Source organism: Tripterygium wilfordii, chromosome 19 (assembly GCF_013401445.1).
Source record: "Tripterygium wilfordii isolate XIE 37 chromosome 19, ASM1340144v1, whole genome shotgun sequence".
NCBI classification, from domain to species: domain Eukaryota; kingdom Viridiplantae; phylum Streptophyta; class Magnoliopsida; order Celastrales; family Celastraceae; genus Tripterygium; species Tripterygium wilfordii.
The window spans coordinates 6634831-6779009 of record NC_052250.1 but is presented as its reverse complement, the minus strand read 5'-3'; positions in this window follow the sequence as shown (position 1 = coordinate 6779009).

Here is a 144179-nt window from a genome sequence, read left to right as displayed (position 1 = left end):
GAGCTTTTCACGTTTTTGTGCAATTTGAGACATAACTTGGTCTATTCTCATGTTTACCTTACGAAACGTGGCACGAAGGCTGAACTAGCAAGTTAGATTTCTAAGAGCACTAAATAGAATGCAACGGTCCACATTGATGCTTTGGAATTTCTCAACTCTGCCCATAGAGGAGTTTTCACGTTTTTGTGCAATTTCAAACACAACTTGGTCTATTCGCGTCTTTACCTTACGAAACGTGGCACGAAGGCTCAACTAGCAAGTTAGACTTTTAAGAGCACTCAATAGAGTACAACGGTCCACATTGATGCTTGGGAATTGTTCAACTCTCTCCACGTAAGAGCTTCTCACGTTTTTGTGCAATTTGAGACATAACTTGGTCTATTCGCGTCGTTGCCTTACGAAACGTGGCACGAAGGAGAAACTAGTAAGTTAGACTTCTGATAGCACTCAATAGAGTACAACAGTCCATATTGATGCTTTGGATTTGCTCAACTCTCTCCATAGAAGAGCTTTTCGCGTTTTTGTGCAATTTCAAACATAACATGGTCTATTCGCATCTTTACCTTACGAAACGTGGCACGAAGGCTCAACTAGAAGTTGGACTTTTAAGAGCAATCAATAGAGTACAACGGTCCACATTGATGCTTAGGAATTGTTCAACTCTCTCCACAGAGGAGCTTGTCACGTTTTTTTGTAATTTGAGACATAACTTGGTCTATTCGCGTCTTTACCTCACGAAACGTGGCACGAAGGCTCAACTAGCAAGTTAGATTTTTAAGAGCACTAAATAGAGTGCAACGGTCCACATTGATGCTTTGCAATTGCTCAACTCTCTCCCTAGAGGAGCTTTTCACGTTTTTGTGCAATTTCAAACACAACTTGGTCTACTCGCATCTTTACCTTACAAAATGTGGCACGAAGGCTCAACTAGCAAGTTAGACTTTTGAGAGCACTCAATAGAGTACAACGGTCCACATTGATGCTTTGGAATTGTTCAACTCTCTCCTCATAAGAGCTTCTCACGTTTTTGTGCAATTTGACACATAACTTGGTCTATTCGCGTTTTTACCTTACGAAACGTGGCACGAAGGCGAAACTAGTAAGTTAGACTTTTAATAGCACTCAATAGAGTACAACGGTTTACATTGATGCTTTGGAGTTGTTCAACTCTCTCCACAGAGGAGCTTTTCACGTTTTTGTGCAATTTGAGACATAACTTGGTCTATTCGCATCTTTACCTTACGAAATGTGGCATGAAGGCTCAACTAGCAAGTTAGACTTCTAAGAGCACTCAATAGAGTACAACGGTCCACATTGATGCTTTGGAATTGCTCAACTCTCTCCACTGAGGAGCTTTTCACTTTTTTGTGCAATTTGAGACATAACTTCGTCTAATCGCGTCTTTACCTTACGAAACGTGGCACGATGGCTCAACTAGCAAGTTAGAATTTTAAGAGCACTCAATGGAGTACAACGGTCCACATTGATGCTTTGGAATTGTTCAACTCTCTCTACAGAAGAGTTTCTCACGTTTTTGTGCAATTTGAGACATAACTAGGTTTATTCGCGTCGTTACCTTACGAAACGTGACACGAAGGCGAAACTAGCAAGTTATACTTTTAATAGCACTCAATAGAGTACAACGGTCCACATTGATGCTTTGGAGTTGTTCAACTCTCTCCACAGAGGAGCTTTTCACGTTTTTGTGCAATTTGAGACATAACTTGGTCTATTCTCATGTTTACCTTACGAAACGTGGCACGAAGGCTGAACTAGCAAGTTAGATTTCTAAGAGCACTAAATAGAATGCAACGGTCCACATTGATGCTTTGGAATTTCTCAACTCTGCCCATAGAGGAGTTTTCACGTTTTTGTGCAATTTCAAACACAACTTGGTCTATTCGCGTCTTTACCTTACGAAACGTGGCACGAAGGCTCAACTAGCAAGTTAGACTTTTAAGAGCACTCAATAGAGTACAACGGTCCACATTGATGCTTGGGAATTGTTCAACTCTCTCCACGTAAGAGCTTCTCACGTTTTTGTGCAATTTGAGACATAACTTGGTCTATTCGCGTCGTTGCCTTACGAAACGTGGCACGAAGGAGAAACTAGTAAGTTAGACTTCTGATAGCACTCAATAGAGTACAACGGTCCATATTGATGCTTTGGATTTGCTCAACTCTCTCCATAGAAGAGCTTTTCGCGTTTTTGTGCAATTTCAAACATAACATGGTCTATTCGCATCTTTACCTTACGAAACGTGGCACGAAGGCTCAACTAGAAGTTGGACTTTTAAGAGCAATCAATAGAGTACAACGGTCCACATTGATGCTTAGGAATTGTTCAACTCTCTCCACAGAGGAGCTTGTCACGTTTTTTTGTAATTTGAGACATAACTTGGTCTATTCGCGTCTTTACCTCACGAAACGTGGCACGAAGGCTCAACTAGCAAGTTAGATTTTTAAGAGCACTAAATAGAGTGCAACGGTCCACATTGATGCTTTGCAATTGCTCAACTCTCTCCCTAGAGGAGCTTTTCACGTTTTTGTGCAATTTCAAACACAACTTGGTCTACTCGCATCTTTACCTTACAAAATGTGGCACGAAGGCTCAACTAGCAAGTTAGACTTTTGAGAGCACTCAATAGAGTACAACGGTCCACATTGATGCTTTGGAATTGTTCAACTCTCTCCTCATAAGAGCTTCTCACGTTTTTGTGCAATTTGAGACATAACTTGGTCTATTCGCGTCGTTACCTTACGAAACGTGGCACGAAGGCGAAACTAGTAAGTTAGACTTTTAATAGCACTCAATAGAGTACAACGCTCCACATTGAGGCTTTGGAATTGCTCAACTCTCTCCATAGAAGTGCTTTTCTCATTTTTGTGCAATTTCAAACATAACATGGTCTATTCGCATCTTTACCTTACGAAATGTGGCACGAAGGCTCAACTAGCAAGTTAGACTTTTAAGAGCACTGAATAGAGTACAACGGTCCACATTGATGCTTTGGAATTGTTCAACTCTCTCCATAGAGGAGCTTTTCACGTTTTTGTGCAATTTAAGATATAACTTGGTCTATTCGCGTCTTTACCTCACGAAACGTGGCACGAAGGCGAAACTAGCAAGTTAGACTTTTAAGAGCACTAAATAGAGTCCAACGGTCCACATTGATGCTTTGGAATTGCTCAACTCTCTCCATAGAGGAGCTTTTCGCGTTTTTGTGCAATTTCAAACAGAACTTGGTCTATTCGCGTCTTTACCTTACGAAACGTGGCACGAAGGCTCAACTAGCAATTTAGACGTTTAAGATCACTCAATAGAGTACAACGGTCCACATTGATGCTTTGGAGTTGTTCAACTCTCTGCACAGAGGAGCTTTTCACGTTTTAGTGCAATTTGAGACATAACTTGGTCTATTCGCGTCTTCACCTTACGAAACGTGGCACGAAGCCGAAACTGGCAAGTTATACTTTTAAGAGCACTAAATAGAGTACAACGGTCCACATTGATGCTTTGGAATTGCTCAACTCTCTCTATAGAGGAGCTTTTCTCGTTTTTGGGTAATTTTTAACATAACTTGGTCTATTTGCGTCTTGACCTTACGAAACGTGGCACGAAGGCTCAACTAGCAAGTTAGACTTTTAAGAGCACTAAATAGAGTACAAAGGTCCAAATTGAGGCTTTGGAATTGCTCAACTCTCTCCATAGAAGTGCTTTTCTCATTTTTGTGCAATTTCAAACATAACATGGTCTATTCGCATCTTTACCTTACGAAACGTGGCACAAAGGCTCAACTAGCAAGTTAGACATTTAAGAGCACTCAATAGAGTACAACGGTCCACATTGATGCTTTGGAGTTGTTCAACTCTCTACACAGAGGAGCTTTTCACGTTTTAGTGCAATTTCAGACATAACTTGGTCTATTCGCGTCTTTACCTTACGAAACGTGGCACGAATGCGAAACTAGCAAGTTAGACATTTATGAGCACTCAATAGAGTACAACGGTCCACATTGATGCTTTGGAGTTGTTCAACTCTCTCCACAGAGGTGCTTTTCACGTTTTTGTGCAATTTGAGACATGACTTGGTCTATTCACATCTTTACCTTACGAAACGTGGCACGAAGGAGAAACTAGGAAGTTATACTTTTAAGAGCACTAGATAGAGTACAACGGTCCACATTGATGCTTTGGAATTGCTCAACTCTTTCCATAGAGAAGCTTTTCTCGTTTTTGTGTAATTTTTAACATAAGTTGGTCTATTCGCGTCTTGACCTTACGAAACGTGGCACGAAGGCTCAACTAGCAAGTTAGACTTTTAAGAGCACTAAATAGAGTACAACGGTCCACATTGAGGCTTTGGAATTGCTCAACTCTTTCCATAGAAGTGCTTTTCTCATTTTTGTGCAATTTCAAACATAACATGGTCTATTCGCATCTTTACCTTACGAAACGTGGCACAAAGGCTCAACTAGAAAGTTAGACATTTAAGAGCACTCAATAGAGTACAACGGTCCACATCGATGCTTTGGAGTTGTTCAACTCTCTCCATAGAAGAGCTTTTCACGTTTTAGTGCAATTTCAGACATAACTTGGTCTATTCGCGTCTTTACCTTACGAAACGTGGCACGAAGGCGAAACTAGAAAGTTAGACTTTTATGAGCACTCAATAGAGTACAACGGTCCACATTGATGCTTTGGAGTTGTTCAACTCTCTCCACAGAGGTGTTTTTCACGTTTTTGTGCAATTTCAGACATGACTTGGTCTATTGACATCTTTACCTTACGAAACGTGGCACGAAGGCGAAACTAGGAAGTTATGCTTTTAAGAGCACTAGATAGAGTACAACGGTCCACATTGATGCTTTTGAATTGCTCAACTCTCTCCATAGAGGAGCTTTTCTCGTTTTTGTGTAATTTTCAACATAACTTGGTCTATTCGCGTCTTGACCTTACGAAATGTGGCACGAAGGCTCAACTAGCAAGTTAGACTTTTAAGTGCACTAAATAGAGTACAACGGTCCACATTGAGGCTTTGGAATTGCTCAACTCTCTCCACAGAGGTGCTTTTCACGTTTTTATGTAATTTATGACATGACTTGGTCTATTCACATCTTTACCTTACGAAACGTGGCACGAAGGAGAAACTAGGAAGTTATACTTTTAAGAGCACTAGATATAGTACAACGGTCCACATTGATGCTTTGGAATTGCTCAACTCTCTCCATAGAGGAGCTTTTCACGTTTTTGTGCAATTTGAGACATAACTTGGTCTATTCGCATCTTTACCTTACGAAACGTGGCACGAAGGCTAAACTAGCAATTTAGACTTCTAAGAGGACTCAATAGAGTACAACGGTCCACATTGATGCTTTGGAATTGTTCAACTCTCTGCACTGAGAAGCTTTTCACTTTTTTGTGCAATTTGAGACATAACTTGGCCTATTCGCGTCTTTACCTTACGAAGCGTGGCACGAAGGCTCAACTAGCAAGTTAGACTTTTAAGAGCACTCAATAGAGTACAACGGTCCACATTGATGCTTTGGAATTGTTCAACTCTGTCTACAGAAGAGTTTCTCACGCTTTTGTGCAATTTGAGACATAACTAGGTTTATTCGCGTCGTTACCTTACGAAACGTGGCATGAAGGTGAAACTAGCAAGTTAGACTTTTAATAGCACTCAATGGAGTACAAAGGTCCACATTGATGCTTTGGAATTGCTCAACTCTTTCCATTGAGGAGCTTTTCACGTCTTTGAGCAATTTGAGACATAACTTGGTCTATTCATGCCTTTACCTTACGAAACGTGGCACAAAGGCTCAACTAGCAAGGTAGACTTTTAAGAGCACTCAATAGAGTACAACGGTCCACATTGATGCTTTGGAGTTGTTCAACTCTCTCCATAGAGGAGCTTTTCACGTTTTTGTGCAATTTGAGACAGAACTTGGTTTATTCGCGTCTTTACCTTACAAAACATGGCACGAAGGTGAAACTAGCAAGTTAGACTTTTAAGAGCACTCAATAGAGTATAACGGTCCACATTGATGCTTTGGAGTTGTTCAACTCTCTCCACAGAGGAGCTTTTCACGTTTTTGTGCAATTTGAGACATAACTTGGTCTATTCGCATCTTTACCTTACGAAACGTGGCACGAAGGCTAAACTAGCAATTTAGACTTCTAAGAGGACTCAATAGAGTACAACGGTCCACATTGATGCTTTGGAATTGTTCAACTCTCTGCACTGAGAAGCTTTTCACTTTTTTGTGCAATTTGAGACATAACTTGGCCTATTCGCGTCTTTACCTTACGAAGCGTGGCACGAAGGCTCAACTAGCAAGTTAGACTTTTAAGAGCACTCAATAGAGTACAACGGTCTACATTGATGCTTTGGAATTGTTCAACTCTGTCTACAGAAGAGTTTCTCACGCTTTTGTGCAATTTGAGACATAACTAGGTTTATTCGCGTCGTTACCTTACGAAACATGGCATGAAGGCGAAACTAGCAAGTTAGACTTTTAATAGCACTCAATAGAGTACAAAGGTCCACATTGATGCTTTGGAGTTGTTCAACTCTCTCCATAGAGGAGCTTTTCACGTTTTTGTGCAATTTGAGACATAACTTGGTCTATTCGCATCTTTACCTTACGAAACGTGGCACGAAGGCTCAACTGGCAAGTTAGACTTCTAAGAGCACTAAATAGAGTGCAACGGTCCACATTGATGCTTTGGAATTGCTCAACTCTCTCCATAGAGGAGCTTTTCACGTTTTTGTGCAATTTCAAACACAAGTTGGTCTATTCGCATCTTTACCGTACGAAACGTGGCACGAAGGCTCAACTAGCAAGTTAGACTTTTAAGAGCACTCAATAGAGTACAACGGTCCACATTGATGCTTTGAAATTGTTCAACTCTCTCCACATAAGAGCTTCTCACGATTTTGTGCAATTTGAGACATAACTTCGTCTATTCGCGTCGTTACCTTACGAAACGTGGCACGAAGATGAAACTACTAAGTTAGACTTTTAATAGCTCTCAATAGAGTACAACAGTCCACATTGATGATTTGGAATTGCTCAACTCTCTCCATAGAAGAGCTTTTCTCGTTTTTGTGCAATTTCAAAGATAACATGGTCTATTCGCATCTCTACCTTACGAAACGTGGCACGAAGGCTCAACTAGCAAGTTAGACTTTTAAGAGCACTCAATAGAGTACAACGGTCCACATTGATACTTAGGAATTGTTCAACTCTCTCCACAGAGTAGCCTTTCACGTTTTTGTGTAATTTGAGACATAACTTGGTCTATTCACGTCTTTACCTTACGAAACGTGGCACGAAGGCTCAACTAGCAAGTTAGAGTTCTAAGAGCACTCAATAGAGTACAACGGTCCACATTGATGCTTTGGAATTGGTAACCTCTCTCCACAGAGGAGCTTTTCACGTTTTTGTGCAATTTGAGACATAACTTGGTCTATTCGCGTCTTTACCTTACGAAACGTGGCACGAAGGCGAAACTAGGAAGTTAGACTTTTAAGAGCACTAAATAGAGTCCAACGGTCCACATTGATGCTTTGGAATTGCTCAACTCCCTCCATAGAGGAGCTTTTCTCGTTTTTGTGCAATTTCAAACATAACTTGGTCTATTCGCGTCTTTACCTTTTGAAACGTGGCACAAAGGCTTAACTAGCAAGTTAGACTTTTAAGAGCACTAAATAGAGTACAACGGTCCACATTGAGGCTTTGGATTTGCTCAACTCTCTCCATAGAAGAGCTTTTCTCGTTTTTGTGGAATTTCAAAAATAACATGGCCTATTCGCATGTTTACCTTACCAAACGTGGCACGAAGGCTCAACTAGCAAGTTAGACGTTTAAAAACACTCAATAGAGTACAACGGTTCACATTGATGCTTTGGAGTTGTTCAAGTCACTCCACAGAGGAGCTTTTCACGTTTTAGTGCAATTTGAGACGTAACTTGGTCTATTCGCGTCTTTACCTTACGAAACGTGGCACGATGGCGAAACTAGCAAGTTATACTTTTAAGAGCACTAAATAGAGTACAACGGTCCACATTGATGCTTTGGAATTGCTCAACTCTCTCCATAGAGGAGCTTTTCTCGTTTTTGTGCAATTTCAAACATAACTTGGTCTATTCGCGTCTTTACCTTACGAAACGTGGCGCAAAGGCTCAACTAGCAAGTTAGACTTTTAAGAGCACTAAATAGAGTACAACGGTCCACATTGAGGCTTTGGAATTGCTCAACTCTCTCCATAGAAGTGCTTTTCTCATTTTTGTGCAATTTCAAACATAACATGGTCTATTCGCATCTTTACCTTACGAAACGTGGCACAAAGGCTCAACTAGCAAGTTAGACGTTTAAGAGCACTCAATAGAGTACAACGGTCCACATTGATGCTTTGGAGTTGTTGAACTCTCTCCACAGAGGAGCTTTTTACGTTTTAGCGCAATTTGAGACATAACTTGGTCTATTCATGCCTTTACCTTACGAAACGTGGCACGAAGGCTCAACTAGCAAGGTAGACTTTTAAGAGCACTCAGTAGAGTACAACGGTCCACATTGATGCTTTGGAGTTGTTAAAATATCACCATAGAGGAGCTTTGCATGTCTTTGTGCAATTTGAGACATAACTTGGTCTATTCGAGTCTTTATCTTACGAAACGTGGCACGAAAGCGAAACTAGCAAGTGAGACTTTTAAGAGCACTCAATAGAGTACAACGGTCCACATTGCTGCTTTGGAGTTGTTAAACTCCCTCCATAGAGGAGCTTTTCATGTCTTTGTGCAATTTGAGACATAACCTGGTCTATTCGCGTCTTTACCTTATGAAACGTGGCACGAAGGCTCAACTAGCAAGTTAGACTTTTAAGAGCACTCAATTGAGTGCAACGGTCCACATTGATGCTTTGGAATTGTTCAACTCTCTGCACTGAGAAGCTTTTCACTTTTTTGTGCAATTTGAGACATAACTTGGCCTATTCGCGTCTTTACCTTACGAAGCGTGGCACGAAGGCTCAACTAGCAAGTTAGACTTTTAAGAGCACTCAATAGAGTACAACGGTCCACATTGATGCTTTGGAATTGTTCAGCTCTGTCTACAGAAGAGTTTCTCACGCTTTTGTGCAATTTGAGACATAACTAGGTTTATTCGCGTCGTTACCTTACGAAACGTGGCATGAAGGCGAAACTAGCAAGTTAGACTTTTAATAGCACTCAATAGAGTACAAAGGTCCACATTGATGCTTTGGAGTTGTTCAACTCTCTCCATAGAGGAGCTTTTCACGTTTTTGTGCAATTTGAGACATAACTTGGTCTATTCGCATCTTTACCTTACGAAACGTGGCACGAAGGCTCAACTGGCAAGTTAGACTTCTAAGAGCACTAAATAGAGTGCAACGGTCCACATTGATGCTTTGGAATTGCTCAACTCTCTCCATAGAGGAGCTTTTCACGTTTTTGTGCAATTTCAAACACAAGTTGGTCTATTCGCATCTTTACCGTACGAAACGTGGCACGAAGGCTCAACTAGCAAGTTAGACTTTTAAGAGCACTCAATAGAGTACAACGGTCCACATTGATGCTTTGAAATTGTTCAACTCTCTCCACATAAGAGCTTCTCACGATTTTGTGCAATTTGAGACATAACTTCGTCTATTCGCGTCGTTACCTTACGAAACGTGGCACGAAGGTGAAACTACTAAGTTAGACTTTTAATAGCTCTCAATAGAGTACAACAGTCCACATTGATGATTTGGAATTGCTCAACTCTCTCCATAGAAGAGCTTTTCTCGTTTTTGTGCAATTTCAAAGATAACATGGTCTATTCGCATCTCTACCTTACGAAACGTGGCACGAAGGCTCAACTAGCAAGTTAGACTTTTAAGAGCACTCAATAGAGTACAACGGTCCACATTGATACTTAGGAATTGTTCAACTCTCTCCACAGAGTAGCCTTTCACGTTTTTGTGTAATTTGAGACATAACTTGGTCTATTCGCGTCTTTACCTTACGAAACGTGGCACGAAGGCTCAACTAGCAAGTTAGAGTTCTAAGAGCACTCAATAGAGTACAACGGTCCACATTGATGCTTTGGAATTGTTCAACTCTCTCCACAGAGGAGCTTTTCACGTTTTTGTGCAATTTGAGACAGAACTTGGTCTATTCGCGTCTTTACCTTACGAAACGTGGCACGAAGGCGAAACTAGGAAGTTAGACTTTTAAGAGCACTAAATAGAGTCCAACGGTCCACATTGATGCTTTGGAATTGCTCAACTCTCTCCATAGAGGAGCTTTTCTCCTTTTTGTGCAATTTCAAACATAACTTGGTCTATTCGCGTCTTTACCTTTTGAAACGTGGCACAAAGGCTTAACTAGCAAGTTAGACTTTTAAGAGCACTAAATAGAGTACAACGGTCCACATTGAGGCTTTGGATTTGCTCAACTCTCTCCATAGAAGAGCTTTTCTCGTTTTTGTGGAATTTCAAAAATAACATGGCCTATTCGCATGTTTACCTTACCAAACGTGGCACGAAGGCTCAACTAGCAAGTTAGACGTTTAAAAACACTCAATAGAGTACAACGGTTCACATTGATGCTTTGGAGTTGTTCAAGTCACTCCACAGAGGAGCTTTTCACGTTTTAGTGCAATTTGAGACGTAACTTGGTCTATTCGCGTCTTTACCTTACGAAACGTGGCACGATGGCGAAACTAGCAAGTTATACTTTTAAGAGCACTAAATAGAGTACAACGGTCCACATTGATGCTTTGGAATTGCTCAACTCTCTCCATAGAGGAGCTTTTCTCGTTTTTGTGCAATTTCAAACATAACTTGGTCTATTCGCGTCTTTACCTTACGAAACGTGGCGCAAAGGCTCAACTAGCAAGTTAGACTTTTAAGAGCACTAAATAGAGTACAACGGTCCACATTGAGGCTTTGGAATTGCTCAACTCTCTCCATAGAAGTGCTTTTCTCATTTTTGTGCAATTTCAAACATAACATGGTCTATTCGCATCTTTACCTTACGAAACGTGGCACAAAGGCTCAACTAGCAAGTTAGACGTTTAAGAGCACTCAATAGAGTACAACGGTCCACATTGATGCTTTGGAGTTGTTGAACTCTCTCCACAGAGGAGCTTTTCACGTTTTAGCGCAATTTGAGACATAACTTGGTCTATTCATGCCTTTACCTTACGAAACGTGGCACGAAGGCTCAACTAGCAAGGTAGACTTTTAAGAGCACTCAGTAGAGTACAACGGTCCACATTGATGCTTTGGAGTTGTTAAAATATCACCATAGAGGAGCTTTGCATGTCTTTGTGCAATTTGAGACATAACTTGGTCTATTCGAGTCTTTATCTTACGAAACGTGGCACGAAAGCGAAACTAGCAAGTGAGACTTTTAAGAGCACTCAATAGAGTACAACGGTTTACATTGCTGCTTTGGAGTTGTTAAACTCCCTCCATAGAGGAGCTTTTCATGTCTTTGTGCAATTTGAGACATAACCTGGTCTATTCGCGTCTTTACCTTATGAAACGTGGCACGAAGGCTCAACTAGCAAGTTAGACTTTTAAGAGCACTCAATAGAGTGCAACGGTCCACATTGATGCTTTGGAATTGTTCAACTCTCTGCACTGAGAAGCTTTTCACTTTTTTGTGCAATTTGAGACATAACTTGGCCTATTCGCGTCTTTACCTTACGAAGCGTGGCACGAAGGCTCAACTAGCAAGTTAGACTTTTAAGAGCACTCAATAGAGTACAACGGTCCACATTGAAGCTTTGGAATTGTTCAGCTCTGTCTACAGAAGAGTTTCTCACGCTTTTGTGCAATTTGAGACATAACTAGGTTTATTCGCGTCGTTACCTTACGAAACGTGGCATGAAGGCGAAACTAGCAAGTTAGACTTTTAATAGCACTCAATAGAGTACAAAGGTCCACATTGATGCTTTGGAGTTGTTCAACTCTCTCCATAGAGGAGCTTTTCACGTTTTTGTGCAATTTGAGATATAACTTGGTCTATTCGCATCTTTACCTTACGAAACGTGGCACGAAGGCTCAACTAGCAGGTTAGACTTCTAAGAGCACTAAATAGAGTGCAACGGTCCACATTGATGCTTTGGAATTGCTCAACTCTCTCCATAGAGGAGCTTTTCACGTTTTTATGCAATTTCAAACACAAGTTGGTCTATTCGCATCTTTACCGTACGAAACGTGGCACGAAGGCTCAACTAGCAAGTTAGACTTTTAAGAGCACTCAATAGAGTACAACGGTCCACATTGATGCTTTGAAATTGTTCAACTCTCTCCACATAAGAGCTTCTCACGATTTTTTGCAATTTGAGACATAACTTCGTCTATTCGCGTCGTTACCTTACGAAACGTGGCACGAAGGTGAAACTACTAAGTTAGACTTTTAATGGCTCTCAATAGAGTACAACAGTCCACATTGATGATTTGGAATTGCTCAACTCTCTCCATAGAAGAGCTTTTCTCGTTTTTGTGCAATTTCAAAGATAACATGGTCTATTCGCATCTCTACCTTACGAAACGTGGCACGAAGGCTCAACTAGCAAGTTAGACTTTTAAGAGCACTCAATAGAGTACAACGGTCCACATTGATACTTAGGAATTGTTCAACTCTCTCCACAGAGTAGCCTTTCACGTTTTTGTGTAATTTGAGACATAACTTGGTCTATTCACGTCTTTACCTTACGAAACGTGGCACGAAGGCTCAACTAGCAAGTTAGAGTTCTAAGAGCACTGAATAGAGTACAGCGGTCCACATTGTTGCTTTGGAATTGTTCAACTCTCTCCACTGAGGAGCTTTTCACTTTTTTGTGCAATTTGAGACATAACTTGGTCTATTCGCGTCGTTACCTTACGAAACGTGGCACGAAGGCGAAACTACCAAGTTAGACTTTTAATAGCACTCAATAGAGTACAACGGTCCACATTGATGTTTGGAGTTGTTCAACTCTCTCCACAGAGGAGCTTTTCACGTTTCTGTGCAATTTGAGACATAACTTGGTCTACTCGCGTCTTTACCTTACGAAACGTGTCACGAAGGCTCAACTAGCAAGTTAGACTTTTAAGAGCACTCAATAGAGTACAACGGTCCACATTGATGCTTTGGAATTGTTCAACTCTCTCCACATAAGAGCTTCTCACGTTTTTGTGCAATTTGAGACATAACTTGGTCTATTCGCGTCGTTACCTTACGAAACGTGGCACGAAGGCGAAACTAGTAAGTTAGACTTTTAATAGCACTCAATAGAGTACAACGGTCCACATTGATGCTTTGGAATTGCTCAACTCTCTCCATAGAAGAGCATTTCTCGTTTTTGTGCAATTTCAAAAATAACATGGTCTATTCGCATCTTTACCTTACGAAACGTGGCACGAAGGCTCAACTAGCAAGTTAGACTTTTAAGAGCACTCAATAGAGTACAACGGTCGACATTGATGCTTTGGAATTGTTCAACTCTCTCCACAGAGGAGCTTTTCACGTTTTTGTGCAATTTGAGACATAACTTGGCCTATTCGCGTCTTTACCTTACGAAACGTGGCACGAAGGCGAAACTAGGAAGTTAGACTTTTAAGAGCACTAAATAGAGTCCAACGGTCCACATTGATGCTTTGGAATTGCTCAACTCTCTCCATAGACGAGCTTTTCTCGTTTTTGTGCAATTTCAAACATAACTTGGTCTATTCGCGTCTTTTCCTTACGAAACGTGGCCCAAAGGCTTAACTAGCAAGTTAGACTTTTAAGAGCACTAAATAGAGTACAACGGTCCACATTGAGGCTTTGGATTTGCTCAACTCTCTCCATAGAAGAGCTTTTCTCGTTTTTGTGGAATTTCAAAAATAACATGGCGTATTCGCATGTTTACCTTACCAAACGTGGCACGAAGGCTCAACTAGCAAGTTAGACGTTTAAAAGCACTCAATAGAGTACAACGGTTCACATTGATGCTTTGGAGTTGTTCAAGTCACTCCACAGAGGAGCTTTTCACGTTTTAGTGCAATTTGAGACGTAACTTGGTCTATTCGCGTCTTTACCTTACGAAACGTGGCACGATGGCGAAACTAGCAAGTTATACTTTTAAGAGCACTAAATAGAGTACAACAGTTCACATTGATGCTTTGGAATTGCTCAACTCTCTCCATAGAGGAGCTTTTCTCGTTTTTGTGCAATTTCAAACATAACTTGGTCTATTCGCGTCTTTACCTTACGAAACGTGGCGCAAAGGCTCAACTAGCAAGTTGGACTTTTAAGAGCACTAAATAGAGTACAACGGTCCACATTGAGGCTTTGGATTTGCTCAACTCTCTCCATAGAAGTGCTTTTCTCATTTTTGTGCAATTTCAAACATAACATGGTCTATTCGCATCTTTACCTTACGAAACGTGGCACAAAGGCTCAACTAGCAAGTTAGACGTTTAAGAGCACTCAATAGAGTACAACGGTCCACATTGATGCTTTGGAGTTGTTGAACTCTCTCCACAGAGGAGCTTTTCACGTTTTAGTGCAATTTGAGACATAACTTGGTCTATTCATGCCTTTACCTTACGAAACGTGGCACGAAGGCTCAACTAGCAAGGTAGACTTTTAAGAGCACTCAGTAGAGTACAACGGTCCACATTGATGCTTTGGAGTTGTTAAACTATCACCATAGAGGAGCTTTGCATGTCTTTGTGCAATTTGAGACATAACTTGGTCTATTCGAGTCTTTATCTTACGAAACGTGGCACGAAAGCGAAACTATCAAGTTAGACTTTTAAGAGCACTCAATAGAGTACAACGGTCCACATTGCTGCTTTGGAGTTGTTAAACTCACTCCATAGAGGAGCTTTTCATGTCTTTGTGCAATTTGAGACATAACCTGGTCTATTCGCGTCTTTACCTTATGAAACGTGGTACGAAGGCTCAACTAGCAAGTTAGACTTTTAAGAGCACTCAATAGAGTGCAACGGTCCACATTGATGCTTTGGAATTGTTCAACTCTCTCCACAGAGGAGCTTTTCACGTTTTTGTACAATTTGAGACATAACTTGGTCTATTCGCGTCTTTACCGTATGAAACGTGGCACGAAGGCCCAACTAGCAAGTTAGACTTGTATGAGCACTCAATAGAGTACAACGGTCCACATTGATGTTTGGAGCTGTTCAACTCTCTCCACAGAAGAGCTTTTCACGTTTTTGTGCAATTTGAGACATAACTTGGTCTATTCGCGTCGTTACCTTACGAAATGTGGCACGAAGGCTCAACTAGCAAGTTAGACTTTTACGAGCATTCAGTAGAGTACAACGTTCGACATTGATGCTTTGGAATTGTTCAACTCTCTCCACAGAAGAGCTTCTCACGTTTTTGTGCAATTTGAGACATAACTTGGTCTATTCGCGTCGTTACCTTACGAAATGTGGCACGAAGGCGAAACTAGTAAGTTAGACTTTTAATAGCACTCAATAGAGTACAACATCCACATTGATGCTTTGGAATTGCTCAACTCTCTCCATAGAACAACTTTTCTCGTTTTTGTGCAATTTCAAACATAACATGGTCTATTCGCATCTTTAGCTTACGAAACGTGGCACGAATGCTCAACTAGCTAGTTAGACTTTTAAGAGCACTCAATAGAGTACAACGGTCCACATTGATGCTTTGGAATTGTTCAACTCTCTGCACAGAGGAGCTTTTCACGTTTTGTTGCAATTTGAGACATAACTTGGTATATTCGCGTCTTTACCTTACAAAACGTGGCACGAAAGCGAAACTAGCAAGTTAGACTTTTAAGAGCAGTAAATAGAGTACAACGGTCCACATTGATGCTTTGGAATTGCTCAGCTCTCTCCATAGAAGAGCTTTTCTCGTTTTTGTTCAATTTCAAACATAACATGGTCTATTCGCATCTTTACCTTACGAAACGTGGCACGAAGGCTCAACTAGCAAGTTAGACTTTTAAGAGCACTCAATAGAGTACCACGGTCCACATTGATGCTTTGGAATTGTTCAACTCTCTCCACAGAGGAGCTTTTCACGTTTTTGTGCAATTTGAGACATAACTTGGTCTATTCGAGTCTTTATCTTACGAAACGTGGCACGAAAGCGAAACTATCAAGTTAGACTTTTAAGAGCACTCAATAGAGTACAACGGTCCACATTGCTGCTTTGGAGTTGTTAAACTCACTCCATAGAGGAGCTTTTCATGTCTTTGTGCAATTTGAGACATAACCTGGTCTATTCGCGTCTTTACCTTATGAAACGTGGTACGAAGGCTCAACTAGCAAGTTAGACTTTTAAGAGCACTCAATAGAGTGCAACGGTCCACATTGATGCTTTGGAATTGTTCAACTCTCTCCACAGAGGAGCTTTTCACGTTTTTGTGCAATTTGAGACATAACTTGGTCTATTCGCGTCTTTACCGTATGAAACGTGGCACGAAGGCCCAACTAGCAAGTTAGACTTGTATGAGCACTCAATAGAGTACAACGGTCCACATTGATGTTTGGAGCTGTTCAACTCTCTCCACAGAAGAGCTTTTCACGTTTTTGTGCAATTTGAGACATAACTTGGTCTATTCGCGTCGTTACCTTACGAAATGTGGCACGAAGGCTCAACTAGCAAGTTAGACTTTTACGAGCATTCAATAGAGTACAACGTTCGACATTGATGCTTTGGAATTGTTCAACTCTCTCCACAGAAGAGCTTCTCACGTTTTTGTGCAATTTGAGACATAACTTGGTCTATTCGCGTCGTTACCTTACGAAATGTGGCACGAAGGCGAAACTAGTAAGTTAGACGTTTAATAGCACTCAATAGAGTACAACATCCACATTGATGCTTTGGAATTGCTCAACTCTCTCCATAGAACAACTTTTCTCGTTTTTGTGCAATTTCAAACATAACATGGTCTATTCGCATCTTTAGCTTACGAAACGTGGCACGAATGCTCAACTAGCTAGTTAGACTTTTAAGAGCACTCAATAGAGTACAACGGTCCACATTGATGCTTTGGAATTGTTCAACTCTCTGCACAGAGGAGCTTGTCACGTTTTGTTGCAATTTGAGACATAACTTGGTATATTCGCGTCTTTACCTTACGAAACGTGGCACGAAAGCGAAACTAGCAAGTTAGACTTTTAAGAGCAGTAAATAGAGTACAACGGTCCACATTGATGCTTTGGAATTGCTCAGCTCTCTCCTTAGAAGAGCTTTTCTCGTTTTTGTGCAATTTCAAACATAACATGGTCTATTCGCATCTTTACCTTACGAAACGTGGCACGAAGGCTCAACTAGCAAGTTAGACTTTTAAGAGCACTCAATAGAGTACAACGGTCCACATTGATGCTTTGGAATTGTTCAACTCTCTCCACAGAGGAGCTTTTCACGTTTTTGTGCAATTTGAGACATAACTTGGTCTATTCGCGTCTTTAGCTTACGAAACGTGGCACGAAGGCAAAACTAGGAAGTTAGACTTTTAAGAGCACTAAATAGAGTCCAACGGTCCACATTGATGCTTTGGAATTGCTCAACTCTCTCCATAGAGGAGCTTTTCTCGTTTTTGTGCAATTTCAAACATAACTTGGTCTATTCGCGTCTTTACCTTACGAAACGTGGCACAAAGGCTTAACTAGCAAGTTAGACTTTTAAGAGCACTAAATAGAGTACAACGGTCCACATTGAGGCTTTGGATTTGCTCAACTATCTCCATAGAAGTGCTTTTCTCTTTTTTGTGGAATTTCAAAAATAACATGGCGTATTCGCATGTTTACCTTACCAAACGTGGCACGAAGGCTCAACTAGCAAGTTAGACGTTCAAAAGCACTAAATAGAGTACAACGGTTCACATTGATGCTTTGGAGTTGTTCAAGTCACTCCACAGAGGAGCTTTTCACGTTTTAGTGCAATTTGAGACGTAACTTGGTCTATTCGCGTCTTTACCTTACGAAACGTGGCACGATGGCGAAACTAGCAAGTTATACTTTTAAGAGCACTAAATAGAGTACAACAGTCCACATTGATGCTTTGGAATTGCTTAACTCTCTCCATAGAGGAGCTTTTCTCGTTTTTGTGCAATTTCAAACATAACTTGGTCTATTCGCGTCTTTACCATACGAAACGTGGCGCAAAGGCTCAACTAGCAAGTTGGACTTTTAAGAGCACTAAATAGAGTACAACGGTCCACATTGAGGCTTTGGAATTGCTCAACTCTCTCCATAGAAGTGCTTTTCTCATTTTTGTGCAATTTCAAGCATAACATGGTCTATTCGCATCTTTACCTTACGAAACGTGGCACAAAGGCTCAACTAGCAAGTTAGACGTTTAAGAGCACTCAATAGAGTACAACGGTCCACATTGATGCTTTGGAGTTGTTGAACTCTCTCCACAGAGGAGCTTTTCACGTTTTAGTGCAATTTGAGACATAACTTGGTCTATTCGCGTCTTTACCTTATGAAACGTGGTACGAAGGCTCAACTAGCAAGTTAGACTTTTAAGAGCACTCAATAGAGTGCAACGGTCCACATTGATGCTTTGGAATTGTTCAACTCTCTCCACAGAGGAGCTTTTCACGTTTTTGTGCAATTTGAGACATAACTTGGTCTATTCGCGTCTTTACCGTATGAAACGTGGCACGAAGGCCCAACTAGCAAGTTAGACTTGTATGAGCACTCAATAGAGTACAACGGTCCACATTGATGTTTGGAGTTGTTCAACTCTCTCCACAGAAGAGCTTTTCACGTTTTTGTGCAATTTGAGACATAACTTGGTCTATTCGCGTCGTTACCTTACGAAATGTGGCACGAAGGCGAAACTAGTAAGTTAGACTTTTAATAGCACTCAATAGAGTACAACATCCACATTGATGCTTTGGAATTGCTCAACTCTCTCCATAGAACAACTTTTCTCGTTTTTGTGCAATTTCAAACATAACATGGTCTATTCGCATCTTTAGCTTACGAAACGTGGCACGAATGCTCAACTAGCTAGTTAGACTTTTAAGAGCACTCAATAGAGTACAACGGTCCACATTGATGCTTTGGAATTGTTCAACTCTCTACACAGAGGAGCTTTTCACGTTTTGTTGCACTTTGAGACATAACTTGGTATATTCGCGTCTTTACCTTACGAAACGTGGCACGAAAGCGAAACTAGCAAGTTAGACTTTTAAGAGCAGTAAATAGAGTACAACGGTCCACATTGATGCTTTGGAATTGCTCAGCTCTCTCCATAGAAGAGCTTTTCTCATTTTTGTGCAATTTCAAACATAACTTGTTGTATTCGCGTCTTTACCTTACGAAACGTGGCACGAAGGCTCAACTAGCAAGTTAGACTTTAAAGAGCACTAAATAGAGTACAACGATCCACATTGAGGCTTTGGAATTTCTCAACTCTCTCCATAGAGGACCTTTTCACGTCTTTGAGCAATTTGAGACATAACTTGGTCTATTCATGCCTTTACCTTACGAAAAGTGGCACGAAGGCTCAACTAGCAAGGTAGACTTTTAAGACCACTCAATAGAGTACAATGGTCCACATTGATGCTTTGGAGTTGTTCAACTCTCTCCATAGAGGAGCTTTTCACGTTTTTATGCAATTCGAGACATAACTTGGTCTATTCGCGTCTTTACCTTACGAAACGTGGCACGAGGGCTCAACTAGCAAGTTAGACTTTTAGGAGCACTAAATAGAGTTCAACGGTCCACATTGAGGCTTTGGAATTGCTCAACTCTCTCCATACAGGAGCTTTTCCCATCTTTGAGCAATTTGAGACATAACTTGGTCTATTCATGCCTTTGCCTTACGAAACTGGCACGAAGGCTCAACTTGCAAGGTAGACTTTTAAGAGCACACAATAGAGTACAACGGTCCACATTGATGCTTTGGAGTTGTTCAACTCTCTCCATAGAGGAGCTTTTCACGTTTTTGGGCAATTTGAGACATAACTTGGTCTATTCGCATCTTTACCTTGCGAAACGGGTCACGAAGGTGAAACAAGCAAGTTAGACTTTTAAGAGCACTCAATAGGGTACAACGGTCCACATTGATGCTTTGGAGTTGTTCAACTCTCTCCACAGAGGAGCTTTTCATGTTTTTGTGCAATTTGAGACATAACTTGGTCTATTCGCATCTTTACGTTAGGAAACGTGGCACGAAGGCTCAACTAGCAAGGTAGACTTTTAAGAGCACTCAATAAAGTACAATGGTCCACATTGATGCTTTGGAGTTGTTCAACTCTCTCCATAGAGGAGCTTTTCACGTTTTTGTGCAATTCGAGACATAACTTGGTCTATTCGCGTCTTTACCTTACGAAACGTGGCACGAAGGCGAAACTAGCAAGTTAGACTTTTAAGAGCACTCAATAGAGTACAACGGTCGACATTGATGCTTTGTAATTGTTCAACTCTCTCCACAGAGGAGCTTTTCACGTTTTTGTGCAATTTGAGACATAACTTGGTCCATTCGCGTCTTTACCTTACGAAACGCGGCACGACGGCTCAACTAGAAAAAATAGACTTTTAGGAGCACTAAATACAGTACAACAGTCAACATTGAGGCTTTGGAATTGCTCAACTCTCTCCATAGAGGAGCTTTTCACGTCTTTGAACAATTTGAGACATAACTTGGTCTATTCATGCCTTTCCCTTACGAAACTGGCACGAAGGCTCAACTAGCAAGGTAGACTTTTAAGAGCACTCCATAGAGTACAACGGTCCACATTGATGCTTTGGAGTTGTTCAACTTTCCCCATAGAGGAGCTTTTCACGTTTTTGTGCAATTTGAGACATAACTTGGTCTATTCGCATCTTTACCTTGCGAAACGGGGCACGAAGGTGAAACAAGCAAGTTAGACTTTCAAGAGCACTCAATAGAGTACAACGGTCCACATTGATGCCTTGGAGTTGTTCAACTCTCTCCACAGAGGAGCTTTTCATGTTTTTGTGCAATTTGAGACATAACTTGGTCTATTCGCATCTTTACCTTACGAAACGTGGCACGAAGGCTCAACTAGCAAGTTAGACTTTTAAGAGCACTCAATAGAGTACAACGGTCCACATTGATACTTTGGAGTTGTTGAACTCTCTCCACAGAGGAGCTTTTCACGTTTTTGTGCAATTTGAGACATAACTTGGTCTATTCGCGTCTTTACCTTACGAAACGTGACACGAAGGCAAAACTAGCAAGTTATACTTTTAAGAACACTAAATAGAGTACAACGGTCCACATCGAGGCTTTGGAATTGCTCAACTCTCTCCATAGAAGAGCTTTTCACGTCTTTGAGCAATTTGAGACATAACTTGGTCTATTCATGCCTTTACCTTACGAAACGTGGCACGAATGCTCAACTAGCAAGGTAGACTTTTAGGAGCACTCAATAGAGTACAACGGTGCAGATTGATGCCTTGGAGTTGTTCAACTCTCTCCACAGAGGAGCTTTTCATGTTTTTGTGCAATTTGAGACATAACTTGGTCTATTCGCATCTTTACCTTACGAAACGTGGCACGAAGGCTCAACTAGCAAGGTAGACTTTTAAGAGCATTGAATAGAGTACAACGGTCCACATTGATGCTTTGGAGTCGTTCAACTCTCTCCATAGACGACCTTTTCACGTTGTTGTGCAATTTGAGACATAACTTGGTCTATTCGCGTCTTTACCTTACGAAACGTGGCACGAAGGCGAAACTAGCAAGTTAGACTTTTAAGAGCACTCAATAGAGTACAACGGTCCACATTGATGCGTTGGAGTTGTTCAACTCTCTCCACAGAGGAGCTTTTCACGTTTTTGTGCAATTTGAGACATAACTTGGTCTATTCGCATCTTTACCTTACGAAACGTGGCACGAAGGCTCATCTAGCAAGTTAGACTTTTAAGAGCACTCAATGGAGTACAACGGTCCACATTGATGCTTTGGACTTGGTCAACTCTCTCCACAGAGGACCTTTTCACGTTTTTGCGCAATTTGAGACATAACTTGGTCTATTCGCGCCGTTACCTTACGAAACGTGGCACGAAGGCTCAACTAGCAAGTTAGACTTTTAAGAGCACTCAATAGAGTACAACGGTCCACATTGATGCTTTGGAGTTGTTCAACTCTCTCCGTAGAGGAGCTTTTCACGTTTTTGTGCAATTTGAGACATAACTTGGACTATTCGCGTCTTTACCTTGCGAAACGTGGTACGAAGGCGAAACTAGCAAGTTAGACTTTTAAGAGCACTAAATAGAGTACAACGGTCCACATTGATGCTTTGGAATTGCTCAGCTCTCTCCATAGAAGAGCTTTTCTCATTTTTGTGCAATTTCAAACATAACTTGTTGTATTCGCGTCTTTACCTTACGAAACGTGGCACGAAGTCTCAACTAGCAAGTTAGACTTTAAAGAGCACTAAATAGAGTACAACGATCCACATTGAGGCTTTGGAATTTCTCAACTCTCTCCATAGAGGAGCTTTTCACGTCTTTGAGCAATTTGAGACATAACTTGGTCTATTCATGCCTTTACCTTACGAAAAGTGGCACGAAGGCTCAACTAGCAAGGTAGACATTTAAGAGCACTCAATAGAGTACAATGGTCCACATTGATGCTTTGGTGTTGTTCAACTCTCTCCGTAGAGGAGCTTTTCACGTTTTTATGCAATTCGAGACATAACTTGGTCTATTCGCGTCTTTACCTTACGAAACGTGGCACGAAGGCTCAACTAGCTTGTTAGACTTTTAGGAGCACTAAATAGAGTTCAACGGTCCACATTGAGGCTTTGGAATTGCTCAACTCTCTCCATAGAGGAGCTTTTCGCGTCTTTGAGCAATTTGAGACATAACTTGGTCTATTCATGCCTTTGCCTTACGAAACTGGCACGAAGGCTCAACTTGCAAGGTAGACTTTTAAGAGCACACAATAGAGTACAACGGTCCACATTGATGCTTTGGAGTTGTTCAACTCTCTCCATAGAGGAGCTTTTCACGTTTTTGGGCAATTTGAGACATAACTTGGTCTATTCGCATCTTTACCTTGCGAAACGGGTCACGAAGGTGAAACAAGCAAGTTAGACTTTTAAGAGCACTCAATAGGGTACAACGGTCCACATTGATGCTTTGGAGTTGTTCAACTCTCTCCACAGAGGAGCTTTTCATGTTTTTATGCAATTTGAGACATAATTTGGTCTATTCGCATCTTTACGTTAGGAAACGTGGCACGAAGGCTCAACTAGCAAGGTAGACTTTTAAGAGCACTCAATAAAGTACAATGGTCCACATTGATGCTTTGGAGGTGTTCAACTCTCTCCATAGAGGAGCTTTTCACGTTTTTCTGCAATTCGAGACATAACTTGGTCTATTCGCGTCTTTACCTTACGAAACGTGGCACGAAGGTGAAACTAGCAAGTTAGACTTTGAAGAGCACTCAATAGAGTACAACGGTCGACATTGATGCTTTGGAATTGTTCAACTCTCTCCACAGAAGAGTTTCTCACGTTTTTGTGCAATTTGAGACATAACTTGGTCCAATCGCGTCTTTACCTTACGAAACGTGGCACGACGGCTCAACTAGAAAAAATAGACTTTTAGGAGCACTAAATACAGTACAACAGTCAACATTGATGCTTTGGAATTTCTCAACTCTCTCCACAGAGGAGCTTTTCACTTTTTTGTGAAATTTGAGACATAATTTGGTCTATTCGCGTCTTTACCGTACGAAATGTGGCACGAAGGCTCAACTAGCAAGGTAGACCTGTAAAAGCACTCAATAGAGTACAACGGTCCACATTGATACTTTGGAGTTGTTCAACTCTCTCCACAGAGGAGCTTTTCACGTTTTCGTGCAATTTGAGACATAACTTGGTCTATTCGCATCTTTATCTTGCGAAACGGGGCACGAAAGCGAAACTAGCAAGTTAGACTTTTAAGAGCACTCAATAGAGTACAACGGTCCACATTGATGCTTTGGAGTTGTTCAACTCTCTACACAGAGGAGCTTTTAACGTTTTTGCGCAATTTGAGACATAACTTGGTCTATTCGCGTCTTTACCGTACGAAACGTGGCACGAAGGCTCAACTAGCAAGTTAGACCTGTAAAAGCACTCAATAGAGTACAACAGTCCACATTGATGCTTTGGAGTTGTTCAACTCTCTCCACAGGGGGGCTTTTCACGTTTTTGTGCAATTTGAGACATAACTTGGTCTATTCGCGTCTTTACCTTAGGAAACGTGGCACGAAGGCAAAACTAGCAAGTTATACTTTTAAGAGCACTAAATATAGTACAACGGTCCACATCGAGGCTTTGGAATTGCTCAACTCTCTCCATAGAATAGCTTTTCACGTCTTTGAGCAATTTGAGACATAACTTGGTCTATTCATGCCTTTACCTTACAAAACATGGCACGAAGGCTCAACTAGCAAGGTAGACTTTTAAGAGCACTCAATAGAGTACAACGGTGCACATTGATGCCTTGGAGTTGTTCAACTCTCTCCGTAGAGGAGCTTTTCATGTTTTTGTGCAATTTGAGACATAACTTGGTCTATTCGCGTCTTTACCTTACAAAACGTGGCACGAAGGCTCAACTATCAAGGTAGACTTTTAAGAGCACTCAATAGAGTACAACGGTCCACATTGATGCGTTGGAGTTGTTCAACTCTCTCTACAGAGGAGCTTTTCACGTTTTTGTGCAATTTGAGACATAACTTGGTCTATTCGCATCTTTACCTTACGAAACGTGGCACGAAGGCTCAACTAGCAAGGTAGACTTTTAAGAGCACTGAATAGAGTACAACGGTCCACATTGATGCTTTGGAGTCGTTCAACTCTCTCCATAGATGAGCTTTTCACGTTGTTGTGCAATTTGAGACATAACTTGGTCTATTCGTGTCTTTACCTTACGAAACGTGGCACGAAGGCGAAACTAGCAAGTTAGACTTTTAAGAGCACTCAATAGGGTACAACGGTCCACATTGATGCGTTGGAGTTGTTCAACTGTCTACACAGAGGAGCTTTTCAGGTTTTTGTGCAATTTGAGACAAAACTTGGTCTATTCGCATCGTTACCTTACGAAACGTGGCACGAAGGCTCAACTAGCAAGTTAGACTTTTAAGAGCACTCAATAGAGTACAACGGTCCACATTGATGCTTTGGAGTTGTTCAACTCTCTCCGTAGAGGAGCTTTTCACGTTTTTCTGCAATTTGAGACATAACTTGGTCTATTCGCGTCTTTACCTTAGGAAACGTGGCACGAAGGCAAAACTAGCAAGTTAGACTTTTAAGAGCACTAAATATAGTACAACGGTCCACATCGAGGCTTTGGAATTGCTCAACTCTCTCCATAGAATAGCTTTTCACGTCTTTGAGCAATTTGAGACATAACTTGGTCTATTCATGCCTTTACCTTACGAAACGTGGCACGAAGGCTCAACTAGCAAGGTAGACTTTTAAGAGCACTCAATAGAGTACAACGGTGCACATTGATGCCTTGGAGTTGTTCAACTTTCTCCACAGAGGAGGTTTTCATGTTTTTGTGCAATTTGAGACATAACTTGGTCTATTCGCGTCTTTACCTTACGAAACGTGGCACGAAGGCTCAACTAGCAAGGTAGACTTTTAAGAGCACTCAATAGAGTACAACGGTCCACATTGATGCGTTGGAGTTGTTCAACTCTCTCTACAGAGGAGCTTTTCACGTTTCTGTGCAATTTGAGACATAACTTGGTCTATTCGCATCTTTACCTTACGAAACGTGGCACGAAGGCTCAACTAGCAAGGTAGACTTTTAAGAGCACTGAATAGAGTACAACGGTCCACATTGATGCTTTGGAGTTGTTCAACTTTCTCCACAGAGGAGCTTTTCATGTTTTTGTGCAATTTGAGACATAACTTGGTCTATTCGCGTCTTTACCTTACGAAACGTGGCACGAAGGCTCAACTAGCAAGGTAGACTTTTAAGAGCACTCAATAGAGTACAACGGTCCACATTGATGCGTTGGAGTTGTTCAACTGTCTACACAGAGGAGCTTTTCAGGTTTTTGTGCAATTTGAGACAAAACTTGGTCTATTCGCATCGTTACCTTACGAAACGTGGCACGAAGGCTCAACTAGCAAGTTATACTTTTAAGAGCACTCAATAGAGTACAACGGTCCACATTGATGCTTTGGAGTTGTTCAACTCTCTCCGTAGAGGAGCTTTTCACGTTTTTCTGCAATTTGAGACATAACTTGATCTATTCGCGTCTTTACCTTGGGAAACGTGGTACGAAGGCGAAACTAGCAAGTTAGACTTTTAAGAGCACTAAATAGAGTATAACGGTCCACATTGATGCTTTGGAATTGCTCAGCTCTCTCCATAGAAGAGCTTTTCTCATTTTTGTGCAATTTCAAACATAACTTGTTGTATTCGCGTCTTTACCTTACGAAACGTGGCACGAAGGCTCAACTAGCAAGTTAGACTTTAAAGAGCGCTAAATAGAGTACAACGGTCCACATTGATGCTTTGGAGTCGTTCAACTCTCTCCATAGATGAGCTTTTCACGTTGTTGTGCAATTTGAGACATAACTTGGTCTATTCGTGTCTTTACCTTACGAAACGTGGCACGAAGGCGAAACTAGCAAGTTAGACTTTTAAGAGCACTCAATAGGGTACAACGGTCCACATTGATGCGTTGGAGTTGTTCAACTGTCTACACAGAGGAGCTTTTCAGGTTTTTGTGCAATTTGAGACAAAACTTGGTCTATTCGCATCGTTACCTTACGAAACGTGGCACGAAGGCTCAACTAGCAAGTTAGACTTTTAAGAGCACTCAATAGAGTACAACGGTCCACATTGATGCTTTGGAGTTGTTCAACTCTCTCCGTAGAGGAGCTTTTCACGTTTTTCTGCAATTTGAGACATAACTTGGTCTATTCGCGTCTTTACCTTAGGAAACGTGGCACGAAGGCAAAACTAGCAAGTTAGAATTTTAAGAGCACTAAATATAGTACAACGGTCCACATCGAGGCTTTGGAATTGCTCAACTCTCTCCATAGAATAGCTTTTCACGTCTTTGAGCAATTTGAGACATAACTTGGTCTATTCATGCCTTTACCTTACGAAACGTGGCACGAAGGCTCAACTAGCAAGGTAGACTTTTAAGAGCACTCAATAGAGTACAACGGTGCACATTGATGCCTTGGAGTTGTTCAACTTTCTCCACAGAGGAGGTTTTCATGTTTTTGTGCAATTTGAGACATAACTTGGTCTCTTCGCGTCTTTACCTTACGAAACGTGGCACGAAGGCTCAACTAGCAAGGTAGACTTTTAAGAGCACTCAATAGAGTACAACGGTCCACATTGATGCGTTGGAGTTGTTCAACTCTCTCTACAGAGGAGCTTTTCACGTTTCTGTGCAATTTGAGACATAACTTGGTCTATTCGCATCTTTACCTTACGAAACGTGGCACGAAGGCTCAACTAGCAAGGTAGACTTTTAAGAGCACTGAATAGAGTACAACGGTCCACATTGATGCTTTGGAGTTGTTCAACTTTCTCCACAGAGGAGCTTTTCATGTTTTTGTGCAATTTGAGACATAACTTGGTCTATTCGCGTCTTTACCTTACGAAACGTGGCACGAAGGCTCAACTAGCAAGGTAGACTTTTAAGAGCACTCAATAGAGTACAACGGTCCACATTGATGCGTTGGAGTTGTTCAACTGTCTACACAGAGGAGCTTTTCAGGTTTTTGTGCAATTTGAGACAAAACTTGGTCTATTCGCATCGTTACCTTACGAAACGTGGCACGAAGGCTCAACTAGCAAGTTAGACTTTTAAGAGCACTCAATAGAGTACAACGGTCCACATTGATGCTTTGGAGTTGTTCAACTCTCTCCGTAGAGGAGCTTTTCACGTTTTTCTGCAATTTGAGACATAACTTGATCTATTCGCGTCTTTACCTTGGGAAACGTGGTACGAAGGCGAAACTAGCAAGTTAGACTTTTAAGAGCACTAAATAGAGTATAACGGTCCACATTGATGCTTTGGAATTGCTCAGCTCTCTCCATAGAAGAGCTTTTCTCATTTTTGTGCAATTTCAAACATAACTTGTTGTATTCGCGTCTTTACCTTACGAAACGTGGCACGAAGGCTCAACTAGCAAGTTAGACTTTAAAGAGCGCTAAATAGAGTACAACGGTCCACATTGATGCTTTGGAGTCGTTCAACTCTCTCCATAGATGAGCTTTTCACGTTGTTGTGCAATTTGAGACATAACTTGGTCTATTCGTGTCTTTACCTTACGAAACGTGGCACGAAGGCGAAACTAGCAAGTTAGACTTTTAAGAGCACTCAATAGGGTACAACGGTCCACATTGATGCGTTGGAGTTGTTCAACTGTCTACACAGAGGAGCTTTTCAGGTTTTTGTGCAATTTGAGACAAAACTTGGTCTATTCGCATCGTTACCTTACGAAACGTGGCACGAAGGCTCAACTAGCAAGTTAGACTTTTAAGAGCACTCAATAGAGTACAACGGTCCACATTGATGCTTTGGAGTTGTTCAACTCTCTCCGTAGAGGAGCTTTTCACGTTTTTCTGCAATTTGAGACATAACTTGATCTATTCGCGTCTTTACCTTGGGAAACGTGGTACGAAGGCGAAACTAGCAAGTTAGACTTTTAAGAGCACTAAATAGAGTATAATGGTCCACATTGATGCTTTGGAATTGCTCAGCTCTCTCCATAGAAGAGCTTTTCTCATTTTTGTGCAATTTCAAACATAACTTGTTGTATTCGCGTCTTTACCTTACGAAACGTGGCACGAAGGCTCAACTAGCAAGTTAGACTTTAAAGAGCACTAAATAGAGTACAACGATCCACATTGAGGCTTTGGAATTTCTCAACTCTCTCCATAGAGGAGCTTTTCACGTCTTTGAGCAATTTGAGACATAACTTGGTCTATTCATGCCTTTACCTTACGAAAAGTGGCACGAAGGCTCAACTAGCAAGGTAGACTTTTAAGAGCACTCAATAGAGTACAATGGTCCACATTGATGCTTTGGTGTTGTTCAACTCTCTCCATAGAGAAGCTTTTCACATTTTTGTGCAATTCGAGACATAACTTGGTCTATTCGTGTCTTTACCTTACGAAACGTGGCACGAAGGCTCAACTAGCAAGTTAGACTTTTAGGAGCACTAAATAGAGTTCAACGGTCCACATTGAGGCTTTGGAATTGCTCAACTCTCTCCATAGAGGAGCTTTTCGCGTCTTTGAGCAATTTGAGACATAACTTGGCCTATTCATGCCTTTGCCTTACGAAACTGGCACGAAGGCTCAACTTGCAAGGTAGACTTTTAAGAGCACACAATAGAGTACAACGGTCCACATTGATGCTTTGGAGTTGTTCAACTCTCTCCATAGAGGAGCTTTTCACGTTTTTGGGCAATTCGAGACATAACTTGGTCTATTCGCATCTTTACCTTGCGAAACGGGTCACGAAGGTGAAACAAGCAAGTTAGACATTTAAGAGCACTCAATAGGGTACAACGGTCCACATTGATGCTTTGGAGTTGTTCAACTCTCTCCACAGAGGAGCTTTTCATGTTTTTGTGCAATTTGAGACATAACTTGGTCTATTCGCATCTTTTCGTTAGGAAACGTGGCACGAAGGCTCAACTAGCAAGGTAGACTTTTAAGAGCACTCAATAGAGTACAATGGTCCACATTGATGCTTTGGAGTTGTTCAACTCTCTCCATAGAGGAGCTTTTCACTTTTTTGTGCAATTCGAGACATAACTTGGTCTATTCGCGTCTTTACCTTACGAAACGTGGCACGAAGGCGAAACTAGCAAGTTAGACTTTTAAGAGCACTCAATAGAGTACAACGGTCGACATTGATGCTTTGGAATTTTTCAACTCTCTCCACAGAAGAGTTTCTTACGTTTTTGTGCAATTTGAGACATAAATTGGTCTATTCGCGTCTTTACCTTACGAAACGTGGCACGACGGCTCAACTAGAAAAAATAGACTTTTAGGAGCACTAAATAGAGTACAACGGTCAACATTGAGGTTTTGGAATTGCTCAACTCTCTCCATAGAGGAGCTTTTCACGTCTTTGAGCAATTTGAGACATAACTGGGTCTATTCATGCCTTTCCCTTACGAAACTGGCACGAAGGCTCAACTAGCAAGTTAGACTTTTAAGAGCACTAAATAGAGTACAACGATCCACATTTAGGCTTTGGAATTTCTCAACTCTCTCCATAGAGGAGCTTTTCACGTCTTTGAGCAATTTGAGACATAACTTGGTCTTTTCATGCCTTTACCTTACGAAAAGTGGCACGAAGGCTCAACTAGCAAGGTAGACTTTTAAGAGCACTCAATAGAGTACAATGCTCCACATTGATGCTTTGGTGTTGTTCAACTCTCTCCATAGAGGAGCTTTTCACTTTTTTATGCAATTCGAGACATAACTTGGTCTATTCGCGTCTTTACCTTACGAAACGTGGCACGAAGGCTCAACTAGCAAGTTAGACTTTTAGGAGCACTAAATAGAGTTCAACGGTCCACATTGAGGCTTTGGAATTGCTTAACTCTCTCCATAGAGGAGCTTTTCGCGTCTTTGAGCAATTTGAGACATAACTTGGTCTATTCATGCCTTTGCCTTACGAAACTGGCACGAAGGCTCAACTTGCAAGGTAGACTTTTAAGAGCACACAATAGAGTACAACGGTCCACATTGATGCTTTGGAGTTGTTCAACTCTCCCCATAGAGGAGCTTTTCACGTTTTTGGGCAATTTGAGACATAACTTGGTCTATTCGCATCTTTATCTTGCGAAACGGGTCACGAAGGTGAAACAAGCAAGTTAGACTTTTAAGAGCACTCAATAGGGTACAACGGTCCACATTGATGCTTTGGAGTTGTTCAACTCTCTCCACAGAGGAGCTTTTCATGTTTTTGTGCAATTTGAGACATAACTTGGCCTATTCGCATCTTTACGTTAGGAAACGTGGCACGAAGGCTCAACTAGTAAGGTAGACTTTTAAGAGCACTCAATAGTGTACAATGGTCCACATTGATGCTTTGGAGTTGTTCAACTCTCTCCATAGAGGAGCTTTTCACGTTTTTGTGCAATTCGAGACATAACTTGGTCTATTCGCGTCTTTACCTTACGAAACGTGGCACGAAGGCGAAACTAGCAAGTTAGACTTTTAAGAGCACTCAATAGAGTACAACGGTCGACATTGATGCTTTGGAATTTTTCAACTCTCTCCACAGAAGAGTTTCTCACGTTTTTGTGCAATTTGAGACATAATTTGGTCTATTCGCGTCTTTACCTTACGAAACGTGGGACGACGGCTCAACTAGAAAAAATAGACTTTTAGGAGCTCTAAATAGAGTACAACGGTCAACATTGAGGCTTTAGAGTACAACGGTCCACATTGATGCTTTGGAGTTGTTCAACTCTCTCCATAGAGGAGCTTTTCACGTTTTTGTGCAATTTGAGACATAGCGTGGTCTATTCGCGTCTTAGCCTTACGAAACATGGCACGAAGGCGAAACTAGCAAGTTAGACTTTTAAGAGCACTCAATAGAGTACAACGGTCCACATTGACGCGTTGGAGTTGTTCAACTCTCTCCACAGAGGAGCTTTTCACGTTTTTGTGCAATTTGAGACATAACTTGGTCTATTCGCGTCTTTACCTTACGAAACGTGGCACGAAGGGTCAACTAGCAAGTTAGACTTTTAAGAGCACCATATAGAGTACAACGGTCCACATTGACGCTTTGGAATTTCTCAACTCTCTCCATAGAGGAGCTTTTCACGTTTTTGTGCAATTTCAAACATAACTTGGTCTATTCGCATCTTTACCTTACGAAACGTGGCACGAAGGCTCAACTAGCAAGTTAGACTTTTAAGAGCACTAAATAGAGTACAACGGTCATCATTGAGGCTTTGGAATTGCTCAACTCTCTCCATAGAGGAGCTTTTAACGTCTTTGAGCAATTTGAGACATAACTTGGTCTATTCATGCCTTTACCTTACGAAACGTGGCACGAAGGCTCAACTAGCAAGGTAGACTAGTAAGAGCACTCAATAGGGTACAACGGTGTACATTGATGCTTTGCAGTTGTTCAACTCTCTCCATAGAGGAGCTTTTCAGTTTTGGTGCAATTTGAAACATAACTTGGTCTATTCGCGTCTTTACCTTACAAAACGTGGCACGAAGGCGAAACTAGCAAGTTAGAATTTTAAGAGCACTCAATAGAGTACAACGGTCCACATTGATGCATTGGAGTTGTTCAACTCTCTCCACAGAGGAGCTTTTGACGTTTTTGTGCAATTTGGGACATAACTTGGTCTATTCGCGTCTTTACCTTACGAAACGTGGCACGAAGGCTCAACTAGCAAGGTAGACTTGTAAAAGCACTCAATAGAGTACAACGGTCCACATTGATGCTTCGGAGTTGTTCAACTCTCTCCATAGAGGAGCTTTTCACGTTTTTGTGCAATTTGAGACATAACTTGGTCTATTCGCGTCTTTACCTTACGAAACGTGGGACGAAGGCAAAACTAGCAAGTTAGACATTTAAAAGGACTAAATAGAGTACAACGGTCCACATTGATGCTTGGAAATTGCTCAACTCTCTCGATGGAGGAGCTTTTCACGTTTTTGTGCAATTTCAAACATAACTTGGTCTATTCGCATCTTTACCTTACGAAACGTGGCACGAAGGCTTAACTAGCAAGTTAGACTTTTAAGAGCACTCAGTAGAGTACAACAGTCCACATTGATGCTTTGGAATTGTTCAACCATTTCCACAGAAGAGCTTCTCACGTTATTCTACAATTTGAGACATAACTTGGTCTATTCGCGTCGTTACCTTACGAGAAGTGGCACAAAGGCGAAACTAGTAAGTTAGACTTTTAATAGCACTCAATAGAGTACAACGGTCCACATTGATGCTTTGGAATTGCTCAACTCTCTCCATAGAAGAGCATTTCTCATTTTTGTGCAATTTCAAACATAACGTGGTCTATCCGCATCTTTGGCTTACGAAACGTGGCAAGAAGGCTCAATTAGCATGTTAGACTTTTAAGAGCACTCAATAGAGTACAACGGTCCACATTGATGCTTTGGAATTGTTCAACTCTCTCCACAGGGGAGCTTTTCACGTTTTTGTGCAATTTCAGACGTAACTTGGTCTATTCGCGTCTTTACCTTATGAAACGTGGCACGAAGGCTCAACTAGCAAGTTAGACTTTTAAGAGCACTAAATAGAGTGCGACGGTCCACATTGATGCTTTGGAATTTCTCAACTCTCTCCACAGAGGAGCTTTTCACTTTTTTGTGCAATTTCAAACATAACTTGGTCTATTCGCATCTTTACCTTACGAAACGTGGCACGAAGGCGAAACTAGCAAGTTATACTTTTAAGAGCACTCAATAGAGTACAACGGTCGACATTGATGCTTTGGAATTTTTCAACTCTCTCCACAGAAGAGTTTCTCACGTTTTTGTGCAACTTGAGACATAATTTGGTCTATTCGCGTCTTTACCTTACGAAACGTGGCACGACGGCTCAACTAGAAAAAATAGACTTTTAGGAGCACTAAATAGAGTACAACGGTCAACATTGAGGCTTCAGAGTACAACGGTCCACATTGATGCTTTGGAGTTGTTCAACTCTCTCCATAGAGGAGCTTTTCACGTTTTTGTGCAATTTGAGACATAACGTGGTCTATTCACGTCTTAGCCTTACGAAACGTGGCACGAAGGCGAAACTAGCAAGTTAGACTTTTAAGAGCACTCAATAGAGTACAACGGTCCACATTGATACGTTGGAGTTGTTCAACTCTCTCCACAGAGGAGCTTTTCACGTTTTTGTGCAATTTGAGACATAACTTGGTCTATTCGCATGTTTACCTTACGAAACGTGGCACGAAGGCTCAACTAGCAACTTAGACTTTTAAAAGCACTCAATAGAGTACAACGGTTCACATTGATGCTTTGGAATTGCTCAACTCTCTCCACAGAGGAGCTTTTCACGTTTTTGTGCAATTTGGGACATAACTTGGTCTATTCGCGCCTTTACCTTACGAAATGTGGCACGAAGGCTCAACTAGCAAGTTATACTTTTAAGAGCACTCAATAGAGTACAACGGTCCACATTGATGCTTTGGAGTTGTTCAACTCTCTCCATAGAGGAGCTTTTCACGTTTTTGTGCAATTTGAGACATAACTTGGTCTATTCGCGTCTTTACCTTACGAAACGTGGCACGAAGGGTCAACTAGCAAGTTAGACTTTTAAGAGCACCATATAGAGTACAACGGTCCACATTGACGCTTTGGAATTTCTCAACTCTCTCCATAGAGGAGCTTTTCACGTTTTTGTGCAATTTCAAACATAACTTGGTCTATTCGCATCTTTACCTTACGAAACGTGACACGAAGGCTCAACTAGCAAGTTAGACTTTTAAGAGCACTAAATAGAGTACAACGGTCATCATTGAGGCTTTGGAATTGCTCAACTCTCTCTATAGAGGAGCTTTTAACGACTTTGAGCAATTTGAGACATAACTTGGTCTATTCATGCCTTTACCTTACGAAACGTGGCACGAAGGCTCAACTAGCAAGGTAGACTAGTAAGAGCACTCAATAGGGTACAACGGTGTACATTGATGCTTTGGAGTTGTTCAACTCTCTCCATAGAGGAGCTTTTCAGTTTTTGTGCAATTTGAAACATAACTTGGTCTATTCACGTCTTTACCTTACAAAACGTGGCACGAAGGCGAAACTAGCAAGTTAGAATTTTAAGAGCACTCAATAGAGTACAACGGTCCACATTGATGCATTGGAGTTGTTCAACTCTCTCCACAGAGGAGCTTTTCACGTTTTTGTGCAATTTGAGACATAACTTGGTCTATTCGCGTCTTTACCTTACGAAACGTGGCACGAAGGCTCAACTAGCAAGGTAGACTTGTAAAAGCACTCAATAGAGTACAACGGTCCACATTGATGCTTCGGAGTTGTTCAACTCTCTCCGTAGAGGAGCTTTTCACGTTTTTGTGCAATTTGAGACATAACTTGGTCTATTCTCGTCTTTACCTTACGAAACGTGGGACGAAGGCAAAACTAGCAAGTTAGACATTTAAAAAGACTAAATAGAGTACAACGGTCCACATTGATGCTTGGAAATTGCTCAACTCTCTCGATAGAGGAGCTTTTCACGTTTTTGTGCAATTTCAAACATAACTTGGTCTATTCGCATCTTTACCTTACGAAACGTGGCACGAAGGCTTAACTAGCAAGTTAGACTTTTAAGAGCACTCAGTAGATTACAACGGTCCACATTGATGCTTTGAAATTGTTCAACCATTTCCACAGAAGAGCTTCTCACGTTATTCTACATTTTGAGACATAACTTGGTCTATTCACGTCGTTACCTTACGAGAAGTGGCACAAAGGCGAAACTAGTAAGTTAGACTTTTAATAGCACTCAATAGAGTACAACGGTCCACATTGATGCTTTGGAATTGCTCAACTCTCTCCATAGAAGAGCATTTCTCATTTTTGTGCAATTTCAAACATAACGTGGTCTATCCGCATCTTTAGCTTACGAAACGTGGCAAGAAGGCTCAACTAGCAAGTTAGACTTTTAAGAGCAGTCAATAGAGTACTACGGTCCACATTGATGCTTTGGAATTGTTCAACTCTCTCCACAGGGGAGCTTTTCACGTTTTTGTGCAATTTCAGACGTAACTTGGTCTATTCTCGTCTTTAGCTTATGAAACGTGGCACGAAGGCTCAACTAGCAAGTTAGACTTTTAAGAGCACTAAATAGAGTGCGACGGTCCACATTGATGCTTTGGAATTTCTCAACTCTCTCCACAGAGGAGCTTTTCACTTTTTTGTGCAATTTGAGACATAACTTGGTCAATACGCGTCTTTACCGTACGAAACGTGGCAAGAAGGCTCAACTAGCAAGGTAGACCTGTAAAAGCACTCAATAGAGTACAACGGTCCACATTGATGCTTTGGAGTTCTTCAACTCTCTCCACAGAGGAGCTTTTCACGTTTTTGTGCAATTTGAGACATAACTTGGTCTATTCGCGTCTTTACCTTACCAAACGTGGCACGAAAGCGAAACTAGCAAGTTAGACTTTTAAGAGGACTCAATAGAGTACAACGGTCCACATTGATGCTTTGGAGTTGTTCAACTCTCTACACAGAGGAGCTTTTAACGTTTTTGCACAATTTGAGACATAACTTGGTCTATTCGCGTCTTTACCGTACGAAACGTGGCACGAAGGCTCAACAAGCAAGGTAGACCTGTAAAAGCACTCAATAGAGTACAACGGTCCACATTGATGCTTTGGAGTTGTTCAACTCTCTCCACAGGGGAGCTTTTCACGTTTTTGTGCAATTTGAGGCATAACTTGGTCTATTCACGTCTTTACCTTACAGAACGTGGCACGAAGGCTCAACAAGCAAGTTAGACTTTTCAGAGTACTCAATAGAGTACAAAGGTCCACATTGATGCTTTGGAATTGTTCAACTCTCTCCACAGGGGAGCTTTTCACGTTTTTGTGCAATTTGAGACATAACTTGGTCTATTCGCGTCTTTACCTTACGAAACGTGGCACGAAGGCTCAACAAGCAAGTTAGACTTTTAAGAGCACTAAATAGAGTACAACGGTCCACATTGATGCTTTCGAATTTCTCAACTCTCTCCATAGAGGACCTTTTCTCGTTTTTGTGCAATTTCAAACATAACTTGGTCAATTCGTAACTTTACCTGACGAAACGTGGCACGAAGGCTCAACTAGAAGGTTAGACTTTTAAGAGCACTAAATAGAGTACAACGGTCCACATTGAGGCTTTGGAATTGCTCAACTCTCTCCATAGAGGAGCTTTTCACGTCTTTGAGCAATTTGAGACATAACTTGGTCTATTCATGCATTTACTTTACGAAACGTGGCACGAAGGCTCAACTAGCAAGGTAGACTTGTAAGAGCACTCAATAGAGTACAACGGTCCACATTGATGCTTTGGAGTTGTTCAACTCTCTCCATAGAGGAGCTTTTCACGTTTTTGTGCAATTTGAGACATAACTTGGTCTATTCACGTCTTTACCTTACGAAACGTGGCACGAAGGCTCAACAAGAAAGTTAGACTTTTAAGAGCACTCAATAGAGTACAACGGTGCACATTGATGCTTTGGAGTTGTTCAACTCTCTCCATAGAGGAGCATTTCAGTTTTTGTGCAATTTGAAACATAACTTGGTCTATTCGCGTATTTACCTTACAAAACGTGGCCCGAAGGCGAAACTAGCAAGTTAGAATTTTAAGAGCACTCAATAGAGTACAACGGTCCACATTGATGCATTGGAGTTGTTCAACTCTCTCCACAGAGGAGCTTTTCACGTTTTTGTGCAATTTGAGACATAACTTGGTCTATTCGCGTCTTTACCTTACGAAACGTGGCACGAAGGCTCAACTAGAAGGTTAGACTTTTAACAGCACTAAATAGAGTACAACGGTCCACATTGAGGCTTTGGAATTGCTCAACTCTATCCATAGAGGAGCTTTTCACGTCTTTGAGCAATTTGAGACATAACTTGGTCTATTCATGCCTTTACCTTACGAAACGTGGCATGAAGGCTCAACTAGCAAGGTAGACTTGTAAGAGCACTCAATAGAGTACGACGGTCCACATTGATGCTTTGGAGTTGTTCAACTCTCTTCATAGAGGAGCTTTTCACGTTTTTGTGCAATTTGAGACATAACTTCGTCTATTCGCGTCTTTACCTTACCAAACGTGGCACGAAAGCGAAACTAGCAAGTTAGACTTTTAAGAGCACTCAATAGAGTACAACGGTCCACATTGATGCTTTGGAGTTGTTCAACTCTCTACACAGAGGAGCTTTTAACGTTTTTGTGCAATTTGAGACATAACTTGGTCTATTCGCGTCTTTACCGTACGAAACGTGGCACGAAGGCTCAACTAGCAAGGTAGACCTGTAAAAGCACTCAATAGAGTAGAACGGTCCACATTGATGCTTTGTAGTTGTTGAACTCTCTCCATAGAGGAGCTTTTCACGTTTTTGTGCAATTTGAGACATAACTTGGTCTATTCGCGTGTTTACCTTAAGAACGTGGCACGAAGGCAAAACTAGCAAGTTAGACATTTAAGAGCACTAAATACAAAACAACGGTCCACATTGATGCTTGGAAATTGCTCAAATCTCTCCATAGAGGAGCTTTTCACGTTTTTGTGCAATTTCAAACATAACTTGGTCTATTCGCATCTTTACCTTACGAAACGTGCCACGAAGGCTCAACTAGCAAGTTAGACTTTTAAGAGCACTCAATAGAGTACAACAGTTCACATTGATGCTTTGGAATTGTTCAACCCTCTCCACAGAAGAGGTTCTCACGTTCTTGTGCAATTTGAGACATAACTTGGTCTATTCGCGTCGTTACCTTACGAAACGTGGCACGAAGGCGAAACTAGTAAGTTAGACTTTTAATAGCACTCAATAGAGTACAAAGGTCCACATTGATGCTTGGAAATTGCTCAACTCTCACCATAGAGGAGCTTTTCACGTTTTTGTGCAATTTAAGACATAACTTGGTCTATTCGCGTCTTTACCTTACGAAACGTGGCACGAAGGTTAAACTAGCAAGTTAGACTTTTAAGAGCACTAAATAGAGTACAACGGTCCACATTGATGCTTTGGAGTTGTTCAAATCTCTCCATAGAGGAGCTTGTCCCGTTTTTGTGCAATTTGAGACATAACTTGCTCTATTCGTGTGTTTACCTTAAGAACGTGGCACGAAGGCAAAACTAGCAAGTTAGACATTTAAGAGCACTAAATACAGTACAACGGTCCACATTGATGCTTGGAAATTGCTCAACTCTCTCCATAGAGGAGCTTTTCACGTTTTTGTGCAATTTCAAACATAACTTGGTCTATTCGCATCTTTACCTTACGAAACGTGGCACGAAGGCTCAACTAGCAAGTTATACTTTTAAGAGCACTCAATGGAGTACAACAGTCCACATTGATGCTTTGGAATTGTTCAACCCTCTCCACAGAAGATGTTCTCACGTTCTTGTGCAATTTGAGACATAACTTGGTCTATTCGCATCGTTACCTTACGAAACGTGGCACGAAGTCGAAACTAGTAAGTTAGAATTTTAATAGCACTCAATAGAGTACAAAGGTTCACATTGATGCTTTGGAATTGCTCAAATCTCTCCATAGAAGAGCATTTCTCGTTTTTGTGCAATTTCAAACATAACATGGTCTATTCGCATCTTTAGTTTACAAAACGTGGCACGAAGGCTAAACTAGCAAGTTAGACTTTTAAGAGCACTCAATAGAGTACAACGGTCCACATTGATGCTTTGAAATTGTTCAACTCTCTCCATAGGGGAGCTTTTCACGTTTTTGTGCAATTTGAGGCATAACTTGGTCTATTCGCGTCTTTATCTTACAGAACGTGGCACGAAGGCTCAACAAGCAAGTTAGACTTTTCAGAGCACTCAATAGAGTACAAAGGTCCACATTGATGCTTTGGAATTGTTCAACTCTCTCCACAGGGGAGCTTTTCACGTTTTTGTGCAATTTGAGACATAACTTGGTCTATTCGCGTCTTTACCTTGCGAAACGTGGCACGAAGGCTCAACAAGCAAGTTAGACTTTTAAGAGCACTAAATAGAGTACAACGGTCCACATTGATGCTTTCGAATTTCTCAACTCTCTCCATAGAGGACCTTTTCTCGTTTTTGTGCAATTTCAAACATAACTTGGTCTATTCGTAACTTTACCTGACGAAACGTGGCACGAAGGCTCAACTAGAAGGTTAGACTTTTAAGAGCACTAAATAGAGTACAACGGTCCACATTGAGGCTTTGGAATTGCTCAACTCTCTCCATAGAGGAGCTTTTCACGTGTTTGAGCAATTTGAGACATAAATTGGTCTATTCATGCCTTTACTTTACGAAACGTGGCACGATGGCTCAACTAGCAAGGTAGACTTGTAAGAGCACTCAATAGAGTACAACGGTCCACATTGATGCTTTGGAGTTGTTCAACTCTCTCCATAGGGGAGCTTTTCACGTTTTTGTGCAATTTGAGACATAACTTGGTCTATTCGCGTGTTTACCTTAAGAACGTGGCACGAAGGCAAAACTAGCAAGTTAGACATTTAAGAGCACTAAATACAGTACAACGGTCCACATTGATGCTTGGAAATTGCTCAACTCTCTCCATAGAGGAGCTTTTCACGTTTTTGTGCAATTTGAGACATAACTTGGTCTATTCGCATCTTTACCTTACGAAACGTGGCACGAAGGCTCAACTAGCAAGTTAGACTTTTAAGAGCACTCAATAGAGTACAACAGTCAACATTGATGCTTTGGAATTGTTCAACCCTCTCCAAAGAAGAGGTTCTCACGTTCTTGTGCAATTTGAGACATAACTTGGTCTATTCGCGTCGTTACCTTACGAAACCTGGCACGAAGGCGAAACTAGTAAGTTAGACTTTTAATAGCACTCAATAGAGTACAACGGTCCACATTGATGCTTTGGAATTGCTCAAATCTCTCCATAGAAGAGCATTTCTCGTTTTTGTGCAATTTCAAACATAACATGGTCTATTCGCATCTTTAGTTTACAAAACGTGGCACGAAGGCTAAACTAGCAAGTTAGACTTTTAAGAGCACTCAATAGAGTACAACGGTCCACATTGATACTTTGAAATTGTTCAACTCTCTCCACAGGGGAGCTTTTCACGTTTTTGTGCAATTTGAGACATAACTTGGTCTATTCGCGTCTTTACCTTACCAAACGTGGCACGAAGGCTCAACAAGCAAGTTAGACTTTTCAAAGCACTCAATAGAGTACAAAGGTCCACATTGATGCTTTGGAATTGTTCAACTCTCTCCACGGGGGAGCTTTTCACGTTTTTGTGCAATTTGAGACATAACTTGGTCTATTCGCGTCTTTACCTTACGAAACGTGGCATGAAGACTCAACAAGCAAGTTAGACTTTTAAGAGCACTAAATAGAGTACAACGGTCCACATTGATGCTTTCGAATTTCTGAACTCTCTCCATAGAGGACCTTTTCTCGTTTTTGTGCAATTTCAAACATAACTTGGTCTATTCGTAACTTTACCTGAGGAAACATGGCACGAAGGCTCAACTAGATGGTTAGACTTTTAAGAGCACTAAATAGAGTACAACGGTCCACATTGAGGCTTTGGAATTGCTCAATTCTCTCGATGGAGAAGCTTTTCACGTCTTTGAGCAATTTGAGACATAACTTGGTCTATTCATGCCTTTACTTTACGAAACGTGGCACGAAGGCTCAACTAGCAAGGTAGACTTGTAAGAGCACTCAATAGAGTACAACGGTCCACATTGATGCTTTGGAGTTGTTCAACTCTCTCCATAGAGGAGCTTTTCACGTTTTTGTGCAATTTGAGACATAACTTGATCTATTCGTGTGTTTACCATAAGAACGTGGCACGAAGGCAAAACTAGCAAGTTAGACATTTAAGAGCACTAAATAGAGTACAACGGTCCACATTGATGCTTGGAAATTGCTCAACTCTCTCCATAGAGGAGCTTTTCACGTTTTTGTGCAATTTGAGACATAACTTGGTCTATTCGCGTCTTTACCTTACGAAACGTGGCATGAAGACTCAACAAGCAAGTTAGACTTTTAAGAGCACTAAATAGAGTACAACGGTCCACATTGATGCTTTCGAATTTCTGAACTCTCTCCATAGAGGAGCTTTTCACGTTTTTGTGCAATTGGAGACATAACTTGGTCTATTCGCGTCTTTACCTTACGAAACGTGGCACGAAAGCGAAACTAGCAAGTTAGACTTTTAAGAGCACTCAATAGAGTACAACGGTCCACATTGATGCTTTGGAGTTGTTCAAGTCTCTCCACTGAGGAGCTTTTCACGTTTTTGTGCAATTTGAGACATAACTTGGTCTATTCGCGTCTTTACCTTACGAAACGTGGCACGAACGCTGAACTAGCAAGGTAGACTTGTAAAAGCACTCAATAGAGTACAACGGTCCACATTGATGCTTTGGAGTTGTTCAACTCTCTCCATAGAGGAGCTTTTCACGTTTTTGTGCAATTTGAGACATAACTTGATCTATTCGCGTGTTTACCATAAGAACGTGGCACGAAGGCAAAACTAGCAAGTTAGACATTTAAGAGCACTAAATAGAGTACAACGGTCCACATTGATGCTTGGAAATTGCTCAACTCTCTCCATAGAGGAGCTTTTCACGTTTTTGTGCAATTTAAGACATAACTTGGTCTATTCGCGTCGTTACGTTACGAAACGTGGCACGAAGGCGAAACTAGCAAGTTAGACATTTAAGAGCACTAAATAGAGTACAACGGTCCACATTGATGCTTGAAAATTGCTCAACTCTCTCCATAGAGGAGCTTGTCACGTTTTTGTGCAATTTCAAACATAACTTGGTCTATTCGCATCTTTACTTTACGAAACGTGGCACGAAAGCTCAACTAGCAAGTTAGACTTTTAAGAGCACTCAATAGAGTACAACGGTCCACATTTATGCTTTGGAATTTTTCAACCCTCTCCACAGAAGAGCTTCTCACGTTTTTGTGCAATTTGAGACATAACATGGTCTATTCACGTCGTTACCTTACGAAACGTGGCACGAAAGCAAAACTAGTAAGATAGACTTTTAATAGCACTCAATAGAGTACAACGGTCCACATTGATGCTTTGGAGTTGTTCAACTCTCTCCACAGAGGAGCTTTTCACGTTTTTGTGCAATTTGAGAGATAACATGGTCTATTCGCGTCGTTACCTTACGAAACGTGGCACGAAGGTGAAACTAGCAAGTTATACTTTTAAGAGCACTCAATAGAGTACAACGGTCCACATTGATGCTTTGGAGTTGTTCAACTCTCTTCACAGGGGAGCTTTTCACGTTTTTGTGCAATTTGAGACATACCTTGGTCTATTCGCGTCTTTACCTTACGAAACGTGGCACGAAGGTGAAACTAGCAAGTTAGACTTTTAAGAGCACTCAATAGAGTACAACGGTCCACATTGATGCTTTGGAGTTGTTCAACTCTCTCCACAGAGGAGCTTCTCACGTTTTTGTGCAGTTTGAGACATAACTTGGTCTATTCGCGTCGTTACCATACGAAACGTGGCACGAAGGTGAAACTAGTAAGATAGACTTTTAATAGCACTCGATAGAGTACAACGGTCCACAATGATGCTTTGGAGTTGTTCAACTCTGTCCACAGAGGATCTTTTCACGTTTTTGTGCAATTTGAGAGATAACTTTGTATATTCGCGTCGTTACCTTATGAAAGGCCGCACGAAGGTGAAACTAGCAAGTTATACTTTTAAGATCACTCAATTGAGTACAACGCTCCACATTGATGCTTTGGAGTTGTTCAACTCTCTCCACAGGGGAGCTTTTCACGTTTTTGTGTAATTTAAGACATACCTTGGTCTATTCGCGTCTTTACATTATGAAATGTGGCACGAAGGTGAAACTAGCAAGTTAGACTTTTAAGAGCACTCAATAGAGTACAACGGTCCAAGTTGATGCTTTGGAGTTGTTCAACTCTCTCCACAGAGGAGCTTTTCACGTTTTTGCGCAATTTGAGACATAACTTGGTCTATTCGCGTCTTTACCTTACGAAACGTCGCACGAAGGATCAACTAGCAAGTTAGACTTTTAAGAGCACTCAATAGAGTACAACGGTCCACATTGATGCTTTGGAATTGTTCAACTCTCTCCAAAGAAGAGTTTCTCACGTTTTTGTGCAATTTGAGACATAACTACGTCTATTCGCGTCGTTACCTTACGAAACGTGGCACGAAGGCGAAACTAGCAAGTTAGACTTTTAAGAGCACTAAATAGAGTACAACGGTCCACATTGATGCTTTGGAATTGTTCAACTCTCTCCATGGAGGAGCTTTTCTCGTTTTTGTGGAATTTCAAACGTAACTTGGTCTATTAGCAACTTTACCTTACGAAACGTGGCACGAAGGCTCAACTAGCAAGTTAGACTTTTAAGAGCACTAAATAGAGTACAACGGTCCACATTGAGGCTTTGGAATTGCTCAACTCTCTCCATAGAGGAGATTTTCACATCTTTGAGCAATTTGAGACATAACTTGGTCTATTCATGCCTTTACATTACGAAACGTGGCACGAAGGCTCAACTAGCAAGGTAGACTTGTAAGAGCACTCGATAGAGTACAACGGTCCACATTGATGCTTTGGAGTTGTTCAACTCTCTCCATAGAGGAGCTTTTCACGTTTTTGTGCAATTTGAGACATAACTTGGTCTATTCGCGTCGTTACCTTACGAAACGTGGCACGAAGGTGAAACTAGCAAGTTAGACTTTTAAGAGCATTCAATAAAGTACAACGGTCCACGTTGATTCTTTGGAGTTGTTCAACTCTCTCCACAAAGAATCTTTTCACATTTTTGTGCAATTTGAGACATAACTTGGTCTATTCGCGTCTTTACCTTACAAAACGTGGCACGAAGGCTCAACTAGCAAGTTAGACTTTTAAGAGCACTAAATAGAGTACAACGGTCCACATTGAGGCTTTGGAATTGCTCAACTCTCTCCATAGAGAAGCTTTTCACTTCTTTGAGCAATTTGAGACATAACTTGGTCTATTCGTGCCTTTGCATTACGAAACGTGGCACGAAGTCTCAACTAGCAAGGTAGACTTGTAAGAGCACTCGATAGAGTACAACGGTCCACATTGATGCTTTGGAGTTGTTCAACTCTCTCCATAGAGGAGCTTTTCACGTTTTTGTGTAATTTGAGACATAACTTGGTGTATTCGCGTCTTTACCTTACGAAACGTGGCACGAAGGCAAAACTAGCAAGTTAGACATTTAAGAGCACTAAATAGAGTACAACGGTCCACATTGATGCTTGAAAATTGCTCAACTCTCTCCATAGAGGAGCTTTTCACGTTTTTGTGCAATTTCAAACATAACTTGGTCTATTCGCATCTTTACCTTACGAAACGAGGCACGAAAGCTCAACTAGCAAGTTAGACTTTTAAGAGCACTCAATAGAGTACAACGGTCCACATTTATGCTTTGGAATTGTTCAACCCTCTCCACAGAAGAGCTTCTCACGTTTTTGTGCAATTTGAGACATAACATGGTCTATTCGCGTCGTTACCTTACGAAACGTGGCACAAAGGAGAAACTAGTAAGATAGACTTTTAATAGCACTCAATAGAGTACAACGGTCCACATTGATACTTTGGAGTTGTTCAACTCTCTCCACAGAGGAGCTTTTCACATTTTTGTGCAATTTGAGAGATAACATGGTCTATTCGCGTCGTTACCTTACGAAACGTGGCACGAAGGTGAAACTAGCAAGTTATACTTTTAAGAGCACTCAATAGAGTACAACGGTCCACATTGATGCTTTGGAGTTGTTCAACTCTCTTCACAGGGGAGCTTTTCACGTTTTTGTGCAATTTGAGACATACCTTGGTCTATTCGCGTCTTTACCTTACGAAACGTGGCACGAAGGTGAAACTAGCAAGTTAGACTTTTAAGAGCACTCAATAGAGTACAACGGTCCACGTTGATGCTTTGGAGTTGTTCAACTCTCTCCACAGAAAAGCTTTTCACGTTTTTGTGCAATTTGAGACATAACTTGGTCTATTCGCGTCTTTACCTTACGAAACGTGGCACGAAGTCTCAACTAGCAAGTTAGACTTTTAAGAGCACTCAATAGAGTACAACGGTCCACATTGATGATTTGTAATTGTTCAACTCTCTCCACAGAGGAGCTTTTCACGTTTTTGTGCAATTTGAGAGATAACATGGTCTATTCGCGTCGTTATCTTACGAAACGTGGCACGAAGGCGAAACTAGCAAGTTAGACTTTTAAGAGCACTCAATAGAGTACAACGGTCCACATTGATGCTTTGGAGTTGTTCAACTCTCTCCATGGAGGAGCTTTTCACGTTTTTGTGCAATTTGAGACATAACTTGGACTATTCGCGTCGTTACCTTACGAAACGTGGCACGAAGGTGAAACTAGCAAGTTAGACTTTTAAGAGCACTCAATAGAGTACAACGATCCACGTTGATTCTTTGGAGTTGTTCAACTCTCTCCACAGAGGGTCTTTTCACATTTTTGTGCAATTTGAGACATAATTTGGTCTATTCGCGTCTTTACCTTACGAAACGTGGCACGAAGGCGAAACTAGCAAGTTAGACATTTAAGAGCACTAAATACAGTACAACGGTCCACATTGATGCTTGGAAATTGCTCAACTCTCTCCATAGAGGAGCTTTTCACGTTTTTGTGCAATTTGAGACATAACTTGGTCTATTCCCATCTTTACCTTACGAAACGTGGCACGAAGGCTCAACTAGCAAGTTAGACTTTTAAGAGCACTCAATAGAGTACAACAGTCAACATTGATGCTTTGGAATTGTTCAACCCTCTCCACAGAAGAGGTTCTCACGTTCTTGTGCAATTTGAGACATAACTTGGTCTATTCGCGTCGTTACCTTACGAAACGTGGCACGAAGGCGAAACTAGTAAGTTAGACTTTTAATAGCACTCAATAGAGTACAACGGTCCACATTGATGCTTTGGAATTGCTCAAATCTCTCCATAGAAGAGCATTTCTCGTTTTTGTGCAATTTCAAACATAACATGGTCTATTCGCATCTTTAGTTTACAAAACGTGGCACGAAGGCTAAACTAGCAAGGTAGACTTGTAAGAGCACTCGATAGAGTACAACGGTCCACATTGATGCTTTGGAGTTGTTCAACTCTCTCCATAGAGGAGCTTTTCACGTTTTTGTGCAATTTGAGACATAACTTGGTCTATTCGCGTCGTTACCTTACGAAACGTGGCACGAAGGTGAAACTAGCAAGTTAGACTTTTAAGAGCATTCAATAAAGTACAACGGTCCACGTTGATTCTTTGGAGTTGTTCAACTCTCTCCACAAAGAATCTTTTCACATTTTTGTGCAATTTGAGACATAACTTGGTCTATTCGCGTCTTTACCTTACAAAACGTGGCACGAAGGCTCAACTAGCAAGTTAGACTTTTAAGAGCACTAAATAGAGTACAACGGTCCACATTGAGGCTTTGGAATTGCTCAACTCTCTCCATAGAGAAGCTTTTCACTTCTTTGAGCAATTTGAGACATAACTTGGTCTATTCGTGCCTTTACATTACGAAACGTGGCACGAAGTCTCAACTAGCAAGGTAGACTTGTAAGAGCACTCGATAGAGTACAACGGTCCACATTGATGCTTTGGAGTTGTTCAACTCTCTTCACAGGGGAGCTTTTCACGTTTTTGTGCAATTTGAGACATACCTTGGTCTATTCGCGTCTTTACCTTACGAAACGTGGCACGAAGGTGAAACTAGCAAGTTAGACTTTTAAGAGCACTCAATAGAGTACAACGGTCCACGTTGATGCTTTGGAGTTGTTCAACTCTCTCCACAGAAAAGCTTTTCACGTTTTTGTGCAATTTGAGACATAACTTGGTCTATTCGCGTCTTTACCTTACGAAACGTGGCACGAAGTCTCAACTAGCAAGTTAGACTTTTAAGAGCACTAAATAGAGTACAACGGTCCACATTGATGATTTGTAATTGTTCAACTCTCTCCACAGAGGAGCTTTTCACGTTTTTGTGCAATTTGAGAGATAACATGGTCTATTCGCGTCGTTATCTTACGAAACGTGGCACGAAGGCGAAACTAGCAAGTTAGACTTTTAAGAGCACTCAATAGAGTACAACGGTCCACATTGATGCTTTGGAGTTGTTCAACTCTCTCCATGGAGGAGCTTTTCACGTTTTTGTGCAATTTGAGACATAACTTGGACTATTCGCGTCGTTACCTTACGAAACGTGGCACGAAGGTGAAACTAGCAAGTTAGACTTTTAAGAGCACTCAATAGAGTACAACGATCCACGTTGATTCTTTGGAGTTGTTCAACTCTCTCCACAGAGGGTCTTTTCACATTTTTGTGCAATTTGAGACATAATTTGGTCTATTCGCGTCTTTACCTTACGAAACGTGGCACGAAGGCGAAACTAGCAAGTTAGACATTTAAGAGCACTAAATACAGTACAACGGTCCACATTGATGCTTGGAAATTGCTCAACTCTCTCCATAGAGGAGCTTTTCACGTTTTTGTGCAATTTGAGACATAACTTGGTCTATTCCCATCTTTACCTTACGAAACGTGGCACGAAGGCTCAACTAGCAAGTTAGACTTTTAAGAGCACTCAATAGAGTACAACAGTCAACATTGATGCTTTGGAATTGTTCAACCCTCTCCACAGAAGAGGTTCTCACGTTCTTGTGCAATTTGAGACATAACTTGGTCTATTCGCGTCGTTACCTTACGAAACGTGGCACGAAGGCGAAACTAGTAAGTTAGACTTTTAATAGCACTCAATAGAGTACAACGGTCCACATTGATGCTTTGGAATTGCTCAAATCTCTCCATAGAAGAGCATTTCTCGTTTTTGTGCAATTTCAAACATAACATGGTCTATTCGCATCTTTAGTTTACAAAACGTGGCACGAAGGCTAAACTAGCAAGGTAGACTTGTAAGAGCACTCGATAGAGTACAACGGTCCACATTGATGCTTTGGAGTTGTTCAACTCTCTCCATAGAGGAGCTTTTCACGTTTTTGTGCAATTTGAGACATAACTTGGTCTATTCGCGTCGTTACCTTACGAAACGTGGCACGAAGGTGAAACTAGCAAGTTAGACTTTTAAGAGCATTCAATAAAGTACAACGGTCCACGTTGATTCTTTGGAGTTGTTCAACTCTCTCCACAAAGAATCTTTTCACATTTTTGTGCAATTTGAGACATAACTTGGTCTATTCGCGTCTTTACCTTACAAAACGTGGCACGAAGGCTCAACTAGCAAGTTAGACTTTTAAGAGCACTAAATAGAGTACAACGGTCCACATTGAGGCTTTGGAATTGCTCAACTCTCTCCATAGAGAAGCTTTTCACTTCTTTGAGCAATTTGAGACATAACTTGGTCTATTCGTGCCTTTACATTACGAAACGTGGCACGAAGTCTCAACTAGCAAGGTAGACTTGTAAGAGCACTCGATAGAGTACAACGGTCCACATTGATGCTTTGGAGTTGTTCAACTCTCTCCATAGAGGAGCTTTTCACGTTTTTGTGTAATTTGAGACATAACTTGGTGTATTCGCGTCTTTACCTTACGAAACGTGGCACGAAGGCAAAACTAGCAAGTTAGACATTTAAGAGCACTAAATAGAGTACAACGGTCCACATTGATGCTTGAAAATTGCTCAACTCTCTCCATAGAGGAGCTTTTCACGTTTTTGTGCAATTTCAAACATAACTTGGTCTATTCGCATCTTTACCTTACGAAACGAGGCACGAAAGCTCAACTAGCAAGTTAGACTTTTAAGAGCACTCAATAGAGTACAACGGTCCACATTTATGCTTTGGAATTGTTCAACCCTCTCCACAGAAGAGCTTCTCACGTTTTTGTGCAATTTGAGACATAACATGGTCTATTCGCGTCGTTACCTTACGAAACGTGGCACAAAGGAGAAACTAGTAAGATAGACTTTTAATAGCACTCAATAGAGTACAACGGTCCACATTGATACTTTGGAGTTGTTCAACTCTCTCCACAGAGGAGCTTTTCACATTTTTGTGCAATTTGAGAGATAACATGGTCTATTCGCGTCGTTACCTTACGAAACGTGGCACGAAGGTGAAACTAGCAAGTTATACTTTTAAGAGCACTCAATAGAGTACAACGGTCCACATTGATGCTTTGGAGTTGTTCAACTCTCTTCACAGGGGAGCTTTTCACGTTTTTGTGCAATTTGAGACATACCTTGGTCTATTCGCGTCTTTACCTTACGAAACGTGGCACGAAGGTGAAACTAGCAAGTTAGACTTTTAAGAGCACTCAATAGAGTACAACGGTCCACGTTGATGCTTTGGAGTTGTTCAACTCTCTCCACAGAAAAGCTTTTCACGTTTTTGTGCAATTTGAGACATAACTTGGTCTATTCGCGTCTTTACCTTACAAAACGTGGCACGAAGTCTCAACTAGCAAGTTAGACTTTTAAGAGCACTCAATAGAGTACAACGGTCCACATTGATGATTTGTAATTGTTCAACTCTCTCCACAGAGGAGCTTTTCACGTTTTTGTGCAATTTGAGAGATAACATGGTCTATTCGCGTCGTTATCTTACGAAACGTGGCACGAAGGCGAAACTAGCAAGTTAGACTTTTAAGAGCACTCAATAGAGTACAACGGTCCACATTGATGCTTTGGAGTTGTTCAACTCTCTCCATGGAGGAGCTTTTCACGTTTTTGTGCAATTTGAGACATAACTTGGACTATTCGCGTCGTTACCTTACGAAACGTGGCACGAAGGTGAAACTAGCAAGTTAGACTTTTAAGAGCACTCAATAGAGTACAACGATCCACGTTGATTCTTTGGAGTTGTTCAACTCTCTCCACAGAGGGTCTTTTCACATTTTTGTGCAATTTGAGACATAATTTGGTCTATTCGCGTCTTTACCTTACGAAACGTGGCACGAAGGCGAAACTAGCAAGTTAGACATTTAAGAGCACTAAATACAGTACAACGGTCCACATTGATGCTTGGAAATTGCTCAACTCTCTCCATAGAGGAGCTTTTCACGTTTTTGTGCAATTTGAGACATAACTTGGTCTATTCCCATCTTTACCTTACGAAACGTGGCACGAAGGCTCAACTAGCAAGTTAGACTTTTAAGAGCACTCAATAGAGTACAACAGTCAACATTGATGCTTTGGAATTGTTCAACCCTCTCCACAGAAGAGGTTCTCACGTTCTTGTGCAATTTGAGACATAACTTGGTCTATTCGCGTCGTTACCTTACGAAACGTGGCACGAAGGCGAAACTAGTAAGTTAGACTTTTAATAGCACTCAATAGAGTACAACGGTCCACATTGATGCTTTGGAATTGCTCAAATCTCTCCATAGAAGAGCATTTCTCGTTTTTGTGCAATTTCAAACATAACATGGTCTATTCGCATCTTTAGTTTACAAAACGTGGCACGAAGGCTAAACTAGCAAGTTAGACTTTTAAGAGCACTCAATAGAGTACAACGGTCCACATTGATACTTTGAAATTGTTCAACTCTCTCCACAGGGGAGCTTTTCACCTTTTTGTGCAATTTGAGACATAACTTGGTCTATTCGCGTCTTTACCTTACCAAACGTGGCACGAAGGCTCAACAAGCAAGTTAGACTTTTCAAAGCACTCAATAGAGTACAAAGGTCCACATTGATGCTTTGGAATTGTTCAACTCTCTCCACGGGGGAGCTTTTCACGTTTTTGTGCAATTTGAGACATAACTTGGTGTATTCGCGTCTTTACCTTACGAAACGTGGCATGAAGACTCAACAAGCAAGTTAGACTTTTAAGAGCACTAAATAGAGTACAACGGTCCACATTGATGCTTTCGAATTTCTGAACTCTCTCCATAGAGGACCTTTTCTCGTTTTTGTGCAATTTCAAACATAACTTGGTCTATTCGTAACTTTACCTGAGGAAACATGGCACGAAGGCTCAACTAGATGGTTAGACTTTTAAGAGCACTAAATAGAGTACAACGGTCCACATTGAGGCTTTGGAATTGCTCAACTCTCTCGATGGAGAAGCTTTTCACGTCTTTGAGCAATTTGAGACATAACTTGGTCTATTCATGCCTTTACTTTACGAAACGTGGCACGAAGGCTCAACTAGCAAGGTAGACTTGTAAGAGCACTCAATAGAGTACAACGGTCCACATTGATGCTTTGGAGTTGTTCAACTCTCTCCATGGAGGAGCTTTTCACGTTTTTGTGCAATTTGAGACATAACTTGATCTATTCGCGTGTTTACCATAAGAACGTGGCACGAAGGCAAAACTAGCAAGTTAGACATTTAAGAGCACTAAATAGAGTACAACGGTCCACATTGATGCTTGGAAATTGCTCAACTCTCTCCATAGAGGAGCTTTTCACGTTTTTGTGCAATTTGAGACATAACTTGGTCTATTCGCGTCTTTACCTTACGAAACGTGGCATGAAGACTCAACAATCAAGTTAGACTTTTAAGAGCACTAAATAGAGTACAACGGTCCACATTGATGCTTTCGAATTTCTGAACTCTTTCCATAGAGGAGCTTTTCACGTTTTTGTGCAATTGGAGACATAACTTGGTCTATTCGCGTCTTTACCTTACGAAACGTGGCACGAAAGCGAAACTAGCAAGTTAGACTTTTAAGAGCACTCAATAGAGTACAACGGTCCACATTGATGCTTTGGAGTTGTTCAAGTCTCTCCACTGAGGAGCTTTTCACGTTTTTGTGCAATTTGAGACATAACTTGGTCTATTCGCGTCTTTACCTTACGAAACGTGGCACGAACGCTGAACTAGCAAGGTAGACTTGTAAAAGCACTCAATAGAGTACAACGGTCCACATTGATGCTTTGGAGTTGTTCAACTCTCTCCATAGAGGAGCTTTTCACGTTTTTGTGCAATTTGAGACATAACTTGATCTATTCGCGTGTTTACCATAAGAACGTGGCACGAAGGCAAAACTAGCAAGTTAGACATTTAAGAGCACTAAATAGAGTACAACGGTCCACATTGATGCTTGGAAATTGCTCAACTCTCTCCATAGAGGAGCTTTTCACGTTTTTGTGCAATTTAAGACATAACTTGGTCTATTCGCGTCGTTACGTTACGAAACGTGGCACGAAGGCGAAACTAGCAAGTTAGACATTTAAGAGCACTAAATAGAGTACAACGGTCCACATTGATGCTTGAAAATTGCTCAACTCTCTCCATAGAGGAGCTTGTCACGTTTTTTGTGCAATTTCAAACATAACTTGGTCTATTCGCATCTTTACTTTACGAAACGTGGCACGAAAGCTCAACTAGCAAGTTAGACTTTTAAGAGCACTCAATAGAGTACAACGGTCCACATTTATGCTTTGGAATTTTTCAACCCTCTCCACAGAAGAGCTTCTCACGTTTTTGTGCAATTTGAGACATAACATGGTCTATTCACGTCGTTACCTTACGAAACGTGGCACGAAAGCAAAACTAGTAAGATAGACTTTTAATAGCACTCAATAGAGTACAACGGTCCACATTGATGCTTTGGAGTTGTTCAACTCTCTCCACAGAGGAGCTTTTCACGTTTTTGTGCAATTTGAGAGATAACATGGTCTATTCGCGTCGTTACCTTACGAAACGTGGCACGAAGGTGAAACTAGCAAGTTATACTTTTAAGAGCACTCAATAGAGTACAACGGTCCACATTGATGCTTTGGAGTTGTTCAACTCTCTTCACAGGGGAGCTTTTCACGTTTTTGTGCAATTTGAGACATACCTTGGTCTATTCGCGTCTTTACCTTACGAAACGTGCCACGAAGGTGAAACTAGCAAGTTAGACTTTTAAGAGCACTCAATAGAGTACAACGGTCCACATTGATGCTTTGGAGTTGTTCAACTCTCTCCACAGAGGAGCTTCTCACGTTTTTGTGCAGTTTGAGACATAACTTGGTCTATTCGCGTCGTTACCATACGAAACGTGGCACGAAGGTGAAACTAGTAAGATAGACTTTTAATAGCACTCGATAGAGTACAACGGTCCACAATGATGCTTTGGAGTTGTTCAACTCTGTCCACAGAGGATCTTTTCACGTTTTTGTGCAATTTGAGAGATAACTTTGTATATTCGCGTCGTTACCTTATGAAAGGCCGCACGAAGGTGAAACTAGCAAGTTATACTTTTAAGATCACTCAATTGAGTACAACGCTCCACATTGATGCTTTGGAGTTGTTCAACTCTCTCCACAGGGGAGCTTTTCACGTTTTTGTGTAATTTAAGACATACCTTGGTCTATTCGCGTCTTTACATTATGAAATGTGGCACGAAGGTGAAACTAGCAAGTTAGACTTTTAAGAGCACTCAATAGAGTACAACGGTCCAAGTTGATGCTTTGGAGTTGTTCAACTCTCTCCACAGAGGAGCTTTTCACGTTTTTGTGCAATTTGAGACATAACTTGGTCTATTCGCGTCTTTACCTTACGAAACGTCGCACGAAGGATCAACTAGCAAGTTAGACTTTTAAGAGCACTCAATAGAGTACAACGGTCCACATTGATGCTTTGGAATTGTTCAACTCTCTCCAAAGAAGAGTTTCTCACGTTTTTGTGCAATTTGAGACATAACTACGTCTATTCGCGTCGTTACCTTACGAAACGTGGCACGAAGGCGAAACTAGCAAGTTAGACTTTTAAGAGCACAAAATAGAGTACAACGGTCCACATTGATGCTTTGGAATTGTTCAACTCTCTCCATGGAGGAGCTTTTCTCGTTTTTGTGGAATTTCAAACGTAACTTGGTCTATTAGCAACTTTACCTTACGAAACGTGGCACGAAGGCTCAACTAGCAAGTTAGACTTTTAAGAGCACTAAATAGAGTACAACGGTCCACATTGAGGCTTTGGAATTGCTCAACTCTCTCCATAGAGGAGATTTTCACATCTTTGAGCAATTTGAGACATAACTTGGTCTATTCATGCCTTTACATTACGAAACGTGGCACGAAGGCTCAACTAGCAAGGTAGACTTGTAAGAGCACTCGATAGAGTACAACGGTCCACATTGATGCTTTGGAGTTGTTCAACTCTCTCCATAGAGGAGCTTTTCACGTTTTTGTGCAATTTGAGACATAACTTGGTCTATTCGCGTCGTTACCTTACGAAACGTGGCACGAAGGTGAAACTAGCAAGTTAGACTTTTAAGAGCATTCAATAAAGTACAACGGTCCACGTTGATTCTTTGGAGTTGTTCAACTCTCTCCACAAAGAATCTTTTCACATTTTTGTGCAATTTGAGACATAACTTGGTCTATTCGCGTCTTTACCTTACAAAACGTGGCACGAAGGCTCAACTAGCAAGTTAGACTTTTAAGAGCACTAAATAGAGTACAACGGTCCACATTGAGGCTTTGGAATTGCTCAACTCTCTCCATAGAGAAGCTTTTCACTTCTTTGAGCAATTTGAGACATAACTTGGTCTATTCGTGCCTTTACATTACGAAACGTGGCACGAAGTCTCAACTAGCAAGGTAGACTTGTAAGAGCACTCGATAGAGTACAACGGTCCACATTGATGCTTTGGAGTTGTTCAACTCTCTCCATAGAGGAGCTTTTCACGTTTTTGTGCAATTTGAGACATAACTTGGTGTATTCGCGACTTTACCTTACGAAACGTGGCACGAAGGCAAAACTAGCAAGTTAGACATTTAAGAGCACTAAATAGAGTACAACGGTCCACATTGATGCTTGAAAATTGCTCAACTCTCTCCATAGAGGAGCTTTTCACGTTTTTGTGCAATTTCAAACATAACTTGGTCTATTCGCATCTTTACCTTACGAAACGAGGCACGAAAGCTCAACTAGCAAGTTAGACTTTTAAGAGCACTCAATAGAGTACAACGGTCCACATTTATGCTTTGGAATTGTTCAACCCTCTCCACAGAAGAGCTTCTCACGTTTTTGTGCAATTTGAGACATAACATGGTCTATTCGCGTCGTTACCTTACGAAACGTGGCACAAAGGAGAAACTAGTAAGATAGACTTTTAATAGCACTCAATAGAGTACAACGGTCCACATTGATACTTTGGAGTTGTTCAACTCTCTCCACAGAGGAGCTTTTCACATTTTTGTGCAATTTGAGAGATAACATGGTCTATTCGCGTCGTTACCTTACGAAACGTGGCACGAAGGTGAAACTAGCAAGTTATACTTTTAAGAGCACTCAATAGAGTACAACGGTCCACATTGATGCTTTGGAGTTGTTCAACTCTCTTCACAGGGGAGCTTTTCACGTTTTTGTGCAATTTGAGACATACCTTGGTCTATTCGCGTCTTTACCTTACGAAACGTGGCACGAAGGTGAAACTAGCAAGTTAGACTTTTAAGAGCACTCAATAGAGTACAACGGTCCACGTTGATGCTTTGGAGTTGTTCAACTCTCTCCACAGAAAAGCTTTTCACGTTTTTGTGCAATTTGAGACATAACTTGGTCTATTCGCGTCTTTACCTTACGAAACGTGGCACGAAGTCTCAACTAGCAAGTTAGACTTTTAAGAGCACTCAATAGAGTACAACGGTCCACATTGATGATTTGTAATTGTTCAACTCTCTCCACAGAGGAGCTTTTCACGTTTTTGTGCAATTTGAGAGATAACATGGTCTATTCGCGTCGTTATCTTACGAAACGTGGCACGAAGGCGAAACTAGCAAGTTAGACTTTTAAGAGCACTCAATAGAGTACAACGGTCCACATTGATGCTTTGGAGTTGTTCAACTCTCTCCATAGAGGAGCTTTTCACGTTTTTGTGCAATTTGAGACATAACTTGGACTATTCACGTCGTTACCTTACGAAACGTGGCACGAAGGTGAAACTAGCAAGTTAGACTTTTAAGAGCACTCAATAGAGTACAACGATCCACGTTGATTCTTTGGAGTTGTTCAACTCTCTCCACAGAGGGTCTTTTCACATTTTTGTGCAATTTGAGACATAATTTGGTCTATTCGCATCTTTACCTTACGAAACGTGGCACGAAGACTCAACTAGCAAGTTAGACTTTTAAGAGCACGAAATAGAGTACAACGGTCCACATTGAGGCTTTGGAATTGCTCAACTCTCTCCATAGACGAGCTTTTCACTTCTTTGAGCAATTTGAGACATAACTTGGTCTATTCGAGCCTTTACATTACGAAACGTGGCACGAAGTCTCAACTAGCAAGGTAGACTTGTAAGAGCACTCGATAGAGTACAACGGTCCACATTGATGCTTTGGAGTTGTTCAACTCTCTCCATAGAGGAGCTTTTCACGTTTTTGTGCAATTTGAGACATAACTTGGTGTATTCGCGTCTTTACCCTACGAAACGTGGCACGAAGGCAAAACTAGCAAGTTAGACATTTAAGAGCACTAAATAGAGTACAACGGTCCACATTGATGCTTGAAAATTGCTCAACTCTCTCCATAGAGGAGCTTTTCACGTTTTTGTGCAATTTCAAACATAACTTGGTCTATTCGCATCTTTACCTTACGAAACGAGGCACGAAAGCTCAACTAGCAAGTTAGACTTTTAAGAGCACTCAATAGAGTACAACGGTCCACATTTATGGTTTGGAATTGTTCAACCCTCTCCACAGAAGAGCTTCTCACGTTTTTGTGCAATTTGAGACATAACATGGTCTATTCGCGTCGTTACCTTACGAAACGTGGCACGAAGGAGAAACTAGTAAGATAGACTTTTATTGGCACTCAATAGAGTACAACGGTCCACATTGATACTTTGGAGTTGTTCAACTCTCTCCACAGAGGAGCTTTTCACGTTTTTGTGCAATTTGAGAGATAACATGGTCTATTCGCGTCGTTACATTACGAAACGTGGCACGAAGGTGAAACTAGCAAGTTATACTTTTAAGAGCACTCAATATAGTACAACGGTCCACATTGATACTTTGGAGTTGTTCAACTCTCTCCACAAAGGATCTTTTCACATTTTTGTGCAATTTGAGACATAACTTGGTCTATTCGCGTCTTTACCTTACGAAACGTGGCACGAAGGCTCAACTAGCAAGTTAGACTTTTAAGAGCACTAAATAGAGTACAACGGTCCACATTGAGGCTTTGGAATTGCTCAACTCTCTCCATAGAGAAGCTTTTCACTTCTTTGAGCAATTTGAGACATAACTTGGTCTATTCGTGCCTTTACATTACGAAACGTGGCACGAAGTCTCAACTAGCAAGGTAGACTTGTAAGAGCACTCGATAGAGTACAACGGTCCACATTGATGCTTTGGAGTTGTTCAACTCTCTCCATAGAGGAGCTTTTTCACGTTTTTGTGCAATTTGAGACATAACTTGGTGTATTCGCGTCTTTACCTTACGAAACGTGGCACGAAGGCAAAACTAGCAAGTTAGACATTTAAGAGCACTAAATAGAGTACAACGGTCCACATTGATGCTTGAAAATTGCTCAACTCTCTCCATAGAGGAGCTTTTCACGTTTTTGTGCAATTTCAAACATAACTTGGTCTATTCGCATCTTTACCTTACGAAACGAGGCACCAAAGCTCAACTAGCAAGTTAGACTTTTAAGAGCACTCAATAGAGTACAACGGTCCACATTTATGCTTTGGAATTGTTCAACCCTCTCCACAGAAGAGCTTCTCACGTTTTTGTGCAATTTGAGACATAACATGGTCTATTCGCGTCGTTACCTTACGAAACGTGGCACGAAGGAGAAACTAGTAAGATAGACTTTTAATAGCACTCAATAGAGTACAACGGTCCACATTGATACTTTGGAGTTGTTCAACTCTCTCCACAGAGGAGCTTTTCACATTTTTGTGCAATTTGAGAGATAACATGGTCTATTCGCGTCGTTACCTTATGAAACGTGGCACGAAGGTGAAACTAGCAAGTTATACTTTTAAGAGCACTCAATAGAGTACAACGGTCCACATTGATGCTTTGGAGTTGTTCAACTCTCTCCATAGAGGAGCTTTTCACGTTTTTGTGCAATTTGAGACATAACTTGGTGTATTCGCGTCTTTACCTTACGAAACGTGGCACGAAGGCAAAACTAGCAAGTTAGACATTTAAGAGCACTAAATAGAGTACAACGGTCCACATTGATGCTTGAAAATTGCTCAACTCTCTCCATAGAGGAGCTTTTCACGTTTTTGTGCAATTTCAAACATAACTTGGTCTATTCGCATCTTTACCTTACGAAACGAGGCACGAAAGCTCAACTAGCAAGTTAGACTTTTAAGAGCACTTAATAGAGTACAACGGTCCACATTTATGGTTTGGAATTGTTCAACCCTCTCCACAGAAGAGCTTCTCACGTTTTTGTGCAATTTGAGACATAACATGGTCCATTCGCGTCGTTACCTTACGAAACGTGGCACGAAGGAGAAACTAGTAAGATAGACTTTTAATGGCACTCAATAGAGTACAACGGTCCACATTGATACTTTGGAGTTGTTCAACTCTCTCCACAAAGGATCTTTTCACATTTTTGTGCAATTTGAGACATAACTTGGTCTATTCGCGTCTTTACCTTACGAAACGTGGCACGAAGGCTCAACTAGCAAGTTAGACTTTTAAGAGCACTAAATAGAGTACAACGGTCCACATTGAGGCTTTGGAATTGCTCAACTCTCTCCATAGAGAAGCTTTTCACTTCTTTGAACAATTTGAGACATAACTTGGTCTATTCGTGCCTTTACATTACGAAACGTGGCACGAAGTCTCAACTAGCAAGGTAGACTTGTAAGAGCACTCGATAGAGTACAACGGTCCACATTGATGCTTTGGAGTTGTTCAACTCTCTCCATAGAGGAGCTTTTCACATTTTTGTGCAATTTGAGACATAACTTGGTGTATTCGCGTCTTTACCTTACGAAACGTGGCACGAAGGCAAAACTAGCAAGTTAGACATTTAAGAGCACTAAATAGAGTACAACGGTCCACATTGATACTTGAAAATTGCTCAACTCTCTCCATAGAGGAGCTTTTCACGTTTTTGTGCAATTTCAAACATAACTTGGTCTATTCGCATCTTTACCTTACCAAGCGAGGCACGAAAGCTCAACTAGCAAGTTAGACTTTTAAGAGCACTCAATAGAGTACAACGGTCCACATTTATGCTTTGGAATTGTTCAACCCTCTCCACAGAAGAGCTTCTCACGTTTTTGTGCAATTTGAGACATAACATGGTCTATTCGCGTCGTTACCTTACGAAACGTGGCACGAATGAGAAACTAGTAAGATAGACTTTTAATAGCACTCAATAGAGTACAACGGTCCACATTGATACTTTGGAGTTGTTCAACTCTCTCCACAGAGGAGCTTTTCACATTTTTGTGCAATTTGAGAGATAACATGGTCTATTCGCGTCGTTACCTTACGAAACGTGGCACGAAGGTGAAACTAGCAAGTTATACTTTTAAGAGCACTCAATAGAGTACAACGGTCCACATTGATGCTTTGGAGTTGTTCAACTCTCTTCACAGAAAAGCTTTTCACGTTTTTGTGCAATTTGAGACATAACTTGGTCTATTCGCGTGTTTACCTTACGAAACGTGGCACGAAGGCTCAACTAGCAAGTTAGACTTTTAAGAGCACTCAATAGAGTACAACGGTCCACATTGATGATTTGTAATTGTTCAACTCTCTCCACAGAGGAGCTTTTCACGTTTTTGTGCAATTTGAGAGATAACATGGTCTATTCGCGTCGTTATCTTACGAAACGTGGCACGAAGGCGAAACTAGCAAGTTAGACTTTTAAGAGCACTCAATAGAGTACAACGATCCACATTGATGCTTTGGAGTTGTTCAACTCTCTCCATAGAGGAGCTTTTCACGTTTTTGTGCAATTTGAGACATAACTTGGACTATTCGCGTCGTTACCTTACGAAACGTGGCACGAAGGTGAAACTAGCAACTTAGACTTTTAAGAGCACTCAATAGAGTACAACGATCCACGTTGATTCTTTGGAGTTGTTCAACTCTCTCCATAGAGGATCTTTTCACATTTTTGTGCAATTTGAGACATACCTTGGTCTATTCACGTCTTTACCTTACGAAACGTGGCACGAAGGCTCAACTAGCAAGTTAGACTTTTAGGAGCACTAAATAGAGTACAACGGTCCACATTGAGGCTTTGGAATTCCTCAACTCTCTCCATCGACGAGCTTTTCACTTCTTTGAGCAATTTGAGACATAACTTTGTCTATTCGAGCCTTTACATTACGAAACGTGGCACGAAGTCTCAACTAGCAAGGTATACTTGTAAGAGCACTCGATAGAGTACAACGGTCCACACTGATGCTTTGGAGTTGTTCAACTCTCTCCATAGAAGAGCTTTTCACGTTTTTGTGCAATTTGAGACATAACTTGGTGTATTCGCGTCTTTACCTTACGAAACGTGGCACGAAGGCAAAACTAGCAAGTTAGACATTTAAGAGCACTAAATAGAGTACAACGGTCCATATTGATGCTTGAAAATTGCTCAACACTCTCCATAGAGGAGCTTTTCACGTTTTTGTGCAATTTCAAACATAACTTGGTCTATTCGCATCTTTACCTTACGAAACGAGGCACGAAAGCTCAACTAGCAAGTTAGACTTTTAAGAGCACTCAATAGAGTACAACGGTCCACATTTATGCTTTGGAATTGTTCAACCCTCTCCACAGAAGAGCTTCTCACGTTTTTGTGCAATTTGAGACATCACATGGTCTATTCGCGTCGTTACCTTACGAAACCTGGCACGAAGGAGAAACTTGTAAGATAGACTTTTAATGGCACTCAATAGAGTACAACGGTCCACATTGATACTTTGGAGTTGTTCAACACTCTCCACAGAGGAGCTTTTCACGTTTTTGTGCAATTTGAGAGATAACATGGTCTATTCGCGTCGTTACCTTACGAAACGTGCAACGAAGGTGAAACTAGCAAGTTATACTTTTAAGAGCACTCAATATAGTACAACGGTCCACATTGATGCTTTGGAGTTGTTCAACTCTCTTCACAGGGGAGCTTTTCACGTTTTTGTGCAATTTGAGACATACCTTGGTCTATTCGCGTCTTTACCTTACGAAACGTGGCACGAAGGTGAAACTAGCAAGTTAGACTTTTAAGAGCACTCAATAGAGTAAAACGGTCCACGTTGATGCTTTGGAGTTGTTCAACTCTCTCCACAGAAAAGCTTTTCACGTTTTTGTGCAATTTGAGACATAACTTGGTCTATTCGCGTGTTTACCTTACGAAACGTGGCACGAAGGCTCAACTAGCAAGTTAGACTTTTAAGAGCACTCAATAGAGTACAACGGTCCACATTGATGCTTTGGAATTGTTCAACTCTCTCCACAGAAGAGTTTCTCACGTTTTTGTGCAATTTGAGACATAACTACGTCTATTCGCGTCGTTACCTTACGAACCGAGGCACGAAGGCGAAACTAGCAAGTTAGACTTTTAAGAGCACTAAATAGAGTACAACGGTCCACATTGATGCTTTGGAATTGTTCAACTCTCTCCATAGAGGAGCTTTTGTCGTTTTTGTGCAATTTCAAACGTAACTTGGTCTATTCGCAACTTTACCTTACGAAACGTGGCACGAAGGCTCAACTAGCAAGTTATACTTTTAAGAGCACTTAATAGAGTACAACGGTTCACAGTGAGGCTTTGGAATTCCTCAACTCTCTCCATAGAGAAGGTTTTCACGTCTTTGAGCAATTTGAGACATAACTTGGTCTATTCGAGCCTTTACCTTACAAAACGTGGCACGAAGGCTCAACTAGCAAGGTAGACTTGTAAGAGCACTCAATAGAGTACAACGGTCCACATTGATGCTTTGGAGTTGTTCAACCCTCTCCATAGAGGAGCTTTTCACGTTTTTGTGCAATTTGAGACATAACTTGGTCTATTCGCGTCTTTACCTTACGAAACGTGGCACGAAGACGAAACTAGCAAGTTAGACTTTTAAGAGCACTCAATAGAGTACAACGTTCCACATTGATGCTTTGGAGTTGTTCAACTCTTTCCACTGAGGAGCTTTTCACGTTTTTGTGCAATTTGAGACATAACTTGGTCTATTCGCGTCTTTACCTTACGAAACGTGGCACGAAGGCTCAACTAGCAAGGTAGACATGTAAAAGCAGTCAATAGAGTACAACGATTTACATTGATGCTTTGGAGTTGTTCAACTCTCTCCATAGAGTAGCTTTTCACGTTTTTGTGCAATTTGAGACATAACTTGGTCTACTCGCGTCTTTACCTTACGAAACGTGGCATGAAGGCAAAACTAGCAAGTTAGACATTTAAGAGCACTAAATAGAGTACAACGGTCCACATTGATGCTTGGAAATTGCTCAACTCTCTCCATGGAGGAGCTTTTCACGTTTTTGTGCAATTTCAAACACAACTTGGTCTATTCGCGTCTTTACCTTACGAAACGTGGCACGAAGGCAAAACTAGCAAGTTAGACATTTAAGAGAACTAAATAGAGTACAACGGTCCAAATTGATGCTTGGAAATTGTTCAACTCTCTCCATAGAGGAGCTTTTCACGTTTTTGTGCAATTTCAAACATAACTTGGTCTATTCGCATCTTTACCTTACGAAACGAGGCACGAAAGCTCAACTAGCAAGTTAGACTTTTAAGAGCACTCAATAGAGTACAACGGTCCACATTTATGCTTTGGAATTGTTCAACCCTCTCCACAGAAGAGCTTCTCACGTTTTTGTGCAATTTGAGACATCACATGGTCTATTCGCGTCGTTACCTTACGAAACGTGGCACGAAGGAGAAACTTGTAAGATAGACTTTTAATGGCACTCAATAGAGTACAACGGTCCACATTGATACTTTGGAGTTGTTCAACACTCTCCACAGAGGAGCTTTTCACGTTTTTGTGCAATTTGAGAGATAACATGGTCTATTCGCGTCGTTACCTTACGAAACGTGCAACGAAGGTGAAACTAGCAAGTTATACTTTTAAGAGCACTCAATATAGTACAACGGTCCACATTGATGCTTTGGAGTTGTTCAACTCTCTTCACAGGGAAGCTTTTCACGTTTTTGTGCAATTTGAGACATACCTTGGTCTATTCGCGTCTTTACCTTACGAAACGTGGCACGAAGGTGAAACTAGCAACTTAGACTTTTAAGAGCACTCAATAGAGTAAAACGGTCCACGTTGATGCTTTGGAGTTGTTCAACTCTCTCCACAGAAAAGCTTTTCACGTTTTTGTGCAATTTGAGACATAACTTGGTCTATTCGCGTGTTTACCTTACGAAACGTGGCACGAAGGCTCAACTAGCAAGTTAGACTTTTAAGAGCACTCAATAGAGTACAGCGGTCCACATTGATGCTTTGGAATTGTTCAACTCTCTCCACAGAAGAGTTTCTCACGTTTTTGTGCAATTTGAGACATAACTACGTCTATTCGCGTCGTTACCTTACGAAACGAGGCACGAAGGCGAAACTAGCAAGTTAGACTTTTAAGAGCACTAAATAGAGTACAACGGTCCACATTGATGCTTTGGAATTGTTCAACTCTCTCCATAGAGGAGCTTTTGTCGTTTTTGTGCAATTTCAAACGTAACTTGGTCTATTCGCATCTTTACCTTACGAAACGTGGCATGAAAGCTCAACTAGCAAGTTAGACTTTCCAGAGCACTCAATAGAGTACAACGGTCCACATTTATGCTTTGGAATTGTTCAACCCTCTCCACAGAAGAGCTTCTCACATTTTTGTGCAATTTGAGACATAACTTGGTCTATTCGCGTCGTTACCTTACGAAACGTGGCACGATGGCGAAACTAGTAAGATAGACTTTTAATAGCACTCAATAGAGTACAACAGTCCACATTGATGCTTCGGAGTTGTTCAACTCTCTCCACAGAGGAGCTTTTCACGTTTTTGTGCAATTTCAGAGATAACTTGGTCCATTCGCGTCGTTACCTTACGAAACGTGGCACGAAGGTGAAACAAGCAAGTTATACTTTTAAGAGCTCTCAATAGAGTACAACGGTCCACATTGTTGCTTTGGAGTTGTTCAACTCTCTCCACAGGGGAGCTTTTCATGTTTTTTTGCAATTTGAGACATACCTTGGTCTATTCGCGTCTTTACCTTATCAAACGTGGCACGAAGGTGAAACTAGCAAGCTAGACTTTTAAGAGCACTCAATAGAGTACAACAGTCCACGTTGATGCTTTGGAGATGTTCAACTCTCTCCACAGAGGAGCTTTTCACGTTTTTGTGCAATTTGAGACATAACTTGGTCAATTCGCATCTTTACCTTACGAAACGTGGCACGAAGGCTCAACTAGCAAGTTAGACTTTTAAGAGCACTCAATAGAGTACAACGGTCCACATTGATGCTTTGGAATTGTTCAACTCTCTACACAGAGGAGCTTTTCACGTTTTTGTGCACTTTGAGACATAACTTGGCCTATTCATGTCTTTACCTTACGAAACGTGGCACGAAGGCTCAACTAGCAAGTTAGAATTTTAAGAGCACTCAATATAGTACAACGGTACACATTGATGCTTTGGAATTGTTCAACTCTCTCCAAAGAAGAGTTTCTCACGTTTTTGTGCAATTTGAGACATAACTACGTCCATTCGCGTCGTTACCTTATGAAACGTGGCACGAAGGCAAAAATAGCAAGTTAGACATTTAAGAGCACTAAATAGAGTACAACGGTCCACATTGATGCTTTTGAATTGTTCAACTCTCTCCATAGAGCAGCTTTTCTCGTTTTCGTGCAATTTCAAAACGTAACTTGGTCTATTCGCAACTTTACCTTACGAAACGTGGCACGAAGGCTCAACTAGCAAGTTAGACTTTTAAGAGCACTAAATAGAGTACAACGGTCCACATTGAGGCTTTGGAATTGCTCAACTCTCTCCATAGAGGAGCTTTTCACGTCTTTGAGCAATTTGAGACATAACTTGGTCTATTCGTGCCTTTACCTTACGAAACGTGGCACGAAAGCTCAACTAGCAAGGTAGACTTGTAAGAGCACTCAATAGAGTATAACGGTCCACATTGATGCTTTGGAGTTGTTCAACTCTCTCCATAGAGGAGCTTTTCACGTTTTTGTGCAATTTGAGACATAACGTGGTCTATTCGCATCTTTACCTTACGAAACGTGGCACGAAGGCTCGAATGGCAAGTTAGACTTTTAAGAGCACTCAATAGAGTACAACGGTCCACATTGATGCTTTGGAATTGTTCAAACCTCTCCACAGAGGAGCTTTGCACGTTTTTGTGCAATTTGAGACATAACTTAGTCTATTCGCGTCTTTACCTTACGAAACGTGGCACAAAGAATCAACTAGCAAGTTAGACTTTTAAGAGCACTCAATAGAGTACAACGGTCCACATTGATGCTTTGGAATTGTTCAACCCTCTCCACAGAGGAGTTTTTCACGTTTTTGTGCAATTTGAGACATAACGTGGTCTATTCGCATCTTTATCTTACGAAACGTGGCACGAAGGCTCGAATGGCAAGTTAGACTTTTAAGAGCACTCAATAGAGTACAACGGTCCACATTGATGCTTTGGAATTGTTCAAACCTCTCCACAGAGGAGCTTTGCACGTTTTTGTGCAATTTGAGACATAACTTAGTCTATTCGCGTCTTTACCTTACGAAACGTGGCACGTAGGCAAACCTAGCAAGTTAGACTTTTAAGAGCACTAAATAGAGTACAACGGTCCACATTGATGCTTGAAAATTGCTCAACTCTCTCCATAGAGGAGCTTTTCACGTTTTTGTACAATTTCAAACATAACTTGGTCTATTCGCATCTTTACCTTACGAAACGTGGCACGAAGGCTCAACTAGCAAGTTAGACTTTTAAGAGCACTCAATAGAGTACAATTGTCCACATTGATGTTTTGGAATTGTTCAACTCTCTCCATAGAAGAGTTTCTCACGTTTTTGTGTAATTTGAGACATAACTACGTCTATTCGCGTCGTTACCTTACGAAACGAGGCACGAAGGCGAAACTAGCAAGTTAGACTTTTAAGAGCACTAAATAGAGTACAACGGTCCACATTGATGCTTTGGAATTGTTCAACTCTCTCCATAGAGGAGCTTTTGTCGTTTTTGTGCAATTTCAAACGTAACTTGGTCTATTCGCATCTTTACCTTACGAAACGTGGCATGAAAGCTCAACTAGCAAGTTAGACTTTCCAGAGCACTCAATAGAGTACAACGGTCCACATTTATGCTTTGGAATTGTTCAACCCTCTCCACAGAAGAGCTTCTCACATTTTTGTGCAATTTGAGACATAACTTGGTCTATTCGCGTCGTTACCTTACGAAACGTGGCACGATGGCGAAACTAGTAAGATAGACTTTTAATAGCACTCAATAGAGTACAACAGTCCACATTGATGCTTCGGAGTTGTTCAACTCTCTCCACAGAGGAGCTTTTCACGTTTTTGTGCAATTTCAGAGATAACTTGGTCCATTCGCGTCGTTACCTTACGAAACGTGGCACGAAGGTGAAACAAGCAAGTTATACTTTTAAGAGCTCTCAATAGAGTACAACGGTCCACATTGTTGCTTTGGAGTTGTTCAACTCTCTCCACAGGGGAGCTTTTCATGTTTTTTTGCAATTTGAGACATACCTTGGTCTATTCGCGTCTTTACCTTATCAAACGTGGCACGAAGGTGAAACTAGCAAGCTAGACTTTTAAGAGCACTCAATAGAGTACAACAGTCCACGTTGATGCTTTGGAGATGTTCAACACTCTCCACAGAGGAGCTTTTCACGTTTTTGTGCAATTTGAGACATAACTTGGTCAATTCGCATCTTTACCTTACGAAACGTGGCACGAAGGCTCAACTAGCAAGTTAGACTTTTAAGAGCACTCAATAGAGTACAACGGTCCACATTGATGCTTTGGAATTGTTCAACTCTCTACACAGAGGAGCTTTTCACGTTTTTGTGCACTTTGAGACATAACTTGGCCTATTCATGTCTTTACCTTACGAAACGTGGCACGAAGGCTCAACTAGCAAGTTAGAATTTTAAGAGCACTCAATATAGTACAACGGTACACATTGATGCTTTGGAATTGTTCAACTCTCTCCAAAGAAGAGTTTCTCACGTTTTTGTGCAATTTGAGACATAACTACGTCCATTCGCGTCGTTACCTTATGAAACGTGGCACGAAGGCAAAAATAGCAAGTTAGACATTTAAGAGCACTAAATAGAGTACAACGGTCCACATTGATGCTTTTGAATTGTTCAACTCTCTCCATAGAGCAGCTTTTCTCGTTTTCGTGCAATTTCAAAACGTAACTTGGTCTATTCGCAACTTTACCTTACGAAACGTGGCACGAAGGCTCAACTAGCAAGTTAGACTTTTAAGAGCACTAAATAGAGTACAACGGTCCACATTGAGGCTTTGGAATTGCTCAACTCTCTCCATAGAGGAGCTTTTCACGTCTTTGAGCAATTTGAGACATAACTTGGTCTATTCGTGCCTTTACCTTACGAAACGTGGCACGAAAGCTCAACTAGCAAGGTAGACTTGTAAGAGCACTCAATAGAGTATAACGGTCCACATTGATGCTTTGGAGTTGTTCAACTCTCTCCATAGAGGAGCTTTTCACGTTTTTGTGCAATTTGAGACATAACGTGGTCTATTCGCATCTTTACCTTACGAAACGTGGCACGAAGGCTCGAATGGCAAGTTAGACTTTTAAGAGCACTCAATAGAGTACAACGGTCCACATTGATGCTTTGGAATTGTTCAAACCTCTCCACAGAGGAGCTTTGCACGTTTTTGTGCAATTTGAGACATAACTTAGTCTATTCGCGTCTTTACCTTACGAAACGTGGCACAAAGAATCAACTAGCAAGTTAGACTTTTAAGAGCACTCAATAGAGTACAACGGTCCACATTGATGCTTTGGAATTGTTCAACCCTCTCCACAGAGGAGTTTTTCACGTTTTTGTGCAATTTGAGACATAACGTGGTCTATTCGCATCTTTATCTTACGAAACGTGGCACGAAGGCTCGAATGGCAAGTTAGACTTTTAAGAGCACTCAATAGAGTACAACGGTCCACATTGATGCTTTGGAATTGTTCAAACCTCTCCACAGAGGAGCTTTGCACGTTTTTGTGCAATTTGAGACATAACTTAGTCTATTCGCGTCTTTACCTTACGAAACGTGGCACGTAGGCAAACCTAGCAAGTTAGACTTTTAAGAGCACTAAATAGAGTACAACGGTCCACATTGATGCTTGAAAATTGCTCAACTCTCTCCATAGAGGAGCTTTTCACGTTTTTGTACAATTTCAAACATAACTTGGTCTATTCGCATCTTTACCTTACGAAACGTGGCACGAAGGCTCAACTAGCAAGTTAGACTTTTAAGAGCACTCAATAGAGTACAATTGTCCACATTGATGTTTTGGAATTGTACAACTCTCTCCATAGAAGAGTTTCTCACGTTTTTGTGTAATTTGAGACATAACTACGTCTATTCGCGTCGTTACCTTTCAAAACGTGGCACGAATGCGAAACTTGCAAGTTAGACCTTTAAGAGCACTAAATAGAGTACAACGGTCCACATTGATGGTTTGGAATTGTTCAACTCTCTCCATAGAGGAGCTTGTCTCGTTTTTGTGCAATTTCAAACGTAACTTGGTCTATTCGCAACTTTACCTTACGAAACGTTGCACGAAGGCTCAACTAGCAAGTTAGACTTTTAAGAGCACTAAATAGAGTACAACGGTCCACATTGAGGCTTTGGAATTGCTCAACTCTCTCCATAGAGGAGCTTTTCACGTGTTTGAGCAATTTGAGACATAACTTGGTCTATTCGTGCCTTTACCTTACGAAACGTGGCACGAAAGCTCAACTAGCAAGGTAGACTTGTAAGAGCACTCAATAGAGTACAACGGTCCACATTGATGCTTTGGAGTTGTTCAACTCTCTCCATAGAGGAGCTTTTCACGTTTTTGTGCAATTTGAGACATAACGTGGTCTATTCGCATCTTTACCTTACGAAACGTGGCACGAAGGCTCAACTAGCAAGTTAGACTTTTAAGAGCACTCAATAGAGTACAACGGTCCACATTGATGCTTTGGAATTGTTCAACCCTCTCCACAGAAGAGCTTCTCACGTTTTTGTGTAATTTGAGACATAACTTGGTCTATTCGCGTCGTTACCCTACGAAACGTGGCACGAAGGTGAAACTAGTAAGATAGACTTTTAATAGCACTCAATAGAGTGCAACAGTCCACATTGATGATTTGGAGTTGTTCAACTCTCTCCACAGATGAGCTTTTTACGTTTTTGTGCAATTTGAGACATAACTTGGTCTATTCGCATCTTTACCTTACGAAACGTGGCACGAAGGCTCAACTAGCAAGTTAGACTTTTAAGAGCACTCAATAGAGTACAACGGTCCACATTGATGCTTTGGAAGTGTTCAACTCTCTCCACAGAGGAGCTTTTCACGTTTTTGTGCAATTTGAAACATAACTTGGTCTATTCGCGTCTTTACCTTACGAAACGTGGCACAAAGAATCAACTAGCAAGTTAGACTTTTAAGAGCACTCAATAGAGTACAACGGTCCACATTGATGCTTTGGAATTGTTCAACCCTCTCCACAGATGAGTTTTTCACGTTTTTGTGCAATTTGAGACATAACGTGGTCTATTCGCATCTTTACCTTACGAAACGTGGCACGAAGGCTCGAATGGCAAGTTAGACTTTTAAGAGCACTCAATAGAGTACAACGGTCCACATTGATGCTTTGGAATTGTTCAAACCTCTCCACAGAGGAGCTTTGCACGTTTTTGTGCAATTTGAGACATAACTTAGTCTATTCGCGTCTTTACCTTACGAAACGTGGCACGTAGGCAAACCTAGCAAGTTAGACTTTTAAGAGCACTAAATAGAGTACAACGGTCCACATTGATGCTTGAAAATTGCTCAACTCTCTCCATAGAGGAGCTTTTCACGTTTTTGTACAATTTCAAACAAAACTTGGTCTATTCGCATCTTTACCTTACGAAACGTGGCACGAAGGCTCAACTAGCAAGTTAGACTTTTAAGAGCACTCAATAGAGTACAATTGTCCACATTGATGTTTTGGAATTGTTCAACTCTCTCCATAGAAGAGTTTCTCACGTTTTTGTGTAATTTGAGACATAACTACGTCTATTCGCGTCGTTACCTTTCGAAACGTGGCACGAATGCGAAACTAGCAAGTTAGACCTTTAAGAGCACTAAATAGAGTACAACGGTCCACATTGATGCTTTGGAATTGTTCAACTCTCTCCATAGAGGAGCTTGTCTCGTTTTTGTGCAATTTCAAACGTAACTTGGTCTATTCGCAACTTTACCTTACGAAACGTTGCACGAAGGCTCAACTAGCAAGTTAGACTTTTAAGAGCACTAAATAGAGTACAACGGTCCACATTGATGCTTTGGAATTGTTCAACTCTCTCCATAGAGGAGCTTTTCACGTTTTTGTGCAATTTGAGACATAACTTGGTCTATTCGCTTCGTTACCTTTCGAAACGTGGCACGAAGGTGAAACTAGCAAGTTAGACTTTTAAGAGCACTCAATAGAGTACAACGGTCCACATTGATGCTTTAGAGTTGTTTAATTCTCTCCACAAGGGAGCTTTTCACGTTTTTGTGCAATTTGAGACAGACCTTGGTCTATTCGCGTCTTTACCTTACGAAACGTGGCACGAAGATGAAACTAGCAAGTTAGACTTTTAAGAGCGCCAAATAGAGTACAACGGTCTAAGTTGATGCTTTGGAGTTGTTCAACTCTCTCCACAGAGGAGCTTTTCACGTTTTTGTGCAATTTGAGACATAACTTGGTCTATTCGCATCTTTACCTTATGAGACGTGGCACGAAAGCTCAACTAGCAAGTTAGACTTTTAAGAGCACTCAATAGAGTACAACGGTCCACATTGATGCTTTGAAAGTGTTCAACTCTCTCCACAGAGGAGCTTTTCACGTTTTTGTGCAATTTGAGACATAACTTGGTCTATTCGCGTTTTTACCTTATGAAACGTGGCACGAAGGCTCAACTAGCAAGTTAGACTTTTAAGAGCACTCAATAGAGTACAATTGTCCACATTGATGTTTTGGAATTGTTCAACTCTCTCCATAGAAGAGTTTCTCACGTTTTTGTGCAATTTGAGACATAACTACGTCTATTCGCGTCGTTACCTTTCGAAACGTGGCACGAATGCGAAACTAGCAAGTTCGACCTTTAAGAGCACTAAATAGAGTACAACGGTCCACATTGATGCTTTGGAATTGTTCAACTCTCTCCATAGAGGAGCTTGTCTCGTTTTTGTGCAATTTCAAACGTAACTTGGTCTATTCGCAACTTTACCTTACGAAACGTTGCACGAAGGCTCAACTAGCAAGTTAGACTTTTAAGAGCACTAAATAGAGTACAACTGTCCACATTGAGGCTTTGGAATTGCTCAACTCTCTCCATACAGGATCTTTTCACGTCTTTGAGCAATTTGAGACATAACTTGGTCTATTCGTGCCTTTACCTTACGAAATGTGGCACGAAGGCTCAACTAGCAAGGTAGACTCGTAAGAGTGCTCAATAGAGTACAACTGTCTACATTGATGCTTTGGAGTTGTTCAACTATCTCCATAGAGGAGCTTTTCACGTTTTTGTGTAATTTGAGACATAATTTGGTCTATTCGCGTCTTTACCTTAGGAAACGTGGCACGAAGGTGAAACTAGCAAGTTAGACTTTTAAGAGCACTCAATAGAGTACAACGGTCCACATTGATGCTTTGGAGTTGTTCAACTCTCTCCACAGAGGAGCTTTTCACGTTTTTGTGCAATTTGAGAAATAACTTGGTCTATTCATGTCTTTACCTTACGAAACGTGGCACGAAGGCTCAACTAGCAAGGTAGACTTGTAAAAGCACTCAATAGAGTACAACGGTCTACATTGATGCTTTGGAGTTGTTCAACTCTCTCCATAGAGGAGCTTTTCACGTTTTTGTGCAATTTGAGACATAACTTGGTCTATTCGCGTCTTTACCTTACGAAACGTGGCATGAAGGCAAAACTAGCAAGTTAGACATTTAAGAGCACTAAATAGAGTACAACGGTCCACATTGATGCTTGGAAATTGCTCAACTCTCTCCATGGCGGAGCTTTTCACGTTTTTGTGCAATTTCAAATATAACTTGGTCTATTCACATCTTTACCTTACGAAACGTGGCACGAAGGCTCAACTAGCAAGTTAGACTTTTAAGAGCACTCAATAGAGTACAACGGTCCACATTGATGCTTTGGAAGTGTTCAACTCTTTCCACAGAGGAGCTTTTCACGTTTTTGTGCAATTTGAGACATAACTTGGTCTATTCGCGTCTTTACCTTACGAAACGTGGCACAAAGAATCAACTAGCAAGTTAGACTTTTAAGAGCACTCAATAGAGTACAACGGTCCACATTTATGCTTTGGAATTGTTCAACCCTCTCCACAGAGGAGTTTTTCACGTTTTTGTGCAATTTGAGACATAACGTGGTCTATTCGCATCTTTACCTTACGAAACGTGGCTCGAAGGCTCGAATGGCAAGTTAGACTTTTAAGAGCACTCAATAGAGTACAACGGTCCACATTGATGCTTTGGAATTGTTCAACCCTCTCCACAGAGGAGCGTCGCACGTTTTTGTGCAATTTGAGACATAACTTAGTCTATTCGCGTCTTTACCTTACGAAACGTGGCACGTAGGCAAACCTAGCAAGTTAGACTTTTAAGAGCACTAAATAGAGTACAACGGTCCACATTGATGCTTGAAAATTGCTCAACTCTCTCCATAGAGGAGCTTTTCACGTTTTTGTACAATTTCAAACATAACTTGGTCTATTCGCATCTTTACCTTACGAAACGTGGCACGAAGGTGAAACTAGCAAGTTAGACTTTTGAGAGCACTCAATGGAGTACAACGGTCCACATTGATGCTTTAGAGTTGTTCAACACTCTCCACAGAGGAGCTTTTCACGTTTTTGTGCAATTTGAGACATAACTTGGTCTATTCGCTTCGTTACCTTTCGAAACGTGGCACGAAGGTGAAACTAGCAAGTTAGACTTTTAAGAGCACTCAATAGAGTACAACGGTCCACATTGATGCTTTAGAGTTGTTTAATTCTCTCCACAGGGGAGCTTTTCACGTTTTTGTGCAATTTGAGACAGACCTTGGTCTATTCGCGTCTTTACCTTACGAAACGTGGCACGAAGATGAAACTAGCAAGTTAGACTTTTAAGAGCGCCCAATAGAGTACAACGGTCTAAGTTGATGCTTTGGAGTTGTTCAACTCTCTCCACAGAGGAGCTTTTCACGTTTTTGTGCAATTTGAGACATAACTTGGTCTATTCGCATCTTTACCTTATGAGACGTGGCACGAAAGCTCAACTAGCAAGTTAGACTTTTAAGAGCACTCAATAGAGTACAACGGTTCACATTGATGCTTTGAAAGTGTTCAACTCTCTCCACAGAGGAGCTTTTCACGTTTTTGTGCAATTTGAGACATAACTTGGTCTATTCGCGTTTTTACCTTATGAAACGTGGCACGAAGGCTCAACTAGCAAGTTAGACTTTTAAGAGCACTCAATAGAGTACAATTGTCCACATTGATGTTTTGGAATTGTTCAACTCTCTCCATAGAAGAGTTTCTCACGTTTTTGTGCAATTTGAGACATAACTACGTCTATTCGCGTCGTTACCTTTCGAAACGTGGCACGAATGCGAAACTAGCAAGTTCGACCTTTAAGAGCACTAAATAGAGTACAACGGTCCACATTGATGCTTTGGAATTGTTCAACTCTCTCCATAGAGGAGCTTGTCTCGTTTTTGTGCAATTTCAAACGTAACTTGGTCTATTCGCAACTTTACCTTACGAAACGTTGAACGAAGGCTCAACTAGCAAGTTAGACTTTTAAGAGCACTAAATAGAGTACAACTGTCCACATTGAGGCTTTGGAATTGCTCAACTCTCTCCATACAGGATCTTTTCACGTCTTTGAGCAATTTGAGACATAACTTGGTCTATTCGTGCCTTTACCTTACGAAATGTGGCACGAAGGCTCAACTAGCAAGGTAGACTCGTAAGAGTGCTCAATAGAGTACAACTGTCTACATTGATGCTTTGGAGTTGTTCAACTATCTCAATAGAGGAGCTTTTCACGTTTTTGTGTAATTTGAGACATAACTTGGTCTATTCGCGTCTTTACCTTAGGAAACGTGGCACGAAGGTGAAACTAGCAAGTTAGACTTTTAAGAGCACTCAATAGAGTACAACGGTCCACATTGATGCTTTGGAGTTGTTCAACTCTCTCCATAGAGGAGCTTTTCACGTTTTTGTGCAATTTGAGAAATAACTTGGTCTATTCGTGTCTTTACCTTACGAAACGTGGCACGAAGGCTCAATTAGCAAGGTAGACTTGTAAAAGCACTCAATAGAGTACAACGGTCTACATTGATGCTTTGGAGTTGTTCAACTCTCTCCATAGAGGAGCTTTTCACGTTTTTGTGCAATTTGAGACATAACTTGGTCTATTCGCGTCTTTACCTTACGAAACGTGGCATGAAGGCAAAACTAGCAAGTTAGACATTTAAGAGCACTAAATAGAGTACAAAGGTCCACATTGATGCTTGAAAATTGGTCAACTCTCTCCATAGAGGAGCTTTTCACGTTTTTGTGCAATTTCAAACATAACTTGGTCTATTCGCATCTTTACCTTACGAAACGTGGCACGAAGGCTCAACTAGCAAGTTAGACTTTTAAGAGCGCTTAATAGAGTACAACGGTCCACATTGATGCTTTGGAATTGTTCAAACCTCTCCACAGAGCAGCTTTTCACGTTTTTGTGCAATTTGAGACATAACATGGTCTATTCGCGTCTTTACCTTACGAAACGTGGCACGAAGGCTCAACTAGCAAGTTAGGCTTTTAAGAGCACTCAATAGAGTACAGCGGTCCACATTGATGCTTTGGAATTGTTCAACCCTCTCCACAGAAGAGCTTCTCACGTTTTTGTGCAATTTGAGACATAACTTGGTCTATTCGCGTCGTTACCTTACGAAACGTGGCACGAAGGCGAAACTAGTAAGTTAGACTTTTAATAGCACTCAATAGAGTACAACGGTCCACATTGATGCTTTGGAGTTGTTCAACTCTCTCCACAGAGGAGCTTTTCACGTTTTTGTGCAATTTGAGACATAACGTGGTCTATTCGCATCTTTACCTTACGAAACGTGGCACGAAGGCTCAACTAGCAAGTTAGACTGTTAAAAGCACTCAATAGAGTACAACGGTCCACATTGATGCTTTGGAATTGTTCAACCCTCTCCACAGAATAGCTTCTCACGTTTTTGTGCAATTTGAGAAATAACTTGGTCTATTCGCGTCTTTACCTTACGAAATGTGGCATGAAGGCAAAACTAGCAAGTTAGACATTTAAGAGCACTAAATAGAGTACAACGGTCCACATTGAAGCTTGAAAATTGCTCAACTCTCTCCATGGAGGAGCTTTTCACGTTTTTGTGCAATTTCAAACATAACTTGGTCTATTCGCATGTTTTCCTTACGAAACGTGGCACGAAGGCTCAACTAGCAAGTTAGACTTTTAAGAGCACTCAATAGAGTACAACGGTCCATATTGATGCTTTGGAATTGTTCAACCCTCTCCACAGAAGAGCTTCTCACGTTTTTGTGTAATTTGAGACATAACTTGGTCTATTCGCGTCTTTACCTTACGAAACGTGGCACGAAGGCTCAACTAGCAAGTTAGGCTTTTAAGAGCACTCAATAGAGTACAGCGGTCCACATTGATGCTTTGGAATTGTTCAACCCTCTCCACAGAAGAGCTTCTCACGTTTTTGTGCAATTTGAGACATAACTTGGTCTATTCGCGTCGTTACCTTACGAAACGTGGCACGAAGGCGAAACTAGTAAGTTAGACTTTTAATAGCACTCAATAGAGTACAACGGTCCACATTGATGCTTTGGAGTTGTTCAACTCTCTGCACAGAGGAGCTTTTCACGTTTTTGTGCAATTTGAGACATAACGTGGTCTATTCGCATCTTTACCTTACGAAACGTGGCACGAAGGCTCAACTAGCAAGTTAGACTGTTAAAAGCACTCAATAGAGTACAACGGTCCACATTGATGCTTTGGAATTGTTCAACCCTCTCCACAGAGGAGCTTCTCACGTTTTTGTGCAATTTGAGACATAACTTGGTCTATTCGCGTCTTTACCTTACGAAACGTGGCATGAAGGCAAAACTAGCAAGTTAGACATTTAAGAGCACTAAATAGAGTACAACGGTCCACGTTGAAGCTTGAAAATTGCTCAACTCTCTCCATGGAGGAGCTTTTCACGTTTTTGTGCAATTTCAAACATAACTTGGTCTATTCGCATCTTTTCCTTACGAAACGTGGCACGAAGGCTCAACTAGCAAGTTAGACTTTTAAGAGCACTCAATAGAGTACAACGGTCCACATTGATGCTTTGGAATTGTTCAACCCTTTCCACAGAAGAGCTTCTCACGTTTTTGTGTAATTTGAGACATAACTTGGTCTATTCGCGTCTTTACCTTATGACACGTGGCACGAAGGCTCAACTAGCAAGTTAGAGTTTTAAGAGCACTCAATAGAGTACAACGGTCCACATTGATGCTTTGGAATTGTTCAACCCTCTCCACAGAAGAGCTTCTCACGTTTTTGTGTAATTTGAGACATACCTTGGTCTATTCGCGTCGTTACCTTACGAAACGTGGCACGAAGGTGAAACTAGTAAGATAGACTTTTAAAAGCACTCAATAGAGTACAACAGTCCATATTGATGCTTTGGAGTTGTTCAACTCTCTCCACAGGGGAGCTTTTCACGTTTTTGTGCAATTTTAGACAGAACTTGGTCTATTCGTGTCGTTACCTTGCGAAACGTGGCACGAAGGCTCAACTAGCAAGTTAGACTTTTAAGAGCACTCAATAGAGTACAACGGTCCACATTGATGCTTTGGAAGTGTTCAACTCTCTCCACGGAGGAGCTTTTCACGTTTTTGTGCAATTTCAAACGTAACTTGGTCTATTCGCGTCTTTACCTTACGAAACGTGGCACGAAGAATCAACTAGCAAGTTAGACTTTTAAGAGCACTCAATATAATACAACGGTCCACATTGATGCTTTGGAATTGTTCAACCCTCTCCACAGAGGAGCTTTTCACGTTTTTGTGCAATTTGAGACATAACTTGGTCTATTCGCGTCTTTACCTTACGAAACGTGGCACGAAGGCTCAACTAGCAAGGTAGACTTGTAAAAGCACTCAATAGAGTACAACGGTCCACATTGATGCTTTGGAGTTGTTCAACTCTCTCCACAGAGGAGCTTTTCACGTTTTTGTGCAATTTGAGACATAACGTGGTCTATTCGCATCTTTACCTTACGAAACGTGGCACGAAGGCTCAACTAGCAAGTTAGACTGTTAAGAGCACTCAATAGAGTACAACGGTCCACATTGATGCTTTGGAATTGTTCAACCCTCTCAACAGAGGAGCTTCGCACGTTTTTGTGTAATTTGAGACATAACTTAGTCTATTCGCGTCTTTACCTTACGAAACGTGGCACGTAGGCAAAACTAGAGAGTTAGACATTTAAGAGCACTAAATAGACTACAACGGTCCACATTGATGCTTGAAAATTGCTCAACTCTCTCCATAGAGGAGCTTTTCACGTTTTTGTGCAATTTCAAACATAACTTAGTCTATTTGCATCTTTACCTTACGAAACGTGGCACGAAGGCTCAACTAGGAAGATAGACTTTTAAGAGCACTCAATAGAGTACAACGGTCCACATTGATGCTTTGGAGTTGTTCACCTCTCTCCACAGAGGAGCTTTTCACGTTTTTGTGCAATTTGAGACATAACTTGGTCTATTCGCGTCTTTACCTTACGAAACGTGGCACGAAGGCTCAACTAGCAAGGTAGACTTGTAAAAGGACTCAATAGAGTACAACGGTCCACATTGATGCTTTCGAGTTTTTCAACTCTCTCCATAGAGGAGCTTTTCACGTTTTTGTGCAATTTAAGACATAACTTGGTCTATTCGCGTCTTTACCTTACGAAACGTGCCACGAAGGCAAAACTAGCAAGTTAGACATTTAAGAGCACTAAATAGAGTACAACGGTCCACATTGATGCTTGGAAATTGCTCAACTCTCTCCATGGAGGAGTTTTTCACGTTTTTGTGCAATTTCAAACATAACTTGGTCTATTCGCATTTTTACCTTACGAAACGTGGCACGAAGGCCCAACTAGCAAGTTAGACTTTTAAGAGCACTCAATAGAGTACAACGGTCCACATTGATGCTTTGGAATTGTTCAACCCTCTCCACAGACGAGCTTCTCACGTTTTTGTGCAATTTGAGACATAACTTGGTCTATTCGCGTCTTTACCTTACGAAACGTGGCATGAAGGCAAAACTAGCAAGTTAGACATTTAAGAGCACTAAATAGAGTACAACGGTCCACATTGATGCTTGAAAATTGCTCAACTCTCTCCATTGAGTAGCTTTTCACGTTTTTGTGCAATTTCAAGCATAACTTGGTCTATTCGCATCTTTACCTTACGAAACGTGGCACGAAGGCTCAACTAGCAAGTTAGACTTTTATTAGCACTCAATAGAGTACAACGGTCCACATTGATGCTTTGGAATTGTTCAGCCCTCTCCACAGAAGAGCTTCTCACATTTTTGTGCAATTTGAGACACAACTTGGTCTATTCGCGTCGTAACCTTACGAAACGTGGCACGAAGGCGAAACTAGTAAGATAGACTTTTAATAGCACTCAATAGAGTACAACAATCCACATTGATGCTTTGGAGTTGTTCAATTCTCTCCACAGAGGAGCTTTTCACGTTTTTGTGCAATTTGAGACATAACTTGGTCTATTCGCGTCGTTACCTTACGAAACATGGCATGAAGCTGAAACTAGCAAGTTCGATATTTAAGAGCACTCAATAGAGTACTACGGTCCACATTGATGCTTTGGAGTTGTTCAACTCTCTCCAGAGAGGAGCTTTTCACGTTTTTGTGCAATTTGAGACGTACCTTGGTCTATTCGCGTCTTTACCTTACGAAACGTGGCACGAAGGTGAAACTAGCAAGTTAGACTTTTAAGAGCACTCAATAGAGTACAACGGTCCACGTTGATGCTTTGGAGTTGTTCAACTCTCTCCACAGAGGAGCTTTTCACGTTTTTGTGCAATTTGAGACATAACTTGGTCTATTCGCATCTTTACCTTGCGAAACATGGCACGAAGGCTCAACTAGCAAGTTAGACTTTTAAGAGCACTCAATAGAGTACAACGGTCCACATTGATGCTTTGGAAGTGTTCAACTCTCTCCACAGAGGAGCTTTTCACGTTTTTGTGCAATTTGAGACATAACTTGGTCTATTCGCGTCTTTACCTTACGAAACGTGGCACGAACAATCAACTAGCAAGTTAGACTTTTAAGAGCACTCAATAGAGTACAACGGTCCACATTGATGCTTTGGAATTGTTCAACCCTCTCCACAGAGGAGTTTTTCACGTTTTTGTGCAATTTGAGACATAACGTGGTCTATTCGCATCTTTACCTTACGAAACGTGGCACGAAGGCTCAACTAGCAAGTTAGACTTTTAAGAGCACTCAATAGAGTACAACGGTCCACATTGATGCTTTGGAATTGTTCGACCCTCTCCCTAGAGCAGCTTCGCACGTTTTTGTGCAATTTGAGACATAACTTAGTCTATTCGCGTCTTTACCTTACGAAACGTGGCACGTAGGCAAAACTAGCAACTTAGACATTTAAGAGCACTAAATAGAGTACAACGGTCCACATTGATGCTTGAAAATTGCTCAACTCTCTCCATAGAGGAGCTTTTCACGTTTTTGTGCAATTTCAAACATAACTTGGTCTATTCGCATCTTTACCTTACGAAACGTGGCACGAAAGCTCAACTAGCAAGTTAGACTTTTGAGAGCACTAAGTAGAGTACAACGGTCCACATTGATGCTATGGAGTTCTTCAACTCTCTCCACAGAGGAGCTGTTCACGTTTTTGTGCAATTTGAGACATAACTTAGTCTATTCGCGTCGTTACCTTTTGAAACGTGGCACGAAGGTGAAACTAGCAAGTTAGACTTTTAAGTGCACTCAATAGAGTACAACGGTCCACATTGATGCTTTGGAGTTGTTCAATTCTCTTGACAGGGGAGCTTTTCACGTTTTTGTGCAATTTGAGACATACCTTGGTCTATTCGCGTCTTTACCTTACGAAACGTGGCACGAAGGTGAAACTAGAAAGTTAGATTTTAAAGAGCGCTCAATAGAGTCCAACGGTCCACGTTGATGCTTTGGAGTTGTTCAACTCTCTCCACAGATGAGCTTTTCACGTTTTTGTGCAATTTGAGACATAACTTGGTCTATTCACATCTTTACCTTACGAAACGTGGCACGAAAGCTCAACTAGCAAGTTAGACTTTTAAGAGCACTCAATAGAGTACAACGGTCCACATTGATGCTTTGGAAGTGTTCAACTCTCTCCACAGAGGAGCTTTTCACGTTTTTGTGCAATTGGAGACATAACTTGTTCTATTCGCGTCTTTACCTTACGAAACGTGGCACGAAGGCTCAACTAGCAAGTTAGACTTTTAAGAGCACTCAATAGAGTACAACGGTCCACATTGACGGTTTGGAATTGTTCAACTCTCTTCAGAGAAGAGTTTCTCACGTTTTTGTGCAATTTGAGACATAACTACGTCTATTCGCGTCGTTACCTTACGAAACGTGGCACGAAGGCGAAACTAGCAAGTTAGACTTTTAAGAGCACTAAATAGAGTACAACGGTCCACATTGATGCTTTGGAATTGTTCAACTCTCTCCATAGAGGAGCTTTTCTCGTTTTTGTGCAATTTCAATCGTAACTTGGTCTATTCGCAACTTTATGTTACGAAACGTGGCACGAAGACTCAACTAGCAAGTTATACTTTTAAGAGCACTCAATAGAGTACAACGGTCCACATTGATGCTTTGGAAGTGTTCAACTCTCTCCACAGAGGAGCTTTTCACGTTTTTGTGCAATTTGAGACATAACTTCGTCTATTCGCGTCTTTACCTTACGAAACGTAGCACGAAGAATCAACTAGCAAGTTAGACTTTTAAGAGCACTCAATAGAGTACAACGGTCCACATTGATGCTTTGGAATTGTTCAACCCTCTCCACAGAGAAGTTTTTCACGTTTTTGTGCAATTTGAGACATAACGTGGTCTATTCGCATCTTTACCTTACGAAACGTGGCACGAAGGCTCAACTAGCAAGTTAGACTTTTAAGAGCACTCAATAGAGTACAACGGTCCACATTGATGCTTTGGAAGTGTTCAACTCTCTCCACAGAGGAGCTTTTCACGTTTTTGTGCAATTTGAGACATAACTTGGTCTATTCGCGTCTTTACCTTACGAAACGTAGTACGAAGAATCAACTAGCAAGTTAGACTTTTAAGAGCACTCAATATAGTACAACGGTCCACATTGATGCTTTGGAATTGTTCAACCCTCTCCACAGAGAAGTTTTTCACGTTTTTGTGCAATTTGAGACATAACGTGGTCTATTCGCATCTTTACCTTACGAAACGTGGCACGAAGGCTCAACTAGCAAGTTAGACTTTTAAGAGCACTCAATAGAGTACAACGGTCCACATTGATGCTTTGGAGTTGTTCAGCCCTCTCCACAGAAGAGCTTCTCACATTTTTGTGCAATTTGAGACACAACTTGGTCTATTCGCGTCGTAACCTTACGAAACGTGGCACGAAGGCGAAACTAGTAAGATAGACTTTTAATAGCACTCAATAGAGTACAACAATCCACATTGATGCTTTGGAGTTGTTCAATTCTCTCCACAGAGGAGCTTTTCACGTTTTTGTGCAATTTGAGACATAACTTGGTCTATTCGCGTCGTTACCTTACGAAACGTGGCATGAAGCTGAAACTAGCAAGTTCGATATTTAAGAGCACTCAATAGAGTACTACGGTCCACATTGATGCTTTGGAGTTGTTCAACTCTCTCCAGAGAGGAGCTTTTCACGTTTTTGTGCAATTTGAGACGTACCTTGGTCTATTCGCGTCTTTACCTTACGAAACGTGGCACGAAGGTGAAACTAGAAAGTTAGACTTTTAAGAGCACTCAATAAAGTACAACGGTCCACGTTGATGCTTTGGAGTTGTTCAACTCTCTCCATAGAGGAGCTTTTCACGTTTTTGTGCAATTTGAGACATAACTTGGTCTATTCGCGTCTTTACCTTACGAAACGTGGCACGAACAATCAACTAGCAGGTTAGACTTTTAAGAGCACTCAATAGAGTACAACGGTCCACAATGATGCTTTGGAATTGTCCAACCCTCTCCACAGAGGAGTTTTTCACGTTTTTGTGCAATTTGAGACATAACGTGGTCTATTCGCATCTTTACCTTACGAAACGTGGCACGAAGGCTCAACTAGCAAGTTAGACTTTTAAGAGCACTCAATAGAGTACAACGGTCCACATTGATGCTTTGGAATTGTTCGACCCTCTCCCTAGAGCAGCTTCGCACGTTTTTGTGCAATTTGAGACATATCTTAGTCTATTCGCGTCTTTACCTTACGAAACGTGGCACGTAGGCAAAACTAGCAAGTTAGACATTTAAGAGCACTAAATAGAGTACAACGGTCCACATTGATGCTTGAAAATTGCTCAACTCTCTCCATAGAGGAGGTTTTCACGTTTTTGTGCAATTTCAAACATAACTTGGTCTGTTCGCATCTTTACCTTACGAAACGTGGCACGAAGGCTCACCTAGCAAGTTAGACTTTTGAGAGCACTAAGTAGAGTACAACGGTCCACATTGATGCTATGGAGTTGTTCAACTCTCTCCACAGAGGAGCTGTTCACGTTTTTGTGCAATTTGAGACATAACTTAGTCTATTCGCGTCGTTACCTTTTGAAACGTGGCACGAAGGTGAAACTAGCAAGTTAGACTTTTAAGTGCACTCAATAGAGTACAACGGTCCACATTGATGCTTTGGAGTTGTTCAATTCTCTCGACAGGGGAGCTTTTCACGTTTTTGTGCAATTTGAGACATACCTTGGTCTATTCGCATCTTTACCTTACGAAACGTGGCACGAAGGTGAAACTAGCAAGTTAGATTTTAAAGAGCGCTCAATAGAGTCCAACGGTCCACGTTGATGCTTTGGAGTTGTTCAACTCTCTCCACAGATGAGCTTTTCACGTTTTTGTGCAATTTGAGACATAACTTGGTCTATTCGCATCTTTACCTTACGAAACGTGGCACGAAAGCTCAACTAGCAAGTTAGACTTTTAAGAGCACTCAATAGAGTACAACGGTCCACATTGATGCTTTGGAAGTGTTCAACTCTCTCCACAGAGGAGCTTTTCACGTTTTTGTGCAATTGGAGACATAACTTGTTCTATTCGCGTCTTTACCTTACGAAACGTGGCACGAAGGCTCAACTAGCAAGTTAGACTTTTAAGAGCACTCAATAGAGTACAACGGTCCACATTGACGGTTTGGAATTGTTCAACTCTCTCCAGAGAAGAGTTTCTCACGTTTTTGTGCAATTTGAGACATAACTACGTCTATTCGCGTCGTTACCTTACGAAACGTGGCACGAAGGCGAAACTAGCAAGTTAGACTTTTAAGAGCACTAAATAGAGTACAACGGTCCACATTGATGATTTGGAATTGTTCAACTCTCTCCATAGAGGAGCTTTTCTCGTTTTTGTGCAATTTCAATCCTAACGTGGTCTATTCGCATCTTTACCTTATGAAACGTGGCACGAAGGCTCAACTAGCAAGTTAGACTTTTAAGAGCACTCAATAGAGTACAACGGTCCACATTGATGCTTTGGAATTGTTCGACCCTCTACCTAGAGCAGCTTCGCACGTTTTTGTGCAATTTGAGACATAACTTAGTCTATTCGCGTCTTTACCTTACGAAACGTGGCACGTTGGCAAAACTAGCAAGTTAGACATTTAAGAGCACTAAATAGAGTACAACGGTCCACATTGATGCATGAAAATTGCTCAACTCTCTCCATAGAGGAGCTTTTCACGTTTTGTGCAATTTCAAACATAACTTGGTCTATTCGCATCTTTACCTTACGAAACGTGGCACGAAGGCTCAACTCGCAAGTTAGACTTTTGAGAGCACTAAATAGAGTACAACGGTCCACATTGATGCTATGGAGTTGTTCAACTCTCTCCACAGAGGAGCTGTTCACGTTTTTGTGCAATTTGAGACATAACTTCGTCTATTCGCGTCGTTACCTTTTGAAACGTGGCACGAAGGTGAAACTAGCAAGTTAGACTTTTAAGTGCACTCAATAGAGTACAACGGTCCACATTGATGCTTTGGAGTTGTTCAATTCTCTCCACAGGGGAGCTTTTCACGTTTTTGTGCAATTTGAGACATACCTTGGTCTATTCGCATCTTTACTTTACGAAACGTGGCATGAAGGTGAAACTAGCAAGTTAGACTTTAAAGAGCGCTCAATAGAGTACAACGGTCCACGTTGATGCTTTGTAGTTGTTCAACTCTCTCCACAGATGAGCTTTTCACGTTTTTGTGCAATTTGAGACATAACTTGGTCTATTCACACTTTACCTTACGAAACATGGCACGAAAGCTCAACTAGCAAGTTAGACTTTTAAGAGCACTCAATAGAGTACAACGGTCCACATTGATGCTTTGGAAGTGTTCAACTCTCTCCACAGAGGAGCTTTTCACGTTTTTGTGCAATTGGAGACATAACTTGTTCTATTCGCGTCTTTACGTTACGAAACGTGGCACGAAGGCTCAACTAGCAAGTTAGACTTTTAAGAGCACTCAATAGAGTACAACGGTCCACATTGATGCTTTGGAATTGTTCAACCCTCTCCACAGAAGAGCTTCTCACGTTTTTGTGTAATTTTAGACATAACTTGGTCTATTCACGTCGTTACCTTTCGAAACGTGGCACGAAGGCGAAACTAGTAAGATAGACTTTTAATAGCACTCAATAGAGTACAACAGTCCACATTGATGCTTTGGAGTTGTTCAACTCTCTCCACAGAAGAGTTTCTCACGTTTTTGTGCAATTTGAGACATAACTACGTCTATTCGCGTCGTTACCTTACGAAACGTGGCACGAAGGTGAAACTAGCAAGTTAGACTTTTAAGAGCAATAAATATAGTACAACGGTCCACATTGATGCTTTGGAATTGTTCAACTCTCTCCATAGAGGAGCTTTTCTCGTTTTTGTGCAATTTCAAACGTAACTTGGTCTATTCGCAACTTTACCTTACGAAACGTGGCACGAAGGCTCAACTAGCAAGTTAGACTTTTAAAAGCACTAAATAGAGTACAACGGTCCACATTGAGGCTTTGGAATTGCTCAACTCTCTCCATAGAGGATCTTTTCACGTCTTTGAGCAATTTGAGACATAACTTGGTCTATTCGTGCCTTTACCTTACGAAACGTGGCACGAAGGCTCAACTAGCAAGTTAGACTTTTAAGAGCACTCAATAGAGTACAACGGTCCACATTAATGCTTTGGGATTGTTCGACCCTCTACCTAGAGCAGCTTCGCACGTTTTTGTGCAATTTGAGACATAACTTAGTCTATTCGCGTCTTTACCTTACGAAACGTGGCACGTTGGCAAAACTAGCAAGTTAGACATTTAAGAGCACTAAATAGAGTACAACGGTCCACATTGATGCATGAAAATTGCTCAACTCTCTCCATAGAGGAGCTTTTCACGTTTTTGTGCAATTTCAAACATAACTTGGTCTATTCGCATCTTTACCTTACGAAACGTGGCAGGAAGGCTCAACTAGCAAGTTAGACTTTTGAGAGCACTAAATAGAGTACAACGGTCCACATTGATGCTATGGAGTTGTTCAACTCTCTCCACAGAGGAGCTGTTCACGTTTTTGTGCAATTTGAGACATAACTTCGTCTATTCGCGTCGTTACCTTTTGAAACGTGGCACGAAGGTGAAACTAGCAACTTAGACTTTTAAGTGCACTCAATAGAGTACAACGGTCCACATTGATGCTTTGGAGTTGTTCAATTCTCTCCCCAGGGGAGCTTTTCACGTTTTTGTGCAATTTGAGACATACCTTGGTCTATTCGCATCTTTACTTTACGAAACGTGGCACGAAGGTGAAACTAGCAAGTTAGACTTTAAAGAGCGCTCAATAGAGTACAACGGTCCACGTTGATGCTTTGTAGTTGTTCAACTCTCTCCACAGATGAGCTTTTCACGTTTTTGTGCAATTTGAGACATAACTTGGTCTATTCACACTTTACCTTACGAAACATGGCACGAAAGCTCAACTAGCAAGTTAGACTTTTAAGAGCACTCAATAGAGTACAACGGTCCACATTGATGCTTTAGAAGTGTTCAACTCTCTCCATAGAGGAGCTTTTCACGTTTTTGTGCAATTGGAGACATAACTTGTTCTATTCGCGTCTTTACGTTACGAAACGTGGCACGAAGGCTCAACTAGCAAGTTAGACTTTTAAGAGCACTCAATAGAGTACAACGGTCCACATTGATGCTTTGGAATTGTTCAACCCTCTCCACAGAAGAGCTTCTCACGTTTTTGTGTAATTTTAGACATAACTTGGTCTATTCACGTCGTTACCTTACGAAACGTGGCACGAAGGCGAAACTAGTAAGATAGACTTTTAATAGCACTCAATAGAGTACAACAATCCACATTGATGCTTTGGAGTTGTTCAACTCTCTCCACAGAGGAGTTTCTCACGTTTTTGTGCAATTTGAGACATAACTACGTCTATTCGCGTCGTTACCTTACGAAACGTGGCACGAAGGTGAAACTAGCAAGTTAGACTTTTAAGAGCACTAAATATAGTACAACGGTCCACATTGATGCTTTGGAATTGTTCAACTCTCTCCATTGAGGAGCTTTTCTCGTTTTTGTGCAATTTCAAACGTAACTTGGTCTATTCGCAACTTTACCTTACGAAACGTGGCACGAAGGCTCAACTAGCAAGTTAGACTTTTAAAAGCACTAAATAGAGTACAACGGTCCACATTGAGGCTTTGGAATTGCTCAACTCTCTCCATAGAGGATCTTTTCACGTCTTTGAGCAATTTGAGACATAACTTGGTCTATTCGTGCCTTTACCTTACGAAACGTGGCACGAAGGCTCAACTAGCAAGTTAGACTCGTAAGAGCACTCAACAGAGTACAACAGTCCACATTGATGCTTTGGAGTTGTTCAACTATCTCCATAGAGGAGCTTTTCACGTTTTTGTGTAATTTGAGACATAACTTGGTCTATTCGCGTCTTTACCTTACGAAACGTGGCACGAAGGCGAAACTAGCAAGTTAGACTTTTAAGAGCACTTAATAGAGTACAACGGTCCACATTGATGCTTTGGAGTTGTTCAACTCTCTCCATAGAGGAGCTTTTCACGTTTTTGTGCAATTTGATACATAACTTGGTCTATTCGCGTCTTTACCTTAACAAACGTGGCACGAAGGCTCAACTAGCAAGGTAGACTTGTAAAATCACTCAATAGAGTACAACGGACCACATTGATGCTTTGGAGTTGTTCAACTCTCTCCATACAGGAGCTTTTCACGTTTTTGTGCAATTTGAGACATAACTTGGTCTATTCGCTTCTTTATCTTACGAAACGTGGCACGAAGGTAAAGCTAGCAAGTTAGACATTTAAGAGCACTAAATAGAGTACAACGGTCCACATTGATGCTTGGAAATTGCTCAACTCTCTCCATGGAGGAGCTTTTCACGTTTTTGTGCAATTTCAAACATAACTTGGTCTATTCGCATCTTTACCTTACGAAACGTGGCACGAAGGCTCAACTAGCAAGTTAGACTTTTAAGAGCACTCAATAGAGTACAGCGGTCCACATTGATGCTTTGGAATTGTTCAACCCTCTCCACAGAAGAGCTTCTCACGTTTTTGTGCAATTTGAGACATAACTTGGTCTATTCGCGTCGTTACCTTACGAAACGTGGCACGAAGGCGAAACTAGTAAGTTAGACTTTTCATAGCACTCAATAGAGTACAACGGTCCACATTGATGCTTTGGAGTTGTTCAACTCTCTCCACAGAGGAGCTTTTCACGTTTTTGTGCAATTTGAGACATACCGTGGTCTTTTCGCATCTTTACCTTACGAAACGTGGCACGAAGGTAAAGCTAGCAAGTTAGACATTTAAGAGCACTAAATAGAGTACAACGGTCCACATTGATGCTTGGAAATTGCTCAACTCTCTCCATGGAGGAGCTTTTCACGTTTTTGTGCAATTTCAAACATAACTTGGTCTATTCGCATCTTTACCTTACGAAACGTGGCACGAAGGCTCAACTAGCAAGTTAGACTTTTAAGAGCACTCAATAGAGTACAGCGGTCCACATTGATGCTTTGGAATTGTTCAACCCTCTCCACAGAAGAGCTTCTCACGTTTTTGTGCAATTTGAGACATAACTTGGTCTATTCGCGTCGTTACCTTACGAAACGTGGCACGAAGGCGAAACTAGTAAGTTAGACTTTTCATAGCACTCAATAGAGTACAACGGTCCACATTGATGCTTTGGAGTTGTTCAACTCTCTCCACAGAGGAGCTTTTCACGTTTTTGTGCAATTTGAGACATACCGTGGTCTTTTCGCATCTTTACCTTACGAAACGTGGCACGAAGGCTCAACTAGCAAGTTAGACTTTTAAGAGCACTCAATAGAGTACAACGGTCCACATTGATGCTTTGGAATTGTTCAACCCTCTCCATAGAGGAGCTTCTCACGTTTTTATGCAATTTAAGACGTAACTTGGTCTATTCGCGTCTGTACCTTACGAAACGTGGCATGAAGGCAAAACTAGCAAGTTAGACATTTAAGAGCACTAAATAGATTACAACGGTCCACATTGAAGCTTGAAAATTGCTCAACTCTCTCCATAGAGGAGCTTTTCACATTTTTGTGCAATTTCAAACATAACTTGGTCTATTCGCATCTTTACCTTACGAAACGTGCCACGAAGGCTCAACTAGCAAGTTAGACTTTTAAGAGCACTCAGTAGAGTACAACGGTCCACATTGATGCTTTGGAATTGTTCAACCCTCTCCACAGAAGAGCTTCTCACGTTTTTGTGTAATTTGAGACATAACTTGGTCTATTCGCGTCGTTACCTTACGAAACGTGGCACGAAGGCGAAACTAGTAAGATAGACTTTTAAGAGCACTCAATAGAGTACAACAGTCCACGTTGATGCTTTGGAATTGTTCAACCCTCTCCACAGATGAGCTTTTCACGTTTTTGTGCAATTTCAAACATAACGTGGTCTATTCGCATCTTTACCTTACGAAACGTGGCACGAAGGCTCAACTAGCAAGTTAGACTTTTAAGAGCACTCAATAGAGTACAACGGTCCACATTGATGCTTTGGAATTGTTCAACCCTCTCAACAGAGGAGCTTCGCACGTTTTTGTGCAATTTGAGACATAACGTAGTCTATTCGCATCTTTACCTTACGAAACGTGGCACGTAGGCAAAACTAGCAAGTTAGACATTTAAGAGCACTAAATAGAGTACAACGGTCCACATTGATGCTTGAAAATTGCTCAACTCTCTCTATAGAGGAGCTTTTCACGTTTTTGTGCAATTTCAATACATAACTTGGTCTATTCGCATCTTTACCTTACGAAACGTGGCACGAAGGCTCAACTAGCAAGGTAGACTTGTAAAAGCACTCAATAGAGTAAAACGGTCCACATTGATGCTTTGGAGTTGCTCAACTCTCTCCAAAGAGAAGCTTTTCACGTTTTTGTGCAATTTGAGACATAACTCGGTCTCTTCGCATCTTTACCTTACGAAACGTGGCACGAAGGCAAAACTAGCAAGTTAGACATTTAAGATCACTAAATAGAGTACAACGGTCCACATTGATGCTTGGAAATTGCTCAACTTTCTCCATGGAGGAGCTTTTCACGTTTTTGTGCAATTTCAAACATAACTTGGTCTATTCGCATCTTTACCTTACTTAACGTGGCACGAAGGCCCAACAAGAAAGTTAGACTTTTAAGAGCACTCAATAGAGTACAACGGTCCACATTGATGCTTTGGAATTGTTCAACCCTCTCCATAGAGGAGCTTCTCACGTTTTTGTGCAATTTGAGACATAACTTGGTCTATTCGCGTCTTTACCTTACGAAACGTGGCATGAAGGCAAAATTAGCAAGTTAGACATTTAAGAGCACTAAATAGAGTACAACGGTCCACATTGATGCTTGAAAATTGCTCAACTCTCTCCATAGAGGAGCTTTTCACGTTTTTGTGCAATTTCAAACATAACTTGGTCTATTCGCATCTTTACCTTACGAAACGTGGCACGAAGGCTCAACTAGCAAGTTAGACTTTTAAGAGCACTCAATAGAGTACAACGGTCCACATTGATGCTTTGGAATTGTTCAGCCCTCTCCACAGAAGAGCTTCTCACGTTTTTGTGCAATTTGAGACATAACTTGGTGTATTCGAGTCGTTACCTTACGAAACGTGGCACGAAGGCGAAACTAGTAAGATAGACTTTTAATAGCACTCAATAGAGTACAACAGTCCACATTGATGCTTTGGAGTTGTTCAACTCTCTCCACAGAGGAGCTTTTCACGTTTTTGTGCAATTTGAGACATAACTTGGTCTATTCGCGTCGTTACCTTACGAAACGTGGCATGAAGGTGAAACTAGCAAGTTAGACTTTTCAGAGCACTCAATAGAGTACAACGGTGCACATTGATGCTTTGGAGTTGTTCAACTCTGTCCACGGAGGAGCTTTTCACGTTTTTGTGCAATTTGAGACGTACCTTGGTCTATTCGCGTCTTTACCTTACGATACGTAGCACGAAGGTGAAACTAGCAAGTTAGACTTTTAAGAGCACTCAATAGAGTACAACGGTCCACGTTGATGCTTTGGAGTTGTTCAACTCTCTCCACAGAGGAGTTTTTCACGTTTTTGTGCAATTTGAGACATAACTTGGTCTATTCGCATCTTTACCTTACGAAACGTGGCACGAAGGCTCAACTAGCAAGTTAGACTTTTAAGAGCACTCAATAGAGTACAACGGTCCACATTGATACTTTGGAAGTGTTCAACTCTCTCCACAGAGGAGCTTTTCATGTTTTTGTGCAATTTAAGACATAACTTGGTGTATTCGCGTCTTTACCTTACGAAACGTGGCACGAATAATCAACTAGCAAGTTAGACTTTTAAGAGCACTCAATAGAGTACAACGGTCCACATTGATGCTTTGGAATTGTTCAACCCTCTCCACAGAGGAGCTTTTCACGTTTTTGTGCAATTTGAGACATAACGTGGTCTATTCGCATCTTTACCTTACGAAACGTGGCACGAAGGCTCAACTAGCAAGTTAGACTTTTAAGAGCACTCAATAGAGTACAACGATCCACATTGATGCTTTGGAATTGTTCAACCCTCTCAACATAGGAGCTTCGTACGTTTTTGTGCAATTTGAGACATAACTTAGTCTATTCGCATCTTTACCTTACGAAACGTGGCACGTAGGCAAAACTAGAAAGTTACACATTTAAGAGCACTAAATAGAGTACAACGGTCCACATTGATGCTTGAAAATTGCTCAACTCTCTCTATAGAGGAGCTTTTCACGTTTTTATGCAATTTCAAAACATAACTTGGTCTATTCGCATCTTTACCTTACGAAACGTGGCAAGAAGGCTCAACTAGCAAGGTAGACTTGTAAAAGCACTCAATAGAGTACAACGGTCCACATTGATGCTTTGGAGTTGCTCAACTCTCACCAAAGAGGAGCTTTTCACGTTTTTGTGCAATATCAAACATAACTTGGTCTATTCGCATCTTTACCTTACTTAACGTGGCACGAAGGCCCAACTAGCAAGTTAGACTTTTAAGAGCACTCAATAGATTACAACGGTCCACATTGATGCTTTGGAATTGTTCAACCCTCTCAACAGAGGAGCTTCGCACGTTTTTGTGCAATTTGAGACATAACTTAGTCTATTCGCATCTTTACCTTACGAAACGTGGCACGTAGGCAAAACTAGCAAGTTAGACATTTAAGAGCACTAAATAGAGTACAACGGTCCACATTGATGCTTGAAAATTGCTCAACTCTCTCCATAGAGGAGCTTTTCACGTTTTTGTGCAATTTCAAAACATAACTTGGTCTATTCACATCTTTACCTTACGAAACGTGGCACGAAGGACAACTAGCAAGGTCCACTTGTAAAAGCACTCAATAGAGTACAACGGTCCACATTGACGCTTTGGAGTTGTTCAACTCTCTCCATAGAGGAGCTTTTCACGTTTTTCTGCAATTTGAGACATAACTTGGTCTATTCGCGTCTTTACCTTACGAAACGTGGCACGAAGGCAAAACTAGCAAGTTAGACATTTAAGAGCACTAAATAGAGTACAACGGTCCACATTGATGCTTGGAAATTTCTGAACTCTCTTCATGGAGGAGCTTTTCACGTTTTTGTGCAATTTCAAACATAACTTGGTCTATTCGCATCTTTACCTTACGAATTGTGGCACGAAGGCTCAACTAGCAAGTTAGACTTTTAAGAGCACTCAATAGAGTACAACGGTCCACATTGATGCTTTCGAATTGTTCAGCCCTCTCCACAGAAGAGCTTCTCACGTTTTGGTGCAATTTGAGACATAACTTGGTCTATTCGCGTCTTTACCTTACGAAACGTGGCATGAAGGCAAAACTAGAAAGTTAGATATTTAAGAGCACTAAATAGAGTACAACGGTCCACATTGATGCTTGAAAATTGCTCAACTCTCTCCATAGAGGAGCTTTTCACGTTTTTGTGCAATTTCAAACATAACTTGGTTTATTCGCATCTTTACCTTACGAAATGTGGCACGAAGGCTCAACTAGCAAGTTAGACTTTTAAGAGCACTCAATAGAGTACAACGGTCCACATTGATGCTTTCGAATTGTTCAGCCCTCTCCACAGAAGAGCTTCTCACGTTTTTGTGCAATTTGAGACATAACTTGGTCTATTCGCATCTTTACCTTACGAAACGTGGCACGAAGGTGAAACTAGCAAGTTAGACTTTTAAGAGCACTCAATAGAGTACAACGGTCCACATTGATACTTTGGAAGTGTTCAACTCTCTCCACAGAGGAGCTTTTCACGTTTTTGTGCAATTTGAGACATAAATTGGTCTATTCGCGTCTTTACCTTACGAAACGTGGCACGAAGAATCAACTAGCAAGTTAGACTTTTAAGAGCACTCAATAGAGTACAACGGTCCACATTAATGCTTTGGAATTGTTCAACCCTCTCCACAGAGGAGCTTTTTCACGTTTTTGTGCAATTTGAGACATAACGTGGTCTATTCGCATCTTTACCTTATGAAACGTGGCACGAAGGCTCAACTAGCAAGTTAGACTTTTAAGAGCACTCAATAGAGTACAACGGTCCACATTGATGCTTTGGAATTGTTCAACCCTCTCAACAAAGGAGCTTCGCACGTTTTTGTACAACGGTCCACATTGATGCTTGAAAATTGCTCAACTCTCTCCATAGAGGAGCTTTTCACGTTTTTGTGCAATTTCAAACATAACTTGGTCTATTTGCATCTTTACCTTACGAAATGTGGCACGAAGGCTCAACTAGCAAGTTAGACTTTTAAAAGCACTCAGTAGAGTACAACGGTCCGCATTGACGCTTTGGAGTTGTTCAACTCTCTCCACAGAGGAGCTTTTTACGTTTTTGTGCAATTTGAGACATAACTTGGTCTATTCGCGTCTTTACCTTACGAAACGTGGCACGAAGGCTCAACTTGCAAGGTAGACTTGTAAAAGCACTCAATAGAGTACAACGGTCCACATTGATGCTTTGGAGTTGCTCAACTCTTTCCAAAGAGGAGCTTTTCATGTTTTTGTGCAATATCAAACATAACGTGGTCTATTCGCATCTTTACCTTACGAAACGTGGCACGAAGGCTCAACTAGCAACTTAGAATTTTAAGAGCACTCAATAGAGTACAACGGTCCACATTGATGCTTTGGAATTGTTCAACCCTCTCCACAGAGGAGCTTCTCACGTTTTGGTGAAATTTGAGACATAACTTAGTCTATTCGCTTCTTTACCTTACGAAACGTGGCATGAAGGCAAAACTAGCAAGTTAGACATTTAAGAGCACTAAATAGAGTACAACGGTCCACATTGATGCTTGAAAATTGCTCAACTCTCTCCATAGAGGAGCGTTTCACGTTTTTGTGCAATTTCAAACATAACTTGGTCTATTCACATCTTTACCTTACGAAACGTGGCACGAAGGCTCAACTAGCAAGTTAGACTTTCAAGAGCACTCAATAGAGTACAACGGTCCACATTGATGCTTTGGAATTGTTCAGCCCTCTCCACAGAAGATCTTCTCACGTTTTTGTACAATTTGAGACATAACTTGGTCTATTCGCGTCGTTACCTTATGAAACGTGGCACGAAGGCGAAAATAGTAAGATAGACTTTTAATAGCACTCAATACAGTACAACAGTCCACATTGATGCTTTGGAGTTGTTCAACTCTCTCCACAGAGGAGCTTTTCGTGATTTTGTGCAATTTGAGAGATAACTTGGTCGATTCGCGTCGTTACCTTACGAAACGTGGCACGAAGGTGAAACTAGCAAGTTATACTTTTAAGAGCTCTCAATAGAGTACAACGGTCCACATTGTTGCTTTGGAGTTGTTCAACTCTCTCCACAGGGGAGCTTTTCACGTTTTTTTGCAATTTGAGACATACCTTGGTCTATTCGCGTCTTTACCTTACGAAACGTGGCACGAAGGTGAAACTAGCAAGTTAGACTTTTAAGAGCACTCAATAGAGTACAACGGTCCACATTGATACTTTGGAAGTGTTCAACTCTCTCCACAGAGGAGCTTTTCACGTTTTTGTGCAATTTGAGACATAAATTGGTCTATTCGCGTCTTTACCTTACGAAACGTGGCACGAAGAATCAACTAGCAAGTTAGACTTTTAAGAGCACTCAATAGAGTACAACGGTCCACATTAATGCTTTGGAATTGTTCAACCCTCTCCACAGAGGAGCTTTTCACGTTTTTGTGCAATTTGAGACATAACGTGGTCTATTCGCATCTTTACCTTATGAAACGTGGCACGAAGGCTCAACTAGCAAGTTAGACTTTTAAGAGCACTCAATAGAGTACAACGGTCCACATTGATGCTTTGGAATTGTTCAACCCTCTCAACAGAGGAGCTTCGCACGTTTTTGTACAACGGTCCACATTGATGCTTGAAAATTGCTCAACTCTCTCCATAGAGGAGCTTTTCACGTTTTTGTGCAATTTCAAAACATAACTTGGTCAATTCGCATCTTTACCTTACGAAACGTGGCACGAAGGCTCAACTAGCAAGGTGGACTTCTAAAAGCAATCAATAGAGTACAACGGTCCACATTGATGCTTTGGAGTTGTTCAACTCTATCCATAGAGGAGCTTTTCACGTTTTTGTGCAATTTGAGACATAACTTGGTCTATTCGCGTCTTTACCTTACGAAACGTGGCACGAAGACAAAACTAGCAAGTTAGACATTTAAGAGCACTAAATAGAGTACAACGGTCTACATTGATGCTTGGAAATTTCTCAACTCTCTCCATGGAGGAGCTTTTCACGTTTTTGTGCAATTTCAAACATAACTTGGTCTATTCACATCTTTACCTTACGAAACGTGGCACGAAGGCTCAACTAGCAAGTTAGACTTTCAAGAGCACTCAATAGAGTACAACGGTCCACATTGATGCTTTGGAATTGTTCAGCCCTCTCCACAGAAGATCTTCTCACGTTTTTGTACAATTTGAGACATAACTTGGTCTATTCGCGTCGTTACCTTATGAAACGTGGCACGAAGGCGAAAATAGTAAGATAGACTTTTAATAGCACTCAATACAGTACAACAGTCCACATTGATGCTTTGGAGTTGTTCAACTCTCTCCACAGAGGAGCTTTTCGCGATTTTGTGCAATTTGAGAGATAACTTGGTCCATTCGCGTCGTTACCTTACGAAACGTGGCACGAAGGTGAAACTAGCAAGTTATACTTTTAAGAGCTCTCAATAGAGTACAACGGTCCACATTGTTGCTTTGGAGTTGTTCAACTCTCTCCACAGGGGAGCTTTTCACGTTTTTTTGCAATTTGAGACATACCTTGGTCTATTCGCGTCTTTACCTTACGAAACGTGGCACGAAGGTGAAACTAGCAAGTTAGACTTTTAAGAGCACTCAATAGAGTACAACGGTCCACATTGATACTTTGGAAGTGTTCAACTCTCTCCACAGAGGAGCTTTTCACGTTTTTGTGCAATTTGAGACATAAATTGGTCTATTCGCGTCTTTACCTTACGAAACGTGGCACGAAGAATCAACTAGCAAGTTAGACTTTTAAGAGCACTCAATAGAGTACAACGGTCCACATTAATGCTTTGGAATTGTTCAACCCTCTCCACAGAGGAGCTTTTCACGTTTTTGTGCAATTTGAGACATAACGTGGTCTATTCGCATCTTTACCTTATGAAACGTGGCACGAAGGCTCAACTAGCAAGTTAGACTTTTAAGAGCACTCAATAGAGTACAACGGTCCACATTGATGCTTTGGAATTGTTCAACCCTCTCAACAGAGGAGCTTCGCACGTTTTTGTACAACGGTCCACATTGATGGTTGAAAATTGCTCAACTCTCTCCATAGAGGAGCTTTTCACGTTTTTGTGCAATTTCAAAACATAACTTGGTCAATTCGCATCTTTACCTTACGAAACGTGGCACGAAGGCTCAACTAGCAAGGTGGACTTCCAAAAGCAATCAATAGAGTACAACGGTCCACATTGATGCTTTGGAGTTGTTCAACTCTATCCATAGAGGAGCTTTTCACGTTTTTGTGCAATTTGAGACATAACTTGGTCTATTCGCGTCTTTACCTTACGAAACGTGGCACGAAGACAAAACTAGCAAGTTAGACATTTAAGAGCACTAAATAGAGTACAACGGTCTACATTGATGCTTGGAAATTTCTCAACTCTCTCCATGGAGGAGCTTTTCACGTTTTTGTGCAATTTCAAACATAACTTGGTCTATTCGCTTCTTTACCTTACGAAACGTGGCACGAAGGCCCAACTAGCAAGTTAGACTTTTAAGAACACTCAATAGAGTACAACGGTCCACATTGATGCTTTGGAATTGTTCAACCCTCTCCACAGAAGAGCTTCTCACGTTTTTGTACAATTTGAGACATAACTTGGTCTATTCGCGTCGTTACCTTACGAAACGTGGCACGAAGGCGAAACTAGTAAGTTAGACTTTTAATAGCCCTCAATAGAGTACAAAGGTCTACATTGATGCTTTGAGTTGTTCAACTCTCTCCACAGAGGAGCTTTTCACGTTTTTGTGCAATTTGAGACATAACGTGGTCTATTTGCATCTTTACCTTACGAAACGTGGCACGAAGGCCCAACTAGCAACTTAGAATTTTAAGAGCACTCAATAGAGTACAACGGTCCACATTGAAGCTTTGGAATTGTTCAACCCTCTCCACAGAGGAGCTTCTCACGTTTTGGTGCAATTTGAGACATAACTTGGTCTATTCGCGTCTGTACCTTACGAAACGTGGCACGAAGGCCCAACTAGCAAGTTAGACTTTTAAGAGCACTCAATAGAGTACAACGGTCCACATTGATGCTTTGGAATTGTTCAACCCTCTCCACAGAGGAGCTTTTCACGTTTTTGTGCAATTTCAAACATAACTTGGTCTATTCGCATCTTTACCTTACGAAACGTGGCACGAAGGCCCAACTAGCAAGTTAGACTTTTAAGAGCACTCAATAGAGTACAACGGTCCACATTGATGCTTTGGAATTGTTCAACCCTCTCCACAGAAGAGCTTCTCACGTTTTTGTGCAGTTCAAACATAACTTGGTCTATTCGCATCTTTACCTTACGAAACGTGGCACGAAGGCCCAACTAGCAAGTTAGACATTTAAGAGCACTAAATAGAGTAAAACAGTCCACATTGATGCTTGAAAATTGCTCAACTCTCTCCATAGAGGAGCTTTTCACGTTTTTGTCCAATTTCAAACATAACTTGGTCTATTCGCATCTTTACCTTACGAAACGTGGCACGAAGGCTCAACTAGCAAGTTAGACTTTTAAGAGCACTAAATAGAGTACAACGGTCCACATTGATGCTTGGAAATTGCTCAACTCTCTTCATGGAGGAGCTTTTCACGTTTTTGTGCAATTTCAAACATAACTTGGTCTATTCGCATCTTTACCTTACGAAACGTGGCACGAAGGCCCAACTAGCAAGTTAGACTTTTAAGAGCACTCAATAGAGTACAACGGTCCACATTGATGCTTTGGAATTGTTCAACCCTCTCCACAGAAGAGCTTCTCACGTTTTTGTACAATTTGAGACATAACTTGGTCTATTCGCGTCGTTACCTTACGAAACGTGGCACGAAGGCGAAACTAGTAAGTTAGACTTTTCATAGCACTCAATAGAGTACAAAGGTCTACATTGATGCTTTGGAGTTGTTCAACTCTCTCCACAGAGGAGCTTTTCACGTTTTTGTGCAATTTGAGACATAACGTGGTCTATTCGCATCTTTACCTTACGAAACGTGGCACGAAGGCTCAACTAGCAACTTAGAATTTTAAGAGCACTCAATAGAGTACAACGGTCCACATTGATGCTTTGGAATTGTTCAACCCTCTCCACAGAGGAGCTTCTCACGTTTGGTGAAATTTGAGACATAACTTAGTCTATTCGCGTCTTTACCTTACGAAACGTGGCATGAAGGCAAAACTAGCAAGTTAGACATTTAAGAGCACTAAATAGAGTACAACGGTCCACATTGATGCTTGGAAATTGCTCAACTCTCTTCATGGAGGAGCTTTTCACGTTTTTGTGCAATTTCAAACATAACTTGGTCTATTCGCATCTTTACCTTACGAAACGTGGCACGAAGGCCCAACTAGAAAGTTAGACTTTTAAGAGCACTCAATAGAGTACAACGGTCCACATTGATGCTTTGGAATTGTTCAACCCTCTCCACAGAAGAGCTTCACACGTTTTTGTACAATTTGAGACATAACTTGGTCTATTCGCGTCGTTACCTTACGAAACGTGGCACGAAGGCGAAACTAGTAAGTTAGACTTTTCATAGCACTCAATAGAGTACAAAGGTCTACATTGATGCTTTGGAGTTGTTCAACTCTCTCCACAGAGGAGCTTTTCACGTTTTTGTGCTAATTTGAGACATAACGTGGTCTATTCGATCTTACCTTACGAAACGTGGCACGAAGGCTCAACTAGCAACTTAGAATTTTAAGAGCACTCAATAGAGTACAACGGTCCACATTGATGCTTTGGAATTGTTCAACCCTCTCCACAGAGGAGCTTCTCACGTTTTGGTGAAATTTGAGACATAACTTAGTCTATTCGCGTCTTTACCTTACGAAACGTGGCATGAAGGCAAAACTAGCAAGTTAGACATTTAAGAGCACTAAATAGAGTACAACGGTCCACATTGATGCTTGGAAATTGCTCAACTCTCTTCATGGAGGAGCTTTTCACGTTTTTGTGCAATTTCAAACATAACTTGGTCTATTCGCATCTTACCTTACGAAACGTGGCACGAAGGCCCAACTAGCAAGTTAGACTTTTAAGAGCACTCAATAGAGTACAACGGTCCACATTGATGCTTTGGAATTGTTCAACCCTCTCCACAGAAGAGCTTCTCACGTTTTTGTACAATTTGAGACATAACTTGGTCTATTCGCGTCGTTACCTTACGAAACGTGGCACGAAGGCGAAACTAGTAAGTTAGACTTTTCATAGCACTCAATAGAGTACAAAGGTCTACATTGATGCTTTGGAGTTGTTCAACTCTCTCCACAGAGGAGCTTTTCACGTTTTTGTGCAATTTGAGACATAACGTGGTCTATTCGCATCTTTACCTTACGAAACGTGGCACGAAGGCTCAACTAGCAACTTAGAATTTTAAGAGCACTCAATAGAGTACAACGGTCCACATTGATGCTTTGGAATTGTTCAACCCTCTCCACAGAGGAGCTTCTCACGTTTTGGTGAAATTTGAGACATAACTTAGTCTATTCGCGTCTTTACCTTACGAAACGTGGCATGAAGGCAAAACTAGCAAGTTAGACATTTAAGAGCACTAAATAGAGTACAACGGTCCACATTGATGCTTGGAAATTGCTCAACTCTCTTCATGGAGGAGCTTTTCACGTTTTTGTGCAATTTCAAACATAACTTGGTCTATTCGCATCTTTACCTTACGAAACGTGGCACGAAGGCCCAACTAGAAAGTTAGACTTTTAAGAGCACTCAATAGAGTACAACGGTCCACATTGATGCTTTGGAATTGTTCAACCCTCTCCACAGAAGAGCTTCACACGTTTTTGTACAATTTGAGACATAACTTGGTCTATTCGCGTCGTTACCTTACGAAACGTGGCACGAAGGCGAAACTAGTAAGTTAGACTTTTCATAGCACTCAATAGAGTACAAAGGTCTACATTGATGCTTTGGAGTTGTTCAACTCTCTCCACAGAGGAGCTTTTCACGTTTTTGTGCTATTTGAGACATAACGTGGTCTATTCGCATCTTTACCTTACGAAACGTGGCACGAAGGCTCAACTAGCAACTTAGAATTTTAAGAGCACTCAATAGAGTACAACGGTCCACATTGATGCTTTGGAATTGTTCAACCCTCTCCACAGAGGAGCTTCTCACGTTTTGGTGAAATTTGAGACATAACTTAGTCTATTCGCGTCTTTACCTTACGAAACGTGGCATGAAGGCAAAACTAGCAAGTTAGACATTTAAGAGCACTAAATAGAGTACAACGGTCCACATTGATGCTTGAAAATTGCTCAACTCTCTCCATAGAGGAGCTTTTCACGTTTTTGTGCAATTTCAAACATAACTTGGTCTATTCGCATCTTTACCTTACGAAACGTGGCACGAAGGCCCAACTAGCAAGTTAGAATTTTAAGAGCACTCAATAGAGTACAACGGTCCACATTGATGCTTTGGAATTGTTCAACCCTCTCCACAGAAGAGCTTCTCACGTTTTTGTACAATTTGAGACATAACTTGGTCTATTCGTGTCGTTACCTTACGAAACGTGGCACGAAGGCGAAACTAGTAAGTTAGACTTTTAATAGCCCTCAATAGAGTACAAAGGTCTACATTGATGCTTTGAGTTGTTCAACTCTCTCCACAGAGGAGCTTTTCACGTTTTTGTGCAATTTGAGACATAACGTGGTCTATTTGCATCTTTACCTTACGAAACGTGGCACGAAGGCCCAACTAGCAACTTAGAATTTTAAGAGCACTCAATAGAGTACAACGGTCCACATTGATGCTTTGGAGTTGTTCAACCCTCTCCACAGAGGAGCTTCTCACGTTTTGGTGCAATTTGAGACATAACTTGGTCTATTCGCGTCTGTACCTTACGAAACGTGTCATGAAGGCAAAACTAGCAAGTTAGACATTTAAGAGCACTAAATAGAGTAAAACAGTCCACATTGATGCTTGAAAATTGCTCAACTCTCTCCATAGAGGAGCTTTTCACGTTTTTGTGCAATTTCTAACATAACTTGGTCTATTCGCATCTTTACCTTACGAAACGTGGCACGAAGGCTCAACTAGCAAGTTATACTTTTAAGAGCACTAAATAGAGTACAACGGTCCACATTGATGCTTGGAAATTGCTCAACTCTCTTCATAGAGGAGCTTTTCACGTTTTTGTGCAATTTCAAACATAACTTGGTCTATTCGCATCTTTACCTTACGAAACGTGGCACGAAGGCCCAACTAGCAAGTTAGACTTTTAAGAGCACTCAATAGAGTACAACGGTCCACATTTATGCTTTGGAATTTTTCAACCCTCTCCACAGAAGTGCTTCTCACGTTTTTGTACAATTTGAGACATAACTTGGTCTATTCGCGTCGTTACCTTACGAAACGTGGCACGAAGGCGAAACTAGTAAGTTAGACTTTTCATAGCACTCAATAGAGTACAAAGGTCTACATTGATGCTTTGGAGTTGTTCAACTCTCTCCACAGAGGAGCTTTTCACGTTTTTGTTCAATTTGAGACATAACGTGGTCTATTCGCATCTTTACCTTACGAAACGTGGCACGAAGGCTCAACTAGCAACTTAGAATTTTAAGAGCACTCAATAGAGTACAACGGTCCACATTGATGCTTTGAATTGTTCAACCCTCTCCACAGAGGAGCTCTCACGTTTGGTGAAATTTGAGACTAACCTAGTCTATTCGCGTCTTTACCTTACGAAACGTGGCATGAAGGCAAAACTAGCAAGTTAGACATTAAGAGCACTAATAGAGTACAACGGTCCACATTGAGGCTTGGAAATTGCTCAACTCTCTCCATAGAGGAGCTTTTCACGTTTTTGTGCAATTTCAAACATAACTTGGTCTATTCGCTTCTTACCTTACGAAACGGTGGCACGAAGGCCCAACTAGCAAGTTAGAACTTTAGAACACTCAATAGAGTACAACGGTCCACATTGATGCTTTGGAATTGTTCAACCCTCTCCACAGAAGAGCTTCTCACGTTTTTGGTACAATTTGAGACATAACTTGGTCTATTCGTGTCGTTACCTTACGAAACGTGGCACGAAGGCGAAACTAGCAAGTTAGACTTTTATAGAGCACTCAATAGAGTACAAACGGTCCACATTGATGCTTTGGAGTTGTTCAACTCTCTCCACAGAGGAGCTTTTCACGTTTTGTGCAATTTGAGACATAACTTGGTCTATTCGCGTCTTTACCTTACGAAACGTGGCACGAAGGCAACTAGCAAGTTAGACTTTTAAGAGCACTCAATAGAGTACAACGGTCCACATTGATGCTTTGGTTGTTCAACCCTCTCCACAGAGGAGCTTTCACGTTTTTGTGCAATTTGAGACATAACTTGGTCTATTCGCGTCTTACCTTACGAAACGTGGCACGAAGGCAAACTAGCAAGTTAGACTTTTAAGAGCACTCAATAGAGTACAACGGTCCACATTGATGCTTTGGAATTGTTCAACTCTCTCCACAGAGGAGCTTTTCACGTTTTTGTGCAATTTGAACATAACTTGGTCTATTCGCATCTTTACCTTACGAAACGTGGCACGAAGGCTCAACTAGCAAGTTAGACTTTTAAGAGCACTAAATAGAGTACAACGGTCCACATTGATGCTTTGGAATTGTTCAACTCTCCATAGAGGAGCTTTTCACGTTTTTGTGCAATTTGAACATAACTTGGTCTATTCGCACTTTACCTTACGAAACGTGGCACGAAGGCAACTAGCAAGTTAGACTTTTAAGAGCACTCAATAGAGTACAACGGTCCACATTGATGCTTTGGAATTTCAACCTCTCCACAGAGAGCTTTTCACGTTTTTGTCAATTTGAGACATAACTTGGTCTATTCGCGTCTTTACCTTACGAAACGTGGCACGAAGGCTGAAACTAGCAAGTTAGACTTTTAAGAGCACTCAATAGAGTACAACGGTCCACATTGATGCTTTGGATTGTTCAACTCTCTCACAGAGGAGCTTTCACGTTTGTGCAATTTGAGACATAACTTGGTCTATTCGCATCTTTACCTTACGAAACGTGGCACGAAGGCAACTAGCAAGTTAGATTTTAAGAGCACTCAATAGAGTACAACGGTCCACATTGATGCTTTGGAATTGTTCAACTCTCCACAGAGGAGCTCACGTTTTTGTGCAATTTGAGACATAACTTGGTCTATTCGTCTTTACCTTACGAAACGTGGCACGAAGGAAACTAGCAAGTTAGACTTTTAAGAGCACTCAATAGAGTACAACGGTCCACATTGATGCTTTGGAATTGTTCAACTCTCTCCACAGAGGAGCTTTCACGTTTTTGTGCAATTTGAGACATAACTTGGTCTATTCGCGTCTTTACCTTACGAAACGTGGCACGAAGGCAACTAGCAAGTTAGACTTTTAAGAGCACTCAATAGAGTACAACGGTCCACATTGATGCTTTGGAATTGTTCAACCTCTCCACAGAGAGCTTCTCACGTTTTTGTGCAATTTGAGACATAACTTGGTCTATTCGCGTCGTTACCTTACGAAACGTGGCACGAAGGCGAAACTAGCAAGTTAGACTTTTAAGAGCACTCAATAGAGTACAACGGTCCACATTGATGCTTTGGAGTTGTTCAACTTCTCCACAGAGGAGCTTTCACGTTTTTGTGCAATTTGAGACATAACTTGGTCTATTCGCATCTTACCTTACGAAACGTGGCACGAAGGCAACTAGCAAGTTAGATTTTAAGAGCACTCAATAGAGTACAACGGTCCACATTGATGCTTTGGAATTGTTCAACCTCTCCACAGAGGAGCTTTCACGTTTTTGTGCAATTTGAGACATAACTTGGTCTATTCGCGTCTTTACCTTACGAAACGTGGCACGAAGGCAACTAGCAAGTTAGACTTTTAAGAGCACTAAATAGAGTACAACGGTCCACATTGATGCTTTGGAATTGTTCAACTCTCTCCATAGAGGAGCTTTTCACGTTTTTGTGCAATTTGAGACATAACTTGGTCTATTCGCATCTTTACCTTACGAAACGTGGCACGAAGGCTCAACTAGCAAGTTAGACTTTTAAGAGCACTCAATAGAGTACAACGGTCCACATTGATGCTTTGGAATTGTTCAACTCTCTCAGAGGAGCTTTTCACGTTTTTGTGCAATTTGAGACATAACTTGGTCTATTCGCATCTTTACCTTACGAAACGTGGCACGAAGGAAACTAGCAAGTTAGACTTTTAAGAGCACTCAATAGAGTACAACGGTCCACATTGATGCTTTGGAATTGTTCAACTCTCCACAGAAGAGGAGCTTCTCACGTTTTTGTGCAATTTGAGACATAACTTGGTCTATTCGCGTCTTTACCTTACGAAACGTGGCACGAAGGCAACTAGCAAGTTAGACTTTTAAGAGCACTCAATAGAGTACAACGGTCCACATTGATGCTTTGGATTGTTCAACTCTCCACAGAGGAGCTTTCACGTTTTTGTGCAATTTGAGACATAACTTGGTCTATTCGCATCTTTACCTTACGAAACGTGGCACGAAGGCAACTAGCAAGTTAGATTTTAAGAGCACTCAATAGAGTACAACGGTCCACATTGATGCTTTGGAATTGTTCAACCCTCTCCACAGAGGAGCTTCTCACGTTTTTGTGCAATTTGAGACATAACTTGGTCTATTCGGTCTTACCTTACGAAACGTGGCACGAAGGCAAACTAGCAAGTTAGACTTTTAAGAGCACTCAATAGAGTACAACGGTCCACATTGATGCTTTGAATTGTTCAACTCTCTCCACAGAGGAGCTTTTCACGTTTTTGTGCAATTTGAAATAACTTGGTCTATTCGCATCTTTACCTTACGAAACGTGGCACGAAGGCCAACTAGCAAGTTAGACTTTTAAGAGCACTCAATAGAGTACAACGGTCCACATTGATGCTTTGGAATTGTTCAACCCTCTCCAGAAGAGCTTTCACGTTTTTGTGCAATTTGAGACATAACTTGGTCTATTCGCGTCGTTACCTTACGAAACGTGGCACGAAGGCGAAACTAGCAAGTTAGACTTTTAATAGCACTCAATAGAGTACAACGGTCCACATTGATGCTTTGGAGTTGTTCAACTCTCTCCACAGAGGAGCTTTTCACGTTTTTGTGCAATTTGAGACATAACTTGGTCTATTCGCATCTTTACCTTACGAAACGTGGCACGAAGGCAAACTAGCAAGTTAGATTTTAAGAGCACTCAATAGAGTACAACGGTCCACATTGATGCTTTGGAATTGTTCAACCTCTCCACAGAGGAGCTTTTCACGTTTTGTGCAATTTGAGACATAACTTGGTCTATTCGCGTCTTTACCTTACGAAACGTGGCACGAAGGCAAACTAGCAAGTTAGACTTTTAAGAGCACTAAATAGAGTACAACGGTCCACATTGATGCTTTGGAATTGTTCAACTCTCTCCATAGAGGAGCTTTTCACGTTTTTGTGCAATTTGAACATAACTTGGTCTATTCGCATCTTTACCTTACGAAACGTGGCACGAAGGCTCAACTAGCAAGTTAGACTTTTAAGAGCACTCAATAGAGTACAACGGTCCACATTGATGCTTTGGAATTGTTCAACTCTCAGAGGAGCTTTTCACGTTTTTGTGCAATTTGAGACATAACTTGGTCTATTCGCATCTTTACCTTACGAAACGTGGCACGAAGGCAACTAGCAAGTTAGACTTTTAAGAGCACTCAATAGAGTACAACGGTCCACATTGATGCTTTGGAATTGTTCAACCTCTCCACAGAGGAGCTTTCACGTTTTTGTGCAATTTGAGACATAACTTGGTCTATTCGCGTCTTTACCTTACGAAACGTGGCACGAAGGCGAAACTAGCAAGTTAGACTTTTAATAGCACTCAATAGAGTACAACGGTCCACATTGATGCTTTGGAAGTTGTTCAACTCTCTCCACAGAGGAGCTTTTCACGTTTTTGTGCAATTTGAGACATAACTTGGTCTATTCGCATATTTACCTGAAGAAACGTGGCACGAAGGCTCAACTAGCAAGTTAGACTTTTAAGAGCACTCAATAGAGTACAACGGTCCACATTGATGCTTTGGAATTGTTCAACCCTCTCCACAGAGGAGCTTTCACGTTTTGTGCAATTTGAGACATAACTTGGTCTATTCGCGTCTTTACCTTACGAAACGTGGCACGAAGGCAACTAGCAAGTTAGACTTTTAAGAGCACTCAATAGAGTACAACGGTCCACATTGATGCTTTGGAATTGTTCAACTCTCTCAGAGGAGCTTTTCACGTTTTTGTGCAATTTGAACATAACTTGGTCTATTCGCTTTACCTTACGAAACGTGGCACGAAGGCAACTAGCAAGTTAGACTTTTAAGAGCACTCAATAGAGTACAACGGTCCACATTGATGCTTTGGATTGTTCAACTCTCTCCACAGAGGAGCTTTCACGTTTTTGTGCAATTTGAGACATAACTTGGTCTATTCGCGTCTTTACCTTACGAAACGTGGCACGAAGGCGAAACTAGGAAGTTAGACTTTTAAGAGCACTCAATAGAGTACAACGGTCCACATTGATGCTTTGGTTGTTCAACTCTCTCCACAGAGGAGCTTTTCACGTTTTTGTGCAATTTGAGACATAACTTGGTCTATTCGCATCTTTACCTTACGAAACGTGGCACGAAGGCTCAACTAGCAAGTTAGACTTTTAAGAGCACTCAATAGAGTACAACGGTCCACATTGATGCTTTGGAATTGTTCAACCCTCTCCACAGAGGAGCTTTTCACGTTTTTGTGCAATTTGAGACATAACTTGGTCTATTCGCGTCTTTACCTTACGAAACGTGGCACGAAGGCAAACTAGCAAGTTAGACTTTTAAGAGCACTCAATAGAGTACAACGGTCCACATTGATGCTTGGAATTGTTCAACTCTCCACAGAGGAGCTTTTCACGTTTTTGTGCAATTTGAGACATAACTTGGTCTATTCGCGTCTTTACCTTACGAAACGTGGCACGAAGGCAACTAGCAAGTTAGACTTTTAAGAGCACTCAATAGAGTACAACGGTCCACATTGATGCTTTGGAATTGTTCAACTCTCCACAGAGGAGCTTTCACGTTTTTGTGCAATTTGAGACATAACTTGGTCTATTCGTTACCTTACGAAACGTGGCATGAAGGCAAAACTAGGAAGTTAGACATTTAAGAGCACTAAATAGAGTACAACGGTCCACATTGATGCTTTGGAGTTGTTCAACTCTCTCCACAGAGGAGCTTTTCACGTTTTTGTGCAATTTGAGACATAACTTGGTCTATTCGCATCTTTACCTTACGAAACGTGGCACGAAGGCAACTAGCAAGTTAGATTTTAAGAGCACTCAATAGAGTACAACGGTCCACATTGATGCTTTGGAATTGTTCAACCTCTCCACAGAGGAGCTTTTCACGTTTTTGTGCAATTTGAGACATAACTTGGTCTATTCGCGTCTTTACCTTACGAAACGTGGCACGAAGGCAACTAGCAAGTTAGACTTTTAAGAGCACTCAATAGAGTACAACGGTCCACATTGATGCTTTGGAATTGTTCAACTCTCCATAGAGGAGCTTTTCACGTTTTTGTGCAATTTGAGACATAACTTGGTCTATTCGCATCTTTACCTTACGAAACGTGGCACGAAGGCTCAACTAGCAAGTTAGACTTTTAAGAGCACTCAATAGAGTACAACGGTCCACATTGATGCTTTGGAATTGTTCAACTCTCTCACAGAGGAGCTTTTCACGTTTTTGTGCAATTTGAGACATAACTTGGTCTATTCGCGTCTTTACCTTACGAAACGTGGCACGAAGGAACTAGCAAGTTAGACTTTTAAGAGCACTCAATAGAGTACAACGGTCCACATTGATGCTTTGGAATTGTTCAACCCTCTCCACAGAGGAGCTTTCACGTTTTTGTGCAATTTGAGACATAACTTGGTCTATTCGCGTCTTTACCTTACGAAACGTGGCACGAAGGCAACTAGCAAGTTAGACTTTTAAGAGCACTCAATAGAGTACAACGGTCCACATTGATGCTTTGGAATTGTTCAACTCTCCACAGAGGAGCTTTTCACGTTTTTGTGCAATTTGAGACATAACTTGGTCTATTCGCGTCTTTACCTTACGAAACGTGGCACGAAGGCAACTAGCAAGTTAGATTTTAAGAGCACTCAATAGAGTACAACGGTCCACATTGATGCTTTGGAATTGTTCAACCTCTCCACAGAGGAGCTTTTCACGTTTTTGTGCAATTTGAGACATAACTTGGTCTATTCGCGTCTTTACCTTACGAAACGTGGCACGAAGGCAACTAGCAAGTTAGACTTTTAAGAGCACTCAATAGAGTACAACGGTCCACATTGATGCTTTGGAATTGTTCAACTCTCTCCACAGAGGAGCTTTCACGTTTTTGTGCAATTTGAGACATAACTTGGTCTATTCGCGTCTTTACCTTACGAAACGTGGCACGAAGGCAACTAGCAAGTTAGACTTTTAAGAGCACTCAATAGAGTACAACGGTCCACATTGATGCTTTGGAATTGTTCAACCTCTCCACAGAGGAGCTTTTCACGTTTTTGTGCAATTTGAGACATAACTTGGTCTATTCGTGTCTTTACCTTACGAAACGTGGCACGAAGGCAACTAGCAAGTTAGACTTTTAAGAGCACTCAATAGAGTACAACGGTCCACATTGATGCTTTGGAGTTGTTCAACTCTCTCCACAGAGGAGCTTTCACGTTTTTGTGCAATTTGAGACATAACTTGGTCTATTCGCGTCTTTACCTTACGAAACGTGGCACGAAGGCAACTAGCAAGTTAGATTTAAGAGCACTCAATAGAGTACAACGGTCCACATTGATGCTTTGGAATTGTTCAACCTCTCCACAGAGGAGCTTTTCACGTTTTTGTGCAATTTGAGACATAACTTGGTCTATTCGTCTTTACCTTACGAAACGTGGCACGAAGGCAACTAGCAAGTTAGACTTTTAAGAGCACTCAATAGAGTACAACGGTCCACATTGATGCTTTGGAATTGTTCAACTCTCTCCAGAGGAGCTTTTCACGTTTTTGTGCAATTTGAGACATAACTTGGTCTATTCGCATCTTTACCTTACGAAACGTGGCACGAAGGCAACTAGCAAGTTAGACTTTTAAGAGCACTCAATAGAGTACAACGGTCCACATTGATGCTTTGGAATTGTTCAACTCTCTCCACAGAGGAGCTTTTCACGTTTTTGTGCAATTTGAGACATAACTTGGTCTATTCGCATCTTTACCTTACGAAACGTGTCACGAAGGCCAACTAGCAAGTTAGACTTTTAAGAGCACTCAATAGAGTACAACGGTCCACATTGATGCTTTGGAATTGTTCAACCTCTCCACAGAGGAGCTTCTCACGTTTTTGTGCAATTTGAGACATAACTTGGTCTATTCGCGTCTTTACCTTACGAAACGTGGCACGAAGGCAACTAGCAAGTTAGACTTTTAAGAGCACTCAATAGAGTACAACGGTCCACATTGATGCTTTGGATTGTTCAACTCTCCACAGAGGAGCTTTCACGTTTTTGTGCAATTTGAGACATAACTTGGTCTATTCGCATCTTTACCTTACGAAACGTGGCACGAAGGCAACTAGCAAGTTAGACTTTTAAGAGCACTCAATAGAGTACAACGGTCCACATTGATGCTTTGGAATTGTTCAACCTCTCCACAGAGGAGCTTTTCACGTTTTTGTGCAATTTGAGACATAACTTGGTCTATTCGGTCTTTACCTTACGAAACGTGGCACGAAGGCAACTAGCAAGTTAGACTTTTAAGAGCACTCAATAGAGTACAACGGTCCACATTGATGCTTTGGAATTGTTCAACTCTCTCCACAGAGGAGCTTTCACGTTTTTGTGCAATTTGAGACATAACTTGGTCTATTCGCGTCTTTACCTTACGAAACGTGGCACGAAGGCAACTAGCAAGTTAGACTTTTAAGAGCACTCAATAGAGTACAACGGTCCACATTGATGCTTTGGAATTGTTCAACCTCTCCACAAGGAGCTTTCACGTTTTTGTGCAATTTGAGACATAACTTGGTCTATTCGCGTCTTTACCTTACGAAACGTGGCACGAAGGCAACTAGCAAGTTAGACTTTTAAGAGCACTCAATAGAGTACAACGGTCCACATTGATGCTTTGGAGTTGTTCAACTCTCTCCACAGAGGAGCTTTTCACGTTTTTGTGCAATTTGAGACATAACTTGGTCTATTCGTCTTTACCTTACGAAACGTGGCACGAAGGCAACTAGCAAGTTAGACTTTTAAGAGCACTCAATAGAGTACAACGGTCCACATTGATGCTTTGGAATTGTTCAACCTCTCCACAGAGGAGCTTTTCACGTTTTTGTGCAATTTGAGACATAACTTGGTCTATTCGTTTACCTTACGAAACGTGGCACGAAGGCAACTAGCAAGTTAGACTTTTAAGAGCACTCAATAGAGTACAACGGTCCACATTGATGCTTTGGAATTGTTCAACTCTCTCCAAGAGGAGCTTTCACGTTTTTGTGCAATTTGAGACATAACTTGGTCTATTCGCATCTTTACCTTACGAAACGTGGCACGAAGGCAACTAGCAAGTTAGACTTTTAAGAGCACTCAATAGAGTACAACGGTCCACATTGATGCTTGGAATTGTTCAACTCTCTCAGAGGAGCTTTTCACGTTTTTGTGCAATTTCAAGACATAACTTGGTCTATTCGCATCTTTACCTTACGAAACGTGGCACGAAGGCCAACTAGCAAGTTAGACTTTTAAGAGCACTCAATAGAGTACAACGGTCCACATTGATGCTTTGGAATTGTTCAACCTCTCCACAGAGAGCTTCTCACGTTTTTGTGCAATTTGAGACATAACTTGGTCTATTCGCGTCTTTACCTTACGAAACGTGGCACGAAGGCAAACTAGCAAGTTAGACTTTTAAGAGCACTCAATAGAGTACAACGGTCCACATTGATGCTTTGGATTGTTCAACTCTCCACAGAGGAGCTTTTCACGTTTTTGTGCAATTTGAGACATAACTTGGTCTATTCGCATCTTTACCTTACGAAACGTGGCACGAAGGCTCAACTAGCAAGTTAGATTTTAAGAGCACTCAATAGAGTACAACGGTCCACATTGATGCTTTGGAATTGTTCAACCTCTCCACAGAGGAGCTTTCTCACGTTTTTGTGCAATTTGAGACATAACTTGGTCTATTCGCGTCTTTACCTTACGAAACGTGGCACGAAGGCAAACTAGCAAGTTAGACATTTAAGAGCACTCAATAGAGTACAACGGTCCACATTGATGCTTTGGAATTGTTCAACTCTCTCCACAGAGGAGCTTTTCACGTTTTTGTGCAATTTGAGACATAACTTGGTCTATTCGCATCTTTACCTTACGAAACGTGGCACGAAGGCAACTAGCAAGTTAGATTTTAAGAGCACTCAATAGAGTACAACGGTCCACATTGATGCTTTGGAATTGTTCAACCTCTCCACAGAGGAGCTTCACGTTTTGTGCAATTTGAGACATAACTTGGTCTATTCGCGTCTTTACCTTACGAAACGTGGCACGAAGGCAACTAGCAAGTTAGACTTTTAAGAGCACTAAATAGAGTACAACGGTCCACATTGATGCTTGGAATTGCTCAACTCTCTCCATAGAGGAGCTTTTCACGTTTTTGTGCAATTTGAACATAACTTGGTCTATTCGCATCTTTACCTTACGAAACGTGGCACGAAGGCCAACTAGCAAGTTAGATTTTAAGAGCACTCAATAGAGTACAACGGTCCACATTGATGCTTTGGAATTGTTCAACCCTCTCCACAGAAGAGCTTCTCACGTTTTTGTACAATTTGAGACATAACTTGGTCTATTCGTGTCGTTACCTTACGAAACGTGGCACGAAGGCGAAACTAGCAAGTTAGACTTTTAATAGCACTCAATAGAGTACAAAGGTACATTGATGCTTTGAGTTGTTCAACTTCTCCACAGAGGAGCTTTTCACGTTTTTGTGCAATTTGAGACATAACTTGGTCTATTGCATCTTTACCTTACGAAACGTGGCACGAAGGCAACTAGCAACTTAGTTTTAAGAGCACTCAATAGAGTACAACGGTCCACATTGATGCTTTGGAGTTGTTCAACCCTCTCCACAGAGGAGCTTCTCACGTTTTTGTGCAATTTGAGACATAACTTGGTCTATTCGCGTCTGTACCTTACGAAACGTGGCACGAAGGCAAAACTAGCAAGTTAGACTTTTAAGAGCACTAAATAGAGTAAACGGTCCACATTGATGCTTGAATTGCTCAACTCTCTCATAGAGGAGCTTTTCACGTTTTTGTGCAATTTGAACATAACTTGGTCTATTCGCATCTTTACCTTACGAAACGTGGCACGAAGGCTCAACTAGCAAGTTATACTTTTAAGAGCACTAAATAGAGTACAACGGTCCACATTGATGCTTGGAAATTGCTCAACTCTCTTCATAGAGGAGCTTTTCACGTTTTTGTGCAATTTCGACATAACTTGGTCTATTCGCATCTTTACCTTACGAAACGTGGCACGAAGGCAACTAGCAAGTTAGACTTTTAAGAGCACTCAATAGAGTACAACGGTCCACATTGATGCTTTGGAATTTTCAACCCTCTCCACAGAGAGCTTCTCACGTTTTTGTGCAATTTGAGACATAACTTGGTCTATTCGCGTCGTTACCTTACGAAACGTGGCACGAAGGCGAAACTAGCAAGTTAGACTTTTAAGAGCACTCAATAGAGTACAAGGTTACATTGATGCTTTGGAGTTGTTCAACTCTCTCCACAGAGGAGCTTTTCACGTTTTTGTCAATTTGAGACATAACGTGGTCTATTCGCATCTTTACCTTACGAAACGTGGCACGAAGGCTCAACTAGCAAGTTAGAATTTTAAGAGCACTCAATAGAGTACAACGGTCCACATTGATGCTTTGGAATTGTTCAACCTCTCCACAGAGGAGCTTCTCACGTTTTGTGCAATTTGAGACATAACGTCTATTCGCGTCTTTACCTTACGAAACGTGGCACGAAGGCAAAACTAGCAAGTTAGACATTTAAGAGCACTAAATAGAGTACAACGGTCCACATTGATGCTTTGGAATTGCTCAACTCTCTCCATAGAGGAGCTTTTCACGTTTTTGTGCAATTTGAACATAACTTGGTCTATTCGCATCTTTACCTTACGAAACGTGGCACGAAGGCCAACTAGCAAGTTAGACTTTTAAGAGCACTCAATAGAGTACAACGGTCCACATTGATGCTTTGGAATTGTTCAACCCTCTCCACAGAGAGCTTCCACGTTTTTGTGCAATTTGAGACATAACTTGGTCTATTCGCGTCGTTACCTTACGAAACGTGGCACGAAGGCGAAACTAGCAAGTTAGACTTTTAAGAGCACTCAATAGAGTACAAACGGTCCACATTGATGCTTTGGAGTTGTTCAACTCTCTCCACAGAGGAGCTTTTCACGTTTTTGTGCAATTTGAGACATAACTTGGTCTATTCGCATCTTTACCTTACGAAACGTGGCACGAAGGCTCAACTAGCAAGTTAGACTTTTAAGAGCACTCAATAGAGTACAACGGTCCACATTGATGCTTTGGAATTGTTCAACCTCTCCACAGAGGAGCTTTCACGTTTTTGTGCAATTTGAGACATAACTTGGTCTATTCGTCTTTACCTTACGAAACGTGGCACGAAGGCAAAACTAGCAAGTTAGACTTTTAAGAGCACTAAATAGAGTACAACGGTCCACATTGATGCTTGGAATTGTTCAACTCTCTCCATAGAGGAGCTTTTCACGTTTTTGTGCAATTTGAACATAACTTGGTCTATTCGCATCTTTACCTTACGAAACGTGGCACGAAGGCTCAACTAGCAAGTTAGACTTTTAAGAGCACTCAATAGAGTACAACGGTCCACATTGATGCTTGGAATTGTTCAACTCTCTCACAGAGGAGCTTTTCACGTTTTTGTGCAATTTGAACATAACTTGGTCTATTCGCATCTTTACCTTACGAAACGTGGCACGAAGGCCAACTAGCAAGTTAGACTTTTAAGAGCACTCAATAGAGTACAACGGTCCACATTGATGCTTTGGAATTTTCAACCCTCTCCACAGAGGAGCTTCTCACGTTTTTGTACAATTTGAGACATAACTTGGTCTATTCGTCTTTACCTTACGAAACGTGGCACGAAGGCAAACTAGAAGTTAGACTTTTAGCACTCAATAGAGTACAACGGTCCACATTGATGCTTTGGAGTTGTTCAACTCTCTCCACAGAGGAGCTTTTCACGTTTTTGTGCAATTTGAGACATAACTTGGTCTATTCGCATCTTTACCTTACGAAACGTGGCACGAAGGCTCAACTAGCAAGTTAGAATTTTAAGAGCACTCAATAGAGTACAACGGTCCACATTGATGCTTTGGAATTGTTCAACCCTCTCCACAGAGGAGCTTCTCACGTTTTTGTGCAATTTGAGACATAACTTGGTCTATTCGCGTCTTTACCTTACGAAACGTGGCACGAAGGCAAACTAGCAAGTTAGACTTTTAAGAGCACTCAATAGAGTACAACGGTCCACATTGATGCTTTGAATTGTTCAACTCTCTCCACAGAGGAGCTTTTCACGTTTTGTGCAATTTGAGACATAACTTGGTCTATTCGCGTCTTTACCTTACGAAACGTGGCACGAAGGCCAACTAGCAAGTTAGACTTTTAAGAGCACTCAATAGAGTACAACGGTCCACATTGATGCTTTGGAATTGTTCAACCTCTCCACAGAGAGCTTCACGTTTTTGTGCAATTTGAGACATAACTTGGTCTATTCGCGTCTTTACCTTACGAAACGTGGCACGAAGGCGAAACTAGCAAGTTAGACTTTTAAGAGCACTCAATAGAGTACAAACGGTCCACATTGATGCTTTGATTGTTCAACTCTCTCCACAGAGGAGCTTTTCACGTTTTTGTGCAATTTGAGACATAACTTGGTCTATTCGCATCTTTACCTTACGAAACGTGGCACGAAGGCAACTAGCAAGTTAGATTTTAAGAGCACTCAATAGAGTACAACGGTCCACATTGATGCTTTGGAATTGTTCAACCCTCTCCACAGAGGAGCTTTCACGTTTTTGTGCAATTTGAGACATAACTTGGTCTATTCGCGTCTTTACCTTACGAAACGTGGCACGAAGGCAACTAGCAAGTTAGACTTTTAAGAGCACTCAATAGAGTACAACGGTCCACATTGATGCTTTGGAATTGTTCAACTCTCTCCACAGAGGAGCTTTCACGTTTTTGTGCAATTTGAGACATAACTTGGTCTATTCGTTTACCTTACGAAACGTGGCACGAAGGCTCAACTAGCAAGTTAGACTTTTAAGAGCACTCAATAGAGTACAACGGTCCACATTGATGCTTTGGAATTGCTCAACTCTCTCAGAGGAGCTTTTCACGTTTTTGTGCAATTTGAGACATAACTTGGTCTATTCGCATCTTTACCTTACGAAACGTGGCACGAAGGCCAACTAGCAAGTTAGACTTTTAAGAGCACTCAATAGAGTACAACGGTCCACATTGATGCTTTGGAATTGTTCAACCTCTCCACAGAGGAGCTTTCACGTTTTTGTGCAATTTGAGACATAACTTGGTCTATTCGCGTCTTTACCTTACGAAACGTGGCACGAAGGCAAACTAGCAAGTTAGACTTTTAAGAGCACTCAATAGAGTACAACGGTCCACATTGATGCTTTGGTTGTTCAACTCTCTCCACAGAGGAGCTTTTCACGTTTTTGTGCAATTTGAGACATAACTTGGTCTATTCGCATCTTTACCTTACGAAACGTGGCACGAAGGCTCAACTAGCAAGTTAGATTTTAAGAGCACTCAATAGAGTACAACGGTCCACATTGATGCTTTGGAATTGTTCAACCTCTCCACAGAGGAGCTTCTCACGTTTTTGTGCAATTTGAGACATAACTTGGTCTATTCGCGTCTTTACCTTACGAAACGTGGCACGAAGGCAAACTAGCAAGTTAGACTTTTAAGAGCACTCAATAGAGTACAACGGTCCACATTGATGCTTTGGAATTGTTCAACTCTCACAGAGGAGCTTTTCACGTTTTTGTGCAATTTGAGACATAACTTGGTCTATTCGCATCTTTACCTTACGAAACGTGGCACGAAGGCAACTAGCAAGTTAGAATTTTAAGAGCACTCAATAGAGTACAACGGTCCACATTGATGCTTTGGAATTGTTCAACCCTCTCCACAGAGGAGCTTTCACGTTTTTGTGCAATTTGAGACATAACTTGGTCTATTCGCGTCTTTACCTTACGAAACGTGGCACGAAGGCAAAACTAGCAAGTTAGACTTTTAAGAGCACTCAATAGAGTACAACGGTCCACATTGATGCTTTGGAGTTGTTCAACTCTCTACATAGAGGAGCTTTTCACGTTTTTGTGCAATTTGAGACATAACTTGGTCTATTCGCATCTTTACCTTACGAAACGTGGCACGAAGGCCAACTAGCAAGTTAGACTTTTAAGAGCACTCAATAGAGTACAACGGTCCACATTGATGCTTTGGAATTGTTCAACCTCTCCACAGAGGAGCTTCTCACGTTTTTGTGCAATTTGAGACATAACTTGGTCTATTCGTGTCTTTACCTTACGAAACGTGGCACGAAGGCGAAACTAGCAAGTTAGACTTTTAAGAGCACTCAATAGAGTACAAGGTCACATTGATGCTTTGGAGTTGTTCAACTCTCTCCACAGAGGAGCTTTTCACGTTTTTGTGCAATTTGAGACATAACTTGGTCTATTCGCATCTTTACCTTACGAAACGTGGCACGAAGGCAACTAGCAAGTTAGATTTTAAGAGCACTCAATAGAGTACAACGGTCCACATTGATGCTTTGGATTGTTCAACCCTCTCCACAGAGGAGCTTCTCACGTTTTGTGCAATTTGAGACATAACTTGGTCTATTCGCGTCTTACCTTACGAAACGTGGCACGAAGGCAAACTAGCAAGTTAGATTTAAGAGCACTCAATAGAGTACAACGGTCCACATTGATGCTTGGAATTGTTCAACTCTCTCACAGAGGAGCTTTTCACGTTTTTGTGCAATTTGAGACATAACTTGGTCTATTCGCATCTTTACCTTACGAAACGTGGCACGAAGGCTCAACTAGCAAGTTAGACTTTTAAGAGCACTAATAGAGTACAACGGTCCACATTGATGCTTTGGAATTGTTCAACTCTTCCATAGAGGAGCTTTTCACGTTTTTGTGCAATTTGAGACATAACTTGGTCTATTCGCATCTTTACCTTACGAAACGTGGCACGAAGGCAACTAGCAAGTTAGACTTTTAAGAGCACTCAATAGAGTACAACGGTCCACATTGATGCTTTGGAATTTTCAACCTCTCCACAGAAGAGCTTCTCACGTTTTTGTACAATTTGAGACATAACTTGGTCTATTCGCGTCTTTACCTTACGAAACGTGGCACGAAGGCAACTAGCAAGTTAGACTTTTAAGAGCACTCAATAGAGTAAACGGTCCACATTGATGCTTTGGAGTTGTTCAACTCTCTCCACAGAGGAGCTTTTCACGTTTTTGTGCAATTTGAGACATAACTTGGTCTATTCGCATCTTTACCTTACGAAACGTGGAACGAAGGTTCAACTAGCAAGTTAGAATTTTAAGAGCACTCAATAGAGTACAACGGTCCACATTGATACTTTGGAATTGTTCAACCCTCTCCACAGAGGAGCTTCTCACGTTTTTGTGCAATTTGAGACATAACTTGGTCTATTCGCGTCTTTACCTTACGAAACGTGGCATGAAGGCAAAACTAGCAAGTTAGATTTAAGAGCACTCAATAGAGTACAACGGTCCACATTGATGCTTGGAATTGTTCAACTCTCTCCATAGAGGAGCTTTTCACGTTTTTGTGCAATTTCAAACATAACTTGGTCTATTCGCATCTTTACCTTACGAAACGTCGCACGAAGGCTCAACTAGCAAGTTAGACTTTTAACAGCACTCAATAGAGTACAACGGTCCACATTGATGCTTTGGAATTGTTCAACCTCTCCACAGAGAGCTTCTCACGTTTTTGTGCAATTTGAGACATAACTTGGTCTATTCGCGTCTTTACCTTACGAAACGTGGCATGAAGGCAAAACTAGGAAGTTAGACATTTAAGAGCACTAAATAGAGTACAACGGTTCACATTGATGCTTTGGAGTTGTTCAACTCTCTCCACAGAGGAGCTTTTCACGTTTTTGTGCAATTTGAGACATAACTTGGTCTATTCGCATCTTTACCTTACGAAACGTGGCACGAAGGCAACTAGCAAGTTAGATTTTAAGAGCACTCAATAGAGTACAACGGTCCACATTGATGCTTTGGAATTGTTCAACCTCTCCACAGAGGAGCTTTCACGTTTTGTGCAATTTGAGACATAACTTGGTCTATTCGCGTCTTTACCTTACGAAACGTGGCACGAAGGCAACTAGCAAGTTAGACTTTTAAGAGCACTCAATAGAGTACAACGGTCCACATTGATGCTTTGGAATTGTTCAACTCTCCACAGAGGAGCTTTTCACGTTTTTGTGCAATTTGAGACATAACTTGGTCTATTCGCGTCTTTACCTTACGAAACGTGGCACGAAGGCTCAACTAGCAAGTTAGACTTTTAAGAGCACTCAATAGAGTACAACGGTCCACATTGATGCTTTGGAATTGTTCAACCTCTCCACAGAGGAGCTTTCACGTTTTTGTGCAATTTGAGACATAACTTGGTCTATTCGGTCTTACCTTACGAAACGTGGCACGAAGGCAACTAGCAAGTTAGACTTTTAAGAGCACTCAATAGAGTACAACGGTCCACATTGATGCTTTGGATTGTTCAACTCTCCCACAGAGGAGCTTTTCACGTTTTTGTGCAATTTGAGACATAACTTGGTCTATTCGCTTTACCTTACGAAACGTGGCACGAAGGCAACTAGCAAGTTAGACTTTTAAGAGCACTCAATAGAGTACAACGGTCCACATTGATGCTTTGGATTGTTCAACCTCTCCACAGAGGAGCTTTCACGTTTTTGTGCAATTTGAGACATAACTTGGTCTATTCGCGTCTTTACCTTACGAAACGTGGCACGAAGGCAAACTAGCAAGTTAGACTTTTAAGAGCACTCAATAGAGTACAACGGTCCACATTGATGCTTTGGAATTGTTCAATCTCCACAGAGGAGCTTTCACGTTTTTGTGCAATTTGAGACATAACTTGGTCTATTCGCATCTTTACCTTACGAAACGTGGCACGAAGGCAACTAGCAAGTTAGACTTTTAAGAGCACTCAATAGAGTACAACGGTCCACATTGATGCTTTGGAATTGTTCAACCTCTCCACAGAGGAGCTTTCACGTTTTTGTGCAATTTGAGACATAACTTGGTCTATTCGTCTTTACCTTACGAAACGTGGCACGAAGGCAAACTAGCAAGTTAGACTTTTAAGAGCACTCAATAGAGTACAACGGTCCACATTGATGCTTTGGAGTTGTTCAACTCTCCACAGAGGAGCTTTCACGTTTTTGTGCAATTTGAGACATAACTTGGTCTATTCGCATCTTTACCTTACGAAACGTGGCACGAAGGCTCAACTAGCAAGTTAGACTTTTAAGAGCACTCAATAGAGTACAACGGTCCACATTGATGCTTTGGATTGTTCAACTCTCTCCACAGAGGAGCTTTTCACGTTTTTGTGCAATTTGAGACATAACTGTGTCTATTCGCGTCTTTACCTTACGAAACGTGGCACGAAGGAAACTAGCAAGTTAGACTTTTAAGAGCACTCAATAGAGTACAACGGTCCACATTGATGCTTTGGAATTGTTCAACTCTCCACAGAGGAGCTTTTCACGTTTTTGTGCAATTTGAGACATAACTTGGTCTATTCGCATCTTTACCTTACGAAACGTGGCACGAAGGCTCAACTAGCAAGTTAGACTTTTAAGAGCACTCAATAGAGTACAACGGTCCACATTGATGCTTTGGAATTGTTCAACCTCTCCACAGAGGAGCTTTTCACGTTTTTGTGCAATTTGAGACATAACTTGGTCTATTCGCATCTTTACCTTACGAAACGTGGCACGAAGGCTCAACTAGCAAGTTAGATTTTAAGAGCACTCAATAGAGTACAACGGTCCACATTGATGCTTTGGAATTGTTCAACCCTCTCCACAGAGAGCTTCTCACGTTTTGTGCAATTTGAGACATAACTTGGTCTATTCGCGTCTTTACCTTACGAAACGTGGCACGAAGGCAAACTAGCAAGTTAGACTTTTAAGAGCACTAATAGAGTACAACGGTCCACATTGATGCTTTGGAATTGTTCAACCTCTCCACAAGGAGCTTCTCACGTTTTTGTGCAATTTGAGACATAACTTGGTCTATTCGCGTCTTTACCTTACGAAACGTGGCACGAAGGCAACTAGCAAGTTAGACTTTTAAGAGCACTCAATAGAGTACAACGGTCCACATTGATGCTTTGGATTGTTCAACTCTCTCCACAGAGGAGCTTTCACGTTTTTGTGCAATTTGAGACATAACTTGGTCTATTCGCTCTTTACCTTACGAAACGTGGCACGAAGGTCAACTAGCAAGTTAGACTTTTAAGAGCACTCAATAGAGTACAACGGTCCACATTGATGCTTTGAATTGTTCAACCTCTCCACAGAGGAGCTTTCACGTTTTTGTGCAATTTGAGACATAACTTGGTCTATTCGCGTTTACCTTACGAAACGTGGCACGAAGGTGAAACTAGCAAGTTAGACTTTTAAGAGCACTCAATAGAGTACAACGGTCCACATTGATGCTTTGGAGTTGTTCAACTCTCCACAGAGGAGCTTTCACGTTTTTGTGCAATTTGAGACATAACTTGGTCTATTCGCGTCGTTACCTTACGAAACGTGGCATGAAGGTGAAACTAGCAAGTTAGACTTTTAAGAGCACTCAATAGAGTACAACGGTCCACATTGATGCTTTGGAGTTGTTCAACTCTCTGCACAGAGGAGCTTTTCACGTTTTTGTGCAATTTAAGACATAACTTGGTCTATTCGCGTCTTTACCTTACGAAACGTGGCACGAAGGGAAACTAGCAAGTTAGACTTTTAAGAGCACTCAATAGAGTACAACGGTCCACATTGATGCTTTGGATTGTTCAACTCTCTCACAGAGGAGCTTTTCACGTTTTTGTGCAATTTGAGACATAACTTGGTCTATTCATCTTTACCTTACGAAACGTGGCACGAAGGCAACTAGCAAGTTAGACTTTTAAGAGCACTCAATAGAGTACAACGGTCCACATTGATGCTTTGGAAGTTGTTCAACTCTCTCCACAGAGGAGCTTTTCACGTTTTTGTGCAATTTGAGACATAACTTGGTCTATTCGCGTCTTTACCTTACGAAACGTGGCACGAAGGATCAACTAGCAAGTTAGACTTTTAAGAGCACTCAATAGAGTACAACGGTCCACATTGATGCTTTGGAATTGTTCAACCCTCTCCACAGAGAAGCTTTTCACGTTTTTGTGCAATTTGAGACATAACGTGGTCTATTCGCATCTTTACCTTACGAAACGTGGCACGAAGGCTCAACTAGCAAGTTAGACTTTTAAGAGCACTCAATAGAGTACAACGGTCCACATTGATGCTTTGGAATTGTTCAACCCTCTCCACAGAAGAGCTTCTCACGTTTTTGTGCAATTTGAGACATAACTTGGTCTATTCGCGTCTTACCTTACGAAACGTGGCACGAAGGAAACTAGCAAGTTAGACTTTTAAGCACTCAATAGAGTACAACGGTCCACATTGATGCTTTGGAAGTTGTTCAACTCTCTCCACAGAGGAGCTTTTCACGTTTTTGTGCAATTTGAGACATAACTTGGTCTATTCGCATCTTTACCTTACGAAACGTGGCACGAAGGCTACTAGCAAGTTAGACTTTTAAGAGCACTCAATAGAGTACAACGGTCCACATTGATGCTTTGGAATTGTTCAACCTCTCCACAGAGGAGCTTTTCACGTTTTTGTGCAATTTGAGACATAACTTGGTCTATTCGCGTCTTTACCTTACGAAACGTGGCACGAAGGCAAACTAGCAAGTTAGACTTTTAAGAGCTCAATAGAGTACAACGGTCCACATTGATGCTTTGAATTTCAACTCCTCTAGAGGAGCTTTTCACGTTTTTGTGCAATTTGAGACATAACTTGGTCTATTCGCATCTTTACCTTACGAAACGTGGCACGAAGGCTCAACTAGCAAGTTAGACTTTTAAGAGCACTCAATAGAGTACAACGGTCCACATTGATGCTTTGGATTGTTCAACTCTCTCCACAGAGGAGCTTTTCACGTTTTTGTGCAATTTGAGACATAACTTGGTCTATTCGCGTCTTTACCTTACGAAACGTGGCACGAAGGCGAAACTAGCAAGTTAGACTTTTAAGAGCACTCAATAGAGTACAACGGTCCACATTGATGCTTTGGAGTTGTTCAACTCTCTCCACAGAGGAGCTTTTCACGTTTTTGTGCAATTTGAGACATAACTTGGTCTATTCCGTCTTTACCTTACGAAACGTGGCACGAAGGTAAACTAGCAAGTTAGACTTTTAAGAGCACTCAATAGAGTACAACGGTCCACATTGATGCTTTGGATTGTTCAACTCTCTCCACAGAGGAGCTTTTCACGTTTTTGTGCAATTTGAGACATAACTTGGTCTATTCGTCTTACCTTACGAAACGTGGCACGAAGTGAAACTAGCAAGTTAGACTTTTAAGAGCACTCAATAGAGTACAACGGTCCACATTGATGCTTTGGAGTTGTTCAACTCTCTCCACAGAGAGCTTTTCACGTTTTTGTGCAATTTGAGACATAACTTGGTCTATTCGCATCTTTACCTTACGAAACGTGGCACGAAATCAACTAGCAAGTTAGACTTTTAAGAGCACTCAATAGAGTACAACGGTCCACATTGATGCTTTGGAATTGTTCAACCTCTCCACAGAGGAGCTTTTCACGTTTTTGTGCAATTTGAGACATAACTTGGTCTATTCGCGTCTTTACCTTACGAAACGTGGCACGAAGGTCAACTAGCAAGTTAGACTTTAAGAGCACTCAATAGAGTACAACGGTCCACATTGATGCTTTGGAATTGTTCAACCCTCTCCACAGAGGAGCTTTTCACGTTTTTGTGCAATTTGAGACATAACTTGGTCTATTCGTCTTTACCTTACGAAACGTGGCACGAAGGCTCAACTAGCAAGTTAGACTTTTAAGAGCACTCAATAGAGTACAACGGTCCACATTGATGCTTTGGAATTGTTCAACCTCTCCACAGAGGAGCTTTCACGTTTTTGTGCAATTTGAGACATAACTTGGTCTATTCGCGTCTTTACCTTACGAAACGTGGCACGAAGGTGAACTAGCAAGTTAGACTTTTAAGAGCACTCAATAGAGTACAACGGTCCACATTGATGCTTTGGAGTTGTTCAACTCTCTCCACAGAGGAGCTTTTCACGTTTTTGTGCAATTTGAGACATAACTTGGTCTATTCGCGTCGTTACCTTACGAAACGTGGCACGAAGGTGAAACTAGCAAGTTAGACTTTTAAGAGCACTCAATAGAGTACAACGGTCCACATTGATGCTTTGGAGTTGTTCAACTCTCTCCACAGAGGAGCTTTTCACGTTTTTGTGCAATTTGAGACATAACTTGGTCTATTCGCGTCTTTACCTTACGAAACGTGGCACGAAGGCTCAACTAGCAAGTTAGACTTTTAAGAGCACTCAATAGAGTACAACGGTCCACATTGATGCTTTGGAGTTGTTCAACTCTCTCCACAGAGGAGCTTTTCACGTTTTTGTGCAATTTGAGACATAACTTGGTCTATTCGCGTCGTTACCTTACGAAACGTGGCACGAAGGCGAAACTAGCAAGTTAGACTTTTAAGAGCACTCAATAGAGTACAACGGTCCACATTGATGCTTTGGAATTGTTCAACCTCTCCACAGAGGAGCTTTCACGTTTTTGTGCAATTTGAGACATAACTTGGTCTATTCGCATCTTACCTTACGAAACGTGGCACGAAGGCAACTAGCAAGTTAGACTTTTAAGAGCACTCAATAGAGTACAACGGTCCACATTGATGTTTGGAATTGTTCAACTCTCCACAGAGGAGCTTTCACGTTTTTGTGCAATTTGAGACATAACTTGGTCTATTCGCGTTACCTTACGAAACGTGGCACGAAGGCAACTAGCAAGTTAGACTTTTAAGAGCACTCAATAGAGTACAACGGTCCACATTGATGCTTTGGAATTGTTCAACTCTCTCCACAGAGGAGCTTTCACGTTTTTGTGCAATTTGAGACATAACTTGGTCTATTGCGTCTTACCTTACGAAACGTGGCACGAAGGAAACTAGCAAGTTAGACTTTTAAGAGCACTCAATAGAGTACAACGGTCCACATTGATGCTTTGGAGTTGTTCAACTCTCTCCACAGAGGAGCTTTTCACGTTTTTGTGCAATTTGAGACATAACTTGGTCTATTCGCATCTTTACCTTACGAAACGTGGACGAAGGCTCAACTAGCAAGTTAGACTTTTAAGAGCACTCAATAGAGTACAACGGTCCACATTGATGCTTTGGAATTGTTCAACTCTCTCCACAGAGGAGCTTTTCACGTTTTTGTGCAATTTGAGACATAACTTGGTCTATTCGCGTCTTACCTTACGAAACGTGGCACGAAGGCAACTAGCAAGTTAGACTTTTAAGAGCACTCAATAGAGTACAACGGTCCACATTGATGCTTTGGAATTGTTCAACTCTCTCCACAGAGGAGCTTTTCACGTTTTTGTGCAATTTGAGACATAACTTGGTCTATTCGCATCTTTACCTTACGAAACGTGGCACGAAGGCTCAACTAGCAAGTTAGACTTTTAAGAGCACTCAATAGAGTACAACGGTCCACATTGATGCTTTGGAATTGTTCAACCTCTCCACAGAGGAGCTTTTCACGTTTTTGTGCAATTTGAGACATAACTTGGTCTATTCGCGTTTACCTTACGAAACGTGGCACGAAGGCAACTAGCAAGTTAGACTTTTAAGAGCACTCAATAGAGTACAACGGTCCACATTGATGCTTTGGATTGTTCAACTCTCTCCACAGAGGAGCTTTTCACGTTTTTGTGCAATTTGAGACATAACTTGGTCTATTCGCGTCGTTACCTTACGAAACGTGGCACGAAGGGAAACTAGCAAGTTAGACTTTTAAGAGCACTCAATAGAGTACAACGGTCCACATTGATGCTTTGGAGTTGTTCAACTCTCTCCACAGAGGAGCTTTTCACGTTTTTGTGCAATTTGAGACATAACTTGGTCTATTCGCGTCTTTACCTTACGAAACGTGGCACGAAGGTCAACTAGCAAGTTAGACTTTTAAGAGCACTCAATAGAGTACAACGGTCCACATTGATGCTTTGGATTGTTCAACCTCTCCACAGAGGAGCTTTCACGTTTTTGTAATTTGAGACATAACTTGGTCTATTCGGTCGTTACCTTACGAAACGTGGCACGAAGGCAACTAGCAAGTTAGACTTTTAGAGCACTCAATAGAGTACAACGGTCCACATTGATGCTTTGGAGTTGTTCAACTCTCTCCACAGAGGAGCTTTCACGTTTTTTGCAATTTGAGACATAACTTGGTCTATTCGCCTTTACCTTACGAAACGTGGAACGTGGCAACTAGCAAGTTAGATTTTAAGAGCACTCAATAGAGTACAACGGTCCACATTGATGCTTTGGAATTGTTCAACCTCTCCACAGAGGAGCTTTTCACGTTTTTGTGCAATTTGAGACATAACTTGGTCTATTCGCGTCTTTACCTTACGAAACGTGGCACGAAGGCAACTAGCAAGTTAGACTTTTAAGAGCACTCAATAGAGTACAACGGTCCACATTGATGCTTTGGATTGTTCAACTCTCTCCACAGAGGAGCTTTTCACGTTTTTGTGCAATTTGAGACATAACTTGGTCTATTGCGTCTTTACCTTACGAAACGTGGCACGAAGGAAACTAGCAAGTTAGACTTTTAAGAGCACTCAATAGAGTACAACGGTCCACATTGATGCTTTGGAGTGTTCAACTCTCTCCACAGAGGAGCTTTTCACGTTTTTGTGCAATTTGAGACATAACTTGGTCTATTCGCGTCTTACCTTACGAAACGTGGCACGAAGGCTCAACTAGCAAGTTAGACTTTTAAGAGCACTCAATAGAGTACAACGGTCCACATTGATGCTTTGGAAGTTGTTCAACTCTCCACAGAGGAGCTTTTCACGTTTTTGTGCAATTTGAGACATAACTTGGTCTATTCGCATCTTTACCTTACGAAACGTGGCACGAAGGATCAACTAGCAAGTTAGACTTTTAAGAGCACTCAATAGAGTACAACGGTCCACATTGATGCTTTGGAATTGTTCAACCTCTCCACAGAGGAGCTTTTCACGTTTTTGTGCAATTTGAGACATAACGTGGTCTATTCGCATCTTTACCTTACGAAACGTGGCACGAAGGCTCAACTAGCAAGTTAGACTTTTAAGAGCACTCAATAGAGTACAACGGTCCACATTGATGCTTTGGAATTGTTCAACCCTCTCCACAGAAGAGCTTCTCACGTTTTTGTGCAATTTGAGACATAACTTGGTCTATTCGCGTCGTTACCTTACGAAACGTGGCACGAAGGCAAAACTAGTAAGATAGACTTTTAATAGCACTCAATAGAGTACAGCAATCCACATTGATGCTTTGGAGTTGTTCAACTCTCTCCACAGAGGAGCTTTTCACGTTTTTGTGCAATTTGAGACATAACTTGGTCTATTCGCGTCGTTACCTTACGAAACGTGGCATGAAGGTGAAACTAGCAAGTTAGACTTTTAAGAGCACTCAATAGAGTACAACGGTCCACATTGATGCTTTGGAGTTGTTCAACTCTCTCCACAGAGGAGCTTTTCACGTTTTTGTGCAATTTGAGACATAACTTGGTCTATTCGCGTCCTTACCTTACGAAAAGTGGCACGAAGTGAAACTAGCAAGTTAGACTTTTAAGAGCACTCAATAGAGTACAACAGTCCACATTGATGCTTTGGAAGTGTTCAACTCTCTCCACAGAGGAGCTTTTCACGTTTTTGTGCAATTTGAGACATAACTTGGTCTATTCGCATCTTTACCTTACGAAACGTGGCACGAAGGCTCAACTAGCAAGTTAGACTTTTAAGAGCACTCAATAGAGTACAACGGTCCACATTGATGCTTTGGAAGTGTTCAACTCTCTCCACAGAGGAGCTTTTCACGTTTTTGTGCAATTTGAGACATAACTTGGTCTATTCGCGTCTTTACCTTACGAAACGTGGCACGAAGGCAAAACTAGCAAGTTAGACTTTTAAGAGCACTCAATAGAGTACAACGGTCCACATTGATGCTTTGGAATTGTTCAACCCTCTCCACAGAGGAGCTTTTCACGTTTTTGTGCAATTTGAGACATAACTTGGTCTATTCGCATCTTTACCTTACGAAACGTGGCACGAAGGCTCAACTAGCAAGTTAGACTTTTAAGAGCACTCAATAGAGTACAACGGTCCACATTGATGCTTTGGAATTGTTCAACTCTCCACAGAGGAGCTTTTCACGTTTTTGTGCAATTTGAGACATAACTTGGTCTATTCGCGTCTTTACCTTACGAAACGTGGCACGAAGGCAACTAGCAAGTTAGACTTTTAAGAGCACTCAATAGAGTACAACGGTCCACATTGATGCTTTGGAGTTGTTCAACTCTCTCCACAGAGGAGCTTTTCACGTTTTTGTGCAATTTGAGACATAACTTGGTCTATTCGCGTCTTTACCTTACGAAACGTGGCACGAAGGATCAACTAGCAAGTTAGACTTTTAAGAGCACTCAATAGAGTACAACGGTCCACATTGATGCTTTGGAATTGTTCAACCCTCTCCACAGAGGAGCTTTTCACGTTTTTGTGCAATTTGAGACATAACTTGGTCTATTCGCATCTTTACCTTACGAAACGTGGCACGAAGGCTCAACTAGCAAGTTAGACTTTTAAGAGCACTCAATAGAGTACAACGGTCCACATTGATGCTTTGTAATTGTTCAGCCCTCTCCACAGAAGAGCTTCTCACGTTTTTGTGCAATTTGAGACATAACTTGGTCTATTCGCGTCGTTACCTTACGAAACGTGGCACGAAGGCGAAACTAGTAAGATAGACTTTTAATAGCACTCAATAGAGTACAACAGTCCACATTGATGCTTTGGAGTTGTTCAACTCTCTCCACAGAGGAGCTTTTCACGTTTTTGTGCAATTTGAGACATAACTTGGTCTATTCGCGTCGTTACCATACGAAACGTGGCATGAAGGTGAAACTAGCAAGTTAGACTTTTAAGAGCACTCAATAGAGTACAACGGTCCACATTGATGCTTTGGAGTTGTTCAACTCTCCACAGAGGAGCTTTTCACGTTTTTGTGCAATTTGAGACATAACTTGGTCTATTGCGTCTTACCTTACGAAACGTGGCATGAAGGTGAAACTAGCAAGTTAGACTTTTAAGAGCACTCAATAGAGTACAACGGTCCACATTGATGCTTTGGAGTTGTTCAACTCTCTCCACAGAGGAGCTTTTCACGTTTTTGTGCAATTTGAGACATAACTTGGTCTATTCGCGTCTTTACCTTACGAAACGTGGCACGAAGGCTCAACTAGCAAGTTAGACTTTTAAGAGCACTCAATAGAGTACAACGGTCCACATTGATGCTTTGGAATTGTTCAACCCTCTCCACAGAAGAGCTTCTCACGTTTTTGTACAATTTGAGACATAACTTGGTCTATTCGCGTCTTTACCTTACGAAACGTGGCACGAAGGCGAAACTAGCAAGTTAGACTTTTAAGAGCACTCAATAGAGTACAACGGTCCACATTGATGCTTTGGAGTTGTTCAACTCTCTCCACAGAGGAGCTTTTCACGTTTTTGTGCAATTTGAGACATAACTTGGTCTATTCGCGTCTTTACCTTACGAAACGTGGCACGAAGGCAACTAGCAAGTTAGATTTTAAGAGCACTCAATAGAGTACAACGGTCCACATTGATTTGGATTGTTCAACCTCTCCACAGAGGAGCTTTTCACGTTTTTGTGCAATTTGAGACATAACTTGGTCTATTCGCGTCTTTACCTTACGAAACGTGGCACGAAGGCAACTAGCAAGTTAGACTTTTAAGAGCACTCAATAGAGTACAACGGTCCACATTGATGCTTTGGTTGTTCAACTCTCTCCACAGAGGAGCTTTTCACGTTTTTGTGCAATTTGAGACTAACTTGGTCTATTGCGTCTTTACCTTACGAAACGTGGCACGAAGTGAAACTAGCAAGCTAGACTTTTAAGAGCACTCAATAGAGTACAACGGTCCACGTTGATGCTTTGGAGTAGTTCAACTCTCTCCACAGAGGAGCTTTTCACGTTTTTGTGCAATTTGAGACATAACTTGGTCTATTCGCATCTTTACCTTACGAAACGTGGCACGAAGGCTCAACTAGCAAGTTAGACTTTTAAGAGCACTCAATAGAGTACAACGGTCCACATTGATGCTTTGGAAGTGTTCAACTCTCTCCACAGAGGAGCTTTTCACGTTTTTGTGCAATTTGAGACATAACTTGGTCTATTCGCGTCTTTACCTTACGAAACGTGGCACGAAGGATCAACTAGCAAGTTAGACTTTTAAGAGCACTCAATAGAGTACAACGGTCCACATTGATGCTTTGGAATTGTTCAACCCTCTCCACAGAGGAGCTTTTCACGTTTTTGTGCAATTTGAGACATAACTTGGTCTATTCGCATCTTTACCTTACGAAACGTGGCACGAAGGCTCAACTAGCAAGTTAGACTTTTAAGAGCACTCAATAGAGTACAACGGTCCACATTGATGCTTTGGAAGTGTTCAACTCTCTCCACAGAGGAGCTTTTCACGTTTTTGTGCAATTTGAGACATAACTTGGTCTATTCGCGTCTTTACCTTACGAAACGTGGCACGAAGGCCCAACTAGCAAGTTAGACTTTTAAGAGCACTCAATAGAGTACAACGGTCCACATTGATGCTTTGGAATTGTTCAACTCTCCACAGAGGAGCTTTTCACGTTTTTGTACAATTTGAGACATAACGTGGTCTATTCGCATCTTTACCTTACGAAACGTGGCACGAAGGCTCAACTAGCAAGTTAGACTTTTAAGAGCACTCAATAGAGTACAACGGTCCACATTGATGCTTTGGAATTGTTCAACTCTCTCCACAGAGGAGCTTTTCACGTTTTTGTGCAATTTGAGACATAACTTGGTCTATTCGCGTCTTTACCTTACGAAACGTGGCACGAAGGCCAAACTAGAAGTTAGACTTTTAAGAGCACTCAATAGAGTACAACGGTCCACATTGATGCTTTGGAATTGTTCAACCTCTCCACAGAGGAGCTTCACGTTTTGTGCAATTTGAGACATAACTTGGTCTATTCGCGTCTTTACCTTACGAAACGTGGCACGAAGGCAAAACTAGCAAGTTAGACTTTTAAGAGCACTCAATAGAGTACAACGGTCCACATTGATGCTTTGGAATTGTTCAACTCTCTCCACAGAGGAGCTTTTCACGTTTTTGTGCAATTTGAGACATAACTTGGTCTATTCGCATCTTTACCTTACGAAACGTGGCACGAAGGCCAACTAGCAAGTTAGATTTTAAGAGCACTCAATAGAGTACAACGGTCCACATTGATGCTTTGGAATTGTTCAACCTCTCCACAGAGGAGCTTCTCACGTTTTTGTGCAATTTGAGACATAACTTGGTCTATTCGTGTCTTTACCTTACGAAACGTGGCACGAAGGCAAACTAGCAAGTTAGACTTTTAAGAGCACTCAATAGAGTACAACGGTCCACATTGATGCTTTGGAGTTGTTCAACTCTCTCCACAGAGGAGCTTTCACGTTTTTGTGCAATTTGAGACATAACTTGGTCTATTGCATCTTTACCTTACGAAACGTGGCACGAAGGCAACTAGCAAAGTTAGACTTTTAAGAGCACTCAATAGAGTACAACGGTCCACATTGATGCTTTGGAATTGTTCAACTCTCCACAGAGGAGCTTTTCACGTTTTTGTGCAATTTGAGACATAACTTGGTCTATTCGCGTTTACCTTACGAAACGTGGCACGAAGGCAAAACTAGCAAGTTAGACTTTTAAGAGCACTCAATAGAGTACAACGGTCCACATTGATGCTTTGGAATTGTTCAACTCTCCATAGAGGAGCTTTTCACGTTTTTGTGCAATTTAAACATAACTTGGTCTATTCGCATCTTTACCTTACGAAACGTGGCACGAAGGCAACTAGCAAGTTAGACTTTTAAGAGCACTCAATAGAGTACAACGGTCCACATTGATGCTTTGGAATTGTTCAACTCTCTCAGAGGAGCTTTCACGTTTTTGTGCAATTTGAGACATAACTTGGTCTATTCGCATCTTTACCTTACGAAACGTGGCACGAAGGCAACTAGCAAGTTAGACTTTTAAGAGCACTCAATAGAGTACAACGGTCCACATTGATGCTTTGGAATTGTTCAACCTCTCCACAGAGGAGCTTTCACGTTTTTGTGCAATTTGAGACATAACTTGGTCTATTCGCGTCTTTACCTACGAAACGTGGCACGAAGGCGAAACTAGCAAGTTAGACTTTTAAGAGCACTCAATAGAGTACAACGGTCCACATTGATGCTTTGGAGTTGTTCAACTCTCTCCACAGAGGAGCTTTTCACGTTTTTGTGCAATTTGAGACATAACTTGGTCTATTCGCATCTTTACCTTACGAAACGTGGAACGAAGGCTCAACTAGCAAGTTAGATTTTAAGAGCACTCAATAGAGTACAACGGTCCACATTGATGCTTTGGAATTGTTCAACCTCTCCACAGAGGAGCTTCTCACGTTTTTGTGAAATTTGAGACATAACTTAGTCTATTCGCGTCTTTACCTTACGAAACGTGGCATGAAGGCAAAACTAGCAAGTTAGACATTTAAGAGCACTCAATAGAGTACAACGGTCCACATTGATGCTTGGAATTGTTCAACTCTCTCCACAGAGGAGCTTTTCACGTTTTTGTGCAATTTGAACATAACTTGGTCTATTCGCATCTTTACCTTACGAAACGTGGCACGAAGGCCAACTAGAAGTTAGAATTTTAAGAGCACTCAATAGAGTACAACGGTCCACATTGATGCTTTGGAATTGTTCAACCCTCTCCACAGAGAGCTTCTCACGTTTTTGTACAATTTGAGACATAACTTGGTCTATTCGGTCGTTACCTTACGAAACGTGGCACGAAGGCGAAACTAGTAAGTTAGACTTTTAAGAGCACTCAATAGAGTACAAAGGTCCACATTGATGCTTTGAGTTGTTCAACTCTCTCCACAGAGGAGCTTTCACGTTTTTGTGCAATTTGAGACATAACGTGGTCTATTGCATCTTTACCTTACGAAACGTGGCACGAAGGCCAACTAGCAAGTTAGAATTTTAAGAGCACTCAATAGAGTACAACGGTCCACATTGATGCTTTGGAGTTGTTCAACCTCTCCACAGAGAGCTTCTCACGTTTTTGTGCAATTTGAGACATAACTTGGTCTATTCGTGTCGTTACCTTACGAAACGTGGCACGAAGGCGAAACTAGCAAGTTAGACTTTTAAGAGCACTCAATAGAGTACAAGGTCCACATTGATGCTTGAGTTGTTCAACTCTCTCCACAGAGGAGCTTTTCACGTTTTTGTGCAATTTGAGACATAACTTGGTCTATTGCATCTTTACCTTACGAAACGTGGCACGAAGGCCAACTAGCAAGTTAATTTTAAGAGCACTCAATAGAGTACAACGGTCCACATTGATGCTTTGGAGTTGTTCAACCTCTCCACAGAGGAGCTTTCACGTTTTGTGCAATTTGAGACATAACTTGGTCTATTCGCGTTTACCTTACGAAACGTCACGAAGGCAAAACTAGGAAGTTAGACATTTAAGAGCACTAAATAGAGTACAACGGTTCACATTGATGCTTTGGAGTTGTTCAACTCTCTCCACAGAGGAGCTTTTCACGTTTTTGTGCAATTTGAGACATAACTTGGTCTATTCGCATCTTTACCTTACGAAACGTGGCACGAAGGCTCAACTAGCAAGTTAGACTTTTGAGAGCACTCAATAGAGTACAACGGTCCACATTGATGCTTTGGAATTTCAACTCTTCATGAGGAGCTTTTCACGTTTTTGTGCAATTTGAGACATAACTTGGTCTATTCGCGTCTTTACCTTACGAAACGTGGCACGAAGGCTCAACTAGCAAGTTAGACTTTTAAGAGCACTCAATAGAGTACAACGGTCCACATTGATGCTTTGGAATTGTTCAACCCTCTCCACAGAGGAGTTTCTACGTTTTTGTGCAATTTGAGACATAACTTGGTCTATTCGCGTCTTTACCTTACGAAACGTGGCACGAAGGCGAAACTAGCAAGTTAGACTTTTAAGAGCACTCAATAGAGTACAACGGTCCACATTGATGCTTTGGAGTTGTTCAACTCTCTCCACAGAGGAGCTTTTCACGTTTTTGTGCAATTTGAGACATAACGTGGTCTATTCGCATCTTTACCTTACGAAACGTGGCACGAAGGCTCAACTAGCAAGTTAGAATTTAAGAGCACTCAATAGAGTACAACGGTCCACATTGATGCTTTGGAATTGTTCAACCTCTCCACAGAGGAGCTTCACGTTTTTGTGCAATTTGAGACATAACTTGGTCTATTCGCGTCTTTACCTTACGAAACGTGGCACGAAGGCAAAACTAGCAAGTTAGACATTTAAGAGCACTCAATAGAGTACAACGGTCCACATTGATGCTTGAATTGCTCAACTCTCTCCAAGAGGAGCTTTTCACGTTTTTGTGCAATTTCAACATAACTTGGTCTATTGCATCTTTACCTTACGAAACGTGGCACGAAGGCCCAACTAGCAAGTTAGATTTTAAGAGCACTCAATAGAGTACAACGGTCCACATTGATGCTTTGGAAGTTGTTCAACCCTCTCCACAGAAGAGCTTCTCACGTTTTTGTGCAATTTGAGACATAACTTGGTCTATTCGTGTCGTTACCTTACAAACGTGGCACGAAGGCAAACTAGCAAGTTAGACTTTTAATAGCACTCAATAGAGTACAAAGGTCACATTGATGCTTTGAGTTGTTCAACTCTCCACAGAGGAGCTTTTCACGTTTTGTGCAATTTGAGACATAACTGGTCTATTGCATCTTTACCTTACGAAACGTGGCACGAAGGCAACTAGCAAGTTAGAATTTTAAGAGCACTCAATAGAGTACAACGGTCCACATTGATGCTTTGGAGTTGTTCAACTCTCCACAGAGGAGCTTCTCACGTTTTTGTGCAATTTGAGACATAACTTGGTCTATTCGTGTCTTTACCTTACGAAACGTGGCACGAAGGCAACTAGCAAGTTAGACTTTTAAGAGCACTCAATAGAGTACAAAGGTCCACATTGATGCTTGGATTGTTCAACTCTCTCCACAGAGAGCTTTCACGTTTTTGTGAAATTTGAGACATAACTTGGTCTATTCGCGTCTTTACCTTACGAAACGTGGCACGAAGGCAAACTAGCAAGTTAGACTTTTAAGAGCACTCAATAGAGTACAACGGTCCACATTGATGCTTGGAGTTGTTCAACTCTCCACAGAGGAGCTTTTCACGTTTTGTGCAATTTGAGACATAACTTGGTCTATTCGCATCTTTACCTTACGAAACGTGGCACGAAGGCCAACTAGCAAGTTAGATTTTAAGAGCACTCAATAGAGTACAACGGTCCACATTGATGCTTGGAATTGTTCAACCCTCTCCACAGAGGAGCTTTCTCACGTTTTTGTGCAATTTGAGACATAACTTGGTCTATTCGTGTCTTTACCTTACGAAACGTGCACGAAGGCAAACTAGCAAGTTAGACTTTTAAGAGCACTCAATAGAGTACAACGGTCCACATTGATGCTTTGATTGTTCAACTCTCCACAGAGGAGCTTTTACGTTTTTGTGCAATTTGAGACATAACTTGGTCTATTCGCATCTTTACCTTACGAAACGTGGCACGAAGGCCAACTAGCAAGTTAGATTTTAAGAGCACTCAATAGAGTACAACGGTCCACATTGATGCTTTGGAGTTGTTCAACCCTCTCCACAGAAGAGCTTCTCACGTTTTTGTGCAATTTGAGACATAACTTGGTCTATTCGGTCGTTTACCTTACGAAACGTGGCACGAAGGCGAAACTAGTAAGTTAGACTTTTAATAGCACTCAATAGAGTACAAAGGTACATTGATGCTTTGAGTTGTTCAACTCTCTCCACAGAGAGCTTTTCACGTTTTTGTGCAATTTGAGACATAACGTGGTCTATTCGCATCTTTACCTTACGAAACGTGGCACGAAGGCAAACTAGCAATTAGATTTAAGAGCACTCAATAGAGTACAACGGTCCACATTGATGCTTTGGATTGTTCAACCTCTCACAGAGGAGCTTTTCACGTTTTTGTGCAATTTGAGACATAACTTGGTCTATTCGGTTTACCTTACGAAACGTGGCATGAAGGCAAAAACTAGCAAGTTAGACATTTAAGAGCACTAAATAGAGTACAACGGTCCACATTGATGCTTGGAAAATTGCTCAACTCTCTCCATAGAGGAGCTTTTCACGTTTTTGTGCAATTTCAAACATAACTTGGTCTATTCGCATCTTTACCTACGAAACGTGGCACGAAGGCTCAACTAGCAAGTTAGACTTTTAAGAGCACTCAATAGAGTACAACGGTCCACATTGATGCTTTGGAATTGTTCAACTCTTTCAAGAGGAGCTTTTCACGTTTTTGTGCAATTTAACATAAACTTGGTCTATTCGCATCTTTACCTTACGAAACGTGGCACGAAGGCCAACTAGCAAGTTAGACTTTTAAGAGCACTCAATAGAGTACAACGGTCCACATTGATGCTTTGGAATGTTCAACCTCTCCACAGAGGAGCTTCTCACGTTTTTGTGCAATTTGAGACATAACTTGGTCTATTCGCGTCTTTACCTACGAAACGTGGCACGAAGGCGAAACTAGAAGTTAGACTTTTAAGAGCACTCAATAGAGTACAACGGTCCACATTGATGCTTTGGAGTTGTTCAACTCTCTCCACAGAGGAGCTTTTCACGTTTTTGTGCAATTTGAGACATAACTTGGTCTATTCGCATCTTTACCTTACGAAACGTGGCACGAAGGCTCAACTAGCAAGTTAGAACTTTTAAGAGCACTCAATAGAGTACAACGGTCCACATTGATGCTTGGATTGTTCAACCCTCTCCACAGAGGAGCTTCGCACGTTTTTGTGCAATTTGAGACATAACTTGGTCTATTCGCGTCTTTACCTTACGAAACGTGGCACGAAGGCAAAACTAGCAAGTTAGACACTTTAAAGCACAATAGAGTACAACGGTCCACATTGATGCTTGAAAATTGTTCAACTCTCTCCACAGAGGAGCTTTTCACGTTTTTGTGCAATTTAAACATAACTTGGTCTATTCGCATCTTTACCTTACGAAACGTGGCACGAAGGCCCAACTAGCAAGTTAGAATTTTAAGAGCACTCAATAGAGTACAACGGTCCACATTGATGCTTTGGATTGTTCAACCCTCTCCACAGAGAGCTTCTCACGTTTTGTACAATTTGAGACATAATTGGTCTATTCGGTCTTCGCCGTGTTACCTTACGAAACGTGGCACGAAGGAAAACTAGCAAGTTAGACTTTTAAGAGCACTCAATAGAGTACAAAGGTCACATTGATGCTTTGGAGTTGTTCAACTCTCTCCAAGAGGAGCTTTTCACGTTTTTGTGCAATTGGAGACATAACTTGGTCTATTTGCATCTTTACCTTACGAAACGTGGCACGAAGGCCCAACTAGCAAGTTAGATTTAAGAGCACTCAATAGAGTACAACGGGTCCACATTGATGCTTTGGAATTGTTCAAACCCTTCTCCACAGAAGAGCTTTCTCACGTTTTTGTGCAATTTGAGACATAACTTGGTCTATTCGTGTCGTTACCTTACGAAACGTGGCACGAAGGCGAAACTAGCAAGTTAGACTTTTAATAGCACTCAATAGAGTACAAGGTCACATTGATGCTTTGAGTTGTTCAACTCTCTCCATAGAGGAGCTTTTCACGTTTTGTGCAATTGAACATAACTTGGTCTATTTCGCATCTTTACCTTACGAAACGTGGCACGAAGGCCAACTAGCAAGTTAGACTTTTAAGAGCACTCAATAGAGTACAACGGTCCACATTGATGCTTTGGAGTTGTTCAACCTCTCCACAGAGGAGCTTTCACGTTTTGGTGCAATTTGAGACATAACTTGGTCTATTCGCGTCTTTACCTTACGAAACGTGGCACGAAGGCAAAACTAGCAAGTTAGACATTTAAGAGCACTAAATAGAGTAAAACAGTCCACATGATGCTTGAAATTGCTCAACTCTCCATAGAGGAGCTTTTCACGTTTTTGTGCAATTTCAAACATAACTTGGTCTATTCGATCTTTACCTTACGAAACGTGGCACGAAGGCTCAACAGCAAGTATACTTTTAAGAGCACTAAATAGAGTACAACGGTCCACATTGATGCTGAAAATTGCTCAATCTCTCCATAGAGGAGCTTTTCACGTTTTGTGCAATTTGAACATAACTTGGTCTATTCGCATCTTTACCTTACGAAACGTGGCACGAAGCCCAACTAGCAAGTTAGACTTTTAAGAGCACTCAATAGAGTACAACGGTCCACATTGATGCTTGGAATTGTTCAACCCTCTCCACAGAAGAGCTTCCTCACGTTTTTGTAAATTTGAGACATAACTTGGTCTATATCGCGTCGTTACTTACGAACGTGGCACGAAGGCGAAACTAGTAAGTTAGACTTTAATAGCACTCAATAGAGTACAAAGGTCACTACATGATGCTTTGGAGTTGTTCAACTCTCTCCACAGAGGAGCTTTTCACGTTTTTGTGCAATTTGAGACATAACGTGGTCTATTCGCATCTTTACCTTACGAAACGTGGCACGAAGGCTCAACTAGCAACTTAGAATTTTAAGAGCACTCAATAGAGTACAACGGTCCACATTGATGCTTTGGAATTGTTCAACCCTCTCCACAGAGGAGCTTCTCACGTTTTGGTGCAATTTGAGACATAACTTAGTCTATTCGCGTCTACCTACGAAACGTGGCACGAAGGCAAAACTAGCAAGTTAGGATTTAAGAGCACTCAATAGAGTACAACGGTCCACATTGATGCTTGAAAATTGCTCAACTCTCTCCATAGAGGAGCTTTTCACGTTTTGTTGCAATTTCAACATAACTTGGTCTATTCGCATCTTTACCTTACAAAACGTGGCACGAAGGCTCAACTAGCAAGTAGACTTTTAAGAGCACTCAATAGAGTACAACGGTCCACATTGATGCTTTAATTGTTCAACCTCTCCACAGAAGAGCTTTCTCACGTTTTGTGCAATTTGAGACAAATTGGTCTATTCGCGTCGTTACCTACGAAAACGTGGCACGAAGGCTCAACTAGCAAGTTAGACTTTTAAGAGCACTCAATGAGTACAACGGTCCACATTGATGCTTTGGAATTGTTCAACTCTCTCCACAGAGGAGCTTTTCACGTTTTTGTGCAATTTGAGACATAACTTGGTCTATTCGCGTCTTTACCTTACGAAACGTGGCACGAAGGCTCAACTAGCAAGTTAGACTTTTAAGAGCACTCAATAGAGTACAACGGTCCACATGATGCTTTGAATTGTCAACCCTCTCCACAGAGGAGCTTTTCACGTTTTGTGCAATTTGAGACATAACTTGGTCTATTCGCAATCTTTACCTTACGAAACGTGGCACGAAGGCCTCAACTAGCAAGTTAGACTTTTAAGAGCATCAATGAGTACAACGGTCCACATTGATGCTTTGAATTGTTCAACATCTCTCAAAGAGGAGCTTCGCACGGTTTTGTGCAATTTGAGACATAAACTTAGTCTATTCGCATCTTTACCTTACGAAAAACGTGGCACGTAGGCAAAACTAGCAAGTTAGACATTAAAAGCACTAAATGAGTACAACGGATCCACACGAGTCACTTGATGCTTGAAAATTGCTCAACTCTCTCCATAGGGAGCTTTTCACGTTTTGTGCAATTTCAAACATAACTTGGTCTATTCGCATCTTTACTACGAAACGTGGCACGAAGGCCAACTAGCAAGTTAGACTTTTCATAGCACTCAATAGAGTACAAAGGTCTACATTGATGCTTGGAGTTGTTCAACTCTCTCCACAGAGAGAGCTTTCACGTTTTTGTGCAATTTGAGACATAACGCTGGTCTATTCGCATCTGACCTTACGAAACGTGGCACGAAGGACTCAACTAGCAACTAGAATTTTAAGAGCACTCAATAGAGTACAACGGTCCACATGATGCTTTGGAATTGTTCAACCCTCCTCCACAGAGGAGTGCTTCTGAGTTTTGGTGAAATTTGAGACATAACTTAGTCTATTAGCGTCTTACCTTACGAAACGTGGCATGAAGGAAAAACTAGCAAGTTAGACATTTAAGAGCACTAAATAGAGTAAACGGTCCATGTATGCTTGAAAATGTCTCAACTCTCTTCCATAGAGGAGCTTTCACGTTTTTTGTGCAATTTCAACATAACTTGGTCTATTCGCACTTTACCCTTACGAAACGTGGCCACGAAGGCGCCAACTAGCAAGTAGAGACTTTGAAGAGCACTCAATAGAGTACAACGATCCACATTGATGCTTTGGAATTGTTCAACCCTCTCCACAGAAGAGCTTCTCACGTTTTTGTACAATTTCAGGAATAACTTGGTCTATTCACGTCGATTACCTTACGAAACGTGGCACGAAGGCGAAACTAGTAAGTTAGACTTTTCATAGCACTCAATAGAGTCAAAGTCCACATTGATGCTTTGGAGTTGTTCAACCTCTATCCACAGAGGAGCTTTCAAGTTTTGTGCAATTTGAGACATAACTGAGGTCTATTCGCATATTTAAACTTACGAAACGTGGCACGAAGGCAACTAGAACTTTAGAATTTCTAAGAGCACTCAATAGAGTACAACGGTCCTATTGATGCTTTGGAATTGTTCAACCCTCTCCACAGAGGAGCTTTCTCACGTTTTGGTGAAATTTGAGACATAACTTAGTCTATTCGCGTCTGTACCTTACGAAAACGTGGCATGAAGGAAAACTAGCAAGTTAGACATTTAAGAGCACTAAATATGAGTACAACGGTCCACATTGATGCTTGAAAATTGCTCAACTCTCTCCATAGAGGAGCTTTTCACGTTTTTTCTTGCAATTTCAAACATAACTTGGTCTATTCGCATCTTATACCTTACAAACGTGGCACGAAGGCTCAACTAGCAAGTTAGACTTTTAAAGAGCACTCAATAGAGTACAACGGTCCACATTGAAGCTTTGGAATTGTTCAGCCTCTCCACAGAAGAGCTTCTCACGTTTTTGTGCAACTTGAGACAGAACTTGGTCTATTGCGCGTTACCTTACGAAACGTGGCACGAAGGCGAAAACTAGTAAGATTAGACTTTTAATAGACACTCAATAGAGTACACAGTCCACGTTGAGCTTTGGAGTTGTTTCAACTCTATCCACAGAGGAGCTTTTCATCGTTTTTGTGCAATTGAGACATAACTTGGTCTATTCGCATTTTACCTGACGAAAACGTGGCACGAAGGCGTAGCAAACTAGCAAGTTAGACTTTTAAGAGCACAATGGAGTACAACGGTCCACATGTACTTTGGAAGTGTTCAACTCTTCCACAGAGGAGCTTTTCACGTTTTTGTGCAATTTGAGACATAGCTTGGTCTATCGCGTCTTTACCTATACGAAACGTGGCACGAAGAATCAACATTAGCAAGTTAGCTTTAAGAGCACTCAATAGAGTACAACGGTCCACATTGATGCTTTGGTAATTGTCAACTCTGCTCCATAGAGGAGCTTTTCACGTTTTTGTGCAATTGAGACATAACTTGGTTATTCGCGTCTTTACTCTTACGAAACGTGGGCACGAAGGCAAAACTAGCAAGTTAGACATTTAAGAGCACTAAAGTAGAGTACAACGGTCCACATTGACGCTTGGAAATTCTCAAACTCTCTCCATGGAGAAGCTTTTCACGTTTTGTGCAATTCAAACATAACTTGGGTCTATTCGCATCTTTACCTACGAAACGTGGGCACGAAGGCCCTAACTAGCAAGTTAGACTTTTAAGAACACTCAATAGAGTACAACGGTCCACTTATGATGCTTTGGAATTGTTCAACCCTATCCACAGAAGAGCTTCTCACGTTTTTGTACAATTTGAGACATAACTTGGTCTATTCGCGTCGTTACCTTCCGAAACGTGGCACGAAGCGCATAAACTAGCAAGTTAGACTTTTAAGAAACACTCAATAGAGTACAACGGTCTACATTGAGCTTTGGAGTTGTTTCAACTCTCTCCACAGAGGAGCTTTTCACGTTTTTGTGCAATTTGAGACATAAGTGGTCTAATTCGTAATCTTTACCTTACGAAACGTGGCACGAAGGCTCAACTAGCAATTAGAACTTTAAGAGCACTCAATAGAGTACAACGGTCCACATGATGCTGGAATTGTTCAACCTCTCCATAGAGGAGCTTTGCTTCTACGTTTTGGTGCAATTGAGAACATAACTTGGTCTATTCGCGTCTTACCTTACGAAACATGTCATGAAGGCAAAACTAGCCAGGTTAGACATTTTAAGAGCACTAATAGAGTACAACAGTCCACATTGATGCTTGGAAAATAATTCAACTCTATCCATAGAGGAGCTTTCACGTTTTTGTGCAATTTCAAACATAACTTGTCTATTCGGCATCTTTAACTTACGAAACGTGGCACGAAGGCGCATAACTAGCAAGTTAGACTTTTAAGAGCACTCAATAGAGTACAAATGTCCACATTGATGCTTTGGAATTGTTCAGCCCTCTCCACAGAAGAGCTTCTCACGTTTTGTGCAATTTGAGACAGAAATTGGTTGGTATTTCGCGTCGTTACCTTACGAAACGGGCACGAAGGCAAACTAGAAGTTAGACTTTTAATAGCACTCAATAGAGTATAACGTCCACATTGATGCTTTGGAGTGTCAACCTCTCCAGGAGGAGATTTTCACGTTTTTTTGTGAAATTTGAGACATAACTTGGTCTATTCGCAGTCTTTACCTTACGAAACGTGGCACGAAGGATCAACTAGCAAGTTACACTTTAAGAGCATCAATAGAGTTACAACGGTCCACATTGATGCTTTG